General features: G+C 42.4%; 4 protein-coding genes and 1 non-coding gene across 11 annotated transcripts; 1 reads left to right on the top strand and 4 right to left on the bottom strand.

The window, feature by feature from the left end:
• Positions 1–980: 980 nt before the first annotated feature.
• Positions 981–23,838, bottom strand: KPNA4 (karyopherin subunit alpha 4). The gene is made up of 17 exons (XM_030455999.1): positions 23,414–23,838; positions 14,844–14,888; positions 13,969–14,058; positions 13,849–13,878; positions 13,713–13,765; positions 12,339–12,434; positions 12,102–12,187; positions 10,805–10,891; positions 10,099–10,268; positions 9,970–10,014; positions 8,768–8,899; positions 8,420–8,548; positions 7,147–7,251; positions 5,566–5,637; positions 4,753–4,915; positions 3,993–4,087; positions 981–2,950 (listed from the first exon to the last, which is right to left on the bottom strand). The coding sequence occupies exons 1-17, from the start codon at positions 23,480–23,482 to the stop codon at positions 2,852–2,854; spliced, it is 1,566 nt and encodes a 521-aa protein (XP_030311859.1). The 5' UTR covers positions 23,483–23,838; the 3' UTR covers positions 981–2,851.
• On the bottom strand, positions 7,776–8,095 carry LOC115598797. Its single transcript, XR_003987929.1, has one exon.
• A 4,209-nt stretch (positions 23,839–28,047) lies between the features above and the next one.
• Positions 28,048–40,965, bottom strand: ARL14 (ADP ribosylation factor like GTPase 14). Of its 2 annotated transcripts, none has more exons than XR_003987886.1 (2): positions 29,513–29,614; positions 28,048–28,127 (listed from the first exon to the last, which is right to left on the bottom strand). XR_003987886.1 is itself a non-coding variant. In XM_030456006.1 (2 exons), exon 1 carries the CDS (start codon positions 40,963–40,965, stop codon positions 40,381–40,383), a length of 585 nt encoding a protein of 194 aa, XP_030311866.1. In that variant the 3' UTR covers positions 28,084–28,127; positions 40,359–40,380. The 2 variants fall into 2 exon arrangements, 1 of the variants encoding a protein (XP_030311866.1); XM_030456006.1 differs by lacking the exon at positions 29,513–29,614 and adding an exon at positions 40,359–40,965 and having other exon boundaries at positions 28,084–28,127.
• Positions 40,966–43,789: 2,824 nt separating this feature from the next.
• B3GALNT1 (beta-1,3-N-acetylgalactosaminyltransferase 1 (globoside blood group)) lies at positions 43,790–54,543 on the top strand. 3 transcript variants are annotated; one of them, XR_003987885.1, is made up of 3 exons: positions 43,790–44,114; positions 48,792–48,831; positions 48,969–49,059. XR_003987885.1 is itself a non-coding variant. In XM_030456005.1 (2 exons), the coding sequence occupies exon 2, from the start codon at positions 48,883–48,885 to the stop codon at positions 49,840–49,842; it is 960 nt and encodes a 319-aa protein (XP_030311865.1). In that variant the 5' UTR covers positions 43,790–44,114; positions 48,795–48,882; the 3' UTR covers positions 49,843–54,543. The 3 variants fall into 3 exon arrangements, 2 of the variants coding, with proteins under 2 accessions (XP_030311865.1, XP_030311864.1); XM_030456005.1 differs by having other exon boundaries at positions 48,795–54,543; XM_030456004.1 differs by having other exon boundaries at positions 48,792–54,543.
• Positions 50,736–127,272, bottom strand: PPM1L (protein phosphatase, Mg2+/Mn2+ dependent 1L). Of its 4 annotated transcripts, none has more exons than XM_030456000.1 (4): positions 126,688–127,272; positions 69,626–69,800; positions 60,730–60,891; positions 50,736–57,562 (listed from the first exon to the last, which is right to left on the bottom strand). In XM_030456000.1, exons 1-4 carry the CDS (start codon positions 127,084–127,086, stop codon positions 57,216–57,218), a joined length of 1,083 nt encoding a protein of 360 aa, XP_030311860.1. In that variant the 5' UTR covers positions 127,087–127,272; the 3' UTR covers positions 50,736–57,215. The 4 variants fall into 4 exon arrangements, with proteins under 4 accessions (XP_030311860.1, XP_030311863.1, XP_030311862.1 ...); XM_030456003.1 differs by having other exon boundaries at positions 127,180–127,222; XM_030456002.1 differs by having other exon boundaries at positions 127,176–127,203.
• Between the last annotated feature and the right edge of the window lie 9,850 nt (positions 127,273–137,122).

Below are 137,122 nucleotides of genomic sequence, written 5' to 3'. Positions count from 1 at the left end.
ACATCAGAGCTGCTTCTTTTGATGCCTTAATTCCACTGCTCAATAAAGGCAGAGCTAAAATTTATTCATCTTTACACCCTGGCAGAAAGTTGGTCTGGGACTTGCACTGAATGAAGGCTGTACCTGTCAGTAACTCTTAGCTTCTGAAGTTTTAAGCTGATCAGTATTCCTGAAGTTATTCCTAAATTATTCCTTGTTTGTCTCCTCAACCTCCCAAACAATTCCCTTTTTTACCCAACAGTGTCATAAATCACATTACCTCAAACTGCAGCTTTTGGGGAAAAGAGGCATTGGACAAACTGGCTTCAGTTTTGCTGAAAGACTCCAAACACTGCCGCCCTGTGGATGCTGAAACGTTCTAGAAACCTTTCCTGATTTTGGCAAGCTAACAGAAGAGTCTCAGGATCTAATGTGAAGCAGGTGAAGAGAATTTTCAACTTAAATATCAAAAAACCAAACCCAACAACCCCCCACCACTGACCACACCAGGAAGTGGAGGTAATTCTCACATCAGGGGAAGTGCCAAAAAGAGGCTGTGACTGCCAGTAAATGCCTGTCCTGCCATAATATGGGGATTTTAGGGTTGTTTTGGAAACATACCAGTTTCTACAAACAGCTGATCTCTTCCCCTCATGAGAGGGGCTCTAACACCACAGCAATTTTCTACACAAAAATATTTAGTGTCAAGTTAGTAAGAAGTGTAATTTAACTTACAGCATCTCAATTTACCTCCAGCTTCAACCTTCTACCTCCTCAAAGTTTACACTTTACATGGAAACACCCCTGATTATGAATGCAAACAAGGTAATTATTATTTCTTAATATTTACACCAAACCAGAGATTTACCATCCACCTACCTAAGGTACCAGAGGCAACCCTGACATTTGGCAGGTGAAACAGAAATGTTATCTTCAACTGATTGTCTTCAGCTTTTGAGGAAACCTGCACTGAATACACAAAGACACACGGAATACAACACTGTTGCAAGTTTAATGTTTATTTCCCCAAGACAGCCTAGCCTGCACTCTACTTGGATAAATTTCACAAGCTAGTTTCTGCTGCTTCTAGTTTTAAACTTTAACCATGTTTCTGATGACAAGGAATGCTGCAAAAATACTCTAGTCCAACAAAGAGAGTTATGATCACAAAATAATCTTTATCCATTCTACAGTGTTTCAGAATTACCAGTTGATTTTAAAACACAAGGTAGATATAGATGCTAATGGTGGCTAAATCTGGTATGTTTTATTATAGCAAACTGTTGTTCATGCAACACTTGTGCTCAAAGGGGAAGGCACAGCATTTCCTACAATGAGCCACCTTATAAAGAGTTCATTTTGTACAAATTTGTAACGTCACCTTTAATTTAGTGTGCAGAACCTCAAAACTGAGGCATTACTCCAATTATAAAAACACTTGCATCCTTTTTGTGCAAGTTTTAAAAACACAAAGTTTTCTCTCTAAAGTGGCTCAAAATAGATTGTTCATGGCTGCCTACATCTAAGATAAAAAGAGTCTAAAACAATTGGATTAGGCATATTAAAGGTGTTCAAACCATGACTTGATTTGTACATCTATTCACACCTCTTTTTCGGTCTTTATTCGGCAGTACATATGCACCAAATTTCATTTTTAGAAGTTTCCATATCATTTTCATAGAAAACAAAGTTTGAAAACAAGTAACATTGAAACACAGCACGGTATCCTACCACAACGGAAACATTTGGTTACAGGACTCAACAAAATCTAAAAATGAACTATGCTGTAGATTACCACATGCAAAAGTCTTCATGTTATCTTTGAAAATGAAAAGGATGAGATTTTATTACCACATTTTACTGCTTTCTACTATTATGGCAACTTGTGTACTGCAACACAGTCTCTATTTGAAGGGAAATGGATGGTTTGGTTGTTTTTTGTTTTTTTTTTTTTTCCATGCAAAAATCTACAAATTAGTTTTGATGATATGGAAAGCTTTTCATAACATCAAACATTCATCTGGTGCAAATGCACAGGGAAGCCTTCCTGAAATTCTGACTTTACAAACAACTAATAAGCCATACAGGAAAGAACTTAAAAATAACTAAAAGAAAAATAAAGAGGGAAGAGGGGACAGGGGAAAAAAAAAAAACAAAACCAAAACAAAATAAAACAAGAAACACAGGCTGCAGGAGTAAACCAGAGTCTGCTGCTAAACCGGTCTTTGTGTGTCCAGTGTAAGTTAACACTTATGATCTCATTTTGATGATTTTTTTAGGTTTATTATCAGCCCCCTGAAGGCGACTCAAGCTTGCATGCGTTCACAGACAGCATCACAACCATACTCTCGTACACACGAGGAGCCTGCTGCAGGACTGAGGAGCCCTGGGGTATTGAAACAGGAGCCTGGCTCCACAGCATCGAGGCCAGACATTCACTCAGTGTTGTCCACTCACACATTGCTTCATAGCAAGGCCTGGGCTCATTCTCCTTGGACTTATATGGGCATCCTATTCTCTTATGCTTACAAGGCTTGATGATGATAGCACTGCATTTCCCCCCAATTGCTCTAGTAAGTCATTGTTCCTTCTCAGGCACTGAAGATCTTTGACCTGTAGCCCTTTTTTCTTTGAACAACCTAAATAAGCATTCAGTGTGAAGTTTTTCATTACATTTTGCCACTCATTCTCACTCGCACCCACTCGCCATCTTGACTTCATTTGGGCTTTTCTGTGATTCCAAATGAAATCTTCACGTTTTCTTCCCCGATTTAATGCAGCAGCGGATCCCATGAGCCAAGATTGATGGATCAAACCTTTTTTTTTTTTTTTTATTCAGTGCTGCATTGTACCTAACTTCCAAAATACCACTCTAAAACTGGAACCCTTCTGCTGGTACATTGGCAGATGAATTGAAACCAAATGTTCCGCCTTGTATGGCTTCTGGAACAAGGCTAGGATCTTCATCAATCTGGAACAGAATGAGAAGGTCATGAGGAAGGTTAGGAAAACAAAAGCCTGACTGATAAGGAGCTGGACAATCCTAAGGAGTGTCTTATCTTTTCACCTCATCTGCTTCTTTGTCTTCCTTCTCCCTTAGTTTACTAAAAGCACTCTAATGACAAAGGAATTCAGTCCAAAATGGTTTAAGCTGTATTTAGTAGGTAGGCTGCATGGCACCTCTAAGTCTCAAGTTAAAGTTTTCTCTCCTGGAAAGCATTCTCTAACTCATTCTTGTTGCCAGCTTATCCACTGCCACAATTAAGAGAAGGCCAATAACAATTAAATCAAGGAAGGATTAAGCCAAAACTGCAGTTTTATTTTAAATAGGTGGCATACCAGTGACCAGGGACTACATTCAATCCAAGTCCTGCTATATAAGCAGAGTTTGAGTTGCTAGACAAGACCTGTCTCTCATTGTTTAAATAAAAGTGAAACTAACAGAAAATAAACTTCAATGCTGACAGCAGGGCATGAAGGCAGCTGAGCTCTACCACTTTCACTGCAACCTGCTCCCAGCCAAGTAGAAAACCCTCTTGATTCAAGACAGACTGACATGGCTGCACTTCCTTTATATGCAATTAACTTTTATGATTAAAAATGCATACATATATAAAACCTTCCTTTGATTTACAAGTTTAAAATGACAACAACATCTTTAAGCACATCCTACCTTTGAAATTACTAGAATATTCAAAATAGTTTGTTTCTTAAGAAGAATCTCAGATCCAGAACTCAAGTCAGCAGGGAGCTTATCAAATGTGAAATGTCAAGCTTAGTCAAGCTGACAATCAAAATAATTATTCAAAGGCAACTATTCTAATCCCTAAAGGCTTAAAATAGGCACCAGATCTTTAGATACTTCATCATGAAGAATGGTAACATCTGCAATAAGTTCAAGTATGAGCACATTCTTCACTAAAAAAAAAAAGTTACTGAACAGAGCTGCCTTTATCTTGAAACACATTTATAAATACAATTACAAAGCAGACTGCAAACATTTACACACTTACATCATCTGAAGAGAAGAACTGATCAATGATCTCATAAGCCAGTTTGTAGATGTCTTCATTTTCATGGTTTTGTAGCTGTTCAATTTTCTCCAGGCCTGCAATAAATACACAAGATATGCAAGAGAGTTGAAATACTAAATTGATGCAGAAGAATCTCCCTCTCCTTAAGGCCTCACCACAGAAAGTAACTAGAAACAGATCTAGAAATAGAGTGACTACAAATAAGATGCTGTTAAACTCTTCTGACATGCTTAAAGCTTTTTATCCAGGTGTATGCTCCTCAATTTTGGAACATTTCCTCAAATATAAAGCAGCTTCTATGCTTTAAGCATAAAACACAAACAGTTGGTGGCAGAAATGCCAGCAGGTACTGACCTGTAGCTTGATTATTTACCAAGTAGCTCCAGTACAGTGTAGGTTACTGGCAGATGTGACTAGAACATACTTATAAATATTGTGGAAGTTCTGACAAGCAGAGCTTTAGGCATGAATCCTCTCTACAGACTGCTATAAAACTGGTACCTAATAAATTTTATTGCCATTATCCACCTCTTCCACATTTTACTTGCTCATGAGCTTAACCAGTTTGGAAAAAGTGATTATATTCACCTGAGAGGCATGAAATGGTCACTTTAAAAGAAATGTTTAAAACCTCTGTGCCAACACACAATAAAGCCAACAGCATATACATGGGGTAGACAGATAAAGCAGCAATTTGAGAAAACAAAGCAAAACAGGATCAAAATACTAAGTCTCATACCTCCACACTCTTCTATAAGATTGGCTATGGTTTCTGCTTCATCTTCAGCCATTTTTAATATATTACTTAGTCCATCCAGAACCACCTGCACAACTTGTGCATCTTTTACTGTCAGCAAATTGCAAAAGGGAGGAATTACATTTTGTTGAATTAAGTATGCCACCTAAGGGGGAAAAAGCAAATATCAGGAGTGGGACAGGAGCAAACAAAGCAAATCAGTTCAACCAAGTCCAACTACTCCCAAGTTACCCAACAAGCTAAGAATACTCTGTAGCAGTCACTTTTAGAAATACTTGGTTTAGAGAGTAAAAAGGTAAAATTTATTATGTTATTAATGAATTCTAAGTCTGGAAAACACTAATAGCAGATACTCTGAATTTTTCAGTATTAGACAAGGACTTTCCACCTCATCTTTGAGGAATGACACCATCACCCCAACCTTGCCACAAGTCTGTATTCAGGGCTTACAAGAAACAAGTGTATTTCCACTTGGTAGCCATTATCAGTATCATTATCAACCTTTTATCCATACAGAGAAAAAAAATAAATAGAAAGGAGATGCTGAATGACCAAGACACCCATCAGATCCTCAACACAGTCATCCATAGCCACTGGGTCAAACCAACAGAACTTTCATTCCAAAAATGCCCAGCTGCAGAAGTTCCCTCTTAAATCCCTTGTGGAAAAGGGCAGAGTTCCTGATGAGGAGAGGAATCCAGGCATTCAGTGGCTTGGCAGAGGAGCAGTCAAAAGCAATCTGAACTCCCTTAAATGCACCCAAGATAATGGAGCTTTTCCCAAGGTTTGACTCACTTGGTCTTTTCTTCCACTGATCGTTAAGTTGCTTATTGCCCAAGCAGCTTCTTTCTGAGTACCAAAGTCACCCTAAAAACATAACCATAAATAGAAATAATCAGTTCCAGGCTTTGTGTTATGTAGTAACAAAAGCTTGTATTTGTTACTGTCCATTTTGCATGGTATCACCACAGCAGTTTTCAGTAAGTAGGGAGAATAACCAACACATCCTGTGGATGTTAAGAGCCTACTCAGGGTTCATCCCCTCCCTGCAACCATGGTTTTAAATAGGTTTTCCAGAGGAAGGGAAATTTATTTGCATCAAAGTAAATAAAAACTGTATTACTCCACTCCCATATTTCTTATCAGCAGCTGTCATATATTACAGTGAGAGATAAGCAGGAAAGTGTCAGCTTTGATAAAGCACTGTACAGCCTGTAACTGTGTGTCTCAAGTTAGGCAACTCAAGTCTGCTTATTAAATTTAAAGAGAAAGGTTTCCACCTCTCTTCTCAGAGATCAATAAATTGGGCAGTTAAGAGCTATTTGAGAACAGCTGTGTGGAAACCCCATGTTATTTCTTCAGTCTCAAGCCCAGCACTGAAGCAAGACACTGCATCTTTGTCATGGCTGGACACAAAGCTTGGTGTTTCTGCTTCCTTCCACACTTCAGGAAAGAAAAGCAAATAATCAATAAAGCAAAAGTAGGAAATATTTGAAAGAGAAATGTTGTGCTGTTCCCATTTAGAAAGATCCATTTAATTACCCTTCTTTTTTACAGGGCAGGTCCTTGGGAGCAGAATGTGGTTTGGACATTAATGTTCTAAAGGACACTATGGTCCTAAAACTGGAAAGAAACACAGAAATCTGAAGTGCAAAGGGATGACCCACTACCATTCAACCCCTGGTTGCCAACATGCAACGAGAGAATTTGTGAAAAAGCAAGAGAAAAGCATTCAGAAGTGCCTGAGCAACTACTTGACTTCACTATTTAATGAAAGAGGTTATTAAAACATTCACCTCAACAAGCTTCATCTCTTTTGAAAAGAAGTGTACATCCATACATGCAGACATGGTGGTTTGCTATGGGAAAACTCTGAACACATAAAAGACCAACACCTAATTTTTGGGTCATCCAGTTCTACTTGCTTGTAAAAACATAGATGGGACATTCCCAGTCCATAGTTTAGCACCACTGACTGGGTTATTCTCAGACTAGATCATTGCAGTATCACTAAAAGGTTAATAAATGCCATTGTTGAGCACTTCCTTATGTTTCTGGATAATGCAGGAGGGAAAGTCTTTAAGTTATGGCAAAATGCAGAGAATTAAATGCTGTTCCCACCCAGACCTCTTCCCATCACACGAGTGAAAAGAAGGCATTTAAATGAGATCCCTTCATCTGCTGCCTTTCCCCAGTGCATTCTGTGCTCATTATCTCACAGCACTTTACAGAATTGTAATGTATTTTATCTTGCAACATAAAACAATTGCTCAAGGGTATAGTTTGCCTTGTTTACACTACAATATAAAACAAGAAATTTCATGTCACTTTTCCCAGTTAAGGAAACAAACTGTTAAATGCTTCTTGGTATCTAACCTTATCTAGAAGATGTATTATCATTGGAACAAGGTTTGCATCTATTACTGCCTGAACTTGCTGCTGATTTCCTGCAGTGATGTTAGATAGGAACCACACTGCTTCCTGCAAAACAAAACAAGGTGAGAAATAATTAATTGAAGAAGTCTCTGCATCATATTTTGCCTCCATTCCAGGTTACACTTCCACGTTTCAGCTCTGCAACTCATACACTGTAAAGTTATGTGACCCTTTATGATTATCCTGTGCAGAAGCTCAGGATTCTCTTTCCAGCAACCACCAAGTGCCCAGCAAAGTGTACAAAAAGAGATCTTCACCCAGCTCTCAACAATTAAAATTCTGAAGTAAAAGACTACCTGGATTCTTGGGTTAAACAAGGATCAAGAGCTACCCTACCCCCTTTTAAGTGGGAATCTATACTTAGTCAAGAAACAATTAACAGTTTCACATAAAATTTCAATCATATTCAAGAGTAAACTTAAATATGAAAACCATTCTCCCTTCCTAGTAACCTTCTACAACTCCTCCTTAATTCTCTTCTCCCCTCAACTTCTCACACAGCAACTTTTTAGACAAGTGTTTCTCAACACTGGATTCAGAAATCCCCAAATTTCATTCAGCTGAGTCTCTCAGATCAGATTACAGGATCACTGTCATGAGTGAACCTGTCAGAGATTTAGGATGCTTAGGCTTGTTCTGGGGGGCTTGCTTGGGCTTTAATCACTGGCAGTGTTGGAATGGGGCACCCCAAAACTTCACAACACGCCTCAGATGCACTCCGGAGGTCAGCACTGAAAATCAGGACCCCCATTTCAAGCCTTTTCCATACATGTTGCACACACACACATCCTCCACCCCCCACCCCAAGTCTGACTTGGTTTAAATTCCATTTATCACACACACACTCCATTCAAAATGACATCCAATTATCTCTATTTCATCATTTCCAAGAGAGTCAGTTTAATTAAAGGGATGTTTCGTGTATCAGGAGCTCCAACTTTGAAGTCAACAGCCAGAAATGGGAGATTATGCTTTAATTTCATAAAAATTCATTTAGAAGAATCAGGAAACAACATTCTACTCAAGTACAAATTTGAAGCTCCTTAGAGATTTTTTTCTGCAGATTTCAGCATCTTGTCTGCCCTTGCCATATACTGGGATAAACAGCCCCTTACTCAAACCTCTACCACACCACTTTATTTGGAATCCAAAACAGCTAAATTAAATACATATAAAAACCCACCATTTGGGTGCAATCTCTGCAGTCCCTTACCTTATTAATTTTTTCTTTGGGATGTGTCAGAAGTGCTGGAAAATGTGAAAGAGCTTCACAATTCAGAACTACCTGTGTCTGCTCATCAGTACCAGTGACAATGTTTCCTACAGCTCTCAGTGCAGCAGTCTGAAACAAAACATTTTCTTTAAAAACAGTTCTTTTGAACCTAAGATTTTGCTAGTTGAGCACATACTTTCAAACACTAAGTTAAAAAAGCAAAAGGTTTTATGGAATTACTACACCACACAGAAGTATCCTTGAAATTCCATGAACTGTACAAGCATACCAGCTACTTTCTGTAGTATTAAAGATTTTGAGCAACACTTTTAAGTTATCCAAACTTACCTGCACTTTAACTTCTTGATGACTGAGAAGAGGAACCAAATGAGGGACTATTCCAGAGTCTATCACCATCTGGATCTGTTCATTGCCAGCATCCGTTAGATATGAGAGTGCCCAGACTGTGTCTACCAATATCTGAGAGTAAAAACATTTATTTCTAGTTAGTCCAGCACTATCACAAGTCTTTAAAAAGTTTAATATTAATTAAAATAGAAAAAAATTTCCTGGGAAGCCAGAATTGACACAACACAGAGCAAAACCTCACTTTGTTTTGTTTTACAAACTCCATATATTCTACTCCACAGAAGTCTGAAAAACAACTGTTGTGGAGCCTGTTCTAGCTCCAAAGAATACACAGATTTTTTTAAAAGACAGCTAAACTGCTAACTCCAGCTTAGATTATAATAAAAACAATTGTATCTGCTCTTCTCATGAAAGACTCACCCTGAAAGGAAGGTAAAGCTCCAGTAAATATTTATTTTTAACTGGTCCAGAAACACTTAAATAGGCTCAATTTCCTCTGCCTATTTAAGAAGTTCAGATTTACTGCTTACAAAGGCTTGACAATTCTTGACTGCTTCACAAAAACAGCCATTTCAAGAAGCTCAGGTAAGATTCATTTTACACACACTCAAGAATAAGTAGCCTGGTTTCTATGCAAACTTCATTTCATGTATTTTCAAACATTTTGGTAAAGCACTGTTGTCATGAATTAAGACAACTTGACCAGGAAGCAAAGAATTTGCCTCACATTAGGCAAAAAGCTGACTTGTTTCTTAATTTCAGTGAAGCCTCACTCATTTACTTCACTATTAAAATGTTTGTATTTCACCTCAAGTTCCATCTAATATTCTACATATGCAGACACTAATTTTTCTTCCACTTACACTGATTTTCACTACAATTTCAAACCCAGAGACAAAAAAAATCCTTCATTTGTCTGTAAATGTTCACAGAAATACAACTGAAACTGCATTTTTATATGCAGGGAAAGCTTAGCAAAGATACAGAGAAATACCAGGCAAAAATCAAGTGATACTTAAAAAAACCAGCAATAAAATATATCAGAGTTTAACAGTGAAGGAGAACACCACAGAACACAACAGTGGGTTGGTTTTTTTAAAGAAAAAAGAGTTAATTATGACAAGCTTTATACTAAAAAACTTTATAGCAACACAAGAGTGACTCTCAGTGGTGTTACTTACATTTACATCTGTGTGGTGAATTAAAACACAGAGTGCTGGAAGGATCTGAGGAGGAAAAGAAGCAGCAGAGTTATTTTTAAGTCTTTTTAAAGTTATTTTAAGGTATTTTTGAGCAAATAATTCAGTCACCTCCTGAATGGTTTCCATAGGTGGAGGAGGATCTTTGTGACGACACAAGTTGACCATGACCCAAGTAACATTTCTTAGGAAAGTTATGGGAATAGATGGGCTGATGAAGGACAGCAGTGGTTTCACTACTCCAAGACTAATAACATAATCTCTACACTGGGGTCCATCACCTGGTGAAAAGGAAGAAATTGTAAACACCAAGATCATCCCACACCATCCAGAGGAAGCTGAACTTCTGATTAATTAAAACTTCAGTTATTTAAAGGCATTTGAAGCTCATGAGTATGGAAAGAAGTACAGAAATATAAAATTATATCTTTATAGATATATCTCTCATAAGAGACAAAGCTTTAGTAGGCCCTGCTCTTTGCTTTCATCAGAACTACTCATTAAAACCAGCTAAATGCTCAAGAGAATTATTCTATTATTCTATCATTATTATCATCATATATTACATATTGTTATTGTATATAGTATTTATTATGTCATATAATATATATTATTGTTATTATATACATTATAATTATATACTTTTATTGTAATATTATATTATTCTGCTATTATTTATAATATATTTCCAGGCTGGGGCAGTGGTGAGCAAGGGCAAAGGGACAGAGACAACATCAAAGCACTGAGGATATCTGACAGCCCCAAGAACTCCTCAATGTCCCCTCACAAGGTTCCTAGTGACAGGAAGAACACAAACCTATGATATTTCCTAAAGCCCACACAGCTTGCTCACAAACATTTTGATGAGGTGAATGCAGCAGTCTCAGAAAAAGTGGCACAGCATCTGAAAGACACAAAGAGACCCCCATGCAATGATTAAGAAATAATTCTCAGCAGAAAAAAGCTCACATAATTAAATAAAATTTCTGCATGAGAAATTTTTCCCCTGGTTAAGGAATGGTCAGAAGTTTGCTAATTCCTAAATAATACTGAAATAAATCACAAAATTCACTTTATTGCACTCTTATAGAGCCTGCAGTTCAGAATATTTTAAAAGCAACTCTTAATATAACCTGTTAATTAATATAATTTCACAAGTTTGAAAAGCAGCAACCATTTCAAACCAACTTCACCCATTTAAACTGACAACTTAACAGCAGACAGAGCAATAAGAAACCAATCCAAAAGACCACACAGAACCCCCCACAACTTTTCTACCCTATGCTGGGGTCAGACAGGAGAATGCTCCCAAGATTTAGAGCTAAACTAAATGATTGTTTCAGACACACTCTACAGGCATTTAGATACTGATCCTTTTTTTTTTAATCCCCAGAACTAAGGTGCTTGCTTGCAAAAAGCCTGCAGACACTCCCAAGTTCTGTTTTACCAAGAGAAGTCCTACTTCAACCCAGGGAATGCTTAGGAGTGCAGAAGGAAGTTTGCTTTCTTGGCAACTCAGATTTCATGTCCAGCAACAGTTCCTCTCCATGCTTCACTCCTCAAAATAGGATGGACAGCTTTTTCTTCAGCTGGAAGACAGACTCTTCAACTTGATTTTGGAGGACAGTTTGATGTCAGTGACCCTTTGGAACTCTTCATAATAAGACAGCATATTCCTTCATTTTAAGGTTTTGGGTTTGTTGGGGTTTTTTACTTTTTTTTTGTTTCAAGTTTTTTGCTGCTGGTTTTTTTGGGTTTTTTTTTTAATGTTTGAAAACTTGAAACCAGCAGACATCACCTCTGCTAAAATAGTGTGAGTTTCCAGAAGAAGCTACTCACCACTAAAGAAACCCAACTGGATTTAAAACTTGAGAAAAAGAACAAAAGCAGGTGTGCACTTCAACTGATGCTGCTTGCCAGAGAAGAGGAATTCATGGGTAGATCCTTTAGAGATGTGCCTGGGATTGACAACTCAATTCCAACCATCCTGGCTGTCCCATGAAAGGACTGATGAACATGCTTGAGACTGAGTGTGGATGCTCTTTACAGTATCACTCAGATGACCTTATTTTGTGGTGTGTGTTTTATCAATGATCAAATACTACTGGACTTACTAGATTGAACTACAGCCTGTGTTTGTTCAGAGGTTCCAGAGGCAATGTTTGTCAAAGCCCAGGCAGCTTCAAACTGTAAAGAAGGACTGCAAAATAAGAGAAAAAAAATTAATATTATTATCACGTTAGTTCTCAAATCAGATTTAGGATGGTAGCTAAATATTTTATGGTAGCTAAATACTTCTGTTGCAAATTTTTGCAATGATTAAAACCTTTTTGAATGTTAGGAATACTCACTTGTCATGTCTTTCAAGACAGTGCACTAAAATAGGTAATATTCCTGATTTTATTAGGTCATCAATTGGTGGATTCCGATCACTGGAAAGCAGCTTCCTGTTTAGGAAGAAGAAAAAACACCAAACTCAATAGATGAATGAGAAATCATGACTGGAAAGGATCTCTGGAGGGTTTTTGCTCCAAGCAGGGTTACTCCTGACACTAGAGGAGGTGTAGTTGAGGTTTGGAAACATCTCTGCCCAGAGGTCCAGGCTCTGGCTGCCCCAGGGCTGGGAAGTGATTCCCCAGTGTCTCTCTCACACTCTCAAACCTTTGTTTTCCCCACTACAAGTGAAATTAACTTCTTTCCAAAACCAAAATGACTTAAGTCCTGAAAAACTGAAGCCACTGCTTTCATTGCTCACTCATTGCTAATTTTTCTCTGGCTATTGTGGAGTTTATTACCAGTCAGCACAATACAGATGACCCAAGTTATTATGTTACACCCTCGTGTAGCTTCTTCCTCCTCCACCCAACAAGGGAGATAAACCAGATCCTGGCTGCTTTGACAGTGTTTCTTTTTTCACTAAGGATTTGTTGTCAGAGAGCAAGGTGTCACAAAAGTATTACTGCAAACAGGAGTGTAGAAATTAATTTTTAATCCCCTTAGCTTCACCTTTCTGCAGTGAGGGAATTAAGGGGAAGAAAGGAAGGTTCTTGGAGGGGATAACTTGAGCTGCTTCACCAAATTTTTACTAAGAATGGGAAGAAAGGTACAGTCAGCCTAGCCAAACACATGAAAGGCCTGACAATAACTAGAAAACAAACTTTCCACTCCAGCTTTCTCCTGAAATCATTGGTGTGTTAAGGGGGGAACACAGGGCAAGAGGAGATAAAGAAAAGGCAGAGCTGTTACACAAAATACCTCAAAAACCAAAATCATAACAATGAGGATCACAGTGTTCACACAACTGCAGGTAAATGCTAAATTTAGGTAAGGAAAACTCCAAGAAGTACTTGAGAACCACTCACAGAATGAAAGGAATTCTGTGTAGCTGTATTTAAAGTGAGAAATGGGCTTAGTGGTCTGATCCAAGACAAAACTAGAAAAAAGATGAGGCCAGTTCTTTGTGTCTTTAAAGCTAAAGACTTCATTTTCCTACTAATTACCTATGTTACTCTGCTTGTGAGAAGCATCAAACACTGCACCAAGATAAATCCTGGTATTTAATTCCAATTAACTCCTTGGTATTTTCATCTAATAAAGTTAATTTAGTAAGTTTTCTTTAAAATCAGTGTGACATTTTTTTCTAGTCAAACTAGAACACATTTTCTGAATTTAAGAGCATGACAAAGTAAGAATAAAAATAGTGCATTTGAGAGAAGTGTTCTTACCTTGCAGCTTGCACAGCACTCAGCTGTATACCCTGGTTGTCACTTGAAGCATTCTAAAATAAAAAGAGAATTTAGATTCTTCACATATTTGTCACCATAACACAAAGAATGTTAAAAAAACTGAGTATTTTTTTACCTGTACTATTGCCTCCAATGAAGTGTTTTGCTAGAAAAAACAAAGTTAGAAATTAGAAGTTAGAAATGTCTTTTAAGTACAGAAAAAGAAGACATGCTTGAGAGTTAATTTAATTCTTACCACTCTAAAGTCACCATCTACATCAGAATCTTCACAGATATCTTCATGGGGAACATTTCTCCTCTTTAGAAGATGCTCATCTCTTTTGTTCTGAAAAGGAAAAAGAGGTTAATCATTTAAAAACCATGATTTAAGGTGTGTGGGTGTTAAGAAGGGAACAGAAGCTTCTGTTTTAAACAAGCATTATAAACCTGATTTCATTGATACTTTTCCAACATTTCCAACATTCAGAAAGTGTGTAGAGAAGCTCATTTTGGAAATCACTTCTTCCTAGAAAAATCCTGCATCCAGCTTTATCTACTTTTGCTGGAAGTTCCATGTGCACACATCCATCAACACTGACATTAAAATCAATTTGTCATTATTTATAAGTAGGCAATTCCCTACTTTTCCATTCATCTCAGAATTCAAGTTCATCTCAAAATAATTCAAGTTAGCACTTTTCAAGTGCTAGTTTTCCAACAATTCCAAGATGTGTTATATTCATATATACTCTTCCACCATTACATAAATGTTTAACTATTATTTTGGGGGAAAAAAATAGCTTCCTACCTATCAATTAGCAGGAAACACATCCACTTTTTATCAGGTTTTAAAATTAAAGATCTAGCTCAAGAAGCATGAATCATTCCCTTCAACAGATCACAAATAAAGTTCTGTTTTTCAGGATAAAAATTAAGGGACTTTCTTCTAAGCCAAAATACCTTCACAGAATTAGTAAATATAAATAGTTTGACCATGGTGTTCTTGGACCTTCAGAAAGGACACAAACCAGTAATTAGTATTTTTTAAGCCTTTAACAAAACTCTTAAATATTAATGAAATATCAACATGACCAAATCCTATTTAGTCAGACTAATGAAAAGCCCTCTCACCTTTCTCAGCTCCACAACAACTTCATTTCTTTGTCTTCTCATAGTCTGAAAAGAATCAAGATGAATGCACATTATGTTCTGAATCTACACCAAGTCATCCCAAAAGTTCTTGCACATTTATTTTGACATTCACACACTTTAAACACTACTTGTACACCCAGGATTTAATTAGAAAGGTAGTAATCCAACAGGAAAGAGAGATAATGGGACCATTTCTGTATTATTTCATAGTAAAACAGTATCTTAATCTTCACATTGAAGCAATGGAATATAGAATCAGTGAATGAACATGTGTCATATATTGAAATAAGCTGTATATAAAGTACCAGAACCAAAAGCATCACAAGCACCATGGCAAACTAAAGCAAGAATATTAAATCTGCCCACCATTTATCAGCTTTCCATGACTGAAGGCTTTTTTAACACACACTCCTGGGGGACACGAGCCAAAACCCCACAGACATTTTTAAAGGAGGCATATTGGGAAACCTGTAATCTGTACTCCTAGAGCTGGAGTGACCCTCCAGGTGATCCTTCACGCAAAGTCCAACTGCTGCAAGAATTCCAATAATTGATTCTGAATTTTTCAGAATAAACAGAAATACCACCAGGCTTTCTTTTGAAGGATCCCTTGCTGACTAAAGTGGGGAAGTTCAACATGAGCTCTCACTCACCCAAACCTCCACCATGTTCCTCCTGTCTCCCAGATATCCAAGTTAATTTACACCTTTCTGATATAAACACATTTCTATTACTGTATGAACCAGTTCCAGCTCTGTGCCTTGTGAAACAGCTTTATAAACAAATTTAAATTAAAGAGACCTAGTAAGCAAAGCTGAGTTACAAAGAATTATTTTTAAATTCAAAACACAAACCCTTTAGTATTCTAAGAGCAATTTATTTTATTTTGGGGGTCATTTTTTCTGTGGCTTTCATTGAGAGTTATCAGAAAACAAAAAGCAATTTTCCAGTATACATAAATCAGTTTGCTGCTGCTTCTGTTACTTACAGCACAAAGTGAGAAGAGAAACAGAATCTGTCTATAGTGATTTTATTCTATAATTTGAACTCTGCAGTGAATGAGAGTAGCAAGTTGAAAACAATTGCATTTTTATTGTGACTTAACCATTCACAAGCCCAGAGAAAGCTTGAAAACCTGGAGCATAAAGGACTGCAGTAACACAAGGAATGGCTAAAAGAAATTCTGAATAGCTCTAAGAAGCAGTTCAGAAGGATTAAAACCTTGACTTTCAGAAGCATCATTATTTTTATCAAAAGGAACATGCATTCTTAAAAATCAACTTCCCAGTTCTGAGCAAGACAGTCTACCTGTTCAGAGGAAGGAGTTTCCAGAAAAAAAAAGGGCAGGAAAGGTGAGTGGGAAAGGGATAGTTCCCCACTGCTTTGGAGGTACAACTTTTCATCACCAAAATGGAGCTCAGGATGAGAAAAACATGCAGAAGAGGGAAAAAAAAACAAACCAAAACACACCCACACCATGATAGCTTCCCACTAAATAAAAGGAAATATACAGAAGTGTACCTAATGCAACACCTGCAACAACTAGGTAAGAATGGTAATAAGGGAGTACAGGCTGTCTGTCCCACACTAAAAAGCAGGTTTCCAGGATATATCTGCATCCTTAGAGAATGTTAACTCAATTGGTTAATCAAAATTAGAATTAATAACAATCTAATGCAGCTTTTCATGGCTGCATGCAGCCATGCAGTTTGAAACTCATGGCAGGATGCTACAGCTGCAGGTGAGCAGTGAGTTACTTGATCCTGGGAAGGCACAGCCTGGGATTCACCAGCAGAGACCCAAATCCCACCTGAGTGATGAAAAACTCTGCAGGACAGAGCTGAAGGCAAGGAGAAGCACTCAGCAGCCATTCAGCTGTGCCCAAAGTTGCCTTCCTGAAGAAGCTGATGAGACCACCCACTATTTAAGGGCTCTGTAACTTTACAACTGACTTACCTACTACAGGCTCCTGCTCTAAGCCTGTCAGGTTGCACTCAGAGTTTCTGTTAAGTCTAAAAACCTGGCATATTGAGGAAAAAATTATGAGGAAAATACCCTGTAAAAAGACTGCAGAATTGTACCAAGCCTCTGATGATCTCAGGACTGTTAATTAACCCCTTCCCAATCCACAGTTGTTACTGCAGCCTAACAGAAGCATTCCTAGGGAAAAGCTGTACTCCAGACTTCAGGAATGCTATTACTGCTCCCAGAAAAGCTGCTGCTAACCAAGAGCAGGACCTGATGTATATTTTCAAGGAGTACTAAACCAAATTGCTGGAACACGAGCTATAAAGGGGCATTAGGCTCTAAAGGGTATTAAAAAAAGGTTACTGGTGAATGCAAAAGGAAATTTATTCCAACTCAGGTGGTAACACATCTTCAGGACAAGCACATGTGCAAGCCAGAGATAAGGGGAGAGATGAGTGAGACCAAAACAAATACACCAAGAAAAAAAGCCTCAGACATGTAATTTAAAAGTTGGACCTGAAAAATCATATGTAGTTTATCAGAATCAAAGATCCTGAAGCTTCATCAACACAGCTGGAACAAAGAAGAATGTCCTCCCTCCAGACAAAAGCTGACAGGCCCCTTGGGTTTAATTCCTGCCTGCTTCTGAACAGCACCTGAATACCTGGGACTCACAAAAGCCTCCACATGAAAGACAAGCAACCACTCTTGCAGACAATTCACCAAAATAGGACTCCACTAAAATAATTTTCAGTGTAAACAGCAGTCAGTTGACAAACTGGTTATTACTGGTCAGATTGTCACTGTTCTTCCTCCTAGGAAAACACACAACAAATAAGAACTGAAGTGAGGTCTGTCAAGGAGTTTCACAGCATCATCACCCCAGAAATCTGAGATGGTCTGGAGAAACTAAAATGACAAACAGACTCAAGATCAACTTGTTCTTTTGGAGAACAGCTCAGAGGGCAGAAACAGAGGTAGAATGGTTTCTTGGCAGATGGCACTGTCATGCTAGATTCTCCCTTCTGCTGAAAAAATGGACTTGCTTGGTAGATTTCTGTGAGCCAGGGCTCAGCTTGCACTAATGCAGCTGGGAGTGGGACAGCAATCTCAGCTCAGAAGTTCTGGAAACTGAGAATGGTCCTTGAGAAGTGCTCCAGTTTAAAAACAGCATTACTTCAGTATGAATTCATGTGGCTCTTCCAGTCATTGGATCCTGTTCTTCATTTGCTCCATCAAAAATCAAATGAACAAATCTATTTCTGTCAGCCTATAATTGCTACCCCTCCATCCCCTTTTTTTTTTCCAATTATATTTAGCCCCAGTTTTATCATAAAGGCTATTTTCTGACCATTAGTCATTACTGAGCCCTTCAGCTTATCATTAAAATCTTGTGTTAGCTGATGCTTGCAGGATCCTGATAACATTCCAGGGTTTTTCACAATGCCAGATAGAGATGAGATGTTCTACACTCCACACTTGGGAACAACTCGGATCTCTTAGCCCTGAGTACACAGCCTTTACATGGAGCTCAGCTAACAAATCTTGACCCCTCATCCCCTGAACCCCTTCTCAGCAACCCAGACATTTTCATGCACTTTCCCTGTGTCTTCACTGGGTTGCAGGGTAGGTTTTTTTGCTGTTATATTTCATCCAAGTAGCTCTGTTTATTGCACCCAGGAGGGCAAGGTCTGATAGCATGCAAATCATGGTGGGGCTTTACCTGGGCCTTTCAGTGTCCAGAGGAATTTGTTTCCAAGCAGCATTTATTGAAAGGCATTTATTGAGCTAACCTTCCTTCCTAAAAGTTGCTACTCTCTGCTAGCACTAGTCTGGATCAAGGATTCAAAATGCAAGGAGAAAAAAAAAAAAAAAAAAAAAAAAAAAAAGGGAGAGAGTGGAGGTCTGTGTGTGCAGTACTGTTTACCTCCCAAACCTTTTGTGTTTATAGCACTTTAATTTCTTGTTTTTAATGCTACTTACTATAAGCCTGTGCACTTCTTACTCACTACACCAGCTCCTCAGTCTGCAGCCCACAGGGGGAGAAGACTCCTCTATAACACAGAACATCCAGTGGAGTGAGCACAGTAATGACTGAGAAGCTGCCTCTTGTCCCCCACAGGTATAAAAGGCTTTGAACTACAAAATAAGGAAAGAATTCCTCAGAGATCCACACAGGTTCATCATATTTGGGGTTGGTAAAAACCTTCATATTGTTTAATGAATTGATTTAGGGCCTCCTCTACTAATTCTGGCTCCTTTGCAGACTGGGACAATGAAGTCTGATCAAGATCACTGATGATTTTAAAGCCAACATGATCTCTACAAGATAGCACCAGAGCACACATCTCAGCAACTATTCCCCCTTCAGAATTCTAATGGGACTTTTAGTCACAAGTAAATAAATAAAAATCAATATGACATTGTGCAAGCACATTCTAGTTTTTCCTGGAGAAGCTGTGCATGCCAAATAAAATCCCTTAAAGAAACAAGTATCACAGAATGATTTTTCATGACAAAATGAATGAGCTTCACCATAGAACTAAAAGCCAGCTTAAAAGATACTATTTTTAACTGAGTGAAATTCCTGCTTTCCTTCAGTTCCTCTGCATTTGAGTGGCAAGCAAACTGTTTTGTGTGGGATACAGTAGAGGCTGAAAAGCTTCTAACTTCCTGTGAGAGCCAGTGCATCTCATAACATTACCTCTCCCTCAGTCCTGAACCTTCCTTGGTGTTCTCAAATACACTGCTGGTGTTAGAAATCCTCTGAATCCTACTGGCAGCTTCTAAAATGTTGATATTGTTGATTTTCAACCATGGAGATTCAATGGCTGCTCCAAAATCAGTTTGAAAACACTGAATTACAGTTTTCCCATCACTTCACATCATGCATCTCTCTATTACAGAGCAGAAATATCTATTTGACACTTCTCCTGGTCTGGCACTATTGCAGCAATTCTTCATCTCAGGGAAGAAAAGGCCAAAAGGAACTCAGGGTTTTTCAGTATTTCCACAGAAACAACATGCATTACACATTTATCTCATTGCAGAAAACCCAAATGTCATTCAAACTTGACAGCTGCAGCAGGCAACAATCACCAACAGAAAACAAAATGCTGAATCACTGGGTAAACTAAAATGAACTAAAAAAACCAACCCAACCCATACTAACCTTCTCTTCAAACCTCCCCAAAAGCAAGACTATACTCCAGACCCCTGACATGCAGCACTAAGCAGAAATCCCTCAAAGCAAACCCTGTGTCTGTTGCAGAAACCATGAAGAGTTTGGACTTATGGTCTTTGTACATTTCCTCTTCTCCAGCAAGAGTTAAGATCCAGTATTTGATTCCAAGGTCTATGGTGCTACCACTGAAAATGAAAACTCAAAAGAATATTAGCTACCACCAGAGCCACATCTACAATAGAAAAAAAAAAAAGTTTATGCTTTTCTCTTCAAGAAAAACAAAAGCCCAAGCAAAACCTGTTTCTCACTGAGGACAGGAGTTGAACAAAGTTACATTAAGTGGCTTTCCTAGTAGATAAGTATTTGCATGGCTTTGTATGAGTCAAATAAATACTTATTAAAGTAAGATTTTGGAGTTGGAGGTTAAAAAAAAATAAAATTGTGAAGAGTTGTGCAGTTCTGTAAGGCTAGCTCCTTTTTGTGCTGTAACAACAGTAATTATTTCCCCTCCTGTTCCCCACTCTTAAATCTTGGAAGACCTTAACAGAGTGCTGAACACACTGGGAAATACTTATAGAATATATATTTATTTAAATAGAAATATTCTATTATTTAAATAGAAATATTTAAACACTATACAGAGATATTGCCTTAGTCCTGCCTGCAAATTATTTCTCTCCTGCCACAGACTCTTCTGATATTAAAGTTTATTCAGTGCAGTGTTTCTTTGAGCAGTACTATAAATAAGGAAAAAAGGACAAGGAAGTATTTTTATATTTCTGGTCACAATGAATCCCTCTCTTCCCAGTGTTGCCACCAATCTGTCACTTCAAAACACGTGGCAGCAATTGTTTACAACATAACATGTCCATGCATGCATGTTTACCCAATACTTAAGCATATGAAGGAATTCTGCTAAACATCTTATGTAAAACAGGTGTGGAGTTTGTGTTTCTTTGTTTTGTAGTTGGTTTGTTGGGGTTTTTTTAACCCTTTTTCAAGGGCAGAATTTATATTTTTAGAAGCACGTTGATACAGACTGGAAAGTGAAAGTTCAGCTTGAACTCATTAAACATGTGCTTAGAACTTTAGGAGACAAAATGCTGAAAATTCAGTCTTTTTAAAGATATACAATAGCCTCTTGTGAAGGATTGTACAACAGAACTGTTAATGGACTGATTTCAGCAACATGAAATCCCTACATACCATCAAGTTTTTAATCTGCAACAGGACAACACTTGGGTGTCTCTACTAATGTTGAATTCACCCAAACTAAACTGATTTATTATTTGCCTGCTGCTGGCAAATGGAGGTAAACTGTCACAGTAAAAAAAACAAATAAACCCCCCCAAGATGACCACTGTTTAATAAAAGAAACCCATGGCTAAACAGACAATTTCAGCCAAGATAAAAAGGGGGAAGAGTAGGGGAAGAGATAAGGATCAAATGTTGGCTTCCTATGTGAAATTAGGAGACATTTTTCTGCTAAAAGCAGCACAGGAACACAGGTGCTCTGAACTAAATACTTATTATCAACTGTTGCTACCAGAGGATACTTGGCTCTGAGGGAACTTTACCAACATCCCTCACACCACTGAAAACTGGGATGTGCAAAGCAGTTGATGAGCAAGAACGACAGCCATAAGCCTGGGCTATTGTATGAAAAACAGCAATCCAGGGGTAGTTATTTTAGGTACAAGCATATGGCCCAGGACTTGCTGGACAGATGTCAATATCTAAAATTTACCATGGCCCAGCAGTGGTTCATCAATGTGCAGGAGGCCATTTAAGTTCATCAGCAAATTAAAAAAAAAATACTGTGAAACCTGCTGATACACACACGTGTTCTTCCTGCATGGGTTTGTCCTGAACTGTCCTTACTTTGGCTGACTTACCTGAAAACTCAGCACAGAGACACCAAAAGAGAGAAAACAGAGTCATTCCAACCTATATTTTTCATTTTTCTTTTGGTTTTTACTATGCTAGCATCTGCTTTACTGTGGACCTTCCTAAGGATGCTTTTCTTGGACGATTCTCAGATAAAACAATTGATATAAAACCAAATTAACACCTAAGGCAAGAAGTTACTAAGAAAGCTAAAGACCCTATTAGTAAAGAGAGCAATCACCACAGTAATTATTCAACCATTTTCAGGATCATCACTTCACACATAGCTGCATAACAAACACTTTTATCAAGTTAAAAATCGAGGTGGTTTTGACTTCTGAATTACCTAAATGGGAAACCTGGCAGATTCAGTTCAGTTTTACTGAATGACAGCAATGTAAATGCATCCTTTACTTAGAAGAAACACTGCACAACAGCCCTCACGTGAAAGATTAGCAAGTTATGTTATGTTAATCGTAGGGACATGGATTAAGGATGGGGAAAAGTAGAAATAAAGAGTGCCAAAGCCCCATTTCTGCATCAGAACCCTGTAATGACAATATTATGATGCAGAGGTTTACCCACCCAGCACTCCTGGCCAAGTGTTTATGGGTGAGGATTGATACCTAATTTCAAAATGTGAATATTTAGCAAGCAATCCCTCAGCTCATTATCTCTGCTGAGCACCTCCATGGCTCCAAGAATACACCCCAAAAAAAAAAAAAAAAAAAGTTTACAGGCTCTGTACTCCAAGCCACAACTGTTCCCACGCTGGACCTAACCGAAACAGTGGCTGTTAAAAAAATACATTTTAGATTAGTTTGGTTTTTTTAAATAATAATAATAATAATAATAATAATAATAATCCGTACTACGAAGTGTAGGCGATAATTAATACGTTTATTCACTCCAGCATCGCTTCAGAGACACCCAGCAGAACGCCCAGCTGGGCCCTAATCCCTGACTCAGGCTTTCAAGGGGCTGCTGAGCGCAAGGAGCGATTATGAAGCGCTGGGGAAGAAGAAATTAAAAGCAAAACCCTGCGAGGAACACCAAAAAATCCCCAGGCAACCCCCAAAAAGCGACGGCTTCTCAATTAACCCAAAACAACCTCCCCGAAACACCGGGCCGGTACCGGCCCACCTCAGGGAAAGGAGCTGCGGGAGCGCCCGGGGCTGCGCGGCCGTTGCCCCCCTCAGCTCCCGCCTCCGCGCAACGGCCGCGCCCGGGCTCCGAACCGCGGCCTCCTCCTCGTCTTCCTTCCTCCCTTTCCCCTCGCCTGGGCGGCGGGGAGCGGCTCTCCCGCCTCTCAGCGGGGCGGGCAGCGCAGGCCGAGGCCCCGCCGCGGGCCCCTGGCCGGCGGATTAGGAAAGACGCCACACGGAGACGGCGGCGGCGGCGGCGGCACCCACCCTGCCTCCCTCCCTCCCTCTCTTCTTCCCTCCCTGTTTCCCTTCCTCCCGCCCGCCATGGCCGGCCGGCCCCTCCCGCCCGGCGCCTGGCTTCTTACCTCCAGGTCGCGGCCTTTGTTCTTGAAGTTCTTCAGCCGCTGGTTGTCTAATTTCTCGTTGTCGGCCATGGCTGGGAGAGGGGAAGGGGAGGAGGGGGAAAGGGAAAAGGGGAAAGGGAGAGGGGAAGGGGGGGGGGGGGGAATGAGGTGGGAGGGAGCGCGGCTCCTCCGCCTACCTCCTCCCGGGCTCGTACCCCTCTGCCCGAACCCCGCCGGGGTCCCGGCGCTTCTTTAGCACCGCCGAGCCGTCCGCTCTCGCCTCGACACCCGCGGAGCCGGAGGAGGGGAGCGGGGAGGAGGCGCGGCCGCTGCCGGGAGTGCTCGGGGCGGCGCTGCCCGCGGCCCCCGGCGGCCGAACGTGCCGGTAAGGGAGGGGGAGGGGGGAGAAGAGGGGGCAGCCTCGCTCTGGGCCGGCCGCTCGCCCCCTCCGATTGGTCGGGGAGCCCGAGGACGGTGGCCAATGGGAGAGGGGAGGCGGAGGGAGGGACGTGACGTCACGGGGGGGAGGGTGGGGAGCAGCTGGTTCGTTCGCTGCTCCCCTCAGGCGCTGTCGCCATCTTGGGTGGCGGTTTCGGCACCACCGGGAGGAGGAGCGGGGGGGTGGCGGTGGTGGTGCCGGTGCCTTCCCTGGGCTCATCATGGAGTGTTTTTCCTCAGAGGAAAGTCAACAAGGGGTTATCTTCCGTCCCTGATAAGACTCTTGTTTTTTGGTTGGTTGTTTTTTTTTTTTTAAAAGTTCGCTGCCCCTCAGGGAATCGCCTCCGCCCCGCGCTGCTTCAGTGCCTGTTTAATAAAGTAAAATCAGGCAGTAAAAATCAGGCGGTTTCTCGTCAAAGGCAGCACGGCGGGGAAGCGGGGATCCGGGCTGGACGCCGCTCCGCCCCCCGGAGCCGCCTGAGGGGAGAGGAGCTCAGCGGTGTCCCGGCTGTCAAGTTTCGGGTAAAAAGTCGAGGGTGAAGACTGAGGAAAAGGAGGCACCGCAGCTGTCGCGTTTGGCACGGTCTAGATTTTATTCCAAGCGACTTCCCTAGACTTTGACCCTAAGCGCTAGCCGATTTTGGAAAGAGATGGAAGTGAAGATACAGCAGCAGGTTATTTGGGCAGCCTCTGGGGAGCCGGGGGTAAACTCCTTGAGGACTGGCATCGTCTGCGAGACAGGATTCCGCTGTATTGGGCAATTACTCATTTTTGCTGCACAGCTCACAAATGAGACTTCGTGGGAGTATTTCTGATAAGAGATGATCGGCATTGGGAACAAAAAGTATTTTTCAGTAAGATGAGATTTCTTGGCTCTTTCTAGTTTCTTAGCATGACGATGAGAAGCAGACAGATTTGCTTGTTTTGAGTCCAAAATAATCTTGCTGTGGTCTTTTGGACTCTGCTCAGTCTCAGAATTTCTTACATCTCACCAGTTTGATGATGACAGTCAGGTTTAGTGGCACTGGATTTTGGCCAGCAGTAAGTGCTGTAACTCATTGCCAGGTGGTGATTGTAGGTGGACATAATTTCCAAACTAATTGAGAGCTTTCACCAGGTGGGCTTCTCACTTTTGAGTGTAGTTATCAGTGTTACATACATTTGTAAACTCCCTTCTGGGGCTTAAAACTTCCTTCAAGGTGGCTTATAACAAGCAGCACGACTTTGGTGTTACACAAACTGTAAAGAGCTGCAAAAAAATAAGTCTTGAGTTTGCATTCAACATACCAGCAAAGGGAATGTCAAGAGAATTCCGTTTGAACATAACCCAAGACATTTTGTTTGCACAAAGTACTCTGGCTCTCAGAATATGTCCCTGCCTTTATTCAGGTAAATCCTAATTATGGACATTTTTTTTTATTAGGAACTCATATCTGGTGAGTTGCCTCTTTACAGTGACTCTTCAGAAATGCAGGAGGGATCTCCTACTTTTATAGCTCTTTTGTGATGTGGGGTTTTATTACAGAAGGTTTCTGGAATCAACAATCAACAATTACCGGGAGGGGAAAAAAAATGAAAAAAAACCCCAAAAAACTAAAACCCCAAAGAAACAAACAAAAAAACCACCACAGAACAAACCTGGTATTTACAAAGTATCCAGTGTTTTTTCTTCTCAGAGCTCACAAACCCTGTGACATTTGGGATTCAAATCTAACTTGTGAGGAAAACACACTTATAGTACCTGTTCCTTCCAACCTTCCAGAATATTAGAGGAAAAAAAAAGCTGCTCCCCAGGCTGCTTGGGCTAACCTGCTCCCTTTTAACTGAAAGGAGGGAAGGGGTATTAAAAGAAACAGATACACTTGCAGAGTTAAAAGGAGGGTAGGTTTTTTCCTGCTTCTGTAACTCGATCCAGAAAATAGTACCTCTGAGCATAACCCCCAGCACTTGCTGGAATGTGCACAGCCCTGATCCTGCCTCTAGTTTGTACTGACTCCTAATGACTGGAAAATAAAGTCAGGGGTTGTGGTTATTCCTCTCTGTTAAGTCCTGTGTGTTGACAGAACTCTGGTTTCACCAGCAGCTTTATGATTTTCCACAGTACTTCTGGAAAAAAGAAGCTGTGATGGGAGACTAGAACCAGGGCAATTCAGAAATGTATCTGTATCAGAAAAAATAATTGCATTTAGTTCTTGATGAAAGCACAGAGATGATGCTCGTTCAGACTATGGGCTAGGTACTGTGTGGTTTATCTCCAGAAGGTTTCTCAGAAGATGAGGTTCTGTTCTAGATAGAAGGAGTTCTTATCAAGGCAGAGAGAAGCTGAAGTCCCAGTTCTGAAGTCAGGTTTCAAATTGATGCTGTAAGGAAACAAAAATATTCAAATATGTAAGAAGTAGGAATGGGTTGGGAACAAGAAATTCTATCAGCATGTTCAAGTTTGAATTTGTTGAACAAAATTGATAGGCAGTTTCTCCTTGCTCTTAGCTTCTGCACTTACTCTTTAAGGGAATAATCAGCAAGTAAAGTATTTGGTGTTACCAAATTGGAAATCTCTCCCATTCTCTTCTATTTTGTTACATTGACTTTATTTTATAACTCTGTATTTACAACTGAATGGTTTGAATTGAATAAGGGTTTGAATAAGGGTTGGACTCGATGATCTCTGAGGTCCCTTCCAACCCAGCCAATTCTATGCTTCTATGAATTAACTGAAGTGAAACTCCCCACTTTTCAGTGAATTTTCAGGCATATTTTACCACTGTTTCTCTTTGTGATTAAAAGGGACATATAAAGTCCTTCATATTTTTTATTCTGTCATCTCCTCAGCCCTAGTTGAACATAACTATTGTAATCACAGAGATGATATGATGGAAAAAATATTAAATTGGTAACCACACTCAAATACTTTTTGCTGAATCACAACCTTTGACATAATAAAGGTATGAAATCCAGAAAAGATACTTAACAATAACAAAGCTTTAACTAAAAACTATTAAAATAGATGTGAAAGTTCAGGATGAAAATCTATGAATCCATTATTCTGACTGGCTCAGCTGGTTGTACCTTTGAAGTTCAGCTCCTTCTGAGGAAATTATGCATTGATTAGAGAAAATGTCAGGATTTATATGAAAATATAAATAAAAGTGTTGAGAATTTACTGTTACATGGTGACATGAAGTCATCAGTCTCAAAAGTAAAAGGCATTGTACAAATCTATCAATAATTTGCTGTCTAGCTGTAGTGTCACCTCCTTTGAGGAAGAATTCTGGTCTCCCTGGGAAACATTTTTGCAGAATTAGTTTTAAAATTTTGTGTTCCCAAAAAGGTTTCTTTGTGAGCTAGTCTCTTAAAGCACACCTGAGGGTCTGTCTCAGCAGAAGATGGTTGTTAATAATGAAACTGAGCTCTAAGACACTGGCACTGGGGTGTTACATTCCTGACCTGCCAGCCTATGAAGGTTAAAATTATGTAGTACCTAAGAGTCAGCCCAGGAGTTTATGGAATGAAACAAAACCCATTTTGCTCCATCACTGCTCTTTCCCTAGCTGCCTTTCCTTTGCTACCCCAGACATGTATCTGCTCATCCCACCTCTCCCATCTCCTGTCACCACTTTTAGCACTGCCTGATTCCATAGCATGTGGTTTGGGAGAGATAGAATCAGAAAGCCAGCACATTCTCCAGCGACCAGAACTGACTCAATGCCCTAAGTAGGCACAATGACCTTTTAACAAAGTCATCTCTCTGCTGACCTTCCCTCTGTGTTCTTGGAAAAAGATTGACAGAGACAAGGGACCGAGCAATAATAATGGTGGCATTTTATGAGTAACCATTTGAAAATATCACTGAGGTGGTGTGCCTTGGAGAATCTTCCTTCCAACCCAGACCTCTCTTCAAATCACATGGCTGCACTGTCAGATCTAACATACCACTCCAGTAGGCAGCTTCTTACTGTGTCCCTTCACAGGAACTAAAGAACACTTATTAAATTATATATATTTGGAAGAAAAATATCCTTCAGAGGTCTTGGATCTGTATTTTTGATCTGGCATCATCTGAAGAATAATTTATAGTCTGACTTCAGTGAAGACATAATCAGACATTAATCAAGGGCTTTTTGTTTAACTGTCATCTAATTAATCTGTTTAGCTCTCCAAGGAACAATTACCATGTTATTTTTGTATTGGTTTGATTTTACCTCAGATCTGCAGTGCAAGACTCCCAACACTCAGGAGACCAATTTTGAAGAATAGATGGGTTCCCTTCTGAATTCTTGATCTTGTGGCTTTGGGAGGTCTTTAATAAAAAACAAACAACAAAACAATAGGATATTTTAATTCTTCATTAGTTTCTCCTAGAAGGAGAACGTTTGACTAAATGTAGGGGCCTACAGCATAATTAATTATGCCCATAATGCAAATTCTCTTGCAATGACAATATTCAAACCTCAGATATTTGAGTATAAACTATCTTTTTATGTTTTTGCATGTTTCTCAAACTGGAAAATAATAGTAGTAAAAATACAAATATATCAATTAGGTTCTGCTCACCTTCTAAGCCTTCAAGCAAAACCAGGAAAGCCCCTGAGAGCTGCTTTAACCTCCCATGAAGTAGTTGTTCTAAATTATTTGCTCCTGACACATGAACATAAAGCTAGAGTAGCTTGAGGTGGTTACAGTTTGTGTAGATTTAAGCTGCCTGGTGATGTATAGGTGCTAGAAAGGATGCACCACTTGGCAAAGAGGCATTTTTCTCCACAATACAGGATTCCAGTTGATACAAGGAGCCAATTTTGTCACTTTTCAAAGTTTCTGACACAGAAGATATGCTGCATGGGCATTGTGCTCAGGCCTCTGAAAAATCTGGCTCACCAAGCAGCTACATCATAGAGAGGCCTTTTGTATTCCAGAGATCATTTGCATCTCTGAACATGAAAAAAACCCAAAAAAGGTAGAAAAAAAATAGGAAAAAATAGAGAGAAAGCAGAATATGTATGCTTGTGGCTTTCAGCCCTTCCATATATCTATATTTCCCTTCCATATATCTATACACAGCTAAATAGATCTGTGTGACAAATAATATACAAACAGGCAGCATGTTTATAAGTTAGGAATGTTGCACCTGAGTATGCAATTAGAAACTGTGTAATTATCAAGTTCCCTTGGAAATCTCTCTCAAGGAAAAACTGTAGCTTGATCTGGAATATTTTACTCATATATTTTGCCCTAAACATACATTTAGGTGAAATGAGTTCCTGCAAATGACTTTGCATAGCCAGGAAACCTATCTGCCTTGTATAAGAAACAAAATATTCTGTAAAGCTGAGAAGATTTGTGTTGCACGTTGAAAAATTCTCATTAATCCTGGGATTTATCTGCCTTTTCAGACTCAAAATGGAAAAGCTACTGTTAACAAATGAAGTAGAGCACTGACTGCTGGTAGCTATTTTATGATAATCTTTCCTCTGGCGTGGAAACACAAATATTTGTTTCCATTTTACACAGAGTGTCTCCAAGCCTGGAATCCAACTGGACTGGCTGGATATTGAAACAGCCATATCAAATAATGCCTAAACTTAAGCAGGTGAAAAATAGGTAAAAAACTACCAAACAGGAGATACAAAACTGAGCTTTGCAGAACAGAAACTTTATTTTTAAAGGGCCATTTTTAGAACAACTCACCTAATGCAAGACTGAGCAGGACCAAGCCATGTGCTTCATTAGGCAACTCAAGTTCTTCAGCACTTGATTTCCCTTTTCCCTGAAGTTCTCTGCAGGATCTCCTTGGCATGGAAAGCTTCTTCTAGAAAGAGCTAGAGGTGCTGAGGAGTTTTCCAGCTGAAGGAGCAGGCAGGTGGAGGCATCAGGATCCCCAAGGCTCCACAGGAGCTCCACAGAACCCCACAGAACCCCACACCACGTGGCTGCAGATGTGAGCAGTTGTGAGCAGCAGATGCCACACTTCAGACTTCCCTCCCTGAACTAACAGCAACCACAGGAGAGATAACTCAAAGACAAACTGTTCAAAAGATGACACATTTTTAAGGTTAAATCTAGGAGAAAAAAACCCACTCTGAACACTATTCTTGCATTTTGTCAGGGCATTAGAATAATTTTTTCAGATGTGACATTAAGCAGCTGCCACCTCTGGGATGTTGTGCTTGATTTTGCCTGAGCCTCCATATTTTCTTCTGCTTTTTCCTTATTTTACCCTTTTGAACTGCTCGTGCCAGACAGTAATTTCTTCTCCCTCTCAGAAGAGGTTCACACAAAGCTGAAATTCCTCCCTAAGCAATCACTTTGTTAGCCAGTTCTTAATGAGTGGCTCCAATTTGCTTTGCCCCAGTTATATTCCATGTTGTGGTGCCAGGCTGTACACTGAGTGTCTGCAGCATCTACAACAAACTCTGCTACCACTGCTGGTGGTGCCTGAGGCACCATGGATTGAAGATGGACCTGGCATGGATGGATGTCATCCTTTTTGAGCTAGAAGAACATACTCATACTCATACTCTGCTTGAATTCATTCTTAATTTCCATCCAGAGCCCTGCAATCCTCCTCACTTGAACAAGAAAATATGGTATGCAATCCTTTCAGCTAAGATTTCAACTTGTTCTTAAAATTGTTAGTCTCACCTGCTGGTTTAAAGCTGCTTTTTGATGAGAGTTGGCTGAAGTCCTTTGGATGACAGGAAAAAAATATTTGGATCACAAACTCAAACAACTCTCCTGGCTTTTATCTATATTCAGTTTCATGCAGGGGTCATTCTTTTGTGCAGTGGGATTGTGTGTGTGTCCCCTTTATTGTGTTGCTTGGTGCACTGTTCTCTAGCTCTTTTGTATTCAGAAATAACTTCATGGATTTTTACTTAGGAAAAAAATACTCTTTAGTGGGAGTGATACTTAAAAACTCACTTTACAGCAACACAGTTTCTTCAGAGTAATGAGCTGCCCAGAACTGAAAAGGAAAATCCACCTAAAATATCCAAAACACATTAGGATCCAATGCCTTTCCATTTATAACACTTTAATCATGTTGTACAAGCCACTAGAATTACTGAGAGCTGTTCCTGCTCTTGGTTTCAGGGCTGGCCAGTATCAGATGTTAAGGAAGCCAAAGGCCTGGTGACATCACCAGGCCAATTTAGTTTTAGCACTCTCACTCATTTAACACTGTCCCTCCCCAGGTTTGCTTTCCTGTGCTTACAGGAGTATTTCTCTCCCAGGATATATTCCTGTGCTTTCCTGAGTATTACAGATGCCTTAAGGATTTCCTCCCTCAAGGTGTTTGACTTTCAAACACCCCATAATGAGTTTTTTTTCCTCCTAGTTAAAGAGCTCTAGTTATTTTTCCTTTTTTTTTTTTTTTTTTTTAATCTACCATGTGATTACTTATAAGATAATGCACAATTTTCTGTTTTCTTCAAAAGAAGAGCCTGCCAAGCAGATCCCCAGATGGTGCAAGGGGAAGGTAGTTCCTCTGGGTTCAGTGGCTGTTTGCTGATTCACATCAGCAGAACATCTGCTCCTGTGATTAGAAAATAAACTTTGGGCTCCCACATGACTGCTAACACCAAGCAGGAGGCAGTCCTGGTACCATTACTAATCAGAGGTTCAAAGCTAGCTCAGAAACAGTACATGAGCCCAATTCCCAGCTCAGTTATTCTCATTTAATGAAACTTTTATTAAAAATAATAAACAAAACACCCAAACAAACCCAACTTCTATTTAAAATAACCTTTGATTTGGGGATTGCTTTTAGTTTACTGATGTTTACCACAATTCAGCTTATACACATTCAGTTTTTAATGCATTTTATCAGACCATTTGAAGACAAATTTATAGGTCAAGAAATGACCATGGCCCAAAAAATTTCTTGGTGCTAGAGCTGGAGTTGATCTCAAAGCCCATCAGCTGCAAAGAGCCCCAGAAGAAGAGGAACTGTGGAGCTGCACTTTCCTGCCTTTGTCCTAACTGCTCTGCCTTTCAAACAAAACAGCTTCCTAATACAGGCAAGGGAGGAAAATTTAATTTGAGCTAAAAAAGTGAGGAAGTGGTAAGTGAAATGAGCCATTCCAGCATCCCCTGAAAGATTTGGGGTTATATTGCTTCCATGCTGAAAAAAATTTCCTTCTGAAGAAGCCCCTAGAGAACAAAGTCAGTCTCTGGTAGCACTGCTGATGGTTGGACAGTGGCAGAAACCTTTTCTATCATAGCTGCTTTTATTTTTGCTGAATTTCATAATATTCCTAAATGAAAGGCCTGGGAACTCTCTTTGCCAGAGACATTAACAGGAGCATTTTCAAATTAAGCTATGTTATTTCTGGCTTTTAAGAAGTGAGCAGAATTTAGTGTATAAAATGGCATCACACACAAGATGCAGCTTTTATGCAACAAAAATGTAAATGTCCAGCTGCAGATTGCTGTTGTCACTGGTGTGTTTCAGGCTTATTTTGCAAGGAGTGCAGAATACATAAGTGAATAAGGAATTCTGAAAGGCTGAAGGATTGGTACCCAGTAGAGATGTCAAAATCCCCTAAGTATGCACATCTCTTTGTTGCACTGTAATGAAGAAAATGAGCACTTGTGAGCAGCAGCACTAACGAGGCCCATTCTCATAAAGCTTTCTGGCTCAGCCCTCCTTCATTTTCTGGTGTCTGACAAAGGGCAATATTTCTGTTTCAGCTTTTCTGTTAGGGGGCAATAATAGCCACACAATTTCCTTGAAATATCCAGTGTTTTAGTAGCTTTGAGAGCTCTAGCTCTCTGTCAGATCACCTAGATGAACTCAGTTGTAATGATCATTGCTTCTTTTTATATTAAAATCTCCTTTCAGTTATGAACTGGTGTTCAGGGCTCTTATAAATCACTACCAACCAATCACAACAAAAACAAACCCACATTTTAAGGCTAATGACCATCCCAGTTTTAGGAACACCTCTTTATAATCCAAAAATCTAATCTAATAAACTCTAGAGTAACTTTTGTCCTTTCTTCCTCAGGATAGTCTGAGCCTGTGAGACAGATATGATGGGATTTTGTGGTGTTTCTGCAGGAGAATATCACTGCTGGCATAAAGGGAGTGAGGTGAAACTCTTGAGTGAAGACAGAGTGGGAGAAGGGCAGTCTGGCTATCTGGGATGCTGTAATGACAGACAGTATTTCTTGCAGTATGATACATTTGAGTAAACTATGAGTAACACTCACCTGCAACCCAGGAAATAAAAAAATGATGAAAAGCTGCCTTGTGCTCCTATCTGTTGCACAGAGGATGTTGAGACAGACTTAGCTTGAGCCATAGCTGATAGTGTACAACTTCCTCTAGTGGCAAAACCTGTTTTCCAGTAAAAATAAAAAGCAAAAAGTCAGACAGGAAAAGGGGAAACTCTGTTTGTGGCCAGCCAGGAAGAGAAGCAAGTGGCTCCTCAGACCAGGTGCCTCCCCTGGGCTCCTCTCCAGTGCAGCACATGTTCCCCCACTGTGGGGGACCTGGTTTGGATCCACTCATCCCACTGTGGATTGTTGCTGCTCGTGGTGCTGTTAATGCCAACTGCAGCACCCTTTTATCAGGAGCATGTGTTGCACACTGCTGGCTGTTAACCTTTGAACATACAGATTACTGGGTTATGCTTACTGAAGTTTGAAATGACTCTTGTCTGCTTCTTTTTCTTTTTTTTTTTTCCCCTAGCATAACCCAAAGGCTGCAACCCAGAGGCAGGAAAAGGAAGGAAAGAATGAGTGTTCCCATGCTGGTGGCACTTCCTTCCCTCAAGGCCATGAGGGGGACAGCACAAGGATGCTCTTGCTTGGGAAGCAAGTTTGGCTACTGCCAGAGGAGGCAGCAGGTCAGAATGAGTCCATTACAGAACTAATCCTGAAGTTACTAACATGAAATAGTAGCACAGGCCACCAATTTAACCATAGAATATTACATATTCCAGAATTATGTTCAATCATCATTAATTTCAAGTAAATGTCAGGCTTGTTTTGTTAACCATGGCTCATTATTAATCTTAAAATCACTATTCCTTTGATAGAGCAGATTGCAGGAGGGATTCCCACGAGGTGTAAACACAGTTTTTTATCCTCTCAGCATTCACATTCTGTAAATAAATCAGAACCCTGTGAAGGAAGTATGAAAAACCTAATACAATTTGTTGTATAGTTTAATTAGCTCACATATTTAATGGGGTTTTAATTACAGCTGATGAGGCTGGTAATACCAAGACCTCTAAAGCAGAAGAAAAAGCATACAAAGGGAGGTCCTGTGGTACTGAACAGAATAATAGGAATCAAGTTTTCATCAGAGAAATCAGTCAAATATTTTTCTCAAAATATTTTAGAGAAATCTTTTCTTTTAAAAAAATATTTAATTCCATAGAGGTTGAAATCTAATTTGAGTATTTACTTTTGAAGTGACTCAAAACTGCATTTTTTAATCAGATAAACTGAGTGTATTTCTTGGTTTTGACACACTTCTCTGAAGGAGCAGCAGTTTAGACAACACTCACAGTTCTGAACTTTCTGTTCCACAAATGCTCTGCTTTTGAAACATTCATCATAATAACATCTTAACGTGGAATGGAAACAAATGAGGCTTTTACCTAAAGTACAGAAATTTTCACTTAACAAATTGTTACTATCAGGTTTCTACATACTTAATATCTGAAAATAAGTCCCACCTGTGTTGCAGTTAGCCAGTTTTTTGTTTGCAAAGGTGATGGATAAGGTTTTGAGTTTAAACTTCCCAGAACAAAGAGTTCTCAAGCTCCTGTTGTCAGTGTTTGAATTTTTAGTAGCTGCACTGTGGCTTCGAGGCCACCAGATGTCTCAGTGCCGGAATGCTGAACCTGATCCTGAGGTGTTTTAGTAATACTGCTCAGTTGAGGTAAAGGTTTCCTGGTATTTGGCTCCAGTTTTCCTTAAGATTTGACAGGGGCCTTTTAGCAGCCCGTGAAAAATCAAATATATGCAAATTTATCCATTAGAACAGGCAATAAATTATTGGTTTAAATGGTCAGTGATCCAAAGGACTCACTATTTTCCAAAAGGAAAGGCTCAGTGGGTAGCCCTTAGTAAGCAGGAGGTAACTAAGAAATAGGAATAGCTGTCAATATGTCTTCTTATGTGGGATAAATGGAAGAGCTATTTTAAACTACTCTAGTTAACTTCCACAACATTTGATTTTAATAAGATGTTATATTTTAGATTTTTCATATTCAGGATTAATGTTGCTTAAAGTTACTATTTCTAAGGTTACATTATCTATGGGGCCTATTGTTCCAAAAATCTATGAAATAATTACCTTTAGCAAATAAATTCAGAATGCACCTGAAGTTAGAGCTGTGAGCACAAGCAGGAACACTTGCCCACATAAAATCCTTGTTTTAAAATAAGAGGTTTCTTAACACATATTATCACAGGATAGGAATGCAAAAACCACTCAAGAGCTGGTGGCTGGAAAGTTGCTTTTATTGTTCTCTATTGCTTTATGTATCTGCATCACTTGCTACTTCATTTTCCCTGAGAGCTGCTCTCAGTTAGTTTTCTCTATCATTTTCCATTGTATGTCTAAAGTTTATCTTCTCTCACTTGCCCTCCTGCTTAACTCCTCATATACCTTCTCTGTAGCAAACTATTAGTGATTTTATTTTAGATAAAAGGGTCATTTCTATGCACTCGAGTTGGTTTGCAGTGTGCAAGTAACTGCTGGCTACACGAGCATTCATACTGTCAACATCTGCAAATATTTTAGGTAAATTGAACCTCAAACTGTAAATCCCCAATGAAGGTAAAACCATGTGAATTTAGTCAAAATCTGTTGCATGAAACCATGGCATCCAGCAGCAGAGACCTGGGCAGGAGTGAGCAGACCATGAACTTTTCAGAATGATGAATCAGTTAAGGAAAGGTTAAGATCAGCATTCTTTAGTGATTCCTGTGTCTGCTTAGGTAAAATAACTGAAAATTATTGATTAAGGCACAGTTATCCTTTAACAGCCCCACACAACTGTAAGGGAGTGTAGCCTTTGTTTGGATCAATGAAGTTGTTGCTGCAGTTCCCAACTATATTTGCTAAAAAGAAAGAATACACATGGCTCAAGTTTAAGAGCCATGATGTAATTAAACTCACAGAATTACTTCAGCAGTTATTCCACAAGCTGCAGGTTGTTTACCTATAAGGGCTCCTCATCAGTCAGGCAGTATATAAAACACAGCACAAAAAGATGATCTTTGCACCAAATAAAGCAATTACTAAGGCTAAAAGAGAAAAGACAAATAAATACAAGGATAAAAAGGAAATGATAAAAGAATACTCATCAAAAGATACATGGGGCAGGGCCTCATCATAAAACCCTAACAGCTATTGTCAGGATTTTTGCAAACATCACGGGGAAGGAGAGCTTTAAGGAGGGATCTGAAAGCAAACAATGAAACCATTTTGTACAAGTGATTGGGTAATCCCAAGGACAGGGAGCAGCATGAGCTCCAGCACAAAAACACTCAATGCAAACCTAATGAAAAGACCAGGAGAACTGGCATCACCATTTTGATGTTTGGTGGACATATAAAAAATGAGAAAGTTCTGCTGTGCAGAGACCTGCAAGTGTAAATCTGTAGCTGGAGAGGGGGGACAGAGGGTTAGGGGAGGTGTCTCTTGGTGACAGCCCAACTCAGTGCTTCATGTGCTACAGTCACACTGCCAACACCTCCTGGCTGAGTGGGGGTGGTACAAGAATAGCTAAAGAACAGAATATTGTAGAAACTGAAGCACAAGCTTATGCCACATTTGTTAAAATTACACCAGCTCAAAATAAGGTGTGTTTGGACTTGCTGCTATTTTATGAATTTATATTTGCAGATTGTACCTGCAGGATGGTGCTGGCTTTGTAGGTAGTGCCTCCACCCTCAAGAGTTTATATCCTAAGCTAGAAATTTGTGTGATCTGGTGAGATGTATGTCCAGAATCCTTCTGCCTGTGCTGAGTAGGAACACTGGAGCTAACTGTAAGTGGAAGAAGTCTAATTGTAGCAGCACAGACCTCAGCATGGGTCATTTACTTTGGGAAGAAAGCCTGCTTTAAGGAGTTTAATATTCATGCAGTGCTTCAAACTATTGTCTTCTTGTGCAGGAGAATTTGTCTGACATATCAAAGTCTTATCTTCAGTTGTTTCAGTTAACTTGTCAGAAATGAGGAGATGGCAACAGAGGCATTTTGAGTAACTTAGACACCTCTACATTACCTGATCATGAAAAAGCCTTGTCCTGCACTTCCCTTTAATTCTGCAGAGGATTCAATTACTGGGAGAGTTGTCTCCCAGTCAAAGGAGGAGGAATACAAATTTGCCATGTGCTGCTTCCCTTAAAACAGCATTTCATCCCACTGGAAATATGCTCAGTGAGCTCCATGACAGGTATTTCAAAACTCTGAAAGCTGATCATGATTTTCAGAACAGGTCCCCACACACTGTGGATTTCTCAGCTTTGAAATTGTCACATCCCAACGTGTCCCAGTGGATAATCTCCTTGAGAAGGCAGAGGGTTGCAGCATGCTGCTGGTTTCCCAGATCTTTACCCTTTGTGTTTCACAATCTGAGAGAGGTTCCCTTGATTTCTTCATGGATGACTGTTCTGTCAGCAGAACAGAGCATGACAGCAAACTCTGTGTAAGAAACACCAGCAGACACTGGAGGGCTCATTCACTTTGGCCATCATACAGTTGTTATGCTTCTACCACTTCACTGCAGTTGAAGAAAACTGCCAGTATACACCAGTAAAAGATGCAAGAAACACAGATGATCTGACTGTGAGTTACTGGGACAGCTAATGAGAAAATGTTCCAAAACCTGATGCACTATAAAGAGCTAAAGGGGGGCCCCAAGCTTTTTAAGGTCTTTCATCCCATGCAAACTTTTCAACTCATCCTTACTCCAGGCACAGGAAGGACATTTTAAGCAGTGGGTTCTACCCCCTGTTTCTCCTCATCCTGAAAAAGCCCCCAAGTACACTGTTTGCTCTTGCAGTACAGAAGAAGGCCAAGCAGCCAGGAGCAGAGGAACTAATTAAGTCTGGGCTCTGTGGATTTATGTCCTCTTGTATGCTCTCTTACAGATAAAACGGACCATTTATCTCCTTGGGATTAGTCTATTGTACCCTATCAGCTTTGCCTTCACTGGGGGCACCAGTGTGGTCACTTTGCTCTATCTCACTGATTTTTTTTAATTAAACTTTCAGGCATATAATTCCTTTGAGAACCTGTGTCTTGATCTGACTTGATTAATATTTGTTTTAAAGGTTAAAAGTTATTCAGAAAGGCAGAGGTCTTCCTGGGCAGATAAAATAGGCACAGCTTCACTTTTTAGGGAAACCAAGTTCTTAGAAAAATCAGCTTTTACATACTTGATATTCTGAATAATGTAAAATAATCAAGTCAATGTGAGTGTCATTTCAGATTTAATTTTATTTAAAAACCTGGAGAAGGGATCATATGCCTGAAAGCTTATTCTCTTTTTCACCTCTATGAGCTGGTCTATTACATTACTTTATTTCTCCCTTCAGAACTTGCTTCTTGTCTAATTAGAGACCCAGGTGCACACTCATTAAACCTCTCAAGGAGTATTTCTCCCTGAGGGAGTCCTGTGGCCAGTAAGCTAGATTCAGATTTCTAATAAGCACATGATTAGCTAAAATTAGTGGGAGAATTCAATATGTAACATACACATGCAAATGTTTATAAAGGTATTGATCTGAAACATTACAAGTTTTAGTGTAGGAAAATAATGTTCCCATTGTTGCAGACTTTTAAAAATCCTTTTGGGGCCAGAAGTTGATATTTTATACTGAGCCTAGATCACCAGACCAGGCAATAGCAAGGCTAAATACTTGCTCTCCTTTTAGAAATGGAGTCTCAGCATGACTCAGGATTTAGCCTGTGGTAATTCCTGTCAGTATTAGTAACAACTTCTGTTGAGAAACCTTCCTTTGTTTACTATTTCAGCAAATTCACCTGATGATTTTTTTGCCCTTGAATAAGACATACATGAGACAACAGGGTATGTCTGGGTGCTTTTCTTGCTGCTTCACCCTTCTGTAACTTGAAATTCCTGCCTGTTTATTAGTAAGAACCAAATGTAAGTTCCTAACTTGGCATAATCAGTTTGCTGCAGGAGAGAGGCTCACAAGCTGACCCTTGCCACAACTTTTTCAGAGCTCATAACTGGGAATTTCATTTTGCCAAGAGACTGCTGAGGCACTGAGGGATTAAATCAGTTGCCCATGTCCAAAGACTGTGCTGGATTTAGGGGAAAAAAAAAAAACCCAACAATCCAGATATCTAAGCAAGGATCCAAACCATCCTACCTCTGCAGACAGTGTTCAAGAAGGCAGCAATAATTGGGCTGGATTTTCTGGGACTGTATAACCAATAATTAGATGGTCTCTTTTCTCTTGCTTTTAAAAGAACAGGCCCTATTAACTTCTCAGCCTTTGTGTTTAAACTCTTTTCATGGTTGACTCAGTTCAATTAGTCGTCTAGTTATCAAGCCTTTGTTGCTTTAATGGCATTCAGAATAGTAATTTACTCCTTCATGAATCAGGAAATCTGAATAGAAATTTAATTTGTTGGTTTTTTTTTCCCCTACAAACTGTAGTAACAGGATTAGCAATTTTGTGCCACTTCCGTCAAGTTTAATCAAACCTAAATTTATCAGAAACAAATTTTCAGGAGAGAAGCCATCAAGATCTATAAAAAACAACAACCAAGGAGCCAATCTCCCCATTCCCCCTCTCCCTTTGTCTCCCACCCCACAGGGAACAGGGACCAGCACCTCCCCAGGCTGATCCCACACTGACCTCCCCAGACTGATCCCACACTGGCTTCCATCACTCCACTCTTGGCTAAGGACAGCAATCCAAAGGTGCAGGAGCCAAGGAATGGGTACCTGGAGACCTGTACCAAAGGGACAGCAGACCAACACCTCACAACCAGCACTGGATCTCAGCTCTGTCTGTGGCTTGATGAGGAGCAGATCCTGTTTGTTAAAATCTGTTTGGAGTCACTGCAATAATTTCCAAAGAGCACTGCAGGTTCCTAGGTTCTCTTGTACATAACTAAGAGTTTCAGCTCTAAAAGAACCATGGTTTTTACCTGAGAAATACACAGAGCATTTATTATGTAACAACATTTTATCTCTTGTTTTCTTGCTGAACAAATAGCTCTTTTACGTCTTGACACAATAACTTCTTTCTTTAAAAGTTCTTTTTGAGCACTGCTCACCTCTTTTTTCCCACTTGTTAAATTCAGAAGCTCAGCTCCACCTTTTTTCATCATTCAGCAGCCACACTTCTGAGCTGAATAACCCAGAGCACACAATCACTAATGAAGTGCTTCAGAGATTATCCCCAAAGCATCTGCAGGTATAACAGTATAATGTAATACTTTCAAAGTTCTTTATAAATATTTCCTTATAAGAGTTCTCCAGAATCCAGTTATTCCCAGTCTGCCCAACAATTGCTGATTGTAACTCACCAGAATCTGGTGACAGAAATTCTTAAAGTGTTTTGATTTCCTTAAAGACTGTCGAAGTCTCCTTTGATCTCCTGTGCTGTTTTGCAAATGCAGTCAATCTTTGGAGAGCTTCTGACAATCCTTCTCCTGTGCTGGCACAACAGGGCTGTACGTACCAATTTCTGTCACTGCAGTATTTTTTGATGTGGAATTTCCTGGTTATTTCCTCAGCATTCAAAGCTCCAGGCAGATCCTGCTTGTTTGCCAGCACCATGACCGGCACGCTTTTGAGACATTCATTCTTTAAAACAAATTCAAATTCTTTCTTTGATTCCTCCAGACGTTGCTTATCAGAGCTGTCCACAACATACAGCAGCCCATCTGTGTCTTCCAGGAAATGGCACCAAACCTGCCTCATTTTTTCTTGCCCTCCAACATCCCAGAAGGTCAGTGTAAAATCTTTCTGGATTTCAATCATATCAACGTTGAAGCCGATGGTTGGGATGGTTAGAAAAACATCATTATACCTGAACTTGTACAGCAGTGTGGATTTCCCTGCAGAATCCAGCCCTAACATCAGTATCTTAGCTTGCTTGGCTTTGGGGTGTTTGGTGTTCTGGAGGCCCATTGGTACCGTGCTGGTCTCTGTCAGCCTTTACACCTGGAATTCACCACCTTCCTTGGAGCCAATTTTTGCCACCAAGCTGTCGTTCCTCCTCAGCGAGATGAAGCACAAAGAGTCAGGAAGAGGAGGGAGAAGCAGCAGCTTTGTGCTTGAAAAGTGTCTGAAAGCTCTGTACAAATAGATGCTGTACAAATATCATCCTGATAACATGCAAACAGGATTTATGAAGGTGTAACGTTCAGTGCCAAGCCTGTGGGTGGGACAACCACGCGTAACCTACCAGTTGGTCACAGGCACAAAGGTTACAGTCTTTGAACATGTTTGAACAATGAACCACACTTAGATGATCATTTCAGACCTCCTGAGATGGTACAATTGTGTGTGCTGAACCAGCAGCAGCCTGGCTGCACTCCCTGATCCCTAGGTCCAAGGAACCGCTACCTGGTGTGCCCAAAGAGAAATTCCCTTCCTGCTGCTTCCACATCTGTTTGGGAAAAGAAATTAAATGGAAACACAGCCAGTGAAGAGGGGAAAACCCCTGAGGTTTGTCCACAAAATAACAAGGTGCCTTGAGTCCTGTGTCCAGTTCTGGGCCCCTCAGCTCAGGAAGGAGATCGAGGTGCTGGAGCAGGTCCAGAGAAGAGCAAGGAGGCTGTGAAGGGATCCAGCAGAATTGCTGTGAGGAAGGGCTGAGGGAGCTGGGGGTGTTGAGGCTGGAGAAGAGGAGGCTCAGGGGAGACCTCATCACTCTCTCCAACTCCCTTGAAAGGAGGTTGGAGCCAGGGGGGGGTTGGGCTCTTTTCCCAGGCAACTCTCAGCAAGACAAGAGGGCACAAAGGGTCTCAAGTTGTGCCAGGGGAGGTTTAGGTTGGAGATGAGAAAGAATTTCTTTCTGGAGAGGGTGATCAGGCATTGGAATGGGCTGCCCAGGGAAGTAGTGGATTCTCCGTGTCTGGAGATCTTTCCAAAGAGCCTGGATGTGGCACTGAGTGCCATGGGCTGGGAACCACGGGGGGAGTGGATCAAGGCTTGGACTTGATGATCTCTGAGGTCCCTTCCAACCCAGCCCATTCTATGATTTATTGGTGCACCTTATCTCGCAGCAACACATGAATCTCAAGAGCTGTGTGAGTCTCCACAGACACATGGACTCCATCAAACCAGGAGTGAACTCCACTTCAAAACGTGCTCTGCCTCCAACCCCAGCTGTTGCTCCTCCTTCTCATTCCTTGATGAAGTTGGCTGCTTTGGTTGTGCTGTCAGGGTTGTAAACTTGGCGAGTTCTGTTCCTATGAACACATTTAATTGCACTCTGCACTGTGGAGCCTGAATACAGATCTTATGATGTGGTCATTACTGAGACCCAGGTACCTGAAATGTAAAATTCTCTTTAATATGCTCTCATCTCTTCTTGCTCACTGGCCTGCAGTCAAGATACCCTTCAGGAAAGGAAATAACTGAATCTTGATCAAAAGATTTTTTGGCCAGCATTCTAAATGGGAGAATTAAAATTTACAGGATAGAAAATTTAGGATAAAATCATTTAATTCATATTGAACCCCCCCCCCTTTTTTTTTTTTTGACTGAGTGGGTCCCACACAGCCCAATGCAGCAATACTTATCAACCCTTTTTTATTTACCAAGCTTAGGTAGTGCCATTTGTTTTCACTTCAGCAAGCACACAATCAGCAAGGAGATGTAAAGGTCTTCTGGCCAAATGTGCTGCTGACTGATCAGGTAATCATTCTGATAATTACAACCCGGGGTTGCTCAGCCATTCCACACGTTGTGTGAAATAAACCCCAGCCCTGACAGACAAGTTATAATCTGGTTTCTCTGGAAGCTGAAAGGGTTATACCAGAACTAATCTGAGGCAACAACAGCTGACAGTGACATACTCACCCTTGCAGATTTTTCATATTTAGTAACACACCTGGATTATGTGTAGGAATTTTTTCAGGAGCAGGTCATGACGTATCAAAGGGGGCAACAAAGGGTTTGCATTTCTTAATAAATAAGGTGTATGAATGCATCAGATGATGGAGAGGCAGGAAATGAAGCAAAGCACATTGTTAACATGGTCAAATGAATTGCAGTTCCCTGCAAGCTTGCATGCCATTCATCTGAAATATGGTTATCTCAACCAAGGGCAGAACCTCCCTTCTTTGTCAGCTGTGACAGAGAGGATGGATGGTCCATGCCCTGGGTCACACCATAATTTAAAGATTACTCAGTGTGTTTGCTCCAAGTGCATCCAGAATTTACAGTCTCTGCTGTTGTTTTATGACATCAGACTATCACTTAAACAATAATTTCTCTCCAGGACAGAACAGATGGCTGCTGGAGACTCCAGTCTTCCAGTTTTTAACTGTACCTAAGCCAAACCTGAGTTAGGTTCAGAGCCAGGGTCTGTGATGCAGAGCCACTTGGGGCCATTCTGCACCGTGGTGAGATCAGAGCAGAGCCCCAGGCAGCTGCACAAGACCCAGCAGGCTCTAAACCTGCGTTTGCACCCAAAGGAGACTGAAAGGATGAGAAAGCCACCCTGGACACAAGTACACAAGTACACAAAGGAGGATTTGCTCTGCCGGGGTGAGGCTACATCTTGCTTGTGTAGGCTTTGCCTCTACGCTCTGCTTAAAAACAAAAAAACCCCAAAACAGAGCAATAAAACCGAGACAGCTGATTTGCCATCAACTCAAACTTTGACAGAAAACCTTTCGTAAACTGTATGTAAATGATGTGAATCCTCCGGATGTTCCACCGCGGCTTCAGTGCAGTCATTCGGGGAGTGAATAGCAGTGGGTTGGATTTCCCAACACCCATCTCCTCATCCCTGCAACCCCTTCACTCCCAGCTCCGCTTTTTCAGAGCAGGAACCATCGGGAGCCCTCAGCGCCATCCCCTACCCTAGGAGACCATTCCTCGGCACCACCACCACCTTCCCGGGGCCTTCCCCTGCCCCGCTCCGCTGCCCGGAGGCGGAGGAGAAGGAGGGGAAGCGGAGGAGGAGGCGGCGGAGGCGGCGGCCACTTCGCGGTGCCCACGGCAACCCCCCGGCCCCCGCTTCCTCTCCGTCCTGCCATCCATCCGCTCCCGCCCCACCGCTGTCAACCGAACCGCCACCAGCACCGGTACCGGCAGCGATAACGGTAACGGGACCGGCGGCCGAGGAGAGCCCATCCCCAGGGAACGGGCGGGGGAGGTTCGGGCGGGCCGGGGGTGTGGGTCGCGGGGAAGGAGCAGCTCGGGGAACGCCGAACGCTTCTCCCGTCACTCTTCTTTTTTTTTCTATTTTATTTAACTAGAAAACACTTAAATGGCTTTAAATGTTCACATGGTTTCAGCAGGGGGCAGCAAGTTTCCTCGTATTAAATGAATTTAACTATTTTGGGGGGTTTTACCTCTTAATTACTCTACTTGCCGTGAATAATCGCCGAAAACAGAGAATTGAGGTGGCCTGGGCAGTCTGAATGAGAGCAAATGGTGTGTGGTAACGATCAGCATGGCCCAAGTCTTGCAGAACTTCCCCCAGTTTCTCATTGCAGGAAAGCACGTGGAGAGAAGCAGCCAGGGAGAGCAGCATCTTTCAAAATGATTTCTTCAGCCAGCTTTAAAAAAAAAAAAAGCGTTTACTTTTTGTACATCTAACTGTATAAAAATGGTAATTTTTTTGACCTTTAAGTTTGACTCTCCACTGGCTATTGCAGTTATTACACCTCAGTGAATCTGTGTGCCACCTTTTTCCTGTGAAGAGTGACACCCCCTTAGAGCAGAGTGTGAGAAATTACAAATGACTGCAGAGCATGCCTGGTACTTGTTCTGTTTGCTTTAGAGTTGATCATTTTACCTCTCAGCAGAATCTCACCACTCCTCTGTGTGAGTTGGGCAGCAAGGGAAGGTGTTCCCAGAGAGCTGCTGCTTCCCCTGCAACTGGAAGGCAAAACCTGTCAGAAAAAGTGGTGGAGAACCTGTCCTGGGTGTAGCTGGAAGGTCTGCAGTGGCACCACCTCCCAGCAAACACTCAGCTTTCAGGCCTCACTGCTTCAGCCTCACAACTTTGTTTTAAGCATTTGAAATAGTAAAAAAAGAGGTCAAGGGCTGTGGTTAGAGCTGCTCCTTTGCTTTGTCCTCTGAGTCTTTGCTGCACGTGTTTGAAGTCAGAGTTCTGCTCTCAGTGATGATGGTTTCCAGTTCTGCTGCTCAAAATGTAATCATGTCCTGTCCATGTTCTGTCTGGATGTTCGGTCCATAAAGAATCAAAATCCTTATAATCAGGGTTTTTTCCTCCATCAGAAACAACTGATTTTTCCACTAGTCAGGAACTGATCAAACTTTATGCTTTTGCTTCAAATTGATCATCAAACCTTGAGAAAACCTTGAGAAATGTCATTTATATAAAACACATAACACATTATTTTCCTCCAGGATGTGTTTTTCATATTGTTCACTACAAGTGAAGTTAGAAAGAGAGAAGAACTGAGCACTTTAATTATATTTTCTCCCATAAAGCCATGGAGTAAATACCAGCTTGGCAGATTTGAGGGGGTTTTTGTGGTTATAATCAACTTCCCTAAGTGCACTTCAAACAGGCTTGATGATCATTTCCCCTGCTCTTGCCAAACTTCTGTTTTACTTACAGATGTTTCATCTTTCTGGAGGAAAAGAAGCAAATCAACATCAAATTTCTGAGATTCTAGGACATTGGTCAAGTTAAGAAGTTTATAATAAAATCATAGAATCATAGAATGGGCTGGGTTGGAAGGGACCTCAGAGATCATCAAGTCCAACCCTTGATCCACTCCCCCCGTGGTTCCCAGCCCATGGCACTCAGTGCCACATCCAGGCTCTTTGGAAAGATCTCCAGACACGGAGAATCCACTCCTTCCCTGGGCAGCCCATTCCAATGCCTGATCACCCTCTCCAGAAAGAAATTCTTTCTCATCTCCAACCTAAACCTCCCCTGGCACAACTTGAGACCCTTTGTGCCCTCTTGTCTTGCTGAGAGTTGCCTGGGAAAAGAGCCCAACCCCCCCTGGCTCCAACCTCCTTTCAGGGAGTTGCAGAGAGTGATGAGGTCTCCCCTGAGCCTCCTCTTCTCCAGCCTCAACACCCCCAGCTCCCTCAGCCCTTCCTCACAGCAATTCTGCTGGATCCCTTCACAGCCTCCTTGCTCTTCTCTGCACCTGCTCCAGCACCTCAATCTCCTTCCTGAACTGAGGGGCCCAGAACTGGACACAGGACTCGAGGTGTGGCCTCACCAGGGCTGAGCACAGGGGCAAATGACTTGTTCATCTACAGGTTTGTGAGGTACCTTGAAAGCAGGCTTGGCTCCTTTTAGCCATGCAGTGGGTTTGGAGTTCCCCAGCTTTGAGAGGGATCAGGCTGAAATTCTTCCATTTAAATAGGGTTTTTTTGTATCAAATTGCTTTTAATACCTTTTAAGTGCTGTGCATCACTCCTGGCAGGGCTCCAAAGGCTGCCTTTAAGTGACCATACACTTAAATTCACATCATGCACAGGAATACAAGAAGCAGATGGGCTCTGGCAGCTCCAGTTCACCTCAATTGTAGTGGTCTGTGTCCCTTTTGGGATTTTTTTTTTTTTTTTCCACATGAAACATTTAGAAGCCCTGCAGTGATCTTTTCAAAGAGAAGTTAAATAGTAATTAGCTGTGCTGGGAAATTGAACCTTCCTTTGTCCCCACTGTGTTTTTGTGGATACTTTACAGAGCAAGGTAAATGTTATTAATGCAAACATTAGAAACCACTTGGAACTCCCACAGTAAAGACACTGCAATTATTTTGGCTAAAAGATCTTGAAAGAGACGTTCACAGCTTATGTAGTTTTAAAGGAATAACAGTCAAGTTCAGCACTGCAAAACAGAGGGTTTATTCCACTTGAAATAATTCAGATTCCATCTGAAAACTCAAGTTTGGAAAAGCTGTGTTGGTTTCAGTGTTTTCTGCTTGGGCTCCACAGGGGTTTGGAAGCACCTGGACTCCAGAGCAAGATGTGTGCATCCCACCAAAAAAAGGCTTTGGGTCATCTCCATCTCTTGTGCCAAGGGCTGGTTCCTGTGTGTCTGGTGTGAGCTGAGCCCAGCTGCAAACAGAGTCTGTAGCCTTTTTGTAGACATCTCATGAAAATAATAATGAAAATAATCAGGGACTTCTGAGATCATCTTCCCACCCAGGTTCATCTGGAGCAAGGTGCAGAGGATGGCATCCAGGCTGGGCTTTGAATGTCTCCAGAGAGAGATGGGATCTTTTCTTCTTTAAAACCTGAGTAGATGGGAGTGGCAGGAGGATTCTGTAGCACCTTGTTTTGTTTAAATGGCAAATATTAGAAGAATTTCCAAAAGTTCTTGTCAGACATGAAGCTCACGTGCTGCAGTGGATTCCCTGCTGCTCCCGTTAGGTCAGCTGCAAAGCTGCTGTGACAAAACTGGTTGCAGTGCCCCTTTAGTAAATCATTTTGTGTAATTAGCACGGATTAGAAATGAAATGATTGCCGTGTAGTGTTGCCACGGTGTGGGAGGAGCCATTTCTTGGGGCAGTGTCAGGGCTCAGTCTATGGGGACAGGTTTGTGCTGGCACATCCGCAGCTCCTGAGGAAGCTGAGGGTCTCCTTCTCCCCCACAATCCCTCCCTTAAATGAGGGATGAAATATTTGCTGGAGCTGCTCTTTTTACCTGCTTCTGTGGCTGATTTGCTCCAGTTTATAACAACGAGTAAAACTTCCTTTCTTGAAAATAAATTACAGTTTTTTGAAGCCATCAACATCCATCAACATCAACATTCTGGATTGCCAGGAAGCTGAAGAGGAGGCAGCAGTGTGCCCAGGTGGCCAAGAAGGCCAATGGCATCCTGGGCTGGCTCAGGAACAGCGTGGCCAGCAGGTCCAGGGAAGGGATTCTGCTCCTGTGCTCAGCCCTGGTGAGGCCACAGCTTGAGTCCTGTGTCCAGTTCTGGGCCCCTCAGGAAGTTCAGGAAGGAGCTTGAGGTGCTGGAGCAGGTGCAGAGAAGAGCAAGGAGGCTGTGAAGGGATCCAGCAGAATTGCTGTGAGGAAGGGCTGAGGGAGCTGGGGGTGTTGAGGCTGGAGAAGAGGAGGCTCAGGGGAGACCTCATCACTCTCTCCAACTCCCTGAAAGGAGGTTGGAGCCAGGGGGGGGTTGGGCTCTTTTCCCAGGCAACTCTCAGCAAGACAAGAGGGCACAAAGGGTCTCAAGTTGTGCCAGGGGAGGTTTAGGTTGGAGATGAGAAAGAATTTCTTTCTGGAGAGGGTGATCAGGCATTGGAATGGGCTGCCCAGGGAAGTAGTGGATTCTCCGTGTCTGGAGATCTTTCCAAAGAGCCTGGATGTGGCACTGAGTGCCATGGGCTGGGAACCACGGGGGGAGTGGATCAAGGGTTGGACTTGATGATCTCTGAGCTCCCTTCCAACCCAGCCAGTTCTATGATTCTATGATTCTATGATCCAGTTCTCTGAGCACTTTGCAGCCATTAGCCTTTGCACACTGTATTCCTGGAGATGTGATGGTGTGGAAGCCATCACACAGATCTCTGGGCTCACACTCTGATCTTCTGCAGTGCTCAGGTTTACCCAAGGTGAAAGCTCTGAGGTTTCAGTCCATGCTCAGCCTCTGCTCCTGCTTCTTTCTGGGTGCAGCATTGATTTGTGGTGCCTGGAGCAGCTGAGTCTCAGCTTTGTCTTCATTATATCACACCACAGCTTTCAGCTGACTCTTCAGACAAGGGGGAAAAAAAAAAAAAGTCACTATTTGAATAATCACACCCTGAATATTACTTCTGCATTTCTTTTTCAGCAGGAAAGATGCTTCAGAACTCCTGCTGTGGATTTTGAAGGTCACTGATGCCTTTCTGCAAAGCAGTTCTTACCCTGTTCCAGCTGGGGTCATGTGTATGAGACCATTAAAATGTGTTTTTTTGTTTCTCCTTGTCTTTTCCATCCTAACAATCTGGTACGTAACGTTTTACTCCAGCCCTGTGATTGAGCACCCAAACCTGATGTATTTTTATGAGTATGAACCAGTTTACAAGCAGAATTACCTCTTCACCCTGCGGGAACACCAGGAATGCAAAGACATCAATCCCTTCCTGGTCATCTTGGTGTCTTCACGTCCCAGGGATGTGAGGTCAAGGCAGGCCATCAGGATCACCTGGGGATCCCAGAACTTCTGGTGGGGACATCGGGTTCTGACCCTCTTCTTACTGGGTGAGGACACTGCCAGGGAGGACAACCCTGCAGCTCTGTCAGTGGAAGATGAGAGCATCCTCTATGGTGACATCATTCGCCAGGATTTTCTGGACACTTATGACAACCTTACCCTGAAAACCATCATGGCCTTCAGGTGGGTCACTGAGTTCTGTTCCAACACCAGGTTCCTCATGAAGACTGACACTGATGTCTTCATCAACACCCCCAACTTGATAAAACTCCTCCTGAAGCTCAATTCCTCAGAAAACGTTTTCACTGGTTATCCTTTTAGAGAGAACTTTGCCTACAGAGGTTTTTACCAAAAAACCTACATCTCCTATGCTGAGTATCCCTTCAGGCTGTACCCTCCCTACTGCAGTGGGATGGGTTACATCCTGGATGCCAAGCTGGTTCTGAGGATTTATGACCTGATGAGTCACATCAAACCCATCAAATTCGAGGATGTTTATGTGGGAATTTGCTTAAATATTCTTAAAGTCAACATCAGTATTCCAGAAGAGAATAAATTCTTTCTTTATAAAATTAATTTTGATGCCTGTAAGTACAGACAACTGATTGCAGTCCATGGCATGACATCCAGTGAAATAATCAGGTTTTGGCAGGATTTGTCATCAGACACTTCAGTTACTTGCCCTTGAGTATTAAAATATAAACTTCAGCCTCTTCTGTGCAAAACCATTTCCAGTCCAGGGCAACACAAAGCAAAACCAGAGCTGCAGAGAAGATTTGGAGTGCAGAAGGGTTGTGCTGCTGGGGCCAGACTGCAAGGGCAGCATTCCTCAGGGACTCTCTCATCTTCTTAAACTAAATCTGTAGGTGTTGGCAGTGCCCTTTCCATCCAGGCATCCTCCACCTGCAGGAGACTTTGGAATACACTGCCCAGCCTTCCTCTGACACTTCTCCTCCTGCTCTGCTGGAACCTCAGGATTCCTTCCCAAACCTTGTGGAATGTATGAAAAGTCAACAAGGAATCACAGTTATGCAAAAAAAAAAAAAAAATAATCTGACTCTGAAGGTGCTTCCAAATTCCTACGTGGGTTTTTAAGATTCTTTTGGGAACTGCACCATCCTTTGCCACCCTCAAGTATTTGTTCTCTACTCAACAACCTGTTTTGGGTTTTTTTCTGGCAATGTTTCCCCCCTGCAGCCCTTCCCAGAGGGTTCCACTTTCTTATTTAAACACCTCCAGAGTCATCCTGAGGGGGTGAGCAGCCCGTGGGTCTCCTGGGTGGGAAATTCTGACCCGGGGCTGCACTCTGGGTGTCTGAATCTATGTAGGAAATGGAACTTCTTTGATTTCTGCTGACGTTCCTGGGCTGGCTGCACAGCTCAGTTACCAGAGATCTCTGCTCCAGTGGGCTCATCAAACCCCACGTGTACACACCCAGAGTTCTGGACCCACCTTGGGAGGATTCAGATGCATTTATAGCATGACTTGAGATCTGTTCCTAAACAGCTTTTAAAAGGAAAAGACATTGTAAGATCAGTATTCCTTAAAGAAGACAAACTGCTGTGTATCTGTAAAGATGTGTATTTGAATCACTTTATTCATATCAGCAAGGCCAAGATTTTCAGTACTTTACACTTCTAATAGACAAGAATACAGGATTTGCAGTTGCAGGGACATGATTACTCTTGATAACATCCACTACACAGGGAGGATACTACAGTGACATCCTGTACACCTAGAATGACAGAGCACTGCCACCTGACTGTACTACAGCTGGGATGTGGTGATGTATTTACATTTGGCTGGCTTTCACATCGTCTCTTAGAGACAAATTAGCAGAGGTGCAGAAACCTCTAGTACCAAGGTTGAGGTTTCACCAGGTTTGGTTTTTTTTTCTTGTTACCTTGTGGTCAGTAGTGAGTTTTTGCTGTCTTGTCAACTGCACGTGGTTTGCTGATGGAATTACAGGAGGTGTTCTTTTATTTTAGCTATAAAAATGAGGTCTTGGGGACGATACCCTCTAGAGGAGTATTTCAGGTGTCAGTGTTCTAAGATGTTAAGGTCAAAGGTTTTCAAAAATAGAATTTTTTTGGTGAACTAAAGAGCTAAAGGTACAGTATTGCATAACGGAGGGAAGAAAGCTGTTGTATCCCTAGAAACTACAGCTGTTCCTGTAGGATCTGTGGTTTGATTGTTGTAGAGTGGTCAGATCCTGAGAGCTCTGGGAGGAATCTTGAACTTGTTCTTTGATTGTTTATACAGCTCAAAAAAAAAAGCAAAAAAAAACCCTAAAGCTCCCTTTTTTTTATGTAAGCCATGTTCAGTAGTTAGAAATAAATTATTCTGTCAGCAGAACACTGACACCACAACACACTTTGTATTGCTTTCTCCAAGAAAAAAAATGTCATGAGGAAAGACTCTGGATGTTCAAGAAGTGGATAAAGCAGAGAGCTCCTGGGGAGAGACTTAGACAGGAGAATCCCAGAGCTGGGCAGGCTGGGCACCACCCCAAACCTCCCCACTGCTCACAGACTTTTCCTTTTAAACACAGACATCTCTTCATGCCACCTGAAACTGGGACCTCAAGTGGCATCAGTTCTGCAAGAAACTGACATTGGAAAATATTCCTGCTCTTGGGTTGTGTTTTTGAGCCATTTCCAACTGGTTTGAGTCTGACCCTACTATTGCTTAAAAGACCATAAAAATTTATACCTAAGCTTAAAGGAAGGAACAGGAAAGTTTTTAGTGTGAGCAGAGAGGTAAGAAAAGCTTAAGGTTGGGAACTGATGTGTTAAAAGTCAGTGGTGGGCCCAAGTTTTCTTGCATCTGCTGATACTGGACTAAAAATGAAGCCTAAACCACAGGCTAAGATCTTCCCAAATCCTAAGATTCTTCTTTTTTGGGGCAGGTGGTTCAGAAAGCTCTGAAATCAGAATTCCCACTGCTTGGGATGTGGATGTGAGAAGTTTGGGGCTTTCTGACTTGAAAAGTCTGGTGATAATCTGGGAAGTGCTGCTGGGTGGAGAGCAAAAGGGGTTTATAGGGTAAAATCTCAAGTGTGTGTTAGTTCAAAAACTAAAAAGCAAAAATGTTTCAGTGTTTTGTGTGCAGTCTGGAGCAAGCGAGTTCAGACTGAACCAGGGAACAGGCTGTGAGTTTAGGGGAATTATTCTATGACAGTATTGACAGGACAAGGAAGGTTTGGGTTATTTTCCTAAGTTCTGGTTTCTTTTTCTAATTACTACTAAAGCCCTACAGTGCAAGTTCGTTGGAGGCAGCCCACAACTGCATGGAAAAAATGGTAATTTTCTCATATTTCTTTCAAATTTCAATTAAAAGTTTAACTCCTGTGCCACTGAATTCCTGCCCCGTGTCTGTGGGTTGTGTTGAAGGAGTCTGGGGAGCAGAGCTTTGCTCTCTGGCTGTCAGATATTGGTTCCTCTCCATTTTGCTCTGAGTTATGTGGATATTTTGGTAAGTTTGTACAGTTTTATTCATTTTTTTTTTATACAGTTTGCCTAAGGCAGAGGTGGTAGGGAGGGGATGGGAAGCTTCTGCAGTCTCTGCTGAAGGGAGCTTGGCAGGGGTGGCTCCTGAGCCCCACAACCAAACACTCTAAAATAAAGGCTTTAAAAAGTTTACCCCCTGTGACCCCTCTGGAGAGCTTTCTGAGCTCTGCTCACCTCGTCCTTTCTGCCAGTTGAATTTTCCAGGCTGCATTCATCCTGCTGAGTTGTTTTCTTTTTTAACTCTGGTGAGCCCAGGGTGTCCTGGCTCCTCCTCTCTGGAACTCCTTCCCCTGCCTGGGAGGAAACTTCCAAGTCTCCCCTGAGCTCACCATAAAGATAAAAATCTTAAAAACACCCCTGGCACCCAGTGAAAAAATGTTACAAAGGACCCTGAAGAGGCTCTTACAGAACCCAGAGCTGTTGTACTAACTGGAAGCTCTCCTTAACCCAGATGGATCACCAGAACCTCCTGGTTCCTTTCTCTTGGGGTTTGTGTAGGATTTTTGTTCCTAAAACTCCAGCCTGACCCTGCAGAGCTCTGGGTGTTCATCATGAGCCTGGCTCCTTTCTGAGCCTTTCCAGATGCAGTGCCCAGAAGTGCTTTTAAAGTGGCTCACTGAAATATTCCCACCAAACAGCTTTTGAAGTGGGTTTTTTTTTTAATTTTTTAACAAGCTGGAGAGGTTTTCTGAGCATCCCTGTCCCTAGAAGCACTGATGCACCTCCCCAGCTCAAAAATAGGTTTGCCATTTAAATGCAGAAAAAAAAATTGCTTTATTTCCCTATTGCTCAGCCAGTTCATAGTCCTTCCTTAGCACTGAGGCCAGCTGGGAGCTGACCTGCTCAGAAAAGTGGATTTCAGGACTTTCCTCAATAATTGCACCCTGTGAGCTTCTGCTGGAGGTTTCAGGTAAGCTCCAGCTGCTCTGGCTGCAGACATTTTGCTTAACAGCTTCTTGATTCTTGTGGACACCCCGAGCCAAGGGACACCCAGAACTTCACCTTACCCAAAGGGAAAACTTCCCAAATTGCTGCTTGCAAAGCTGTAACCTGTTAAATGGACATTCTGAGGCAGCTAACAGCAAAACTCCCTCATCCTCAAGGTGCAAACACCACTCTTTAGTGCTCACTGTTGTGATCTAACACCACCATCACTGTTAGTTTGTCTCTGAAACTGTTTTGCTCCTGACCTCCTGTTCCCAGGTCAGCAGTCAACACCCTGACCTTGATGGCTTTGCCTTTATTTTATATTTTAAACACTCTCTTCAGTAAAACAGGCTCATTCCTTTCCAATTTTGTCTTTTTAGAACCTTCATGGTGATGTCTCTGTCACCATCCCTCCCCGGGGGAACCACCTCGGTGTGCCCAGACCGCCTGCACTGCTAAGCAGGGAGGGGATATTGATTTTATATACCAGAAAACCGGGGCTCCTGCCACCCTGGGGACACGAAACCCCCCGTTTTTCACCCCAAAACCTGCTCGTTGAAGGAGCAGTGCCCGGGGAGGGTGCTGGGGGCAGGGCAGCCGCTAGAAGGAGCTGTAAAGCCACCGGAGCCGGAGCACCGGGACCGGACCGGGGTGACAGTTCCAGCCCTGCGGGGACAGGACAGGAGCCAGCAAGCAGCAAGGCAATGGGTGGCAGGAGGTTTCAAACTTTTTGTGTCAGTTAAACTCTTTATTATATCCCTGGGAAGAGCCCAAATTCTTTTTAAGTTCTGCCTCAGACGACTCCTGACACGGTACATTTGTTCACCTCAGGCCCCAGGGAAGAGGCTTTTTGGGGGGTTTTTTGGCAGCACCTTAAATATATTATTTTTCTGCCACGGGATGCTCTTCCTTGGGGAGCAGATGAGCAGTGGAGCTGCTCAAAAAATCAGCAAAAAAAAACCAAACCCTTCTCTGAACACCTCTGTGCACATGGCTGTGTGTGGAGCCACCAACCCAAAACACCCCCAAGTTGTTTGGGGCTCAGCCCCTGGCTTGGTTGGGCTGCAGAAGCCCCAAGGACATCACTTACATCTTGTCAGCCAACAGCTGGAAGTATTCTGACAGAATTTGGCACAAATCTGCAGGATTGGGAAGTTATAAATGTTTAGAATGGGATTACAAGGTGCTTAGAAGCCTTCTGGCAGGGAGCAGAGGTAGGCACTGCCATTGTGTGGGGAAGGCTGCACAAAGCTGCTCATTTCCATTTGTCCTTCACCTTTAAACCTAAAGGATCCTTAACTGGGTTTTGAAAGCAATAAAACCAAAAGTAAATTCCTGACCAAAGCTCAGGGGCGAGGCAGGAATGTCCTTGGCCAGGAAACAGCTCCCAGGAAGGTGGGATAATTCTCCTGTTCCTTGGGCAGCTGTTTAGACAAATGTCCTGGTCAGTGTCCTACAAAGAAGAACCCCAACAACAGAACCCTCCCTGGGGAAGGAGAAAGGAAAGGGAAATGCCCCACACAGCCCCAGCTCTGCCTGCAGCACCCATCCTGCTGCTGGAACACTGCTGAGGAAACACCTCCATGGAAATACCACACCAGGGTTTCACCCCACAGCCTTCTGACCTCAAATACCTTTCAAAATAAAACCATAGAATCACAGAATAATTGGGGTTGGAAGGAAAATAACAGAGGAGCTCTGCAATTATTCACACTTCCTGTGAGCTGCTCAGTTTAACTGCAAAGCTGCATTTAAAATTCACTGACTGCTCTGTCCAAGAGGGTTAAAAAGTCCCAATCCTTCCATACTTCTGCTTTCCACTTCCCTGTTCCTCAGAGTCAGGGGTGGGAAGAGGCTGCTGAAGGCTCCTTATAAACCTCCAGCTGGTGCCAGCAAAGCATCCAATCCAGAGCTGTTCCCAAACAAACAAAGGGAGGGAAGAGAACCCAGGAACAGAAACCAACAGACTAAGGTGGGAATTCCTTCTCCAGCAGGGAGCAGAATTGGTGTTCTTTCACTCTTTCATTTCTGCCTCCAGAGGCATCAGAGCTGCTCAGCACGACCAGGACACCTCCTGGCTGTGGGATCAGGTCCTGGCAAGGATCAGGAAGGTTGTTGGTAGGGGGGGATGTGTGCCCAAGGAGGCTGTTGTTGGGGGATGAGGAAGAGGGGACAGGTTTTAACCAAGTGACACTGTATCTTTCCCCAGAACACAGCCCATGTCAGGCAATGCATTCATCCTGACTCATCTCAGGACCCAAATACTGACAACCACAATCACCTCAGAGGCCTCAGGGGATCACCTGGGGCCATGTTCTGTGGGGAGGGGATTCCAAGGATTACTCTGAGACACTGTCTGGATAAAGCCATCCAAAATACTGACCTGCAGCTCTGGCCCTGGCTCTGCTCCTCTCCATCACGAAGCCCCCAGCCAAGGCATCAGATACACAGCAACCTCAGACTGTCATTGTTGAAATTTACAGCAGTCACAGATTCCAAAATACAATTAAATACTGAAAGTTAGATCTAAACATTGTTTCATCTAGATTTAACATTAATTTTCCTCTCTGCAGGGCAATGACACTGCCTGGCATTTATACACCATTCCAAAACCTGGTTCTGGTGTGGGTTTTCCCTGGGTTAACACCACAAATTAATCTGCAGTGGTATAAAAAGTCTCCAGGAGGCCTGACTTCATCTAGGGAGCTCTAAGGAATGCACTGTTTTGATTCATTTTCCAAACAGTCACCACCAAACCCAATTTTTTTCTTGCTTCACTTTCTTTACATGCCTGCAAAAAGTCCATGCCAAAACCCCCTAAGGTCAGGGTGAGTCCTGGTGGCTGACAGATGTTCTTGTAGCACAGCAGAGCTGGGTTGGGGTTGGTTTTTTTTTTATTTAGAAGGTGTCAGACCTCAGAGTATTTTGCTGGAGTGAGGTTGGATGCAACGTGGCATAGAAGAAATGTTGTTCAGAGTAATGCACAGGCTGAATAAACGTGTGGCTTCAGGTAACTCTGTAGCCAGCCCTAATCACATGCTTGCTGAGGGTTTATTTAAGGGAGAGGGGGAGGTTAAAGAAAGCAAGAGAGCCAGTTCTGTGGCATCAAGGTTATAGCTGGCTTCTCTTCCTCCTTCACAGCAGTAATGGCAAACCTCATCCTATCCACCCTTCTGACTGCAGATTAGAAAAGGGGAAAAAAAAAAGGTGAGAAAGAGGAGAGAGAGGAGAGAGAGCATCACTCTGAGGTCAGGCAGCACCATTCCTGTCATTTTGCTGCTGAGCTCCCTGAGCCTCCTGAGCAGCCCCAGGAAAGTGTGGGAAAGGAGAGAAGGAGAGGGGAGGAATCAAACACAAAAGGAGGGTTTGTAAAGAAGATTTGGGAGTGGGGAGGTTGCAGTTAGATTTAAGGAGCAGCAAGGGCACTGGAGATGGGTCGGTGGGCACAAACTGAACTCTTATCATCACTCAGAATGCAGGTGTTGTATTGCAAAGCCCAAAGCCCAGAGGGATCTGCTCCTTCCCTGCAGAACCTCAGTGGCGTTTCCTAGAGCTTCCTACCGCGTTTAAAACGTTACAGAGTTGTTTGGTTGAAGTTCAGAGTGAGGCAGAGGACCCCCAGTGATTACTGTTCTTCTGTTCTGCTGCTGTTCCTGAACTTCACCACCATGACTGTGATGTTGTCAGGACACCCTCTGTAGAAGGACTGGAGCACGATGCTCTTTGCACCAAAGTGGGGCTCATCCAGGCGTTCCTTGATGAATCGAACGGCCTCCTCGTTGCTGAAAGCATCCCACAGCCCATCCGAAGCCAGGATCATGAACTCTGGCTGCAGTTTGTCCAAGTCAAAGGTAAGGATATCAGGGTCAGGAATGACAACGTTGAGGTTCTTCAGGGGATAATCTCCCAAGGAGCGGGACATGGCCAGGATCCCCTGCACACGCCAGGAGCCGTTGAAGCTGATAAAACCACCTGGAGAGAGACACCAACACTTAAAGCAATTCTTCTCTTGGTTTGTTTGGTTTTTTTCCTTAAAAATCAAAGCATTTCCCTGGCTTCCTGCCCCAAAATCCATCCTGCTGTATACTCTGAGGGATTCTATACTCTGATTGAGATGCTATGGAGCTCAAAAAAAAACCCCAAAAAAGCCAAAGTGGGAGATGCTGTGAGTGAGTACATCTTAGAGCTCCAGAAGGGTCTGGATGATGCTCCCAGGATGTGACCCCTGGGGTGATCCTGATGGGTCCCTTCCAACTTGGCAGGTTCCATGACTGCAGGATCCTGAAGAGCTGGGTGGTGGCTGCTGAAAGGGCTGAATCAGAGGAGTCAGCAGGGGCTCTGCTGTCAAACAAAGCAGCTTGGTGCTCCCCCAGGGACACTGACAAGGCCTTGAACACAGCTATTCCTGCACCACACAACTGCCTTTGGTAAGACAAAAGTGCTGAAAGCAAATCTTCCTGTTCTGGGGTTAGCAAACACCTCCTTTTGCTGTGCAGCTGGTGTTTTCCCCCACTGCAGAAGATCTGTGAAGGAAACAACACTGAACCCCCCCTGCAGCAGGACTCACATCTCACTTATGAGATATAAAGTGAAGAAAAAAGTGCCAAAAACATTTAGAGTCTCTTCTATCAAACTGCCTTGAGTGAGCTGTGTCAAAAAAGGACCAGGAAACTGATGTGAACAAACCAATACCAACATTTTCCTTCCAGTCAGAGAAATGTGGGATCTGACTGATTTTGCAGTCTCCAAAATTAAGGTTTGTTCTGGCTGAAAAGATATTCTCAGAGTGAGATGCTGCCCTGGATGGTGCTGGCACAGCCTGACTGGGCCAGGGAGGGGACAACCCGATGCTCAAGGTCAAAAAATAAAATCCCTCTGCATGCATCCAGGTGCCACTGTCTGCTCTGCTTCCCAGCCCCGTTCCTGTCACCTCACCAGGAATGAAAAGTCACCTGAGGACAAATCATTTGCAAACGTGGAGTCTTAAAATGTGCAACAGAATTAGAGGAAGTGTTGCTTTTTCTGTCTGCAAGCTCCCTGCTTTGGCATGCTTATAAATCTCTTTGTTCTCTGGAGTTATCAGAACGTTTTCAGCTCTGCCCTTCAGCCTGAGGGTTATTTATCAGACACCAAATCCTCAGAGCAGCATTTCCATCCCTGGTTGGCTGATCTAATCTCTAAATTCCTTCTGCTTTCAGAGAGAACTACATTTCACTTAATGCTTCCTTGGTGTTTAAAGCTTGAAACTTGATTTGTCTTAAAACCCCCAGAAACAAAAAAAAAACAACCTTGCTGGCTGGGTGTTGTTATGAACACTTTTGGGAGCCTCCATCGTGGGGCTGATGTTTCCTTCCAGAGCCAAGAAACGGAAGTGCTGCTGAGCCACCTGCAGCCCTTCAGAGGGGACACAAACCTCATCCAGCTGCTGCTCCAGGGTTTGAAGGTTCTGCAGCCACCTCCTCACCCAGCCTGGGGTGAGAGAAACTGGAGTGTAACCAGCTGGATGCATTGAAGTGGCAGAGGAAACCCAATGCCATTAAAAGAGGCAGTTTTAGGGAGTTATTTCACTCTCAGTGATGAGGACAGCACTGCCTGCACCCCCTCTGTGCTTGCAGAGATGGATGGTGCTCTCCTGTGTGCTCCTTGCAGGTCCTGGGACACAGTGACTCTGGTGCCAGGTGGAACCTGAGCTGCCTCCAGCATCCACTGAATTCCTCTGGTTTGCTGTGGGCCCTCCTGGTGCTTTCTTTTGTAGAGCCATCCACACAGGGTACATAAAAAACCACCCCTGGAAAAGCAAATATTCTGCAGCACTGGCTGCCACTAAAGGAGAAAAGGCATTCAAGAACTGGGAAGTTTTTGGCAACAGCACAAAGGGTTTGCCTGTCAGTGAGAGCTGAGCTCAGAGGATTATGTTCAAGGTGAAGGACTTAAGTTTCACTCAGCAGCAGTCACCTTGTGGCTCCACAACCCAGAACTTCTCCACAAGCCAAACCCAGGGTTGTGTCAAGGTCACTCCTCACATGGAGACCATACCCAAGGCTCAGGCTCTCCACCAGGAGCAGATTCCTTGGGTTTTCTGGGGAAAACATCCCCCAAGTGCAGAGTTGAGACACCAAGATTTTCCTGTTCCTCCTTCTCAGCATCTCTGTGCTCATTCCTCCCTTTGGGGAACGTGTCTCTGCTCTGACAGCTCCTTGGGGATAAAAGCAAGGGGAGAGCAAAGGGCTGGATGCCCATGTGCAGGCATTTCTGCTGCTGGGGACATATTGATAAACTGTAGGTTTTAAAACCAGTTTACACTCAGGGAAAAACTTGTTATTTCCACTTTACAGAGGGAGCCTTGGAGGCAGAAAGGAGATGCATGAGGAGATAGATGCTCATCGCTTGCTTTAACTCAAACAAGTGGAAGTTTGTTTTTTGGTTTTTTTGGGTTTTTTTGCTTCATCAAATCATTTGCTGCTGCAGGCTGCTGGGGAGGCCAAGCCAGAAATGGGTTCAAAAGAGACTTAGACAGATTCATGGAGAACTGGCTATGAAACTGAAAGATCCAAATGTAACTTTTAACCCAGGAGGTTGCTAAACTGACAAGTGATGAAAGCTGGGAAGATTTATTGCAGAAAGGTTTCTGTTCCTTATGCTCTGTCCCTACACTCCTGCTACAGTTTACATCTTTGCACTCATTAGCAGTCACTAAAGGGGAACAAAAACCAATTTTTGAGGAATTAAGATTCATGCTCTGCTTATTTTAGGAACTCAGCCTCACTCAGCTCCTGACCCAGCCTCTCACATCAAGGTGTCTGATACCATTTTGTGTGAAGAAGCCTGGAAAGTTCCTGCTCCTGCTTAGTAATTTGCTCCTTGTTGGAGATCAGAAGGGAACTGACCAGGACAGTAAAGTTGGAGATGAAAGCTGCTCTTCCTCCCCATGCTGGCTCAGTTAAGGGGTAGGTCAGGCTGCTTCCATTCCTCTGCCTGCCCCATGACATCCCCCTGGAAAGTGTGGGATTAATAATGGAAGATTTTCTCTGCTGAGGCCTCAGCCTGGTACTCTGCAGCCTTCCTCGGGGGAAAAGTGTGTTACTGAGAGAGCAGAGAAGCAAAACCTTCCACCCAAAGCCAAAACATCACAGACTCACCAGCTCTTTTGATCCTCTTCCTCTCTTTCAACTGGTAGGGCTTGTGGTCGTGTGACAAGGGGATGGCATTCCCATCCTTGTCACACAGCACTCCTCGGGAATCCCCCACGTTGGCCACTGTCAGCTCTTTGTCTGAGAGGAGGGCAATCAAGCAGGTTGTGCCTGGAAAACAACAGGAGGGAATGGGTAGCAAAACAAACCCAAAAGGACCCTGCTGGTGATTCTGTTTTAACCAAAGGTGCAGTTTTAACAGCACTGCCAGCACGGGGCATTCCAGCTCTGCCTGCCATCCTCACCCTGCTTTTGCTCCTGGGCAGATACCTCAGGGTTTAGGTTTCTGTTCTCTGCTCCTAAAACTAAATTCTCAGAGCTGCTGCTTGTTGCTGTCCCAACCCAGAGTTCAAACCTCTGTTTTGCTGTTCCCAGGCCAGTAGTTGAATGTCCCATGACTGTACAAATAAAGTAGCCAGCAATAATCAAGTTGTGTTTAGATGCACTGGGTTCAGATTTATTTTTAACTTAATGCTCTGTCTTGCACAGCTCTAATCCAGAGCTATTTTTTTCACAGGACAGATGTATTATATCATATATATTATTATTATAATATATATATATTACTTTTATATATAGATACTTATTATAAATAAATATCTTTTTTTGCAATTTGACACACTGCAGATCTAAATGGATCTCATTTCCCACTTGTTGCTAAGCCCCCTGCAACTCCACCACTTCATGGCCTTCCCCTGAGATGACTGTGCTGAAAGGTTGGATGAGAACCTTGTCAGGGGAGGAAAATAAAACCAAATCCAACTCCAGAAGGATCCTGGCACACTGCAGGGAGAGACCCACAGCCCCTGTGTGATCCACCACCCAGTGATGCCTCTTTCTGAAGATCAGAGGCTTTACCCCTGACATTTGCATTTGTAAACTCATCACCTCTCCTGTTGCCTTCCTCTTCCAGTGTGGATTTTTGCAGTAGGAAAAAATAAAAATAAAAAATCACACATTTCCTAGTAGGGAAAACACTGTAAATAACACCCTGCAGCCCAGGGGTTTAGAAAGTAAAATGCTTCACATACACATAGGCATTATTGCCACAATTGATATAAAAATGGTACTTTTGAACAAAGATCAGCTGGGTGAATGAAAAAGAATGAAGCAGAGGGAAAGGTGGGAAACAAGATGATTTCCAAAGTGATTTAGGAAGGATCAGTTGTTTCACAGTCCCTGACTGATGGCTTGGGCTACCCTCAAGTCCCTGACCTCACGCTACTGTCTGCCACTTCCTGAGAAACCAAACTTAATTTACTTTGTTTTCTTTTCCATTTATTTTTATTTCACTCATTTAACCTTGTGCAGAGCTAGAAGACACCGTGCTCTTGTCAGCCCCCTCAGATTTAATGCAATTGCAAGAGGGAAAATTCCCAACATAAAGGCTCCAAACCTGAGAGCACATGTTCTATTAGTCCCCTGACACAGCTGCCTGAATAATGCCCTGCTGAGCAGTTTACAAAGAAAATCACCAGAAAATTTAAAACCTAGCTGCAGAGATAGGTTTGCTTCTTTTCTTTTTTTTTCTTTTCATGTTGCTGTTTGCCTGGTTTTTTTTCCTCCAGTCAGGTAGGATTATTGGTGCTGTATTTTAGTATCTGCCAAGGCACCTTGGAGAAGTCAGGGCTGCAGCAGCTCTATGGGTTTCATAAACTGCTTTATCCACAGGAAGAAAAAGGCACCAGAGGGCATGCAGGACCTGATTAACACTCTGAAAGGCATTAGGGAGCCCAGGCATCATCCAGCTCACCCTGTGGACACTGGAGAGCTCATGCTTCACACGTGGAATCAAAAAATCCTCCTGACACCTGGCTCCAAATCCCTTCTGCTGGGGCAGCTCTGAGGACCTTGGGCTTTGGGTAGCCCAAGTTGGTTCATGTCCCCTTCCCAGCTTTCATCCTGCTCTGGTAGCAACAGCTCAGTTCACCTCTCCATTCAAACACAGGGAAATCATGGAAAAAGGCTTCAGGGTGACTATGGAAAAAGACTTCATGGTGGCTGAGCAGAGTGTGCTGTGCAGTTGGAATCAGCACGAGCTGGGAGCTGGTGCCAAGGAGGAGGCACAAGGACAGAGGACACAAAGGCTGCGGAGGATCCCGGCGAAGGCAGCAGCAGAGCCCTCAGATCATAAATCCCTGAGCCTGTGCCAGCTTCTTGGGGTTGTTGCAGTGCATTTTCTTCTCTCTGATTTCCCTATTAAAAGGTTTTGCAGGAGAAGGTAAATGTGAGGTTTTTCTAGGTGCCAGGGCAAAGCCAGGAGCAGGGAGACTGAAGATATTCCACGCTGAAATCTGGGAGTCCTGGGGGTACTGAAGGGTTTTGTAAGGTGATGGTTTGCTGCTGCTCCACCCTTGCCACAGCAATGCTGTTCCTGTTTGTCTGGGTAATGAAGCAGGTAAATTTAATAAGGATTTCCAAGTGGTCTGTCAGGTTTGTAGGAAGAAGAAACTTTACTGCTACTTCCAAGACCCTTTGGGGTCTCATCTCTGCATCCAGCAGCAGGTGAGAAACCTCTGCTGAGATGGGTGAGTTTATCCCAGAGGTCTGGAAGAGATCTTCCCTGTCTGCACTGAATTGCCATCAAGCTGTGTCTTCAAATGGTGTCTCTGTCTGATATCTTTTAAGAAATAATGATAAAAGATGAGATAAACCTGTATGAAACTGACCCTGCCACATGGCAGTGACTGTCTGGAGAGATGGTGCCCATCAACTGAATCTCAAGGTTTTCAAATGAAATCTAACACAAAATGAGGCAAAATAAACCTCAAGGAGTGGTTGGCTTCTCCAGAGCTTGCATACCTCTTCAGTCTTTCATTAGGCCAAATTGGGAGGACAGCAATCAGGCTGTGATGCTGCAGTGTCCCTGAAAACCCCTTCAGAAGGTTGAGGGAATAACCTTCCAAATGCAGGAGACATCAAACCACCCCTGAGCAAACCTGAACTGACTCTGCCACAATGTCTGCCTGAATTAAGTAAGCACCTAAGAAGAAGTCTGTGCATTTAAGATGCTTTCCAGCTTTAAGCAATAGCTGCCCAGAAAGGAAATGCTCAGCTAGTAATAATTAGTGCTGAAATAATAAATGGTTTAAAAAAACTTGTTCTCTTACACTGCTGAATCTCAGCTCTCTGCTGAGCTGTCTTGGTTCCCTCTTTCTGCAAGGGTAGAACTTTTAATTATTGTTTAAATAGCTACAAAAGTCTCAACACCAAAAGGAAATAAGACAACAAGGCTGCAAACAGTTCCACATGCTTGAGTAAGAACAGAACAGCTCACATGATGGATTAAAAAATCCCTGGTTTACTGACACAGCCCTGGAGGGTCACCCTGGCACCTACACCACACAGAGGTTTCACCCAATATGTAAAAGATGGACTTCTAGCTTTACCAAATGCATAAATCTATTTACCAGTTCTGAAAACGTATTCACTGAAAAAAACCCTGCCTGCTAGCTGACAAATTTCAATAGTTGAATACTCTAAAAAATTGATGAGGAAGTGAAGAATATTTCACAGGCAGGTAGGCATCTGTCAGAGTGCTATTCCTGCTGAAAGGTTGTAATTACATGAATAAAAAACATTCTTTCAACTGAGCAAAAGAATAAAATACTCTTGGGCTGCCTGGCTGTTGTTTACAAACTTTGCCAGTATTTTAGCAAGACCTCAGAGTAGGAAATTAGAGAGCTGCATGGTTTGCAGTGAAGCTGCACCCTGAACTGTAATTTAAATGGTTTTTTGTGCACCTATAGAGCCCCTTAGGCAGCCAGAGCTGCCTCCCTGTGTTTTACCCTTTAGCAGGAGCTGATTCCCAGCCCAAGGAAAGGAGTGGGCATGTTTAGGAAATGACTCTTCAGAGACTGAAGGAGATGCTTAAAATAAACAGATGAATCACAGAAGTCACTGCTCTGAGATGGCTGCTGTAGCTCCTGGCCCTCTGCAGAAAATCAGAGTGCTGGGTCATGGTGATCAAGTTTAAGACATGGCTTTAATGTGTGAAAGAAATGGTGTATGGCAGAGAAATCACTGGGCATAAGGCAGGGATTAAATAAACTCAGCTGTATTCATCTGGCTACAAAGAGTAAAACTTCCCACTGTATTCTCTGGAAAAAGCACAACACCAAATTCTCACTGCAGCAACTGAAGACCTGGAGAAGGGAATTGGTTTAGATCATGTTCTGGAGATCAGTAATTAAAAACCCAAACCTCATCTGGAGAGAAAGCCACCCCCCCACACTGCAGGCCACTCTGGTTTTGCCTTTTTTTTTTTTATTATTTTATTTTTATTCATCAGGAAGCTTCTGGCACAGGCAGAGTGTTGCCCAACACCTTCAGGTGCTGGTGGTTACACATCTGCTGGGTCAAGGGGTTTGTGACAAACCAGAAAATGAAGTGAGTGGATTGCTGCACCCCACCAAGGGCTGCTCAGCAAGGCACTCAGAGCCTTGTTCCATCTCAGCAGCAAACAAGCTTTGATGTTAAAATTGGAGTATTCCAGCCATATGGGACATGGGCTGCCAGCATAAAAAGCTGTTTGAGGAAGTTTATGGTGCTGACATCAAGTGTCTCAAGATATGGGGCAAATCAGCTGTGGCTCAGAGTTTTCAGATGAAGCTGTACCTGCAGAGAGAGGCACACAGGAGCTTTTTGTCTCTCTCCTTGCAGTTGGCTCCCTGAAACATGGGAGGCCCTGGCAAATATTAGCTGAGAAAACATGTTTTGGGCTGACATCTGGCTCTGGATGCTGGGCCTAAATATCAGGATCTTTCACGAGTGCTTCACAGCAGGGAAAAATGAAATTCATCTTTTTCTATCATACAATGATGAAACTCAATTTTTATAGGACTCTGGGGGAGAGGGACCATCCAGTGAAGAAGAAAACTATTGACTACAGCACAAAAACACCACCAGAATCTCCTTGCAGGCTTTAGCTCCCTGGCAAAGAGTTAAATGCCAAAGTGCCCTTAAATATCCTAAACTGTATTTGTATACAGAGCAATCACTGACCTCTCCAGATGTTCAGAGATGCTATAAATCAGAGAAATAGGATTAACACCTAATAAAGCTTTAGCAGGAAAAAGTACTCATGTACAAAATTAACCCAGCCTTAGCTAGTCAAGAGTGCCACTTTATAAACCAAGGGATTTAAAGATTATGACAGGAGTTTTAACCACCTGTCACTTCAGGCCTGCTTTCATTTTAGAAAAGCTTTCTTAGTTAAACTTCACTGCAAATCTTATCAACATTTGACTATTTTTAGATGAACCCATTTTAGCTGGTAGCTCTGATATACTGATTTCCAAAAAGCAGCCTTAGGATGTTGAGTCCATTGAAGCTGCAATGCTGCATGCTGCTAGGAAGGCCAAACTAACATGCACAACTCTACCAGAAGCCCAAGAAATCTCAGTGCTCTTCTGCTTGATCCTGGAAAATGGATGGAGCTGAATTCCCATCTGCTTTGGGAAACATCCCTGGGGGCAGAGGAGTAGCTGGGGGTGTACACTCTACAAACACTTGGAAAATGGCTCTTCCAAGAGAGACAGGAAAGGCTTTCTGGATGGGGAAGGTCTGCTCCCAGGTTCTCTGAATGGAAAAGGTCATCTCCCAGGTTTTCTGGATGGGGAAGGTCATCTCCCAGGTTTTCTGGATGGAGATGATCTGCTCCCAGGTTTTCTGGATGGAGAATTCAGCACCCTTGCTGTGGAAGTACTCCCCTCCAGGCAGCCCCCTGCTACACTCAGCTCCTGACCCCTGTATCCTGCAGCTTGCACATCCAACTTCCCAGTTTCCCTGGCTGCCACGTAGCACAACTCCAACTGCTCATGATTACAGAAACCAAACCCTTGACAGTGCTCCCTGGGATGGGTTTTGTTCATGTTTAATGTTTCCTCCTGCCAGAGGAAGTTGTATTTTCCCCCCTACACGACGATTGCTTTTATTTTAGAATGAGAATCACAGAATTGCTCAGGCTGGAAAGGACCTTCAAGATTTTCCATCAGTTTGATTTTTCAAGATTGTTTCCTTCATCCTGCAGCTCCCACCAGCAGTTTGATCTTCTCATTAAAACTGCCTTCAGCATGGCAAAGCACTCAGGAAAGAAAAGTGTCACCAACCCAGCTGCAATCAGATTTAACTGTCCCCTTCTCATAGAATCATAGAATGGGCTGGGTTGGAAGGGACCTCAGAGATCACCAAGTCCAACCCTTGATCCACTCCCCCCGTGGTTCCCAGCCCATGGCACTCAGTGCCACATCCAGGCTCTTTGGAAATAGCTCCAGACATGGAGAATCCACTACTTCCCTGGGCAGCCCATTCCAATGCCTGATCACCCTCTCCAGAAAGAAATTCTTTCTCAGCTCCAACCTAAACCTCCCCTGGCACAACTTGAGACCCTTTGTGCCCTCTTGTCTTGCTGAGAGTTGCCTGGGAAAAGAGCCCAACCCCCCCCTGGCTCCAACCTCCTTTCAGGGAGTTGCAGAGAGTGATGAGGTCTCCCCTGAGCCTCCTCTTCTCCAGCCTCAACACCCCCAGCTCCCTCAGCCCTTCCTCACAGCAATTCTGCTGGATCCCTTCACAGCCTCCTTGCTCTTCTCTGCACCTGCTCCAGCACCTCAAGCTCCTTCCTGAACTTCCTGAGGGGCCCAGAACTGGACACAGGACTCAAGCTGTGGCCTCCCCAGGGCTGAGCACAGGGGCAGAATCCCTTCCCTGGACCTGCTGGCCACGCTCTTCCTGAGCCAGCCCAGGATGCCATTGGCCTTCTTGGCCACCTGGGCACTCTGCTCTGCTCACAGCCAGAGCTCACCTGGAGAGCAGGTAGCACCATTTCTGCTTTTGTAGGAAACAAAATGATTAGATTGAGGAGCAGGCTCCATCTCTGTGTTTTCACCTGCAGAGGTGTCAGCCTAATTAGGAAGCTGAAATTCTGGGCTTTTTATTCACAGTAAAAGTTGTGCTCCCTCTCCACTGCCAACATGTGTGTTTGCTGGGATTTTTCTAAACACAGTTATTTATGTAGCTTCCCTTTTCCACATGATTGTTCCACTGCTTGATATAAATCCCCAAACTTGTGTTCAAGCAGTTCTAATCTTTATTTCCCCTGTCCAAACAGTTTTCAAGAGAGGAAAGTGCTTCCTTTCTTTTTGAGAGGAGTCAGTAATTTCTTCCACTGCATTTTCTCCTGCCTAACAAACTTCTATCAATCAAACTGACTGCAGAGATGAAGTGACTGAAGCAGGGAAAAAAAGATTTACATGATTCATTGGGCTGGGAAATTCTGTGTTAAAAAAACCAGAAACGGAAGCAACAGAAAGCAACATTTTTGGAAGCTTGTTTTTTATGCATCATTAAAACAGGCCCTATGTAATTAAACAAATATCCTGTGGCCTCATTTTAACTCTGCTGTCCTTCAGGACTCAGAGCTCCTTAAGTATGTGACATGTGTAGACTGCAAATGGCACTGTGTGGGGCTCAAGAGCAGGAAAGATCAAAGCATTTTAAGAGAATCAGGCTTATTTATGGGGTGAGTGCAGGAATACAATTAATAAAGTAATAAAGCATTGTAATTATTTGAAATTACAAAAGCTCACAGAACATGCAGTCTGCAAATGGCATTTTAAGTTGCTCAAGTGCCTCTGAGATCAAAGTAGCTTAAGAGAATCTTATTGCTGGTGAGTGGGAGTCTGAGTAGGAGTCTGAGCAAAGTTGATAAGAGTTGGAGCATTTGAAGTACTTCAGGGCACCACAGCATGGGTACAGACAGGACACAGGAACACCAGCCTGGTGGCTTTCCAGAACTGGGCTAGTGACAAGAAACTCATTTGAGCAGGTTGGCACCTAACCAAAGAGAAGAGTGGTGCTCTCAGGCTGGTGGCTGCAAACAGGATCCAAAGAGAATGAAAAACCCATTTAGGAGTTTGAAGCTTCTGCCTGAAACAGCTGGCAGGAGAACGTGGGAGCTGAGCTCAGCACATTCCCCAGGGACACCCCCCTGCCAGGTGCTGTCAGGGGACAACAGGACAAGAAAATGCCACCAGGGATTAAGAAAAACCCAGAAATGGGGGCACACTAAGTACAGATTCTTTTCTTTTTCTGTTACAAGGCTGTTTGCTTTTTGTTTGCTTCTTCCTTTACGAGGCTGCATAATTAACTTCAATTTATCTGAGAAACTTGGGAAGATTCAGGGGAGTGGGCATGGCAGGGATCAGTGACTACTGTGGAAGGTCAGTGAAACCCAGCAACAGCATCTCCTTTTTTTATTCTCTAAATCCTGAGCATGCATCAGGACCACTCTGTGGAGGATCCAAAAACTGAAAGACATTTCTAATGACTTTGAAACAAAATGCTAGTAAAAAAATACTAGCAAGTATTGAGATGGAAAATCCAAACTGAACCCCCCTGTAATGGCATTGTTCCACTCTCTACTCACCAACTGGTTTGGGCTGTAGTGTCCTACTTGAAAATCAGATTCTGTGACTATCTCTTGGTTAAGTCAACCCCAAAAATAAGTTAGCAGTGAAGGAGGGACCAGAAGAAAAGAGGTCACAGCATGAGACAATAAAGAGGCAGGGCCAGATCAATCAACATCAGTGTTAGAGAGGACAAGTGCTGGTAGAAAAATAACTGTCCTTTCAGCTACTTAGTGTGCACTCACTGAAGGGGAAAACGTTCTATCTCAACTTGATTTTAGGAGAAAGAAATGTCTCATTGTGTCACCTCCTACCTCTGGGGCCAAAGAGCAGTTTGCCAGCACAAGCACCAACATTTGGGAGGAAAGACTGAAAGGTAACAACTTTTTTATAATTTTTTTTCCCAGTTAAAAGTAGCTTAGAAAGAAGCACAAAGGTACCTGCTTCATCATAGGACACAGTCAATTTTTCCAGCATTTCTCGATCAATTGATAGAATCTGCTGCTCCAGGATGGTTTGGTAGGACAGCACACTGTTCTCCTTGTCCTTCTCATAGTCTTGAAGGTGTTGTTTCAGCACCTCAGGCAGCCTGGACTTCACATACTCTGCTGCTGACTGCAGAAAAGAAGCAAAGGTTTAATGAAGACATTTTGCTGTGAGATGTTAGGTTTGGGGTTTTTTTTTTTCTTTAAATTTAAAGCATTCTCAAGTTTAATTCCTTACAATAGAACACTCTTAATACTAGTAAGTCCATGGTGCAAAATCCACAGGTCATTTGACTACCAAAATAACCCCCAAAACTTCAGAGTTGGGGATATAATGAACCAAATTCCCCTGACCTAAGGCAGAATCCACAATTCAGCCAAGATTTTATGGCAGTCCAGGGAGAGCTGCCCATGCTGGGCTAGACACATACCCCAATAGCTCAACTTCTTCACCAGAAACAGACTTTGAATCTATAACTATGAAATGTAATGTCTTTATTCTACATTTTAAACTGCAAAGTGGCAAGAGTGGAATGCCTTCACCTGCTATTGATGCACACCCAGGCTCAAGCAGGGGAGACAGCAGTGAATTTTTCACAGTATTTAAGAACCCCCATACACCCACACCCTGAAAATCCTTTATATTTTTTTTTTTTTCCTCTGACTACTGAGGGCCCTAAGGAAACAGAAATTAACACAAGGTGGCATGGTTGGACTGATGTTATGGAGCCTTGTGCAGAAATGCCAATGGTAATAACTAACAGGAGCATCTCCCTCTGGAGAGGGAGATGGGTTCCCCAGGACCTCTGCCACCTCTGGGACTCCTCTCTGGGGCTCAGACCCCTCGGAGGGAGATCCAAACACAAAGCAGCTTTTAAGCATCAGCTTAGCACCCCACTCCCACCAGGAGAGGGAATAAAAAGTCCCTCTTTCTGGCATGGGTTTGGGTTGGTTTTTTTTTATCTCTGTTATAAGTGGACAAGGAAGATCTAGGAAAGGCTGCTGCCCAGTGCTTCAGCTTTCCTGCCAAGCTCCAGACAAAAGAGAAAAATAAATCAGAACAAGGTTATATTATTTCAGGCCTGGGACTGACCAGAAGTTACCTCTACTCAGCAACAGGCTCTTCCTGGGTTTATATTTAGTTTTCCAAAGTCAATTGCCTATTAAATTGCAACCTTAAAATATCCCTGAAGTTGTGTTCCATCTTCCTGCAAGCAAAGCCACGTGAGACAGATGAAATGATTGTGGGAAAACTAAAGGAACTCTCCACAGGAGCACAGAATATTTAATGTTACATTTTGGTAGTGGTTTTCTTCCCAGAGAAGGCCAAAAGATACACTGGATACTCATGATTTTAGTCCAAGTTCAGGCAGTTGTGTTTAATGTTTCCTTTGAGAAGAGGTTTTACTTTGTGTGTGGGGGGCTATTTTTGTGCTCTCCCTAAGGCAGCAATTCTAAAGAGCAGAGAGCAAAGGGAGAATTTATACATATTCATTTTCTGAAACATGCCTTGTGCCAGCCAAGAGAATATCTGTAAACAGGGATAGGAAAACACCCATCCTGCCCTGAGTAAAAGACAAACCAGGAGAGAAGCAAAACCCAACACTCTTGCTTTGTCCTCTGCCTTTCCTATGCCATTTGTCATTAAAGATTTAAACCCCCAAGCAGTGATGAAACCAATGCCAACTCCTCTCCTTTCCTAGCAGGAAAGGTGATCAGCCACATCTGAGTAATTACATCCCCAGCCAGCAGACTGAGAGTCTCATCTACCCACTACAAGAGGAATTTGATCTCAGCCTTCAAAAGTCACTCCCAGTACCTGGATTATCAGAAAAAAACCAGTGTTAGGGTGTGAGTGTGTGGTTATGCACGTGCTTGGTGATAAAGACACCAAGAGGTTTGGGTGAATAAAAAATAGGAGAAAAAACAGGAAGACTTCATCACTTGAGGAATCCCCTTGGGAATCTGGCATTGCTGGTGTAGGATGTTTTCCCCTGAAGGACTTAAAATCCCTCAAGATTCCTCTGTTGCATTTTGCTGCCTCTCCTTTTCATCCATTTCCCTCCCCTTCAAAGAAAAAAGGGTCACTACAACCACTTTGTTTCTCCAGAAATGAGACACCAGGGACTGCTGGGCAAGACCAGAGCTCTCCTGGTGACAAAGGGGAACTCTTCACCTGGCTGACCTCAGGGAAAGACTTTTTGAAGCAGGACAAGTTTGCCAAATGAAAACATTGGCTACAACGAATTGGCTGCTGTTGGCCGTGAGCATCTCCTGAGAAGACAAGAGCCAAGGAGAGTGTTTTGGTGACAGGAGCAAAGTCCTCAGTCTGGCTGCAGAATGCTCCAGCACTGAGAAACCTCCTGAGATAAGGAAGGCAAAAGCCAACTTGGGTGAAGGTGCCAAAAAATTCTTCAGGGGAAATGCAACATAATAAAGAGAAAGGACTTTAAAGAAAGGACACTTGGAGATCTCTGAGCTTCACAGTAAAAAAGGCCCAAGAGCTGCAAGTCAAAGGGGAAAAGAAACCATGGGGCTGAAACATTTCCCCAGAGAACCAGAAAACATCCCAGTGGAGAAAAAGCCTGGGATTTAATCTGGCTAAGTCATAAACTGCTCAGTGATCTCCAACTCATGAAGGACACATATACAGAGTGTGAGTATAAAAAGAATAACAAACACTGAGCAGCTAAAGGAAAAAAAAAAGCTTTGAGCTAGCAAAAGGTAGCACAAAAATGTTCTACAAGTCTATTTGTAATAAGAATAAAGGCAGGCAAAATGTTGCTTTACTGCTCAGCAGAGTAGAAAAGCTATTGACAGATGAGGCCATAAAAGAGAAGTCTTTTATGTGTCCTTTTTTTTTTTTTTTGCTACAGCACTCCCCATCTTTACCTTGCTGCATTCAACTGGCAGCTAATATCAGAGGCAAATAACCAAGATCTTCAGAGAGAGTGAGGAAAGAACAAGTTGGAAAGTGCTTATAAAGATCAGATATGTTCCAGCTGGCTGAAACTTATTTCCTTAACTATTTCTACCTCTGCAAATTGACAGAGGATGAGGAGATGTTGTTTGGAAAGGGGAAATGTCAGGGCTGCTTTTAATATAGTAGAAAGGGAGAGAAATGGAATTACAGACCAGTCAGTTGAACTTTGATGCCTGAAAAATGGGATAAAAGATTCAGTGCACACAAAAGCACCAAGGTTTGTAAGGTGCAGAGCAAAGGGGATCTCTCAGTGCCCCTGATCACCTCCCTGACAATTCTTTGATCCTGTTCCCTGAGAAAATTAAATCAGGATGCTGATTTAGAAATTCAGGGAATGAATTCTTCAGATGAAGAAATTCAGGGAATCTGCCAGGATTAAGGGGCATCTCCAGAGTTTCACTGGACCCATCACAAGTGTTTGGTGCTCCCCAGGAGTGGATGTGGGGTGTGGAAATCTGTCACTGCCACCATCTGACCTTCATCTGCTTCTCAGTCACTTCAGAGCTCTCAGAAAAGATCTCAGTCAGAGGTGCTATTGGAAATAAATAATGATCCCATTTAGGATTTCACAGTCCACATTTCAGGCCAACACTCCTTAGCAAAAATACTTTTACATCCAGGTTTCTGGACTCACATTAAAACCAAAAAACAAAAAACCACCTCCACAATTCATTGCACTTATTAGATATCTCCCAGTAGGAAAGTAAAAAGCAGGGCATAATAAGGTTGTGGACAAGTAATGTATTCCAGAGAGTCCTTTAGTGATTTTTTTTATAGCAATGCTATAAAACTTCCCTGTTTATTTCAAGAAAGTGCAGTACAAAAAAAAAAATATTTTTTATATACATATATATAAAATCAGGTTGCTAGTTTAAAGAAATCACATCTCAGATTAAATAAAAGCCCTGAAAATCCCTCTCCCCCTGACTCACTTCATTCTGGTGGAGATGTCTCTTGTTTCCAGGGGTCAACTCAACTTTCCAAGCCCTGCTCAGCCCCTCAGTGCAGGGTTCAGAGCATTTATTTTCATTTTACTGCTACCCCCACATCAGTCCTAAAGCTGTAAGAGTTCCTGGCCTCCTCCTGCTTTGCAGGGTGGTTGCTACAGGATGGAAATGGTTCAAGAATGTTTTTTGGGTCCCTGCCTCCCCCAGACACACCACCCTCTCAAGCCATCCATGCTGCAGGGCAGGAGAAGCTGGTGGGGGTTGATTTGGATCCAAAAATTCTGTCTCCAGGCCCCCATGTGCCACTTCAAGGGATTTCAGAGGAATACAGGACCAGGAGCCCCAGGTCTGACATCTCATGTCTGCTCCATCAGCACACAGCACCAAGGACTCTGCTGAAGTCAGGGAGATTTTGCTGAGGGAAAAAAAACCCTCTTGGAATAAGGACATGAGGCTATGAATAGTTATTCAAAAGGAAAACCTAGGATAGCAAAACATAATCTCTGCTCTCAAGAGGATCATACAAGCTCTACAAATGGCACCAAGACAAACAGTTTGCCCTCTAAAACTATTTAAAGAACAAACATGCCCGAAGAGACCCCTTTCTCTTCCTGTAACACAAGTTTTTGGTACACTTAGCTTATTATTACTGTTAAAAAGTGTAATTTCTTTTTCTCCATAATAAATATTTGAGTAAATAATTTAGTATTGATCAGTACATATCTGAGGAAAGACAAAGCCACAATTTAAGAAGGAAGTTATTAGCCCACTATCTGAAAACATTTGGGGAACTCAAGAATTCCCTCTCAGGACTTTGGACAAGACTGAACACCAAACCCACCACTAATATTTTGCAATTCATGCACCATTTATTTCCCTAGGAGGAAAAATGTTAGCCTCACAAACATCTTGAGTTGATCAGAAGCTATATAATGGTGAGAAAATTAACCTTATTCCAAGGAGAGGTATAAAGTTCAAATTAGTATTCACTCTGGATTGTCAGAGATGTATTAAATCTGTAATTACAGTAATCCACAGCTGCTTCAGCTGCAGAAAATAATGAATTGCCCAATGAGAGCTGGTGGCCAGGAGCTGGGAAGAAAAAGCCATCTGTTGGGGAGCTTTGCTCTGACTTTCTGCTTTGAGCACAGAGCTTGATCTCCTTTGATGCAGCCTCTATGGGGATTTCTGGCTCCATCAACCCCAAATAACCCCCCCAGAAAACAGAAAGGGTGAAAAGGAAACCTGAGGATGATCTCTGGCCTTTAAGTCAGGCATTTCTGTGGAGTCTTTGAGACAGTGCTCATCACTCACTTCTTCAAAGGACTTGTTCAGATGTCCTTGAGTGAGAAGCAAGGAAGGCAACAACGTTTGTAAGGTACAAACCCCACCTCTGTTCTCCCTCCCACTCCCCCCAGTGTCACCCCAAACAGGGTGACATTCCAGGGGGTGTACACACCAGGGCTGGCATGGCCCTCCTTGATCCAGGACAAGGATCAGAAGAGGTATCAATAAATGCAAACCAATTTTTTTCCACCTTCCAGTGAGATGCTGGATGGTGAAATATTTCTAAAAGTTAGTTTTGTTTTTTAAAGAACTGCTTAAATTAATTAAAATCAAGAAAATCTGCTCCATGTGATATAACCAAACACTCAACAACTGGAGAAAGCAACAAAGCACAGAGAGGGGTTTGTCAGAGACTTCAGTCCAGTTGGCAGAGCTACAGGGAGTGCTGTGGAATCTGGGTGCCTAATTAAAAGATTAATTTTATCAAGCAAGGGGGAACATTAAGATTATCTTGTCTGGCATCTCGGATCAGGACCATAGGACTTCCCTGTCTCATTGTTTGAATGAAAAAGGCATCTGGAAAAAGATGTGAGTGTTTCAGAGCCAGGGACTCTCCCACAGCCCTTGGAAGTGAATTATCCTTTTTGTTAGAGGAGAAACTCACAGACCAGAGAAAATGTTCACATTATTTCCAAGCTGACTCTGCTATTATCTCTGACTTTCAGGCACTGAATCAAGTAAAATGTCTGCTCACCTACACCCCTCTTTCTCATGGAAATGCATGCAAATTGATCAAATCACTCCATTATCTCCTCATTGATAAACTCAACAGACAGAGCTCACTGAATGGCACAGTTATTACATGTCACATTATTATCCTGCACCCTCTCTAATCTTTCCAAGAGTTCACCTCCTGTTTTCCAGCTTTGCTCTTTGGAGGTAACCATCACAGCAAAGCCTCACTAACACCAACACCATTTTCTTAACCATTTGCTTCTGGGCTCCCTATTGCCTTAAAATCTCCCCTACAGTTCATGCAGCCCCTAAGGTTTCTTTTAGGACCAATGCTGTGTGAGATCAGATACAGGGACTTGCAGTTTCTTACAGTTTTCTTGCAGTTTCTTAGTTTCACCCCACAACTGAGTCTAATTTCTCTGGATGGTTAATTGAACACCATTATTCATCACTTCTCCATCCTTAGATGGAATTACTAATATCCCATCCCTGCAGGAGCCAGGACAGCTCTCCTTATGAATATACCCACTCAGCTCTTTATCATTTTCCTGCAATTTATAATTATCCAGCAGCAGAGAGCAGGATGGGCTGCATTCAGCAGGACTTTGGGGTGATCCTTGCCCTCTGCTCAGCACTGAGGAGGTGTACCTGGAGTGCTGGGCTTCCCAGGACATACTGGAGTGAGAGCAGTGGATGGACATGAAGCTGATGAAGGGGCTGAAGTAGCTGTGGTACAAAGTGAGGCTGAGAGAGGTAACAAAAAGCAGGCTCAGGGGGATCTTATCCATGTGTACAAACACCAGTGGTGGAGCCAGGTTCCTCCTGGTGGTGTCCAGTGAATGGCCAAGTTCTAATGGGCACAAACTCCAAGGAATTCCATTTGGAATTCCATTTAGACCTAAGAAAACCCTTTTTTTTTTTTCTTTTTTTATGTTGAGGGTGGTCAAATGCAGGCTGCCCAGAGAGGCTGTGGAGTCTTCATCCTCAGAGCCAGCCAAAGGCCCCTGGACAAGTTCTTTACCAACCTGCTCCAGTTTTCCCATCTCCCTGGGACTCTGTCAAAACGTTTCCACAGAATTCAACAGGATGGATTTGAGTGTTAAACCTTGGGATTATTCCCCCCAGAAGATTTATTCTGCTTGTTTAGGTAACAATAAGAGGAGTTCTTACCCTGGGAAAAGGAAATGCATTAGCACTTAAATTGCATATGCACAGAGAAAAGCTCTGAGTCTTGGTTGTGCCAGGAAGGCTGTTATTATTCATGTCCTTTTTAGGAGAAGAATTAAGATTAGTGGGTAAATTACACTGAAAATTAGCCCCAGACAAGGCACTTGTTTTACTTGTTTGTTAGTTTGAAGAAATAGGAAGCTGCAACTTCTTGTAAAGGTGATGGATTTCATCAAGCCTGGAAGATGCAGAGACACAAAAGAGCAGCAGTAATTATGACTCCCCCCTCCACAGGGCTGTATGGAAAGGACATTACTGTTTGGCATGTGGGACTGGTATCTCTCTTTGCCAAAAGGCTGATTTAGCTAATGGAACAAAGCAAAATATGTTTGAAATCATTACTAACAAAAAAAAAAAGAAATTGGTATGTCAGATTGAACCTGATTTTTATGCTAATTGCTTGTAACTATTAAAACAGATGAGCTGAATATTAAATTAGGATATGTTAAAAAGGGTTTAAAAATGCATGAAAACACTTGGCCATTACCAGTGCAGAAAAAACTAGGACCCAAATTACAATTTATGGGTGGAAGTGATTACTAAATATAAATGCCTATACAGCCACATCAGCAGGGACTGCAATTGCTAAAGGCCTGCCAGAAAAAATTCACCCAGCCAGGATTACCTGAGACATTTCCTGGTATTACTGCAATCACATCTAAGCAATGGGGGATCCCTTTTTTTCCTTCTATTGGCATAAAAAAGCAGAAGTGAGAGAAACAACACTGAAAATAATGGTTGAAATATCCTGAGCAACTAACTTTAAAAAGTACTGAAGTGTTCATTTGGCAAGCTGGGCATCAAACCCTTTTAAATACAGAAAAATTCTGCACTTTTGTGTTTTACTGAGCTCCAGTTCAGCATGGAAGGTGAAAAAAAAATATCAGTATTGCAAGAGGACTGCAACTTTGTGCAACCCCTGACCAAAGGATGGTTAAAACTTCATGGCTGTAACCTTGCATCAATGCAGAACCTGAAATGAAAGCCTTCATTAGCAATGAAAGTGCCTTAAAAAACCCTCTGGGGGATTTCTACAGGTGTTTCTGTGCAGATGCTTTGCCAAATAGCAAAAGGACCCAAGATGATTTATGAAAACTCAGTTTTACCAGAAGCCTTTCATTCTGCTACTTTAGTTGAGGTAAAAAAAAAAAATATTTACAGCCTTTTAAACTCAATTAAACAGCAAGAGGCATTCTTCTTTCTTTGTCACTGTTCTCTCCCTCTAAGCAAAGGAAGAGTGAGTACAGAGGAATATTTTAATCTAAATGGTCTCTCCTGATTTAGAGACATCACTTTCTGTCAAGCAGAAAACAAGAACTGGAGAGATTCAGTCTGGGCTGAAACACTGTAAGAATTAGTTTGTTGTGCAGGAGACCAAAATCACTCTGTCTTCACCTGCTTATAATTTAACCAAAACTCAACCATCTTGTCAGAAACCTGCATTCTATTTTTAGATTCTTATTCTGTGGAAAAAAAAAATATATATATATAAAATAATCCAAATAATTTAATTCATCTAGGGAACCAAGTTAAGGAACAAAACACTGCTTTTCCCACTGTAAAAGTCACAGTTTTGGCAAATGCTTCCTTCCTTAAATAGCTTCAGCTCCACAGCACGTGTGCAGGGTGCTTGTTCTTACTGGGATGTCCCTGTGATGGAGCAAGGGGATGGATGAAGAGACCAGCACAAAAGACACCTTATATCCAGCTGGGAATTTTCATTTCCTATGCTGCCCAGTGCAGGAACATCCCAGGAACTTCTGTCCTTTGCTATTCACCATCTGTTTGTCTGCATGGTGTGATGTTTGCTCAGATGGAAGCTGAGCAGGCCTGGGAGATGGGTTTGCTGCAGTCCTGACTGTTTTTTGTAGCTGAAGGAGTGTGTCCAGCTGGCTCAGACCTCCTGCTCTGGGTTCCAAGGCTCTGCTGGACACTCCTCAGGGCACAAGGTAAATAAAAGTCCTGCCCTTTTACAGCTGTGTGTGGAAGACAGGTATGGCTCATTCTAAAAGCAAATGTGTCAGGAATTTTTTGTGGATTTAAGAGAATGGGGGAAGCACAGTATCAGACACACCCTGGATCCTACATGACTTCTCTGGGGGCATTTTCCCCCAGGAACAAGGCTCCCATTGCTGCTTTTCCCAACACTGAGCCCAGCATTCCCAAATGAGTTATTTCTGTAAAGGATTCCACCACAATTTCAAAACTCCAGAGCTTAGCAAGTAGAACATGGACAGGATTTTTCAAACAACCACGGGGTGTTAACATACAAAGTGCTATTATTTTGCTGTTATTATATTATTATTTTTACCTACTTCTGTTCTGGAGCAGGAGCTTTGATAAGATGATGTCCCCTGGTACCCAACAGCAGCCAAGTTCTGTCCTGATAAGGCTTTTAAGACCCAGGACAAGTCTAATGCTCCAAACTTTCATTTAGATCCCTGTTTCTCTTGTGAGTGCCCTTACAAAAATTCTGCATTAAGAAATGACATTAATAATTGTGTTACATCCAGTGCTGTGAGGAGCTGGAGATGAGAATCAGTGTGAGAAAGAAAGAAGATGAAGCTGCAGAGCCTGGGGGTTAATCCAAGCAGTTCTGCTGTGTTGTCTTCTCTGAGGAGGAGAAGAAGGGATAAATGAAGAGAAGCCAGGACTGTGATTTGTTCCAGGCATGTTCACAGAGTCCCTGCTGTCCCTTCAAAAGCTGGGAAAAAACCCTGCACACAAAGAGTTAACAAGGAAAATGTGGCTGTGTAGCCCTTTAGACAGTTTAGGAGGGAGCCTGCTGACATTTTCCTTTAGCCATGTATATGGAAATTAAAATTTGTGCAGTTAATGACTTGGAGATTCAGTGAGCTCTGTTTGAATGAATTTATGGCTCTTTAGCTTAGGTCCTCTCCTCTCTTTGGATTTGCAAAGGCCACTGTATTGACCCAGGTTGCAAACAATGAGCTGGGAGCAAAGCACTGCAGCCACAGTTTATGTAAAACTAATCCAGTGCCATTCCAGAATAAAGCAAACTTTTGTCTCCTCTCCCTGGGTGCCACTGCAGCACCAGTCTGCCAGGAAAAAAGATTTTCCTTTCCCTCTTGGGACTTTGTGATCATGTGGGGGTGATAAGCAGCTGAAACCTAAGATTATATTATGACATACTGGGATCCCAAAATGTGTAAATAGGGGAATAATAATGATTGATTGAAGTAATTTTGGAATTGCCACTGGAAAACTCTCTCTAGTTTTTATCCCTGGAATTGGAGACTCAAGGAGACAGCTGAGGGTTTAAGAAAACAAGGAAGGTAAACAGTTGGAAAAACCTGTGAAGGTTACAGAAGGAGAAGAAAAAGTCTGTCTCAGTTTGCCCAAGCTAAAGCCAAGTGGAAAAACTGGAGATGTGTCTTCCACCCAGGGGCCTCTGTTGAGGTCAGAAGGAAGATGTCCCCCCTAAATTCTCCTGGAGAACCTGCTTGCTTTAAAAAGTCTGCTCTGCCACCACAGCACCTGCTGCTGAGTGGGAACCTTTCCTTCTGAGGAGCACCATGAACCCCCTGAACAGGTTTAGCAGAGAAGGCTCTGAGGGAAGTGACGCTACAAATGACATCAGAGAGAGCATCCATGGAGGGCAAGGAGAGGTCTGACCTGCATGGAAAGAGGGTCAGATCTCCCACAAGCCTGAAATACATCCAGGATTACAGGAAAGAGAGAGCCAGGGGAGCTATTCTGCCAAGACCACACAGATGTTGTCTCCCCATGTATTGAGGCAGAGGCTGGGTGGCAGCTCCTCTTCCTACAAGGAGGAGAGGGAAGTGAAATTTTGGCAAATGAGGAGAAGAAGAGTGGTCTCAGCAGCACCTCACCCCACTGAACTCAGTCCAACCTGCTACAGAAAGTGCCTTGGACTTGGGTTTCCTCCTTTCTGTGTGCTGCTTTGTCTGCCAGCTTGAAGGGCTTACAAACCAGCATTCAATAAAATCCCTTCTTCAGTAAGAAACCCCAAACACCCCAGAGTGGACAGAACTGATGGCAGAGAGTAATTATATAAACCACTTAATTAAATGGCACAGATTCAAAGGCAGGGACTCCATTAAACAGAAGAGCAGCCAATCTGAATCCATAAATAGATTCCAAAGCATATTCATTTTCCAGTGCCATTTCCCTGCATAAACACTGAGAGCAGGACCCTTGAGAGAAGGAAAGGCATAAATCAGACCCCCACTTAGGATAAACACCAAGGCTTGGATGTTACTATTTCTTCCCTCTAAAAATGGACATAAAGAAAATAAAAAGAACTTCTCTTGATCTTTGCTCCCTGAGCCCAAATCCCTGCAAGCAGATGGGTCCATGGATTGCAGTGGACCACCAGTGAAGAGTTCAGGAGAAGCCTCTGGGGCTTTCTACCTCCTTTTCTTAACCTTCCCCTTAACTGCAGAGCCAATTTGCTTGCTTGCTCTCTTTGAGGAGTGTCTGCCCTTCCTGCACATCCCTGAATTTCCATTATCCATCCTGGATTTCAGCTGTGCCCTGATGCTTTCCCTGCACACGTCCACAGAGGCAGCAGTGGGAGCAGAATGGCATCTGCCTTGGGATGGATTTCTGGCTCACATCACTTCAGTGCCTGACCAGCCAAATGACACCACGTTAAATAAGAAGGGAAAATAAGGAGGAAGGAGATAAACACAGGGAAAAAAAGATACTGCTTAAAGGGAGGGAAGTACAAGGGAATGAATTTAGAAAAAGGACAGGTGAAACCAGTGGTAGGAGTATGTAAGTTACTGTTTAAACAACAGCTTCCAGACACAGGGTTTAATTAGACACCAATGTACACAGTGATTTTGTTTCTCTGGCTCGTTACAACAAGGGGTTGTTAATCACACTTATTAACAAGCCAGAAGGTCAAGCAGATTTCAGGCTGTTTGCATCACTGAAAGGATGGAGGAATGGGGGATGAAATTATTCAACCAAATGAGTGAGATGCTGTGGGATTAGGATCCAGTGCTCCAAACATCCTGTTTTAGCTGCCAGATTTAAATGTTGATGAGGGACAAAAACACAAAACCAGATAAATTAAACACATGGAATCTTAGAATGCCAGGGGTTGGAAGGGACCTCTGAAGGTCATGGAGTCCAATCCTGGCAGTGCAGGACCAAACCAAGGGCAGCTCACTCAGAAATGCATCCAGATGGGTCTTGGAAGTTTCCAGAGAAGGAGACTCCACAACCTCTCTGCTCAGCCTGTGCCAGGGCTCTGGAACCCTTAGTGTAAAGAAATTCATCCTCATGTTGAGGTGGAACTTCCTCTGCTCTAATCCATTGGCCCTTGTCCCACCACAGGGCACAGCTGGGCAGAGGTTGTCCCTTTCTTGATGCTCAGCCCTCAGATATTCACACACATGAATTGGATCCCCTCTCAGTCATCTCCTCTCCAGACTAAAAAGCCCCAGGTCTCTCAGCCTTCCAGTCCCTTCATAACCCTCTTAAGAAGCAAAGAAACTCCCTCCAACAGGAGCAGAGGAATTTCAATACAATTTTCAATAGATTTACCCAGAGAAAAGGGAATTTTTCACATCAGGACATTGATGTGAAGAGCAGCATTCTGCTCTTGCTGGGGAGATGCTGTCTATTCATCAACTCAAACCCAAAATGCACCCACTGAGCCTCAGGATAACATTACAGAAAATGTTGTATTCATCTCTTTTGGTAGTTTTTCTATCTCCAGACCTCATCATGCTGTACCACACCTAAACTAGGACATTTCAGCAGCCTCAGACTTGAAATCACAGCCGTGACTGGGCTGGCTGCATACTGGGACAGAACCAGCAGACTCTATCAAGTGAGACTGATTAAATGTTCAAACAGTTTCTTTCTTTCCCTTCCTGCTTCACTTTGCAATTTCTTACTATTTTGGAGAGCAGCCCCAGCACTGATTAAATGTCCAAGGTATCACACTGGAAAAAAAAAAACCAAAAACCACAACTTCAAAGACCCACTGGAAGTGATTCTGTTTCTGCATTAGAACCTCCTTGAAAAAGCTCCTGGTCTGAAGAGATAACAGCCTAGCTTTGATTTTTAAGCCTTTTGTATTGCTTAGCATGTTTGTATATTAAAGTGACACAGCCTGAAGTTTTCAGATTTCACAGGGAGTCTTGAGACAACAAAAAACACACACCTGTTTATCAGGACTATGTGAAGGAAGCAACTCAAGCAACTAAGCTTCATGTTTTGGCAAGGTCCCCAAAATCTTCAGCCTTTAACTTCCAGGAATTTAAACAGAAATTTAAGCAAACCTCAGCCAACGTTTCTAAAGGGAAACAGAGCTGAAACTGAGAAAAAAATAATATATCCTAAAGGCTGGTTGTGCTTTCATTTCACAGGGAGACTGCTGCTTTGCAGAAGGGCAAATGTTGGCAGTGCCCCATCCCACCTGGTATTTTCAGGAGTTTCAAAATGATTTTCCAGGGCAAGGCTTGTGGCTGAGTCCCCCTCCTCCAAACCAAGTCAGTTGTACCCTTGATGCTGCTGATTTGCCAGCCTGGGACTCTCCAGAGCTTTCTGAACTAAAATCCAGGTCAGGCAGCTTCACCATTTACCTGGAGATACTCACAGAGTGGTCAAGATAAAGCACAGCCCTTCATCTTCTCCCTCAAGTCCTCCTCTTATCCCAGAGACCAAAACCCCAGGGGATTATTCTTAGAGGGACATATCCAAGGCCTTGTTCCCTACTAGCCAAACCCTGTCTAAACCTTCCCTGTTCTTCAATTCTGCATCCTAAAGGGATGAACTTTGGTGAAAGCAAAAGAGAAGAGCAGGGTGGAAAAACACACAGCTCAAAGTGTCTTGAAAGAACAGGGCAAAAATGTGAGAAAAGAATTTAGAAGAGGAAAGTGCTTCCTGCACCAAGAAGTGGGCTGGAGTTGGGACACAAACAGAGAATGAGAAAACAACAGCTGAAAGAATCCCAGTATGGCTGAAAGAAATGGTGCCAATAAAGAGAAAAAGAAGAAAAAAAAAAAAACAACAACCCAGGATTTGGGAATGTTGTGGGTGTGACAGAAATGAATCTAAATAGAGAAAAATAAAATACCAACAGGAAACGGTGGGGGAGAAAAAAAACCTGGCAGACACCCAGGGTGTGGAAGACTGAGAAACCAGTTTTGAAGCTGACATAGTGGTACAGTGCTGCAGCCAAAGAATGGTGAGATTGCTGGGGTAGGAAGTGTATGCAGGGAGGAAAAGGGAAGCCCAGGCACCAAAAAACTCCTTACAGAAAAGCTGAATTTTGAGAGATGCCTTTCAGGATAGCTCTAATGAAGAGGTTAAAAGAAGTGAGAGGTGCTTGAGGCTCTTGGTAAATCAGGGACACACCTGACTCCTCAACATTCCCTCATTCCAATGCCTTTCAGGGCATGGGAATCCAAAGATGGATGCACCAGGGTCCAGTTACAGACAGAATCTCACCCCATTTCCCCAAAGAGACAGAAAATCACAGATGAGAAGTTAATGCTGCTGCTAAGAGCATCACCAACTCCTGGGAGGTTTTCTGCAAGCAAATCCCCAGGTCCTGGCATAAGGCAGTGCCCTGACAGGTAGGTATTAAATCACCAAATAAACTTAGAGTCTATCAATTCCCTGTTTTCTGAGAAAAGCTCATTTGGGGGGGATGAGTACTGATAAGCACTAAGCTGGGCTTCACTCAGGAAGAAACTTGTAGTTAAAGGTAGATTTGCCAGCTGCAAAGCCCCATGAAAAGCCCTGTGCCAATCCCTCTGTGTAGATGCCAGCTCAGGAGTTCAAAACCAGATTAGTTTGCCTTGCTTGGCCTTTTGATTGAATCCTGGCTATTTTTAATCCATCCCTTTATAGAAAGGAAGAAATCCCCTGCAAAATAAACACTGAGAATGAGACTCACCTTAGAGAGCTATGAATGCTTATACAGAAAACCTAAAATAGCCTTGAATGAAAGTGCAGGAATCTGAGAGGAAGCCAAGCTGATCAGTTCAGCTGGAGGCACAAGTGTTGCTTTTGGAGGCACAAGTGATGCTTCAAGGAGACATTTCAGTTTGTCCTTCACCTAAGAGGCTCCAGAAAACAATCAGAACAAAACACATAAGCAAAAAGCCCCCAAAAATCTAATCAGGGAGACTTCTGAACCTCTTATCTCAATTTCTGAGTCAATAAACTCCTTTTCCCTTACAGGTAGATGCAATATTTTTTATATATTTTTTTAAAAAAAGCATTTTAGTGAAGTGGTAAATTGAATTTGCAAGAGCAATGACTGTAGGAAATCATGCTAAAATGCTTGACAGCTCCTGACACTTAAAAAAAATAATCCATTTTAACAAAATCTGTTTTTCAAAGGTTTGCAATAAACTCTGCTGCTTGGAAATAAGGTAAAAAATCAAAGAGGATGAATGAATTCAAATAGAAAATTATGTGATTAATGTTTTCATTACATACAATGATGAGATGTTGTATTTTTAAAGGACTGCAGATTAAACTCCCTGAAAGTGAAACCTTGAATCCCATCAATTAAAGTAATAAAGAAACAAAACTGAATTTAGCCTGACTTTATTCCTCTGGGTAAAAAGCTATTTCACAAGGAAACACTTCATCACCTACACCCATCCATAGGTGTTCTGCAGAGCTTCTAAATATTGGATTTCTCTTTCATGAAGGTTATTTTGGTGACTATTCAAGTTTCACATCCACCAGAGGAACTACAGGCTGATTTTTATCCTTTCTTAAAACATCTAGTTTTATTCTCCCTAAACTCCATTTTCTAACCCATATGATGGGCCAGAGATTATCCTAACCACATAGAGAATAAAGAAAATAATAAAATGCAGCTGTATCTGGACACCAAAACTGTGCAGCCTTTTAGTAGCACTGGTAGGAAAGCTGGCTGGGGTCATATTAACACTTGTTAAAATCATTTCAGATCATCCTTCACACCCATCACCAAGATGCACTTGATAAAAAAGGCTCTTACTGGTAGATGCAAGGCAAGTGGTAGAGTGGAATTAAAGAGCTCAAGCAGGTCAGAGAAAGACAAAACCAAGGACATGTAGTTAAATCACCATCTGCACAGGTTTCCTGGTAAAAAAACAAGAATTAGGGGCTGTAATTAAAGAAGCTCTTGTAATTGGAGGAATATTGATTATGGCTACAGAGCAACCCAAAATATCTGACTTGTCCCTAAACCTCAACAGCTGGAGGAACCAATCTCATTGTCCTGCTTAGAACACATCAAACTCCAGTTTTGGAGGTTACTCTCAATGACATGGTTGAAGCATCCTGTTCCTGGAGGTATCACATTCCAAGGGACAGGGAAATAATTCTGGGCAGCAAAAATGAATTAATTCTTTCACAACTGCACGTGTGCAGGCAGATGTAGAACTGAAGAGAAAGCAGCTTGCCAGTCTATTATTCATAAATGAAAATAAAACCCAAAATACTTAAACTGCTGGAAGAAAAAATGGTTTATAAATAGATAAAACCCCCCAAAGTTTACAGAGCCAAGGAAGAGATGCAAAAAGTATTAATATCAACACCCCAGCCAGGGCTTTGTTTGCATGTTTATTTTCAAGAGGGATGGAAAATGTTTTACAAGGTTCCTCTTTGATGTAACCTTTTTATAATTATCTTAAGAGACCTTTTTTGGAAGTAGTGCTGATTACAGAAGTGGATGGGATGTTTGTACATTTTGTATTTGCAAATGGAATGACTGTATCCTGGAACAAACAGCAGTTCCTGATGTACAAAACAAATGCTTTTCATGGGAACTGCCAGAATAAAAGTTGGAATAGAATTCAACCCATGAGCAAGGGGGAGACAAAAACAATCCTGGTCCCAAATCCACCCTCTGGTAGATTTTCAGAGTCCCACTGACATCATAGAATCATAGAATGGGCTGGGTTGGAAGGGACCTCAGAGATCATCAAGTCCAAGCCTTGATCCACTCCCCCCGTGGTTCCCAGCCCATGGCACTCAGTGCCACATCCAGGCTCTTTGGAAAGATCTCCAGACACGGAGAATCCACTACTTCCCTGGGCAGCCCATTCCAATGCCTGATCACCCTCTCCAGAAAGAAATTCTTTCGAATCTCCAACCTAAACCTCCCCTGGCACAACTTGAGACCCTTTGTGCCCTCTTGTCTTGCTGAGAGTTGCCTGGGAAAAGAGCCCAACCCCCCCCTGGCTCCAACCTCCTTTCAGGGAGTTGCAGAGAGTGATGAGGTCTCCCCTGAGCCTCCTCCAGCCTCAACACCCCCAGCTCCCTCAGCCCTTCCTCACAGCAATTCTGCTGGATCCCTTCACAGCCTCCTTGCTCTTCTCTGCACCTGCTCCAGCACCTCAAGCTCCTTCCTGAGGGGCTGAGGGGCCCAGAACTGGACACAGGACTCAAGCTGTGGCCTCCCCAGGGCTGAGCACAGGGGCAGAATCCCTTCCCTGGACCTGCTGGCCACGCTGTTCCTGAGCCAGCCCAGGATGCCATTGGCCTTCTTGGCCACCTGGGCACACTGCTGCCTCCTCTTCAGCTTCCTGGCAATCCAGACTCCCAGGTCCCTGTCTGTCTGGCTGCTCTCCAACCACTCTGTCCCCATCCTGGAGCTCCCCATGGGGTTGTTGTGGCCAAACATCAGGGAAACACATGGAGACATGGCTGGGACCTTGGGAAGCAGGTGCTAAAAATGTAATACTGATGTAAAATTGGGAAAGAACAAATGACTGCAAAGCCAAGAACCTCTTCAATTCCAGGTGGTTTGGGAGAAGGAAGGAGGTGGGAAGACAGGAGTGTGACCACCACTGAGCAACTGTGGAAACCCCAGGTCCAAGAGAAGCCCCAGGGATTTTTGTGGCAGCAAAACTGCTGCTTTGCCATGCAGCTTCTCCCACAGACATGCTTGACTGGACAGTAAGTTAGCATCACAAGGGACAGTCCTGCTCTCTGCCACCACCAGGCACATGTCCCTCTGTCACTTCCATTACATCCAGCGAAAACCACTGCCAAGGATGGAGTCTGGATCAGCAGACTGATGTGGCTGAAAGCTAAGTGTGCAAAAATAAGGACTGGCACTAGATCCTGAGTGACACAAGTGACCTGGTCAGAGGCTCCAGGACACACCAGAGGACCTGCACGGCCACCACCTCCTCTCAGGCTGTTGTTCCACTGTAGTCATTGGTAGTGTCAACCACACTGCCAGCCAGGAGTGACAGCAGGAGCTCAGGACTCTTAAATAGCTCAGGAGAATTCTCAAATGGAGTGCTGAACATGCAGGAAAAAAAAATATATGTGCAAATAGTGAATTCTAAGTCTATGTAACAAAAGGAAAGCAACTTCATGTGCTGCACAGCAATTTGTTTCACAAACTCCATCTCCCTCCCTCCATCTGGCACTTCTACACAAATTGGCCTTTCCTGACAATTTAAAATTCTGTCTGATGAAAAGCAGCTCAGGATGCAATAAATAAGTGTGGTTGGTTGGTTGGTTTAAATCTCCCATCTCATTTATTTCTCTCTGGAAGAATTCTGAAAGTCTTTCCCATATTCCTTCTGTAAGGCAGCACTGGCAAATAGGACTCTGTGCTAATTTCATTCTGCATTAATAACTTCTTCATTACCTCTTCTTATGATGCAAGGTCTGTATTAATAAATTCCACATTATCTTTATTGCTCCTTTATTACAACATCTCTGTCAGCACTAAGAAATATTCTTTCTGGCTTTTTTTCCCTTGCTACTGAATCAAAATATCCCTGAATGAAGAGTTCTTTCTAATATTAATATTTCCTAGGTAGGGGCATGTCAGTTTTTAGTCCTCATATTTCTACATCTAGCCACCAGCAAGTCTGTAACACTTAAACCTTTACATCATCATTGCTGGGGTTAGTTTTGTCCAAGAAAGCCTCCAAATGAGTATTACCTGGATGGAAACACTGGATTGCTCTTAGGTACTGCTTCAAGATGCCAACTGATTGAGCACCACCCAGAATACAGAGCTTTGCTGTGTGTTTTAATAAGTTATATTCTTTCTTAACTGCATTGTATGTTAAACACAATCTCTAATATATAGCATGAGATGAAAGCTGCAAGAAGAGATCAGCAGGTGCTGAGAAAGTTATCTCCCTGACTGGAAGGACTGGAGGGGTAGTGACACTGGTGTACTTCAAATAGCTGCTGATAGCTGGAAAATGAAGCACTGTGCTAGGCAGGAAAAGCTGAAGAGAAAAAAAATCTGATAAAAGAATAGGAAATGGTTTAGGAGTAAGTGAAGAAGTCACCTGGTGCAGGTAGGAAAGTCTGTAGAGAGAAGAGAGAAGGCAGAGCTGGTTAACTCACTGCACCTGAACCACCAGCCAAGGAAAAGAGGAGATGTAAGAACTGGGAGATCTGAAGGAACAGTCAGACTACAGCCAAGAACAAGAGCACTGAGCTGGGCTGCAGCCCTCCAGACAGAGCTCTGCATGGCAGGGCACTGAAAATCAGCAGGAGAAAGAGGAGGCTGAAACCAGACAGGATGGATTTTGTTGGTGCTCATGAAACCTTGGGCTTCTGCAGGGCTGGAGATGTGGGGGAGGACAAGAGGGCATCAGATTTGCCTCCTGCAACAGAGGGGACGTGGTGACCCTTCAGAGGTGTTCAGGATAGAGCAAGAAACCTGATGTAAACACTTTCTTTATTACCTTTATTGCTGCATAAAAGCCACTAAACCTGCAACCAAGAGGACAGAGCAAAGGCAATGAGAGGCAATTATAAGGAGGTCTCACATCTAGGCTGCTTCCCAAATTTACTGCAAAAAGCTTCAGGGAATTCCATTCTCTAAAAAGCCTGTGTAGTAATGGCAAGCTGAGTAGGAAATTATTGAAGAACACATCAGTGTGGGTCAATACTTCAGACTGAGAGTCCTACTGGCTTTTTATCACTGAGAGGGCTCTGAATTTACTTACGGTTCCCTGCACTGGCAAAAAGGTTTGTTCTTCCTTCCAGTGACAAAGCATGCAATGAGGTGGAATCAGCTTTCAGCTCAGGTTGGCAGCTTAAATTACTTCCTTGTTATTTTAACCCATTTCAGCTAAAATCAGCCAAACTGGAAGAAATTGCCTTCTAAGTAATGGCTGCAGCAGCCACACACCGTGGGAAAAGCCACTGTGCTATTAAAGGACTAAAATAAAGGAGGATAAAGAAACTTCTACTTCAAAACAAATGGATTGCAAGCAACTACCTCCACGTGTCTAAATTATTATTCCTCTCATGAACAGCTTTTCACAGCTTATTGATATTCATATATTGTCTCTGCAGTAGATGTAGCGTTGGAAAAATAATTACAGCAGATGACAAATGAAGTAAATTACACCCAAACTGTGGCTATAAAAAAAAAAAAGGCTGTCTGCTTCATGACTGATGTTTTGAGGTAGTTTGGAGCCCACAAAGGTCAGAGGTTAATCCAATAAAAATAATGGTATTCAGCAGTTTTAAAACTCAGGTAACGTTGTTTGTAAATACACCCCGGCAGCTCCGGAGAAAAGGCATTTATCCTGGGAAAGGGAAAATCCTGCTCAAAGGCCTCCTAGAAGAAGACTGCACAGGTTAAAATTTAATGAACTGACTGCAGAAAAAAGGATTTTGAATTTATCAGAAGTCCAGGCTTGCTTAAATGGAATAGCTGTTTAATTCTGACTTCTTGGGTACAGGGTTCTGAGTCAGAAGATGAAAATCTTGAGGAGGAGGCAAAGTCAAGTCCAGGCTTAAGGAGGCTCCTCAGAGATGAACATTTGGTGATGATGATGATGATGATGATGATGCATGTATTGATTCTGGGCATGTTATGAACATCTCAGACCACTCCTGGCTAATCACAGGAATGATGGCACTAATGTACTAAAAAGCAATTCTATTTTCCTCTGCTTCACACAGAGAGATCTACAAACAGTTCATACTTCTTAACTTATTCTCCACTTCATTAAATATGGGCTATTATAGAAAGGAAACAACAGTGGTTTAAATATTGTTACATCTAACCAGAACTAGTTTTATGTACCAGAGGGAAGAGAAGTCAAATCACTGGCATTATGGAAATTAAAACACAAATAGCTTGGCACGAGACAGTACTTACCACAGGCAAAAGTAAGAGTTACTGTTAACTGGCATACTTTAAGGTGGAATTCTAGGCAAAAACAGGGAAAATAAATTGTGTCTTGCAAAGGCAGAGCACCTCTACTTAGGGATTTCCTCTGGGTGGGAGGGGTAAGGGCAAAGGCACAGCACTGTCTTGTCACAGTCCTCACACATCCTCCCTCCTGCCTTCAACAGATCAGCAACCTCAAAAATCTCCTTCAGATTTCCACAACCATGAATTTTAATTCAATCAGATCAAGCCAGTTTTTTTCTGCTGTTAATGCAAAATTAGCATCACATTAAATCACCAACAGAAAAGAAATAAAAAATTTAAAAAGACATCAATTAAATCCCAAGCGACGGGTAATGGCGTAAATAGCACAGAAACTGAGGGTATGGGCAAGCATGGAACCCTCACACTACCAGGATTAACCCCAGAATTTTTTAATTAGGAGATTATAGCCTTAAGAATATTGTTTTAGCACTGCTTGAGTCTGTGCTTTTATAAGCAACCTTCAAACATTTAAAGCAAACAGCAGATTAAATGGCATTTCCCTACACTCACTATATCTGGGAGTGCAAACAACTCCTTGGAGTTGCACCCCCATTAATCATGGGGGTTTTTACTCCTGACAAAAGCTGAAGTGGCAAAGTTGCTGCTGAGGTGGGGCTCACATGTCAGTTGTTTCTCCCTAGATTTCCAGCAGTATAAAACATTTAATGGATACATTTGAGAAGCACAAAGAAAACCTTAGCACGGAACTGAAGGATGCTGCAACAGAGCTCAGGTCTGAAAAATGGGATTGTTTTGCTTCAGATGGGAATGCAAAACATGTGTAAATACAGAACTGTGTATTTTGAATATAGAAACCATCTATATATAAGAATATATGAATAAGTGGAGGCCAAAGGCTGCACTGTGGATCTTCCTCTCAGGTGCTGTCCAGGCAGAGCAAAGTATCAGTGGTGTAACTGCTACTTCAGCTGCTGCTGGCATAAAAAATATTTTAAAATCTGCAAGATTTGTTTCCACTTCAGAAATCCTTCATGTTAAAGAAATTCCACTTGCATCCTGGTCATGCTATCACCTTCTGTTAGCTATGGTGAAATTGATTTACACACCAGAGTAACAAGTAAAACTGCAGCTGGCCTTTTGAAGCACCGTTTGGATTGCTTTTTTTTTTATTATTTTTTTTTCCCAGAACTGTGGTTAACAGTTCTTTTTTGAAAGTTAAGAAGAAATGTCTGTCTTCCCAAAGGTGACACCAAGGTGGGGTGGTAGGAGAGGATTTCTGCCAGGTTGACTGCTGTCCTCTCTCCTGCCTTTGGAAGAGGCAGTTGGCTGAGCCAGCAGGTAGGTGAAGTGTATCCCGAAGGAAGAGAGCTATTGTGCCAAAGGACAATAAAACCAGGACAGCAAGCAAAATGTCCTGAAAGCAAACAATAATTCTGCACTGCCTTTACCCAGGAAATTCCAAAGTGACACCTGAAAAGGCCATTGCAGCAGGATGGATGCTGCCTGTGAGATCAGTGGAGTGGAACAGCCCGACTGTGCTGTGGGTTTGCTGTGTCTGGGTTATTACTCAAGCCCAAGCTCTCAGGGTTTTGTAGATACTAACTTAATATAAATCATCTCCATTTAATACAGGAAATTATGGGACAGTGAAAAGTAGATTTTTATTTGTTGGTGTTCTTACTTAGTGTTCCCAGCAGGAAAGCTGCTGCATTACCATCAGTCATGGCTTTCCTAGATGAAAGAAGAGCTGAGATGAGGACATTTCAGGATGACAAGAACATCTTTTGCCACACAATTCCTCTGGCAGCCTGCTACCCCTCTGGTGCTGCTTTTTCTTTGTTTAAATACTCTTCCTTTTTTACAACACGAAAGACAAACTGTTTTCCTATTGTTTGACACAACAGCAACAGTAAGAAGGAGGTGATTTATTTGGGCAAGCTGGGGCTGTTGTGGTTTTTGTGGACACTTGAGGCAGGCTGATGCAAAGCTGGAGGCTGGAAGTGGCCCAGAGAAGACATGGTTTGTTGTCCCAAGAATAACATTTATCCCCAAATATTGCTTGTCTCAATTAGAAAGGGCAATTTTCTTTGCTGCACCTCTCCATTTTTGGTTTTTTTTGCCCCTGGGTATGTACCATGGATGTTTTACCTCTGCACCCTGCATGGCTTTGATGGGAGCAAAGGGAACATCAGCTTTAATCTACAGGAGTCCATTTACAGGGAGCATGCAACATTATTACTTGAAAAACAAAATAATGGGGCTTAAAGACAGTTGTTGATGTCAGAAGCTAAAAATTACTACCTTGTTTCTATACATCCAGCAATAAATCCCCATTCAGATGATGTTTTAACATGTTCTTTAGCAGAGCCAGCCTGGCAGTGGGCTTTAATTATTCAAGATATGCCTACAAATTAAATTAGCTTCATAATATTGGTCCTCAGATTTCCACTTATCATTTATACAGGTCCACCAGCCTCAGGGTGGAGAACATTACCAATTATTGAGACAAAATGCAACACTCTCCAGATGGAAAAAAGTAAACTGTGCAGAGACAAGAGCTTTCATCCCTGATCAGCTCTTAGTGCCAACCCCCCTCCCCTACACAAATTGGAGGGTATTGTAAAACTCACCCCCTCAAGGTGTGCTGCTTTCATCTGTGTTCTCCTACAGGAGACAAAGCAATGCTTTTGAAGCATCTATTCAACAAGGAAAGGCTAAAAAAGCAAATATTATGCTGCACAAACAAGTATACACCTGCAAAAATGACACAAAGAAAAATGAGCAATGTTCTGTACCTGAAAACAATACAGCTATACTTCAGCCAGGACAAGAAGTACAGGAACTTGTAAGGCATGAAATGTGGGTGCCTGCAGACTGAACAAGTTAAAAACCACTCTGGATAATCTGAATGCTGTCAAACAGAGCCAAGAAGACACCAAGTTTCAGAGAAATACTGCTGAAATGTTACCTGCTCCCAAAGTGCAGGCATTGGGTCCTGCAGAACTCCAGGCTTCTTCCTTCACCTGATAATTTGTAGGCTCACAGCTGCTTCTGCCTCCCAAAAAGCAGTGCAGCAGCAGAGAGACCCTTTTCAAACTGGTATGGCTCAGTCACTAGGGTGTAGGCAGTCCAGATGCATTTTTAGTGACAATTACCACTGTCACTGCTGACAGCTGATGATTTGCCAAGAGCAAAACAAAAAAACCCAACCCAAACCCCAAAGCTATCACTTCTCCAAGCCACTTTTTATAAACTTTAAAGCCTCAGTAATTTACTCCTACCTGAAGTGTGTTGATCTGCAGCTCCCATTCCAGTGGGAAGCTGCCCTTCCAGGAGGAAGCTGTCAGGCTGATTAATCTAAATATAAAATTACACAATTAATACCACCCAAGGGCAGATTTTTTTGCTGTATAGAACCTGTCAAAGCTGCTCCACTGGATTTCAGCCTCCAAACTGCCAAAGTACACCAAGAAAGGGATGCTCCCCTTCTGGTTTTGCGAGCCAGGAGAAATGCTGAGGCAGGCAGGGGATGCAGGGAGGTATTTGCTCAAGAGAGAAGAGGAGAGGAAAGCACCAGGAGAGGTAACAGCTTGGGGGATATCAACCTCTTCCCTTCCTGGGGAAAAAGGAGGGATGAGCACTGTCCTCCCTTGCTGTGATCACAGCTTAGAAGGAGTCTGAGAAGAAGCCTGGGACAGGATGGTTGAAGGGAAAGGTGAATGAAGATTGAATCAAAATGTGACTCAAACTTCACACATTACACCCAAGTTTGACACATCCATATTGTACAAAATTTGGTATTTTTACCACAGAAAGTCAAACTACCAACTTCTATGTGTACCATAGCAGCCTCTCAGCAGCCACACATAAAGAATGAGAGAGGAAATGAAAATAAAAGGCCCAAATAAGAGGATATATTAATTTTGAATTAATATGAAGACATTCTTGTGAGTTTTAAGGTTTGGTAATACTCTGCTGCCTGTGTTTTTTCAGCTGCTCCCCCTTAGGAGCACAACTGTACAGATTTTTATAGATTAGTATGTTCAGTATAGTCCAATAAATCCCATCCATCACAGCCAACCTGCCAAGACATATTTTCCTGCAAAACATGCATAGAAAATAAGGGAGAGTTATCCATAACTCTGGTTTATGGGTACACCTCCTGAAAGCACCTTTAATAATGTACTACATTTTGGTCTTCACCAAAGAGTTATAACTCAGCTGTGAATAAAGGTGTATTTTATATTCATGGCCTGCAAGAAACTTTGTGACAAGACCTCCCTTGGAAATAGGAACTGGAAATAGTTCTCCCTCCCAAAAGAACACAAAATAGGGCACCCATTTGATTTCAAGCTAATAACTGGACTCTGTTTGATGGTTTTGCCAGGGTATTGGAGCCAATGAAGGAATTTCTAGCAGTCAGTTCTGATCAGTGCAAAGTTTACTCTCCACAGATGCACACAAACAGTCTTGAAAGCAAAATTAACCCTGACATTCACCAAGAACAGACAGGTTAGCAATCAACTCAGCTTTTTCAAGACCCAAATTCTTTGACAAACTCATTGCAGGGTTCAATTTGTGACTCTAGACCTCAGTCACAAATCTGGCCATGCCTTTGGTGCTGGAAAGAAGGTTGCCAGATCCTTTTTTTTTCCCAGACCTGGATATGGAGTCATTAGGCTGAGCAGAAGCCGTGGCCCAGCTTTTACTGCAGCAAAAGCCATTAACACAAATGTGTCCCTCAAGAACACAAAAATAGAAATATATTTCTATTACTGAAAGAGATACATCTTGCAGGGTCAGCAAAGGCTCTCACATCATCATCTGTCCCACCTCCAGACTAATGGACCAGCACCAAAGCACTTTCCCTTTCTGCCTTCTCAGCTCCTCCAAGATAAATATTAATGGCAAAGTATGGAGTAAACACTCAAGTGATTCCTCTGCAGCTACCTCAAACTTAATAAGCACTTTTCAGATATTTTTTTCCACCAAATCTTTTTCCTCTGAATATTTTCTGGGCTTTACTTGGGGACAGCAGCTTTGCAGGCTTGGGGTTGTGAGCATTCTGGGGTAGTAAACTGCAATTTGTCTGAAATCTCTCTCTTGGGGAAAAAAAAATGCCCTCTGAGGGGTGGTTTTGCAAGGGGGATTGCATCTCTGAGCATCTACTGGCAATCACCTCACTGTGGAGCCTGTGTTGCTTCACTGAGGCTTTTAGGGTTATGCCTTTCTTTCTCCAGAGTGATGAGAAAATTAATTAAGTAGACTAAAGGCAGCATCTCTGTCCTTCCATAAAGCACAAAATACCTGCATGGGTTGAAAAGAGCAGCAAGGCACAGGATTTTTGGCTTTCCTCCTCCTCCTCTCAGCAGATAATTCTAACAGAGAATTTGCTCTGTGCAACACAGTATAAAATAGAGCCCAAATCCCCAAGTAAATGTGGAATGAACAGTCTCTACCCTGCACAGTCTAAAAATAGCTCACGTGTACATTATGCCATGAATAATTCCTCAGTTTAGGAATACTGAAGTGCCTTTTAAAATGTAGACTGCACAGTCTGCAATTTGGACAAATGATCTTGCTGGGGGCACTTCCATTCAGAAAGGGTGAGCTTGGATAATTTTCTGTTAATAGCATTGTTGCCAGTGCTCCATTTTTCAGGATAATTTCCTCGTGCTGCTACAATATTTTCCACATCCATATTCAGAGAGAATACCAAGGGGGTGTTTTCCATTCACAACTCACAGATATCTTTATCCCTGCCAATTAGGAGAAGTCAACAGAGAACAGGATAATCTTCTATCTTCACCCTAAGGCATGGGGGGGATTGAGATGCCAAGCCCAGCTGAGATCAGGATAATGGAGGAGGAGCTGCAAGAGGAGAAGAAAGCTGCTTCCATCAACCTGGGTCACCTTTTGCTGTCCCCCAGGAACATCCCTCTGCCCCCCAGCCTGCATCCCCCAGCCCCTCAAAGCCCTCAGATCATTTTCCAAATGGCTGCAGCCAGGAGGCACAACTCTCACTTTATCAGCACTCTGGGATGTGTTCGGTGGGTTTTGAGGACTTCTTACTAGTTGTGTTTTGCAGATCATTAACTTGAGACAGAGCAGCTTAATCTGGGATAGGATAAACCATTCAAAACTTCATTTAAAATAAAAAGATAATAATAAGAAAAAAATCCTTGAAATCTATGGCCACGATGCTCTTGAGCTTTAGTGCTCTCAAACACGACATAAGAAGTTTGTATTGCAGTCTGCCCATAAAGCAGCACAGGGAAGTAACTTTATTTAAGAGACTTCAATAAAAACAAGCTAGGTAAATACTATTCCAGGTGGAAACAATATCATTTTGTAGAAATACAAACACAAAATAAAATAACTGCTTAAGTATAAGACTGACAAAAAAACCTTGAAAAACTTATTTACATGGATAGGAAAAAACCTTGAAAAACTTATTTACATAGATGGAAATAAACCTGGACACCTCTTTGATTCACCAAGTTAACTGGAAACTTATTTTACTTGCAATAATTGCATATTGATCACAGCAATTACTGCTGATGAAGCTGGGGAAAGAAGAAAAGTCTTTTTAGGATGAAACTCTGCTGTTACTTGCTGAGTTTCTCCTCTTGATAGATTTAACTCACAGCTGCTCCGAAGCAATTTAAGAAGAGCCATGCTTTAATTGACAGCTAATTGCCCAAAGCTTAATTGCTTCCTTACATGTCAAGTTGGACAAGAGGGGGAAAATATCCTTAGACTATATAGTTTAAAACTTGAAACATTTAAACCAAAGAATATTGGTCTGTAAATTGTAGGAACTCTTGTGTATCATGCAGCAAAGCTCAAGGGGAATGCACCTGAAAAATACCCTATAGGAGTTATATATATATTCCTAGAGAAATTCCTGGTCTTGAGGTATGGCAAATAAACCCCCAAAGTTGGGGAGCATGTTTAAAAGAAGAGAAAAGCCCAGGGACAAAAAGTGACATCTCTCTGGGCTGATGTGCTCAAAATTAATCAAGGCAGATTATTCAACTTGTAACAAATTAAAAACTAGTGAACATTTCCAGAATGGATGCACCAAAAAGGTCTGTGGCAGCAACCTTGCTTCCCACAGTCTTTGCATAATAACAGTCTTAAAAAGCCATTCTCTTCTCATTTATTCTTGCCTTCTAAAAGGCACAATTATTCCAACAACTCAACGTGCTAGGCAATTTGTAAATGAAAAACTGAAATGCTATTCATCAAGAGAAGCAAATTAAAACAGATTATATTTATCATGCTGTTTGGATAAAGTGAAGGAAAAGTACATGTTTACCTCCCTGCCCATAACTAAAGCAGGCAACAACTTCAGCAGCCTCAGGAAGTTATTCATAGCAGCTCCTGCCAAACATCTTATAAATGCTTTCATCCCTTTTTTCAACTCCTTAATAAGAAAAAAAGCCCATAAAATGAAAATCACCACCCTTCCTACAAGATGTTACACTTAAATTGCTCAACTTTCTCTAAGATGGTTTAAGTGTGACCCAAGCAAAGCACATCACTCTCCATTTCAGGTCACAGAATAAGAAAAGCAAGGCTGTACAACTAATTGGGATCTGCACAGCCTCATCAGAGAAGTGAGAGAAGGACAGGATGCCAAGCAGGAGAACACCTGGGATTTGGGGCTCTGCAGGGGAACAGCTCTAAAGTGGGACCTGGATCTCCTTGAACACATGGATCTGATAATTAATTCCTGCTGGTGATGGTAAAGGGGAAATAACTTTATTCCATTCTGCTGTTGATTTTCTTTTCCTCCTGCCCTGTAATCATAAGCTTTAATAACACTTTTCAGTACCTACTAAAAACACCCACATAAGTTCAAAGAGATGGATTACAGGCAGATCAAATAATATTAATCCATAATCTCTTTTCTTGCTGTATATCTTGGATCAAATGAATTTATCTCTCACAGGTCTGTGGTTTGGTTATAAAAATATGGGAAGAGAACAGCTGAAGTTTGTTTTTGAAATAGAAGGACTTAAAGGGTATCCAGTCACTCCCTGCAGAGAATTCTGTAATAAATAATTAGCCATTTGCTGGCTAAAATAAACAGATTAGAAGCTAATGCCATGTGAGTAATTACTGTAGCTGAACAATAGCACCAAGGAACCCCAGGAGCTGGGCTGGGGGGGACAGAGTGGGGTGTCCCAGTCCCAGATCACAAAATACATCAGCAGAAAGGTGCTGCTAAGAAGGGTCTGAGTGCAGGCTTAATACATGCAAAAAAACCCATTCAATTGGAAAGGACATCACAATGAAAGCTAACACCCAAGCACTAAACACATGGTATAATGTACAAAAAGCTTGCTAAATTAGCCCAAAGAAGAAATGCACACTCAAATAGCACCAAGGAACCCCAGGAGCTGGGCTGAGGGGGACAGAGTGGGGCGTCCCAGTCCCAGATCACAAAATACATCAGCTGAAGCCAAAAGGTGCTGCTAGAATGGGGTCTGAGTGCAGGCTTAAAACCCCATTCAATTGGAAAGGACATCACAATCAAAGCTAACACCCAAGCACTAAACACATGGTATAATGTACAAAAAGCTTGCTAAATTAGCCCAAAGAAGAAATGCACATTCAAAGAGCTGACCTGCAGCAGGTTGTGATGATGGGATGATGTTTTATACCTTTTGTTTATTTGTGGGATGATGCTTGATACCATTTCCAGCAGGTACAGCCAGCCTGGCTTCAGCCTTTCTTTTCTACCTTGGCAGGTTTCTCCCAGGCTAGGACAGGCCAGCTGCACTCCAGGTGAAGGTACAGGGTTGTGGCTCTGAGACAGCTGCTCCTGGGACACGTGGGAGTCTTGTAAACTGCCTGCTTAATGGCTTTCATATTTGCATATATATATGTCCACAGATTATAGCATGCCACAGTTGGAGATGTTACCCAGCCACCATGACTAATTCATTCTCTTCAGCTGGCTGCCTCTGCTCCACAGAGGAGACAGGACTTTTTTTTCCTAATAAAATTCAAATCTTTCCCTCAGCCCTCCTGGATATTTTGTCCAAAAGTGGCTTTGTAATACCCCCAAAATCTGTTGGTTTAATTGCTGACGTTTCTGCTGACCTAGATCTATTCAGGACACCAGCAAAATGTAATTAAAATTTAAAGCAATAGCAGGGTTTGTCCCCTCACATGGAAATCTACAGAAGAAGTTATAATGGGAATATTTTTATAATCCTTCAGTTGATACAGTAAGTTTCAAAGTAAGGTAACCTCTTTGAAATCTGAAACTATTATTCTTCAGTATTTTTCAAAATCTCTGGAAGCAAAGCAGCAATTATCAACTACCACTCCCTATAAACCTTGTAAAAGCCTGTTCTCTTCCTCTGAATGGGAAAGATAAGGAAGCTAAAAAACAACTCTTGCATGCAAACCAGCCCAATAAATCTCAGCCCACTAGAAAAGAGGTAACAGCTCCAAGACAGGAGAATGTTTCATCAATTTTTTTTTTTTCTTCTCTTGTACCTGAAAACCACTCAGGAGCACATGTGAAAGGATCAATAGCCATATGCTGCAAAAAGTGCTTTCTGATCACATCCTGGCCAGGCTCCTGCATCCCAAACCACTGCAAGTCTCTGATCCCACAGGATCCTGATTCCTGCAGGCACCTCCCCACTGTCCCCAGCCCCAGCACAGCCTACTTTGCTCTTTTTAAATGCCAGCAAACTCAGCTGGGCCACCCCCAAGTGCAGGGTGACATGGATGGCTCTTCCCAGAACAGATGGGAAAGGGGCTGGGGAGCAGGGAGAGCTGCAGGATGCTCTGCAGCACAAATGCAGGGCACGCAGGGAGAAAGCTAAGAAGTGAAAAGCCTTGGTTAGCTTCAAGTAAATTAGGCATGCAAGTCACTTTGGGGAAAAAAGAGCTCAGAAAATCACTAGCAGCAGCTGTATAAATACCTAAAATATGTTGTCATTAATTTATCTGTTCCACAGGCTAGCTTTATGATCACCATACCTGCTGGGGAACGTATCTGCTTGGCATTAATTAATAAACAGCTTCCAACTGGAAAAAAAAAAAAAAGAGGCAACAGTGCACTCATTTGTCACTAGATTTGGTTGTAGTTAACATCCATTCATCTTTCTAACCCCCTTCCCAGCTCCTTAGGGAATCCCATGCAGCAGGCAGTACACACAGGTATGAACAACTGAGGAGGTACCAACTTGACAAGCCAGCTCCAAAGCCACAGCTCCCTCCAGCCACTGAGCACTGCATTAAGAAGAAAATTCCCAGCTGCTCTCATGGAAAAATTAAGCCAAGTGTCCTCAAAGGAAAACAAACTTCCCAGCTGAGATAAAAATGAACTTTATTAGGTCTAATAAGACCAACTGCACAGTTAACCTCATAAAAACAATCCTTATTTTGGATTATTCCTTGAAGCAATTGTTTGTTTAAAAGGTAACATATTTTTGTGATCAATACCACTTTTTTTTTAACATAAACTGTAGTACCTACAGGGCTCATGATGCTTGCTGTGTTTTATTCAGACGTTTGGAGTGCTAGGAAGGGTTTTTCTCCTTGCTTCACTGAGAAATGAAGCACACAAAAGTGTCAAGGTCACAGAGGAACTCTGCAAAGGAGAAAAGGCTGCTGCTGTAATTCCTCAGCCAGCCTGTGCCTCTGGTGTATCCCATAAAGGCCCTACTAACAGGCTTGTAAAGTCAATGTAAGAATTCCTTTATCTGGGGGAAAATACCCCATGTAACCTGACCTTAAAGTATTTTTTTTTTTAAATAGCCCAGTTCAGTCTGAAAAAAATATTTTGTGTGCTTCACTGCAACACATTCCTGAAGAAACCCAAACTTGGCTATTTATCACAGTGAAGATCAAGCAGACAAAAGCAAGACTGATGTGCCTGTGAAAGCCAAGAGATGCTGCTGCAGCCATGCACCCCAGGCTGGGAGACTCAGTTTGCTCACCTGCCTGCAGGTCACCTTCCACCACCACCTCTCAGCTTCCAAGGAATGCCTGGAAAGCTTCCTTGGCTCCACAGGACAGGTTAGAAAACACCTGAGGTGGTTTCAGATTCCTCCCAGGAAGAGCTGGCACCCACAGTAACATGTTGAAACTTTAACATAGTGAAGAGGTTGAAATCCTAAAGCTTTTAAAGTCAGTGGGAAGCAAGGTAGCTGCAAGAGGCACCTATTTAGGCAAGGCTGTGAGCAGATTTGTGTTAGATTTACTACACATCCCAAACTTTTATCCTAATGCTGTGTTTATATGATGTGATTTTTCCCTCAGCTTTTTGCCAACTGACAGTTAGACTCCCAAATCCATGAAGGGACTGCCTTTTAAGAGGACTTTTCCAGATAATGGGGTTTTTTGGGTTTTTTTTTTTGCAAAGTATGGTTAATTCAGTTTGATGGCACGAAAGGAAAGCAGTTGATATCTAAATACAAAACCAGTGTTAACTGGAACAAGCAGGTCAAGAAGAAGTGAAGATTTTCATTAATCTACAGGAAACATTAAAGACAGAAACGACCTCACTAATCCCTGCTGATGCCCTTCAGAAGCCATCCAGCTGTGGGGTTGGGTTTTGAGTGAGAGGAGTTAAACACAAAGCATTTTGTGCTGACAAGACAGACCCTGGTAAGAAATGAAAGCCAAAACTGATACAGTTGTGGAGAGTGACAGGATCCTGGGATGATTGATTCCAAGTTTCTGGTGGTTCCTAAGGAGCTGCCCACAGCACAGGCAGAGGATTTTCTGTTCTCTAAATAGAAAGGACCCACATGCAAATGGAATTTCCCAGATTGGGAATAAAGTCTTGTACTTACTCTGGAGCTTTATTTCACCACGTAAGCCCAAAAGTGTTTGCCCTTCACATCCTGAAGCCACTCACATTACAACTAAATGTCAATCAGTGCTTTTCTATTCCTCATATTTTACTGGGGACAAAAAAAAGCTCAGAAAATCACTAGCAGCAGGCTGTATAAAAACCTAAAGTATGTTGTAATTAATTTATCTGTTCCACAGGCTAGCTAGTTTTCCTATTTTGTATCATTAAACATGTAGCCAGACAATTACATGGTCCTCAGCCCTCTGACATCTAATCTTTGCCCATCTTGAAATTATTAGGGCCTAATCTACTGAGTTACTTGAGTTTATATTAGACACTTTCTGAATTACAAAGATCAAACATCAACAGAAATAAATGTTGTTGTGATCTCTGTGAGGGAGATCTGCAAGAGGGAGACACAGACCTGGCTCTGGTGTGGGAAACTCACTGGTCAGCTGGCACTGGCTGAATATTTAAACATTTATTTTTCCCACAGTCCTGTAATGCTGCAAGTATGTCACTTACATGCCTACCTCTCCTCCAAGCTCACCAGATGACATCAGGCTCCAGGGGGATGAAACTAAAACATACCAGAGGACTGAGTTACTCTGCAAACACAAGTGACACTTCGATGAACCTACTCCAGTCTTCCCTAAATAAGTAGGGAAAAAACAGTTTTTAACAAGGTATCTAACAACCTTCTCAAAGCTAATCATTAAATAAAAAGCTCCTCTGTCAAAACAGCCAAGCCTGCCCCTGAGTGGGCTGACATTCCAGCAACACAAAAAGGAGGCAAAGAGAGCAAAAGCTTTGCAGGAACAATTCCCTTCTATGAAGACACCACGCAGGGCAGGCAGATTTTGGGGTTTTTTGCTATTTTTTGTTTCATACTGTCACACATAATGCATTGTTGTTCTTTGCTTGCTTTCCTTTTACTCACTGCACCCAAGCACACACAACTGCTCTCTGTTGGGAAAGTGCCTGTGGTTTCTGCAAAGAGATGAATTTTTTCAACTAGCTGTGGGCCCAGAACTTCATCAAATTAGTGGAGTGTTCCTTCCTGCTGGTGACTCCATCAGGGTGATTTAATTAGAAATCTACAAAGTGTCAAAGCACAGAAAGATAATTCCTCACTCTCTTTCCATGTCAGAAGTGTTGAATGTGAACCAGGTGGATGCACAGCACCCTTCCATTGCATGTGTGCAGAAAACTTTACAAATAGCTACAAAATAAGGAACTTACCCATTTGCCATTACGTGTAACAAGTCTATCAATGCTTTTTACCTCTTCCCCCGATTCTGTTTCACATCTGTGTTACTAAGTGATAAACCTGCATAGTAAAGCTAGCCAGGTAGTGAAGGATGACTTTTCCAGAAGAGGAATAAATCAGCACTCAATAAGCACAACCAGACCTTGCTACAGGAGTGAGCAGTTCATGTGCAAAGCTGACAAAAAAACCCACAAAATATTTGAATATATTTTGGAGTGGCTTTAAAATAACCTTTTATTATATTACATGTTTCTATACCAGACCCTGTTGTCTGAAGTGTGTTAAGCTCCTCTGTAAGGGTGCACACTCATCCCCCAAAACCACAGCCTACAATTCATTGAATAAAACCAGAAAACCTCCTCTCAGACCCAGACAGGTTGTACAGAAACACTCTGGAGAGATAAGAACAAGGCAATCCAGGTTTCATTCCAAGGAAAAGTGAAGCTGGACAGTGCTGCATCCAAGCCATGAGGTGGATCTGAGCATAAATCCAAGACCTGCAGGAACCCAACCAGAGAGCAGGATTTGGTATAACCAACAGGTCTGGAAAAGCTCTGGAGCCAAACCCATGTGAATGCCTGGGAATAGACTGGAGAAAGTGCCTCAGTGTTTAGTTTGGAGCAGTTGGACTTGTTAACCAGCTGGGAAACACCTCTACAAAAAAAAGGAAGACACATCTGGTCTGAGGAAATTGATGAGCACATGTCAAGTTGTGGCAGAATTTAGTTCCCAGATATATAGACTGTCAGTCAAGGAAATGATAATAGGAACAGAGATAGATGAGCAGGGCTTGGCCAGAACACTGACAGCTCAGGGAACTCAGGGAACAGAGGGTGCAAGGTGGATGTCTTCCCTTCAGCTGTAGAAATAAAAAGAAGGGTTGAGAGGACAGCTGCCAGGGACTCTCCCAACACACAGGGAAAGATGAAGCTAAACAAAAAAAGTGCTGAAAAAGAAATAGGAAAGAGGAGGGAGATGACCTAAGGCACAAGAAGAGATGAAATGCGAAAGCACTGAGGACTACACTGAGTCAACTGAGGTCGTGAGATCTGCAGTAGCTACAGAGAAGATCAGAGAGTTTTAGGAAGGAAGATGCTGGCAAGGGTGTAAGAATCTGCAAAACTTGCATAAAAACATGAATGAGAATAGTGGCATTGAATAACAGCTTTGGCTATAAAAATAACTGTACAAAAAACAGGCTACACAGCAGAGCAGAGAAGAACAGCTAAGTGAAAATTAATCTGATTTGGTTTTCCTCTCAGGCTGAAAAAAAACCAACCCCGTTTTCAGTATCTCTCTAGTTTGAGGTGCAGAGAGCTTGTGGGGACAGCCCAGTGCACCAGCTTTCAGGATATGATAATCCTTACTGACCAGCATCCCATTAAAAGCAAGTTTATATTCCCACCAGGCATATATATAAAAGAATTAATTAATTGGCTTCCTTAGGCTCTGGAAAGAAAACTTACAAAACAACAGTATCAGGACCATGGTGGGTGTTTTTCAGGAATAGTGTACTTTGAAGTGTAACTGGTTTTGAAGGGAATCAATTGTAAAATCAGAGGTTATTTTTTGGTGATCTTATTTAACTCCTCCAAACCCTTGGCTTGGGATCAGGTTGAATGAATTCTAAGAAAACAGCAACTCTAATTTCAGATCTCTCAGAGCCTTTACAATTGTGAAGTATTTATCATTTTCACCCCTCCAACTTGTCATCTGAAGCTGTTTTCAGCACGTACAGGGATTCTTATCAAGTTGTTTAGTTCTCACCACCAGCTTGGCTGCCTTATGTCATACAATGTGCTTTTAACACAAAGACACCTCTTTTGTGGCTGCTACTCAACAGATGGAAGTGCCAAGTCATTTTTATTGTGTTCACTGCCATTTCCACAAGCTCTTCTTCTGGTGATAAAGTGATTAAGTGGGGATAAAATTTAAGTGGTGATTAAGTGATACTCCTATCACCTTATGCATTGCCACAGGCAGGTCTGTCTCCAAGGTTTTAAAACTAAGTGAGAAGAGACATTCACCTTTATTTTTATAAGCATAAGCCACTATTTTTTCCTCCTCACATTAACACTTACTTGTGGAGTGGCAGTGATCTGTGCTGGACCTTGTATGCTCTCTGAGCTGAACATTTTCAGTGTAGATGGACAGTGAAATCTATTTTGGAGAAAAAAAAAACCACTTTTGCCTCTAGAACTTAATGCATCAGTGTCATTTCTGGTTTAAAATTAAGTGTCAGCACTGGCTTATTTGGAGTGCAGATCAGGCAGATAAACAAACGCAGCAAATTCTGTGCTCTGAAGTGGGAATAACGTAGCATTTTAAGAAATCCATCTGCTGAACTGTTTATAAGCTCACCATACACTTCTGCCATGTCTGGCAGGATTAGCAACCACACTTCTCTTCAGACATGTGGAGGAATAAAGTTTAAAGAATCTTATTTATATAACTCAGGATGATGATTTTCAAGTGAACTTGGCTCAATTTCTGAACTGATGCTGCCAAAGAGGCACCCACTTTTGTGGAGGAACCAACCCCCATCTTTCTGAGCTGCCACAGCTGTCACCAACAACAGCCCCAGGCCAAAAGAGGGAAATTTCTCCTGTCAGAAGGACCCCTGTGGTTTGAACCCCCATCATCACTGGCAGACAGGGAGATGAACACCCATATTACACTACAGCAAACAGGGTTTAAAAAGTAACCTCCAAACACTGTTCTCCAGCTCATTTCTGAACTTGGCTTTTTTTGTTTTGTTTCTTTTTTGTTTGTTTGTTTGGTTGATTTTTTTTCTTCTATTTTTCTTTTTAATTTTCCACTTAAAATCCTTATTAAAGTCCAAATTAAGAACAGACTCTGTTTTCTCCATGGAACTACAGTGTAATTTACACATAGAATAATCTTAAATGCATTGGGAGGCTTTTTTAAATTTAATTGTTTACCTTTGATTTTGTTCTGTCTGCTCTTAGGTTTCTGAAGCACCCAGAAATACTTAGTTGCTGAACCATATACCACAGACTGATTCCCCAGACCCTACTAACCACACCTAGACAAAAATACACCTTATAAAGACCCAAACCACCCACTGAACAGTTTTAGTGTGTCTGAAATCCAGCAGCTCAGAGCTGATTCCCATCTACACCTCAATTACACTCAGGAATAAAAGTAATGAATGCATCCTTCTTACTGCAAGAAAATGCAGTGTTTAGGGACTTATTTAGAAAACTTAGTTATTATTAGGTAATTTCTGACTCAGAATTTTGCTAAGACACAAGGCAAACATCAAATGAAACACCTGCTTCCAAATTAAAGGAATTAAACCCCAATACAATGGCTGAGAGGATGCCAGAGGTCCAGCTGCATGAAAACTCACCCAGCCTTTCAATTAAAAAATGAAAATAAACTTTAATACTGAGAAGCTGTGAAATGCAGTCAGGGAGAGCAAGAGAACTAAACCTACCTTACTAAAGAAATGTGCTAATATGTCATTTCAGTAAGATGAAAACGTGCTGCTATGTTAAATGCTGGCTCAAATGAAGGAGTTGAAGCTGGAGGTCAGGCCCTGCCTAATTAAATTGATAGCAGCATCTCATTCAATTAAGCAAAAAAAGGAGTAATACCTAGATAAAGTATGGAATACTAAGTATTTTGCAACCAGATCATGCAAAAAATGATGGGTTAACATGACACAGGTTTTATTTATTGATTGTTTGGGGAGCTTATCACTACCATCTTGCTTTAGAGCTGAACCATAGCTGAAACACCATCCATCCTCTGCTGCACAGAGCACATTTATCCCCAGGAACTCCTATTCCAACCACTGGTGGACACACTTTTCCTAGGAAAACATTTCTCTATTTCAGCCACTCTGTAAAAGGCCACTCCTTCCTTCACAAGACATTGCTCAGAAGAAGTTTGTTACCATGAAGAATGCTGCTCAGCATACAAGGTTTAGGTTAATATGGGAGACACATACACACAGAGAAGTTATTTCACAGAGAAGACACCCTGCATTTTAAGAGACCCCAAAACTTCCAGGTGATGGCTCACCACTTGAGTTTCCACAGGCTTGGAGTAGAGCCAGGAGACCTGTGTAGCTTTTCCAATGGAATCCATGGAGCTGAAAATGTAAAGGCTTTCCAGTGCTATATTTTACTTGCCTTTTAATGGCTGGAAGGAAGAAATGCTGTTACTGCTACTGCCAAGATTCTTCAGCTCCCAAAGTGCAGCAGCTACTTTTAGATCAGAAAGTCCTGGGATTCAACCCCCACAAAGTTTCTTCTCTCTATATTATGTCTGTTTTGTAGTGGTGTAATGCTGTTAACTCTGTAATGAATATTAATACAGCCTTTGGGGGGGATTTGTTCTCTCTCTACTCTGTCTCACCTATTAGGAAGCACACTGAAATCTGCAGTTTATCATAGCAGAGACAATTAATTCATTGTACCCCAGCAGAAGGGATGCACACACAAGCCTGGGCACTCAAACACCACTTTAATTACCTCTCCTGCCTTCTGGCCACCAAATAATTCTTTTGCAAGGCATGAACTACGACTGCCTTCTGCTGCTGGAGTTTAGAAAAGAAAAGAAAGCCAGGCAGAGAGGCTGCACTGTTTGTCTCCCACACCTCTGGAACATTTCTAAAGAATCAATTACCTCTCCCATAGCTTCCCAGACTGAGTCAGAACCACAAGTAGTTTAATATCCAAAACCAGACATGCAAAGAAAAAAAGAAAAAACCATGCAGCAAGAGGTCAGCAGTGAGTAGTTGTGACACCAAGGCTGAATGAGCTAAGCTACTCTTCAGAGACATTGAAGGGTTTGAAAAGGAACAGGAAAAATGTTTCTGATGAGACACAGGTGTAAAAACCACAGAGAAAGATTGGGGGGTAGGAAAAAGGAGAGACTGACTCACAACAATACTTGAAGATTGCCCAAAGGAGCCTACCCTGAGGCACTGCCTCTGCAAGGCACAACAGGTTCTTTAGGTCAAGTTTACACAGAAAAACCCAAGTCCCTGGAATGAATCATTGAATCATCAAGGTTCAAAAAGACCTCTGAGATCATCAGGTCCCAAACACCCACCCTGCAGTCCCTAAGCACTAACCCCTCCATGGCAATGCTTGGGCAGTGTAACCCAGCTAAGGGGTGGTCCCAGCCCCATGTCCCCTTTCCTCCCTTCCCAGCAGCTCTGGGGTTATTTCATGCCTGTAGACAGCAGGTGGAAAGAAGCAGTTTCTGCTTCCTGAACCTCCTCTTGATGGGCAGAGAAGTGTCAGGGCAGGAGCAAGGCAGGATCAGGGCAGCAGTGAGGGGAAACAGCCTCTTGCAGACTGGCTTCACACCCCAACTCACAGCCTGGTTCAGCAGATGAGAAATAAAAACCACTTTTGTGGCTTCATTCATGCTGGCTGGAACAAATTAATGGCATTTCTGTGAGCCCAGGCACAGCTGGGTGCTGTGCTGGAAAAGATGCAACTGGTGGAACCCCAATACTGTGCTCCCTTGAAGTGCCTCTGCTCACCTGGGGCTTTGAACCACTTGCTTGGCTTTAGGTAATTTCACTGGCCAGAACACAGCAGCTTGTTAAAAAAAATACTCTCATCTTGGTGCAAAAGGTCCTCAGGGCTTTCTTGTGCTTGTTTGTTTGCTATGATATAGCAGGCCATAAGCAATAAAACCCCCCAAAACCAGACATCTTTTGGCTGAGGGAGGTATTGCCAAGAGAGCTGCATAAAACAACCTCATTTCAATCTGGTTGGCTGAGAAGGTGCTGGGTTTTTATTAGGACAGAATCCAAGAGGGACTGTGGAAATAGGAACATCCCCCTTTTTTTTTTTTTTTTTTTTTTTGGTGGATTTTTTTATTATTATTATTTTAGCACAGTGAAGCAAAGTCCATGGAGGTTTAATCTAACAGTGAGACAGAAAAGTTTGAATTGTGGTTTTTGGAGTGTAGGCAACATTCCAGGCTTCTGCAGCCTCTGTGGAGAGATGACCTTTAGAAGAATACATGTCTGGGGAAGGCTGTTTAGAACTATTTTTTATGGGTTTGGAAAGAAACTTACTCTGTGACTCTAGATCCAAAGCAGGAAGCCACACTTCTGGCAGATTCCCTGCCATACCTGCTCTAGCTTCAAGGCAGCACTGCTGGCTGCAGAAACTCAAGATGTTCTCTACTGACATGAGGTTTTTCTTCTTTATAAAGAAGGTCCAATGCACTCCACTAAAAGAGCCAGCTAAACATTTACCATATTAAAGGTTTGTCAAAGATTTCAGACAACTGTTTCAACACAAAAATTCCCAATGACAAGGCCACTTTTTTGTGCTCTGGGTATAAAAGCATCTGTGCTGCAGGTGTTTCTCAAAGGCAGAGAACACCAGGGCCCCCTGAAAGGCAAAGGACTCTCAGGGACCTCTTCATGGTGCTGGCACTGCTCCCTGATGCTGATTGCTGCCACATCTGCAGCTCCAAAAGGCCACCAGGCCGGTGGGGATTTTTCATCACCCAGAAGTACACAGCTTTTGAGCCATTTCCTCAGGTTTTCTTGTCCATCAGAACCTGTTACACATTTTAAGTGCACTCTGAAAGACTCAGTGAAACAAGTTTCTGTATGTCACCACTCCATTTGAATGGCAGACTTAAAACACACAGCAAATGCTCGACCCCTGACATGCTCACACAACTTCATCCAGGTACTAAGAAAACATTTCCTATTTTTTTCACTTGGAACAATTTGAAATAACAAATCTTCAGCACCCTCTTGATTAGTTGAGGCCTAATGACCAATAATGCTCACAGATTCTCCTTCATCTCCTAGTGCTGAGCTTCATCTCTTCACTCCCAACATTTGGCTCTCTTACATGATGTCAATGAACCTCCAAAAAGGGAATTGGTCTCTTGGTCTTTTTCAGTTGGTGAAATATCCCAATGCTTCTTGCTAAAGGAATGCACCTTAGGATGGAATAAAGCATTGTTAACTGGATTCTCTCTCCTACTTCCGAGGCATTTCATGGCCTCTTTTCCCATATTAGCACACGTGACTCCAGCCTTTGAAGGAGTTCCCGCAGAGCGAGGCCGCTGTCCACCCAAGGCGTTCCCCTGACATAATAAATAGTTGTCATTCCAGGCATCTTCTGTCAGCCAAACAAGGACTGAAAACACCATCTGGGAGAACCATGAGAGGACAGACTGCTAGTCCCAGGCATCCCCACAAAAAGCAGAAATGCATTTGATAAAGCTGCACAAAGCTGCAGTTCTTATCCTCTTTAGGCTCTTCCTCATCTCTCTCCTTAGGTGCTGAAGCACACAAAATCTTTTCTTTTTTGGTCTCAAAGTTCTGTTTCCATTTTATCTGCATGACTGCAACTAAAGAAGCCATGAGAACTTTCATCTGCAGGGGAAAAGGCAGCAGTCACATCAGGATTACAACCAGAGAGGGATGAATTATTCAGCTGACATAAATCCACATTTTTTACCGTATTGGCAATTTAAAAGATTTATGAACTTCATTTTTTAGGACAGTTTTAAGCAACCTTTCTGAAGTGGGAGCTAAAACTTGCTCCAAACACCTCTCCCAGCTTCTCCTTTGAAAAACCCAGTGTGCACAACACAGCAAGGATCACAGGGTAACCATCTCCTACTGTCAAATCACAACCAAGCTGTGTACCTATAAGCGACGCAAACAGAAACTGCCACCAATCTTAAGCACAGACACATGTAAGAACAGATTTCATTTTAAGACAGTCCTCTCTGAGCTGTAAAGAAGCCTCTAGACAATATACTTTCAGGGCATAAAACATTTATGGCTATTATCTGCTTTCAGCTTTAAAAGAACAGCAATGTTTCAGAGCTGACGCACTGCTATTTACGTCTGCACTACGACCAAGCACGTGGGATGTTCCTCCCCACACTTGATTCATTAAGTGAGTACATATGCAAATTTAAATGAGGAAAAAGAGAGGATTTACTAACTCTGCTGGAATCCAGATGTAGTTCTGGCCAGCACAAGCTTCCCTATTCATGTTCCAAACCCAACCAAAATGTCCAACTCAAACTGAACTTCTGTTTTCAAGACAAGATATTAGGAGTTGAAGCCTGTCCTTAGAAAGCTGCAGATAAAATAACAAAGCCTGAGAGTCACAGAATGAATAATTAGTACTCATTCTGTCATAGAGGAGATTATGAATCATTAAGGTATTATATATATATATATTATATATACACTATATATTATATAAGCTTTATATATATATTACCTATATTATTAAGGTGCACTGCAACCAGAAGAGACTTGGCCATTCTACTCTTGTCCAACATGGGAACACACACCAGAGAGCCCAACTTTTCTTTTCCTCCACAACAAACTCCTCTTCTGTCAAAAGCTTTGGAATCAAGGAACAAGAGGCTGAGGAATACCCAGCAAAATTCAGAAACTTCTCCTTCCAGCTGCCCCCCCACACAGAGATTTTTGTGTTGTCACTGCTTCTGTCAGGACTGGTGGTGGCTTTCATCAGGAGGTCCTTGAGAAAGACCTAAGCAGTGGTGTCCATGGTTATTCCACCCACATGATTCCTTTTGAAACTGTTTTTTGGGGAATTTTGATCCTTTGGCAGCTCAGGGCCTGGCCATTAGCTCATTCCTACCACTAATTACTTCTTACAAAATATTTACCTATTTGTTCTTTGGAGCACACTTCATTTTTTTTTTTTTTTCCCCCCCAGTATCTCACTAATTCTGGCTGCACAAAAATAATGCCTGGAGGTTCTCTGGATTGCTGTGGATTGTTTAACCCATAAGCTTTGGGCCACAGTAAGATTCCTGTTCAGCTGGGGTATGCACACACATTCTTCAGATGGTCCTTTTGATTTCATCTCCTCTCGTGGCTATACAGAGGCAGGGTATAACACAGGCACCTCACTCTCATTTTAATTAATTTCATTTCCTTTTATTGCTTCTAGCTCATCCTTCTTCACCTTGAAATACCCCTCACAGCAAAGGGCAATTTTCTTGTGATACAGAACTTTCAATCAAGGAAGATCAGGTAGCCTTAAATGTTTTATTAACTTTGAAAGTCAAAACCAAAAACACTGAACTTGATCTTCCTGGTTTGTTTTTTTTAAAAAAAAGAGAATTAAAAAACCCCTATGTTCCCCAATTTAACTTTGCTTTCCTTATTTAAATCAGCAAACATTACCCATGCTGACTTCCAGCCTCCACATTGCTGCTCTGTTCACATCCTGGCTCAAAAGCAGCAGCTTCCAGAAGACTGCAGTCCTCTGGGGCATTTATTTCACTCTCAATGTCAGCAAATTAGAGAGAAAAAAGAAGAGAACAGCCTCAGGAAGCCACACTGCAACACCTGCAGCAGTTAAATGGGAAACAAGAGATTGTGCTTGCAGTGACTCTCCTTTATGGTGCTCAAGAGAGGACAAATTATTGCAAAGTCTTTAGTCTTGCCACCAGCTCCCTGCACAGAAATACTCTTGCTGGCAAAGAAAGGGAACACCAAGTCCCCCTTCCAGAGAAGCAAGTGAGCACATAGGTTATGTTCAGCTTCTCCCCCTACACGGTACCAGGGAGAAGCTCTGGAGGTTAATTCAGTTAAATTGTTACCTCCTGAATCTTCCAGGCAAAGCCCCTGCAGCTCCAAAAGCCCCTGTGCTCAGCCCTGGTGAGGCCACACCTCGAGTCCTGTTTCCAGTTCTGGGCCCCTCAGCTCAGGAAGGAGCTTGAGGTGCTGGAGCAGGTGCAGAGAAGAGCAAGGAGGCTGTGAAGGGATCCAGCAGAATTGCTGTGAGGAAGGGCTGAGGGAGCTGGGGGTGTTGAGGCTGGAGAAGAGGAGGCTCAGGGGAGACCTCATCACTCTCTCCAACTCCCTGAAAGGAGGTTGGAGCCAGGGGGGGGTTGGGCTCTTTTCCCAGGCAACTCTCAGCAAGACAAGAGGGCACAAAGGGTCTCAAGTTGTGCCAGGGGAGGTTTAGGTTGGAGATGAGAAAGAATTTCTTTCTGGAGAGGGTGATCAGGCATTGGAATGGGCTGCCCAGGGAAGTAGTGGATTCTCCGTGTCTGGAGATCTTTCCAAAGAGCCTGGATGTGGCACTGAGTGCCATGGGCTGGGAACCACGGGGGGAGTGGATCAAGGGTTGGACTTGATGATCTCTGAGGTCCCTTCCAACCCAGCCACTTCTATGATTCTATGAAATGACTGATGAGGTGCCAGACTCACAGGACACGTGTGACAAATCTGTGACATCCAAAGTGAGTTTCAGCTTTCAAATCAGCCACTGGGGCTGGGAGTTAACAAGAAACCAGGAGTGTCCCTCACCCTTGTCATCCCAGCTCCAAGAGCTGGAGACCTTTCTCACACTCATGCCTTGTAACCTTTATCACTTTTTAAACCAAAAAAAATTCTATTTCACAACAAAAAGCTGAAAGAACTGATTTAAAGCGTGACAGACAGTAGCCCAGTGCTTGGCTAATGTTGAAATCAGGGTTTCTCAAAGTGACAGGGACAAGTCAGTGACATTATTTTGGCCCACAAAGACCCATGGCAGAGATGTGAACCAAGCATTGATGGTGCTGGGTCTCAGGTGCCAGAACTTTCTTGACATTAAGAAACTAAAGTTAAGACTGCAAAACCCAGGAGCAGATGATGATGTTACATTAAATAATAGAAGGCACACAGTTCCCAGTGTCCAACAGAGAGAAAAAAGGAGCAGTTTGAACTTGGAGAAGGAGAAGGGGACTATAAAGTTTTATTTTCAGTTGTGCTGCTGACTTGTATCAGTCAGACAAGGGACATAAGCAGAAACTGAAGCCTGTAAAGTGATCTGAAAGCACCTGTCTGCAGAGAGACAATAGGTTTTCATGCCACACTTTTGAAATCCTTTTGATCAGAAGCACAGCAAGGTCGACTTAAAACCACTGTGACAGACAAACTGCCAAGTTTTAATGTAAAAAAATTTACAAATGTAAAAAAAAAACCCACACCAAACCCTCAGTGTTTGTCACTGAAATTGTATTTAGGTCTCCTACCAACTGGCTATGCTGGGAAACAAAACATTCCAATAAAAATACCTCTTCACTCTGATAGTTTTGAGGTTCTGGCCTTTCATGTTATTCATCTACATGATTTTCATCTTCTTTCACAGTCAAGTTTTTCCTTAATAAGAGACTCAGCACCCACATGCCAAAAAAGCTTTTAAAACCTACATTCCAAACAACTAATTCCAAAATGCAGCTGGACACACTTTCTTTTGGCTCTCCTGCCATGGCATCATGTGTTGTTTAGAGTTCATTAGAAGCAGCTCTCCCAATTGTCACTCTTGAAAGATTATATGAACAGCTTCAAATATACAAACTCTGAGCCTGGAGTACAAAACCCAACACATCCCAAGAGATACTCTCTTTTACTCCAAGTATATTTCTGGTCATCATATGCAAAAAAATCAGTATACAGCAACCATCTTGAGCTGCTCTATGGCACTACCAGGCAGGCCAGCACTGCTCTTTGCAAGGAGGCAGATAAGGAAGATAAAGATGGGTTTTTTTTAAGCAAAACAAAGCAAACAAAACCAAATGTTATTTAAAAAGAAATCTATTCACCAAATTTATATCTCAAAAGCTGAGAAAAGAACCCATCACCTTAAAAAGATTACTTATTAAAATAATAGACTAGAAATGATCCATACTTGCCTCTGCAGGTTTAAGAGAAATAGTTACTAAATTGGTAATATTTATGGTAATATCTACTATGTCCTACCAGAGCCAGAGGCTTTGAGCAGATCCAGATGAGGACACCAGTACTTTAAAAAAAGGAGAAAAAGAAGGTGAAGTTTTTGAAATTGACAGTGTTATCATCATGCTGTGTCAAGAGGTTAGAATTAGCTGTGTGAATCAGGTAGAATTAGCACCAATTCTTGTCTGAGCTGCTCTAACTCAAGTTGTAACTGGACTCTGAGGATGGGACCTGATTTTTCAGGGACAATCTGGCCACAAATCTTACTTGGTTTTATGGTTCTGCTTTTATTTGCACAGGAAGACAGACACACAGGGCCAAAAAAAATCTCACCAAATCCATAATTGATAGTAAATACAATTCTCTTTTTCAGAAACAAGACAAAACAAAAGAAATGTGAACTGATATATCAGGACATACAATTGCTAAATACTACAGCAAAAAAAAAAAGAAATTCAGGTTGATGATTTAAATGTTTGTCTATTTAAACCATCACAGAAAATGCTTCTTTAAAACACTGATTAAAATAATTCCATCCTGGAGGCAGGAGATTGCTCCTGCCCTAAAAAGTTAAAAATATCACCATTAACCTCAGCAACAATTCTCTAATTGCCAAAGATTACAAATCTTTTATGCAACATTCATCCACTGAGAATTCAATCACTCTGCTTTGCCTTCCAAAACCACCACTGCAATAATAGTTGAAAGGCAAATCCCTTTAAAAAAAAAGTCTAAATTATGTGATTTTATAGGAAAGCATTATTTTATAGGAGAGCATTATTTTACAGGAGAGCATTAAACATTTTACAAAATGAAAATGTCCTTCATACCAATCTCTCTGTAAGTTAATGTAGCATCTCCAACACTATTTATGCATGGACAGAACAAGAAGAGGCACTGCTTGGAGCTCTTCTCTGACCTCTCAGTGCCAGTTGGCACTATGAGACAAGCAGCTGGGCCCACATTTTGCTCAGCCCTGAGCAGTAAGGACTCTTGATCTGTGCCAGCAAACCAGGGACCATCAGCAGAAGCAAAGAAGGCAAAATCTGAGTTTTCAGAGCACCCAGAGTTATGAAACTGTTTCTTTCAAAAGCCATAACAAAACACTGCCAGGAGTGCAGAGAGATAAACCAGGATTCATCCTAAATCCCCAGAAATAACCCTCACACTACACCTCCCTGGGTCTGGATCTCAGGCAGTATATAAACTGTCATACACTGAAACTAAAAAAGCAGTTTTCCTGTGATTGTGCTGGGGCAGTTTGTTACTGAACACATCCAGCTTTACATCTAACCTGTGATGCACAACCATGTGCTGCTACTCTCCCTTTCCTACTCAACCTTTTTGCCTTCCAGTCCCAAGCTCCACTTCTCCTCTCCCACTGGGAGTCCCTGTGCCTTGTTATTCCATTAAGAACACGGGAATGCTTGGAACTGGATGGCCAGAAAAGGTAGCAAAAGTGGGGTTTTTCAAGCAGTTGCTAAAAACTTCCCTCCCTGGCCATGGTTCAGGGTTAACTGCCTCCCCAAGCATGCACTGCAACAAACACCACTCACCTTCAACCTCTCTCCAACAGGAACCCCAGCAGCATCCTGCAAACATCCCCAGTCCTCAGGGAAGCTGCTGAGATCAGGTGTGCTGAACATCATGATACCAGTGCCAGGTGATCATTATCACAAGTCTTTCACAACAAAATCTTGTTTCATCTCACTGAGAGGAGGACACGAGTTGTAACACAATCACCTACAAGGATTGTGGTCCTCCTGATTCAGTCAGACCAGTGCCTCCCAGTTAACACCACTTTGAGTCTCCTGCCCAGCATTGCAGCAAACTGGTTTTGTCTGCTCTGTAGTTCTTTTCTTGCCTTCTTTCTGCATGATCTCCCTTTTCTTCCATACCAATAAATGGCCAAACTTAGGGTGGTCAGGAGCAAATAGATATTTAATATTTAGATATTTATATACTACCTTTGTTCAGTTCTTTGTTCTATTCTGCTTCTCAGCAGAAATAAACTTGCTGTAAGCACTTTGACTGTATTTCAAATTTAAAAAACACCTTAAAAGCAACTTTCCCATCCAACATCATGTCCTACACATCTTTCAAAAAGCCTGTGTAGTTTAAAAAAAAAAGGCAACTAGATAAATTAGGGAAAACAAAAAATCACATTCAAATGCAGCAAAGAATATGAAAGCTCAGGGCTATAAACATTAAAAAAGACTAAAGAGACACCATCATGTTTCCTCCTACTCCCACACTCTGTTTCCACTTGCTAAAGCACACAGCTTTGCACAGACATTTTATTTAATGCTGATCACAATCAGGTATTTCAATCCCTCAGCTTAAGTGTGTGCTTGGAGTAAACACACATTTCAGGGGAAGTACTGACATGGGTGCAGCCCACATGCAGAATACCTGCAAATAAATCATGTTCCACTTAAAATGCAAGTTTTAAGCAGGGCAAGTGATGCATGGCACACCAGAGAACTGTATAATGGGCCACACTCTTTCACTTATCAGAAGAAATGTTTCATGCCCTCCAGCAGTTTTCTCTCTGCTAGAGAATGAAAAAGTAAAGAGATTTATTACATTAAAAAGCATATGGATTGAAAGCAGTACTGTATGACAGTTTCAGCTATTATAACAGAACTTAATAAAATCAAATGTTTACCCCTGGAGGGGATTTGGAGAAATATAAGCTTTTCCAACATGTATAACAATAAGAAAACTTGCAAGGGGTAACATTGTCATGCTGAAAGTAAACTCAAAAAAAGGTTCATTTCCCTAGGGGAGCTTTGAGGTTTGCTGACAGGAGGTGCTGTGCCTAATTGCATTGTGGTTTTGTAGTTACAACAGCTCCTTTGATTGTCTGGCTGGAGATGGCAGCTGCTCACAGAGCTGTGAAGCAGATAAGGTGGGAGATGATGAGAGCCACCACTGTTTCAGCATCACAACCAACTGGTAGCAGCAGCACTGGTACCCCATGCTGCCACAAAGCTCTCAGGAGGTCCTGGTGGCACCCAAAGAAAAGAGGGATGCTTCTCCCTTTCTTCCTCTCCCTTCATCCACTCTGCTCCATCACAACTCTACCCCTGCTCTCCCCCTGTCCCAGCTCAGTGCCACATGTCCCAGGTGCTTTCCTGGAATAACTTTTTTACAAGAATACAAAGGAACTTAGATTTCCCCTCCCACCCCCATTCAGATTCTTTTATGGCTGGCAATTTACTCCAGACCTGAAAGGATACTTTGGAGAAGTACTTTCTGTTCTTTTGATTTCTTGAATGTGATGGGGATAGTTCACTGACAGCAGATCAGGAATAGCTTTCCTATCTAAAAATCAGACTTTATGGCATAACTGGGCAGTTATTTAGACAACTGACTTCCCCTGACTCGATTTATTACCCATTCTGGCACCTGCAAACCTTTTTTTCTTGTGAACTGCAATGAGATTTACTTTTTTTTTAAAGCTCTGCTGCTTGCAAATGAAATCTCTACATTTGGCAATAAGTTTCAGACTGCTTTAACAAAAACACTTAGTGAAGTGTGTAACCCTAGCTAAACAACAGGGCTAATGGAAATAAACAGCCTAAAAGAAAGAAATTCTCCAACTTAATGCAATTACTGCTTCTGCATACAGCTTCAAATGGTCTGGAGATCAAGAGCTTTGTCAGGATAGAAACTTTCTTTTGGAATTGCCTTCCCTGTCACCCTATTACCTTCAGGGTGAACTGAAACTCTACAGGGCTAATAAAGGCAGAGGGACATTAAATCTTTATGATCTTCTTTTACATGGAAGATCTGCTGGGCTGTCCATGAGTCAGAGGAACTGGTCTGGCCAGCTGTGCTGCTCTCTAGTGATAGAGTCACCCGTGGTGTTTGTGATAACATGAGCCTGGTCTAGGAAGTCAGCAACTGGAGGGAACTGATAGCTATGAAAGCTGTTTGAAAGAAAAAGAGCATCAGTCAGACCTCCTCCCTATTTTGGGAGGCAGTGGCACAGGACACCCATTCCCAAACCCATTACACTGAGGTTTTCCAACTGGGGCACACACTCTGCAGATCATTTTTATCACCGTGGACGTGCCACACACAGGAGCTCAGATTCCTGCCTGGCTTTGGCACAAACCTGAGCTGCAGAGCAAGCACCCCAGCAAAACCAGCTCTTCCTGGGTCTGCTTGGGTCCTGCAACACACAAGGACCCACCTGGTGGAAAGATCCAAAGGCTGGCATGGGCAAACTGAGCACAGCTCCTTCTGAGCATCCTTTCAATGGGTGAAGGTTGCCAGGATGCTCAGGCACAAAACCCTGGTGACAACTGCTTGGACAGCAAAGGACACGGGTGTGTGGGTGAGGTTTGTTTTGTGGGGACACAGGGTAGGGAGGATGGCAGTAGAGTCCAAAGGGCTGGGTGAGTACACTTAGGTTTTCAGGTTTTCACAAATATTACAGTGAAGAAGTAGAGCTAGAGGCGTGTGACTTTCTCTGCATAATTATAGCAGCTGCCACTCTTTAATTAGCTCTGGAAATCGTTTCAAGGGCATAGATTCACACCAAAGGGCACTAAAACAGCAGCTAAGGATTTAGTTCCTTTTTTTCCAGGCTTATCACGGCCTATCCTGCAACTGAAGTGGAAGAGCAGGTCCTGAGCCTTGAGGCCCAAGAAACATCAGCCCCAGATAGCTCTGGATTGCCTTTCAGGGTCAGAAAATGTGAACAATCTCATGTGTGACCATTCCTGAAGGGATCAGCATGTTCAGTGGGGTTGAAACCCCCACCCTGGGGTTGGGGACAAGGTGAAGCACTGCCCATAGTTTCCCATCTGTGAAGGCAACATGTTCTGAGGAAACACTGCCAGAGGGACCTGACTCAGAGGGACAGGGTTGAGGAATCCTGAGAGCAAGGGAAAATGTAGAGGTGTCACATCCAGTGCTTGGGAAGCCAGCAGCTAGTACTGGGCTTTCCTACAGTGCCAAGACTGTGGAGAACTGCAGCCACTGGCAAAAACTACACAGCAGCCAAGTAAAGCATCCATATGTCAGGAGATTGTTTAGAAAGTGCCAGAAGCCACAGTTTTAAGGAACAATTTTACACCGTAAATATTTGGATGTCTAACAACAGGCATGAAGAAGAAAAAATACAACTCTGGTCTAAAAGAGCTACTGAGAGCATGACACTGAGACAGAGCAATCTGCTGTTTTAACTAACCCCACAGGACAGAAGAATCCACATTCTCCCTCACACTATTGAACACAAAAATATCTGAGTTCCTGACCTGCAGAATGGAATCGATCAAAAGCCTCCAGCTGCAAAACACTGTTTCAATTTGTTTATTAAACATCCAGGCCAGACACCAGGTTAAACAGGACCAGGCTACCAGATCTTCACCATTGCCTGTGCAGGGTAAGCAGGATCAGTGGCACAAATGAGCACATTTTTAAGCAGTTTAAGAGGCTGCTCCTATCTGAGCTTTGATCCACCTTTAGAGATTGCCTGTGTACCTAAGGCCATGGCTCCAGGAGTGCTTCTGCAGGGGATCAAGTTCAAAAGCATCAGGCACTCTAACCACTGCAGTCAGAACACATTCCTGTTCCCTGGCTGTGAAACCTCCTCCTCTCTATGGCAATGGAGGAGCTGCTCAGCATCCACCAGGCAGCAAGAGAATATCCACAAACACTTGTTATGGAATTGTCTCAGTTACTCAAGATTCTGGTGAAACTTTCCTAAGCTGAGAGCATCTAAGAATCAAAACTGATTTAATTAAATCACTGGCAATCAGTTAGCTGCCCGTGTTCTTAAACATGGAAGCACTGATTCCAGCTGAGCTGGCAGACTACAGCTAAATTTAATTGACTTTTTGATTTTTATAAAAATTAGAAAAGACTCAATTCTACAGTCAGTGGTAGAGCTGGAGGAGCCAGCAATGAGATCCTATTTCCAGTTACATATTTTTAGACCGTTTTAATCAATTTTGTCACACTTCTGTGACTTAAAAGAACATACTGTGTAGACTTGAAATCAAATAAGCGTGGGTTTAAGGGTGACAATCACGGCTCTACAACATGATATCCAAGAATCAAAACTTGGGTGAACTAAGAAAACTGAAATAAATGTTCCTATGTGTCATCTTAACTTATATTTTAGGCCACTGGTGTGGACTTTATAGGCAGGTTTGAGACTTCCATATCAACATGACCTCACCTATGTAAATATTTATTCAAACATCAGGCACTTTGTAGAGGATACTGGATTAGATACTCAAGGAAATGACTATAAAAGGAAAACTATCCCAGTGGTTTCTTATTTCAAAACCATAAAGCCTCCAAGACTTCACCTTATAACTAGGCTGCAACATTCATACAACCTGAAAGCTGTTGTTTGATTTATTCTTGTATCTCAAGCCATTAATCCTTACTGCACCTTTGCTCAAAAGTAAGATAGATAAATTGTCATCATTAAGTCTGACTAAGTAGTTAAGTATCAGAAGAACAGGTTTTGAATTAGAATTAGCAGATCCAGATAAATTTAGAAAAAAAATTATCAGAATGGTTAATTTTCTCTTCTTTCAGCACAGCATCAACACCTTCTGCTATTAGGATCAGAAATTAGGAAAAAAGAAAAAAAAATCCAAAGATCAAAATGAAAATATTAGCTCATTAGTTCATACTTTGTAGAAGGCAAGTATCTCCCAGCTGTCAACTATCATCTCTGATTAAATGGAATAAATTTCTCACCATCAGTGCCTGAAAAGATGCTCATCATCATAGCACAGTCTACACCCAGGTGAGTTCAGGTCATTAGTTTGTGAGGGGTTCCAAAATCATGTTAACTGGTGTGAACTCCTCCTCACTAAAGGAGGATGAGACCCCCTTTTTTTGTGTTTCTTTGTAAGTCAATCAGTAACCAGAGACTTCTGCCAACAAACAGTTCATGCTGCTGATTTCAAGGGCCTGTGGCACACAAAGCATGAAGAGATTCTGTATGTGGTTACAAACATTAGCCAGCAAATTCCCTCCTTTCACATTTAAGCTCCTCAAGTTTTCCCTATGCTATGAACAGAAATAAAAAAAAGGTGGATTTCACATCCTGCAACGCACTATCAGCAACTCTAGAAACCAATTCTATCATGCAAAAATGCTCTTATTCACACCTCTGGGTTGGAAGGAACAAGCCTTGCTGTGCTCCTATTTAAGGAGGCTCAGAGAAATAAAAAGAGCAAGACATTTTTATGAGACAGTTACTGAGCTTTAATTTCTCTGCTGTTATCCAGATGAGTTTATGACTGCAAACAAGCACAGGCAGCATACAAGGTACTATCTGGTACTATAATTATTTTTAAAGCCTTCACCTGATAGGGTTAGAAAGAAACAATTACATACAACGTAGCCATAACCACAAAACTGCAGATGGTAGCTGAGCTACTTTGTTCCTGTTTAATAATGGGATCTCATTAAACTGAGTACTTAAACTTGAAATAGTTGAGAAAAGAAGCCTTTAGTAAATGGTAGTTAAAACAGCTAAATCATTCTGATTAGGCACCCATCCTTCCTTTGCTCATTGTTACCATTTATGTCATTCACCACTTCTCAATCTTGCAGTCTGGGCAGCCCCAAAACTTCTAAATAAAGGGGAAGAGGGGTGAAAAAAAAAAAACCACAAAGAAAAGGCACTCTCAAGCCATCCTTAATCCATATAAAGAAGCTGATGGGAGAAAAGACAGGTACATTATATTTTTCTGCTTTGATTCTAGGTTTGATCACCTTGAAGACTCCTTTGGCCAAAGTCATTCAAGTGAGACAAGAGGCAGAAACTTTCCTCTGTTCTTTGTTGAGTTCATTTCTTTGCTCTCCACCTGCTCTGCATTATTCTTCAACCTTCAAGAAGCAAACTAACTTTTTGTACCAGAAGACTGAATTACACACCATGGATCAGGTTCTGTCTCTGAGCTGTTATTGCCTTTCACAAGCAATCCCAGCACCACACTGGATCCTTAGCTGTAACAGAGAACACTAATCATTATTTTTCCTTACTGCTTTCTCATCAAGATAGCACAAAATCTAAGTGTCTGCCAACCTACCCAGGCTAAAGTTTTCAGATGGAAATGACAGAAAAGTAAACTTTATGGAAAATGCTGGCAAGATTTAAGCAAAACCCAGAAATCTTTGTAAATTAGCAGCACACACTTATTCACACTACTTGAATTATGCTTCTCTATCCTTCCACTTCAACATGATATGGCAGGAAGTAATTAGCAGAGACACACTCTCTTGTATATAGCTGGAAAGAATTCATCTAGCATCTCATTTGTGGTATTCTCTGTTTGGAAAAAACTAATTTTCCCCATTTAGAACAGTTTGTTTCTCATGAAACTCTAGAGATCTGCAGTTCTTTGTTCCTTAAATACACATAAAATACAGGAAATGGAATCTTCACAAAGGCTTTGCTCCATGTGGAGGTAAAGTGTTGCACAGAGTCATTTATCTTGTTAAAAAAAAAAATAAAATAAGACATCCAGAAAACCAATTCAAGTAGAGGTCTGAAGTCTAATATTGTGTTCTATGGATTAAACACAAGCATTAATTTCTCCTCCCCTTCTCTTCTCAAAACTACAACACCTGCTTAGATTAACACCTATTTTTAACTTTTTTTTTTCCCTACATGCACAACACAGTTCCTGCTCTTTTGATCAGTTTTACAAAAAATCTAGAGAACTGGTTAAGTCATTAATGATTAGGCACCTTTTTGGAGCAGCAAAGGCCACTAAGAACATCTAGGAATTCCATTAGAAAGATAAATAAGAGATAAATATATATTTCAAATATTAATTTTAGTAAGGTTTGGAGAGAGATCTCCCAAACCTTTCAAAGTGACAGGCCCCATACAAAAGCCTCATACTTTGTCACTGAATCCATGAGAGCAAGTTCTGAGGAATCAAAACCCAAAAGGCAAAGAAGCTTTCCAGAGATGCAGTATTATCATTAAAATATCTTAAGGATGAAATTCTAAGCTCCACAACAAAACAAACACACAAATAATACATATTTATAGGGCATATTCCTGACATTTATCTAGTCTCTGTGTTAGTTTTGAATTATTTAATAAACAGAGTTTGTGACAAAGTAGAAAGCAAGATGCACAGGATACAAAACTAAAGAAAGAAATAAGATCTCCCTTTCACAATGCCAAAGTCTAAGTGTGCAAGCCGCACTTCCAGCTCTAACAATCTCAGAACACTGTTTCAAAACATGACAGGGATATTTCTACAAACTTGTTTGGGCTGATCAATTCAGACAAGGAAAACTGTCAGTTTAGACAAAGGGGAAGAAGTCAAGAGGACAGAGCACCTTTCATCCAAATCCTCAGAAAACAAAGGAGCTGGGTGTACCAACCACACTGACCAGAGCTCACATTCCTCCAGAAGATGTGTTTCAGTTTGGGACATGCAGACATTCCTACCTGCATTCCTCAAAAAGCCAATGAATACTGAACTGGCACAAATATGCCAGTAAGAACTGGCACAACTGTGCCCCAGCTGAAGTCAGACAAAACAAGGAGAATAGTTTCACAACCAGAATTTTTACTAAGCCAACAATTTTCAGTACTCAAAGTGTTCTGCATTATTTTAAGGAGTGCAAAATGTTAAGACATTGTGAGGCAGCAGTTGGAGAAACACCTGAGTCCCTTTACAACCCTGCAGGCAGCAGAAGAGCAGCTTTCTGCCTAAGGCCTGGATTTTTCTGGCCACACTTCCAGGTTCAGAGGGGCAGCACTTGCCACTTGTGTGCTCCACTACTGTCTGGGCAGTGCCAATGCTTTTCTAGGAAAGACTTTGACTCCTTGATCTGTGAAAGCTGCTGGAAGAACACCCAAGCTCTCCTGCTGCCTCACCCATCCCCTTGGCAGGAGCATTTCTGCTCCTGCATTTCTCTGCAGCTTCCATCATCCCAGCAAAACCAGTGAGGTGATCTCATACCCAGCACAGTGGTTGCTGGAGCTAACTTCTCACACAAGGACAAATTCTTTGTCCTTTTCCACAGTTATGAAACCCGTGCTTTGTACTGTGCAGAAAGCTATGTGGCAGCCCCACAATCCTATACAAAGAGGAAGCTATACTTTTAACATTTGTCATCTGTAACAAATGAAAATATCCCATCAAGCTGGACAAATGACTACATAGGGCAACCCTAAAGGTAATCACCCTGCCTAAAAAAGTTAAGAGGTTAAACACCAGCAAGTTTCCAAATGACAGTTTTCCTGGCTTTCCACTAGGGAGGGGACAAGTCTGACAGCAGAGTTGTAAAGACTTAACAACCACATGCAATTCACAAACATTGTGCTCATTCCCAGTGACTCCCTGGTTTTCACAGGAGAGAGAATGACTGCCAAGCCACGTTTTACACACACACACACACACACACACACACACACACACACATGCCTGCCTTAAAGAGGACTCCTCTGTAACCAGTACCAGAGCCCCAGCTCCTGACAGGAGGGGGAGAGCAGCACTGTGCCAAAATCAGATCACACCACACTTCTCTGTAACAAAAGATGACTCCAGGGAGTTTGTGCTCATCATCGTTATTCCATGCACGTAAGAGCCACCTCCAATGGCTTTTACTTCAATTAAACCTTCCCTACTAGAAAGGGCAGGGGGGGATATAAACACACATCTATACCATGCTGGTTGTGAAAGAAAAAGGGAATGGAATATCACTTCCCCCAGTTTAGAGGCTCCCCCAACCCCCCACCCCCCACAAAAAAAGGCAAAGAAGCCCCCCAGTGTTTCAAGATAACCTGGGGGGACAGAACACATCCTGCAACCATCCTCCCCCACCCCCCACTCCCTTTCTTTTTGTTATTTTCCAGCTAAGCACTTGCCTCTCCTCCGTGCCCATCAAATATCCCGAAGATGGAGGGGTGAGTCTTGTTCACCAGGTCAGTGATTACTTCGAACCTGTCCTCCATGTGATCCCTCCGGCCTTGGATGGAGTAGACAGCCACGTTGTGGCTCTTGAACTCCCAGGTCTTGGAGAACTCAGCGTCCAGCACGTCTAGCCCCCCGAGCCTGTCATTCTGCATGATCTCGGCCACTTTGCCCTTCACCATCTTCACCGCATCCCTGCTGGACTTAACAATGGTTTTCACCTCATCCGTGTGGAAGAAATAACTCCACAGGGCCAGGCTGATGCACAGCAAGAACAGGGTCTCCGGTCTAAGCAAGAAGTAACGCATGATCCGACCCAGCAGAGACAGCAAAGTCATTGTATCCTCTATCATTTATTATCGAGACCGTGTATCCCCACACCATGCAACGCTCACCCCGGCGGCTGGGATGGCCCTGAGCCGAGGCAGCAGCAGCCACTCACTCACTCAGTGCATGCTCCGCTGGGGCGCAGCCGGCGGGCGGGCGGGCGGGCAGCGCCGAGCCCCGCGCCCTCCGCTCCCTCCTCCCGCCGCCGGCCTCGGGGGCCGCTCCGCGCTCCGCCGCGGCGTCCCCGTCCCTCCTGCCCCGGGGCGTGGGGAGGAAGGGGAGAAGCCGAGGAGGAGCGGGCCGGGCTGGGGCGAGGAAGGCTCCGCCGGTGCGGTACACCCCGCGGCCGCGGGCTTCCCCCCCCCCTCTCTCAGAGCCCGAGCCCTCCGCGGGCGCCCTTTAGGCCGCTGCTCCGCCTCAGGGCCCCGCGGGAGGCCGCCGCGCTCCGCCGCTCTCGCAGCTCGCCTCGCCGCTTCGCGGAGGCAGCGGCCGACCGCAGCGAGGAGATGGCTGGCAGGGCCGCCCGCGGGTACCTGTCTCCCGTGTCCCCCACGCCTTGCGCCGTCCCTCCCCCGGGGCGGAGCGCCGACGCCTCCTCGCCCGGCCCCCGACCAAAGACTACAAAGCCCGGCGGCCTTCGCGCGGGGGCGCCGCCGCGGGGTGGTGGGGGCGGCGCGAAGGCTTCTGGGATTTGTAGTCCGGAGGGAGAAGTAGGGAGAGGTGAACGGGGGGACGTCGAGCTGGGCCCGGGGATAAGGTGGGTGAAAAGGGGTGCAGAAGGAGCAGCCCAGCCCTGTCTGTCAGCAGCCTGTCCGGGATCTCATCAGGGAATACCAGGACAGCAAACGCTTGCCTGCAGCTGAGGTTTTTTCAGAACGCGGGCGTGAGCCTGTCAGTCACCCCTGGATTCTAAAAGCACTCCTGGTGCTAAAAACTTTGGAAACCAAGAGACAGAACAGTGCTGAGAGTTTTCTAGAGGATAATCTTACAGGATTATGAGTTAGTCTCCAGTGGCATTCACAGGCTTGCTGGTGCAGGGGAACCAAAGCAGGAATTTCTGAACGACTAAATTGCTGGTAGCTAGCTTAGACAGCATTTTAACAGGGGAAAGAAAAAAACTACTCAAAACGTGGATTCTGTTTCTCTCACCCATTTCTCTAAGTCACCCTTTTTCTGCTTGCTGAGAAGCAATGGAAATGAGAAGCTGAGAGTGTGTGAGCAGCAGTTTGCAGGAGCACAAACAACTCGGCGTAGCGCCGGAGCTGCGAAGGAGCTGGAGTGATTTTTCAGCCAGCTGGCAGACTGGGGGGCTGAAAACTGACAAAATTTGTCAACCAGAGAGTAGGACAGTTGCTAGCACAGCCCAACACTTCAGAGTGGTGTTGAAAATGAACTAGAAAACCAGTCTGAAATTTTGAGTGGGAAATATTATTAAGGTGCCTTTCAAGCAAGGCTGTGTGGCCAAGCCTTCCTTGTTAAGGTTTGATAACAAAAGTCACACATAATCTTATATATAAATTATTGTTTTGGTATTTTTTTCAAAGACCAGCTTAAGTAAACTCCACAAACCCAAAGCTGGTTGACCAAAAGTTAATGATTTAAGCCTTTTTGTGCCTGATTCTTAGATCTTAGCTCTGAGGAAAGAGAATGACAGATGTTGTCTGTAACAAGGATTCTGCTTTCCATCTGGCAGGTACACAGCACATTTGTATCACAAAGAGCTATCCAAACATTTCAGGCCTGGAGAAACTCTTACCTTTGTCTCCCCATCTGTCACTGTGCACTTGAGTTGAGCTGCAGGGTCTTTACCTGAAAGGCAAAAAAAAAAAAAATACAGGTCCATGAGTTGGGCAACATGGTAACAACAAAAACTTGATGGGTATGAAATCGTATGACTAAACGTGACAAACAGGCTGAAATTAGTTGCACCAATGAAATAACATATTTTGCTTGTACAAGCTTTGTAGCTACATCTATCCCAAAGCTTTTTTCAGACTGAGGCCACACTTTGTGAATGGAGCTTTTCTATCAAAACTTCTGCTCTTAAACAAAGCCTCAGTTCTGCTCTATCTGAGCTGGGTCCTGGTGTGCCTGGAACACTGGCATCACCACACAGATCCTGCAGCACAGTCAATTTGTCTTTGTGTGTGTGCCCCCTCAGACAGCTCATTCCTTCTCCCTGGCTTTTTGCTGTGTCTGCTGCAGTGACTCTCCTCTGAGTCCTTCATCCTGCTGACTGGATGCCATGTGTAAGCAAAATGGGCTCTGTAATGACTGTGTTTGGTTTTAATTGCAATGCTCCCATGGCTTTTTTTTTCTCTTTGTTTTTTAAAATTCTATTTGATTTCTTGTTTAATGAAAGATAGAATAAATGTAACGATGCTGAGAATGCTGCTCACCTCACCACCAAGTAAGTAGTAAGTCATTATTTATTTAATCCTCCTTTTAATGAGATATAATCATGCATGTGCTGCCAGGGAACAGTGACTTATGTGACAGTTTTGTCTCACTGATGGCAATTTGAGTGCAGCCTGTGGGGTTAAAAAGTGAAATAAAGTAGTTTCAAACCAGAGAGTGCCCAAATCTCTCTTCCAGCCACCAGTGTGTATCTCCTCATAGTTATTTCAGTTGCCAAGGCCTGGTATCTCTACACTCTCCAAAAACTTTCTCCAAAGAAGAGAAGGGTCAAATGCCCCCAGGAGCAGAAGCTGCCTTGGAGCAGTCCATTAACAACCTGATGATTGCTGCCCATCTCCCATTGCATTACACTTACTTAATACTGCAAGAGACTTTGAGTTGGTTCTAAAAGCATCTTGGCTGGGAAAATAAATATAATTTGAAACACTCTGCAGCTGCAGAGTGCCTGTGGCTTTCTGAAAGGGAGGCAGATGAAACAAAAGGGTACAGGCAAAGTCTTGTTTGGCTCAAGAGATGCAACAGGGCAGCAATTGTCATGGTCCTAGGGCTGTCTCACAGTACTCCATCTAAATACTCAGCATTAGAAACAGAACTGTCCTCTAATAAAATGCTAATAATCCAGGATTAAGCACAAGTTCTACACAAAAGCCCCATAAAGTGCAAAATTCAAAGCCATGTGGAAACATGGCTGACCCAGAGTGGGCCAAAAATCCCATGTACAGGTTTCACTGTGCCCTCCATGGCTGAAGCCTGCACTGCCTACTCGAGCAAGTCTGCCCAGTGGAGAGACAGGACTTCCAAGTGCCAAACACATTCTTTTAAACACTGGAAATCTACAATAAAAAATCCATAAATATTTGAGATATCGGTTGTAACTGAAGGGTTTCATTTTTGAGTTTGTTGGCGGGGGAAAACTCTTGATTTTTGTTCATTTGTGAAAGGAATGAAAAGCCAACACTGAGTTAGCATCACAAATAAACTCACTCTGTAATGACTTGAATCTGTGGAACAAGCATTTCTTGCTCAACAGCTCCTCCTATTGCTTAAGTGTAGCACAAAGATTTCAAGGCAGCATTTGTTTCCATGCCTTGGCTACAGAAGCAAATAATCTGCTAATATTAACATGTATTAATCCTATATTTACTGTTAAAATTGACCCAAAATGCTATATGTTACCCGAGATGGAGAAAAAAGGGAAATTATTTTGGGTCTGAGAGAAGAAAAAGCAACATACATCTTCCATTCATGGTCAATTTTCATGGTACTCAGAAGTAAAAAACAGAAAAGCATTCCCTTTTTGCTAGCCTGCACAACACCAAAGGTGTCAGCATTGTTGTTTCTGCCTTGCAAAAAGGATTTTATTTCTTTTTTTAATTGTAAGAAGCCTCATTTTGTAAAGGTATTTACAAAGCTAACAATAATAATAACATCAATTTTAAAATTATTTCATTAGCTGTAGTTTCAAACTGAATTTACTATTATTTTACCCTGGGGCTGAACAAAGATGATATTATGCTGAATGGGTCATCAGCTTTACTGGACAATTTTACTAACATGAGGCACTGAGTTTGATGGAAATTTCCTTGTAAGAATGCTACTAAAATCTGTATAATTTTTGTTTAACATTTAACATTCTCTGAGATGTTAAACCATGCAGGATGTGCCTGATGTTTTCTACTGTATTTGGAAAGCCTTCTCAGGATTTTCAGCTTCAAACAGTGTTGTTAGCAGAAATCAGAGACTCACAGCAATGTAGCTTGCTGCAGGTTAGTCCCTTCATTGAAGAACTTGCAGAACACTGCAAGTTATACCAAAATAATCCCAGAAACCTACAGAGCCATCTCCCTCTTCTTCTCTTAATATATAAAACCAAAATAGAAAAATTAGTACCAATGATAACTCTAAACCTTTTTGGGGTTTTTTTGCATGTCAGGAGCAGAATTGCAATGCAGTAAAATCTCTGATGTTTTTCTTTTCAGTTGTTTTAAATAAATAAATCCTACAGTGTTAAGGATGTTCCTTGGCCATGGCAGAGGAACAACAGTATAGCAATATTATTAACTGCTTCCTGCAAGAGTTTTGAAAGCAGGTTTTAGTTTTAGTTTTTCTGCCACTGATTTTTATCCTTTCTTCCGATCTCACTTGATAGGCACAAAACTCCCTCAGATTTGTTGCCAGAATGTTTTGCTGCAGCAAATTGCAAGCACTGCAGGTAAATTCTGCCTTCTGCCCAGTAAACTCATGAGAAATCTTATTACAGGAATTTTGCTCATCTTGCACCTCTGTTGAAGAGAAACATTTGCAGATGCAGAAGGAAAACAGCAATTTTCCACACAAGTTGTTTTTTCTGGTTTTCCACGATTCTCAATTCTCCTTCCTCACTATAAAAACATCTCTGTGTGTGAAGTCTGATTTTCATTTATTTCATGGAAATATGAAGTGATCTTAGTGTCAGTGAGAATTAGAGCCCCAGGAGGCAGGGAAATAGAGTCTCTAAATAGAGAATAGAGACTCTATTTCTGGGAAATAGAGTCAAATTTTAGCAGTTTCTTTCATTTAAACCTAAGATCCTGCTATGGAATAATTACACCTGAAAGTAATGTTGTTTCAAGAAAACAGAAGTCAAAACCACTACCTCTACCACTGCAATTTCCCAACTAAAATAAGGGGTGTTTTTCATTACTGGTTACATGTTTTTACATTTACTTTTACAACCAGAACAAAATCAGACAGTATCACTATCTTGTGATACACACAAGGAGGAAAAGATGCCAATACTGGGTTTATGGGAAAATGTAACCAGGGATGTATTTTAGAAGGGAATTCTGGATTCTATCACCATACAGAACCTTGAATTAATACAGTCCTAGAATTGTAATAAAAATGCTGCTATTGTAGGTGGTAAGTAAAGCAATTGTTTAACAGTGAGGTCACATGCTGGTGTAAAGAGAATCTGCAGCTGGCACAAGGAAGTGAGATGGAAAGAAGCCAACAGGATGATGATATGATGCTGGTTTCTGTAGTGATGCACTTTTGAGGTGATCTAAATTCATAAAAAGTTCATGAAGAAACTATAGAACTGCCAGTGACAATGAAATGGGAACAAAAAGCTGAAGCCCCACTGGTGGGCTTTGCCTTGGAGCCTTTGGTGGGAGCACGAGCCCAAAATTTTGATTCTGAGTCCACCTCTCAGGAGCTCAATATTTCCATCTTCTTGGAAACGTTCACTGATTTATTCTGAGGTTTCCCTGGTTAGGCTGTCTGCATCATAATTATTCAAAACACACTTTTCCCTGTCAGTTTCTAGAGATGAACTCATTGAGAATTGGAGCATGACTGCAATATCCCCCAAAAAGCCTGGCAGATAAAGCCAAGGATGATCCTGCCTGTTCTAAAGTATTCCTTCACTGAAACAGCAGCAGAACTTTGCCTCAGTACTGAGGGAAGATATATTTGGAAATGTTTGTAAAGTATTTGCTGGTGAATTAATGCATCACAAGCTTAGCACTTTTCTGAAGAACTGCAAGATATGCTAGGAAAATATAAATAGCAGCTAAGCAATTTAGAATCCCTTTGAATTAGCCACAAACTGGCAGTGTTCTTATTAAATCTTTCTCAAGTTTCAACATAAAATGGTAAAAGTCAACAAAAAAAGTAATCTTAATTTTCTTCTACATTAGTTTTTACTTAGTTTTGCATATGTTTCTTGTCTGTCTGGACTAGATCCTCAGGCCAGCTAAGTGAGGCTGGTATCACAACTGAGAAGAGAGGGGAACTGAGGTTACAGGTATCATTTTGGTGATTTAATCTAAAACTAAAATAAACTGTGGACTCATCTGACTGCACAATTGAAACCAGATCCCAAGCTGTACTCAGTTTCATGACTGTTCTAGAGGCGAGTTACAAGCGTGGTGAATTTCAAAGGTGCAGCAGCAATCTCACCTTGACACTTTCCCTTAACCATACTCTTAATATAGGATAAAAAGTAAAACCTTCTACAAGGCATGATGGAGATAATTCAGCTCTGGGCTATTTCAGATTTCCTTGAGCAAGCCAGGTAAATTGGTTTTCTGACTGCTTTATAGTCCCTGAGTGGCATGAAGCAGGCAGCACGTGTTCCTTTTGTCTCTGGGAATATGTGATTGATTCTCCCACACTGCTTTCATATGAATTTTCATGTGCAGCTGCAGGGACAGGCTCCTTTTACTCAGTTCAAAAGACTAACTTATTTTCCCAGATTTTGGGGATGAAGAGATACTCAAACAAGGATGGTGGAAGAATTTTTTTATTGGGGTATAGAGAATTTATGAAGACTTTACCTATTTTAAAAATCATAGTGTTTATATTCATACCTGGTGCTTGAAGTTGGCTTGAAATGGGACTGTTGATAAATAAAGATGAAGGATTCATTCCTCTAGGGCTGAAATGGGATATGGAAAAGGAAGAGACTCAGACTTTCTCTAAAGTGCTGTCACAGCAAACTGAAGGAGCATTTCTGATGTCTACAGGATACAGACATAATCCTCCTCCAAGAGAAGTACAAAAACCCAGAAAGAAATACAGAAGTAATTAAAAATCAATAAATCAGAAGTTAACTGTTGGGGACACTCACAGAAGAAGACTTAAAATCCATTCTGCCTTTGGCAATAGGGACAAGCAGCTGAGAGGTATTTAGATATCTGTGTTCCACTGAATCATCAAAGTTTGGGTTCAAAAGAAGTGGAACCACTTAGGAAAGGGGTAATTCCCATACACAACTCTTCCTCAAAGATGTTTTAAGTGATGCAGAATCATAGATTCTGCACTGGATTAGAAGGCACCCACGTTCTATTCTTCTTGTGGATCTGCAGTGACAAAGACATTTGGGTTTTTTTGTTCTCCATCTTCTCATGGGCAAGATGTCTCGTGAGATCCAAATAGGATGGTTTGTACTAAAATAGCTGCATGGGTTGGTTGGTACCTTCAGCTGCCAGAGCTGTCTCTCCTTCCTTCCCACTTTGTGAAATATAGATACCACAGCACCATCTGCTTCACCACAATGCAGATTTGCTGCAGAGGAGCTGGATTTTAATGGGGAAAATCTGACTACAGAGAAATTGATGGCTTTCTTTTCATTTTCTTTTCTGTCTACCTTTCCCCCATCCCCTCCAATTCCCACATCAGTCTTAGGTCTCCTGAGGCACCAGACTGTGAAGCTGACAGCAGATGGGGAAAGGAGTTTCATCCAGCTGTGGGCTTCCCCACTGCTGCTCCTCTCTAGTGAGGATTCATTTCTGCACGTGAGCACAGCAAAACCTGGTGAGAGGGAGACAAGATCCAATCCAGTTTTCTTCCCTGTGTAAGCTCCACTGCTTTCAGCATTCTCCCAGCTCACAAAAAGTGCCACAATCACAGGATCTCTTTAAAAAGAGCAGAGTGACTGGCAGCTGCCTTCAGCTGACAAAAAAAAAAAAAAAAAAGGAGCAAACAAAGGAGGAGAGAGAGTGCAGAAGGAATGCAATGCATTTCCAGGGGTCCCTCTGCAGGAGGCTGTTTATCAGATGTTATGAACTGCTTTATTTATAGCTAATGGCTTTTCCAAGAACATTGTTCTCTGGTGACCTTTCTGCTTGCATTGAAAGTCAGGAGGCCTACTCTGCAAATAAATTAAATTATTTTAAACTCAAAGATGAGGGAAAGAAGCTTCTTGCTGTATTATTTCATTATTACCTACAGTATCTCCTGCTTTTTTACCTTATTATCATTGCTGGTCATTACAGAGAGCTAGTGTGCTCCATAATAATAACTAAACCTGGCAAGTGAAAGAAAATAACCACAACTTAACTTAATATGAGAGCTGAGGACACTTATCCAATAATCTGATCAGTTGCTTACACTGTCAGCTCCTTATACAGGGGATCTGCCTCTCAGTGGCCTCTGCAATGTCCAATCCATTGGTCAAATAATGGGACATTATTTGCTCCACAAATAAGGGACAGGGATTTGCACTCTTGCTGGCTAAAAGAATTAGTCATTGCTTCCTACAAAAAAAAAAAAAAAAAAACAGAAAGAAATAAGCAAATTGTTCCTCCAGCCCAACAGATCCAGCCTCTTCAGACTGTCAAGCCCACGCACAGTGACATGTTGGAGTTTGACTTACAGAACTGAGGTGTTTGCATCCAGAGGGAATTGTGTCCTGGCTTTGACCGCCATCTCTGCTCTCTTTGCTGTTTTTCCAACAGCAAAGCATAATAAGGTTCAGCAGTTCAAGGCCAGGTTATAGGAGACTCTGAGCAACCTTGTCTAGATGAGAGGTGTCCCTGTCCATGGCAGGGAGGTTGGAGCAGATGACCTCTAAGGTCCCTTTCAACCTAAGCCATTCTAGGATTCTGTGAGCACAGCAAATGCCAGCCTGCTGGAGTCCTCTGTGTCCCCAAGAGACATCTAATTCACCTCACACTGCCAGCAAGCCCCAGGTGGGGCATTGATGATATGTTTTACAGTCAGCTCCTCACAATGCCTGGCATGGCTTTCCAGCTGGGATGCTTCAGGAGTCACAGTGTATCCTGTCACCTTTCCCTCCTGCAGTGCTGATGAGACTCTGTGCTCTGTCAGTGCAGGACAGAGACACAAAAGATGTTGACAGAACTTGTTTGTTGCTGCTCACAGGAGTTAGGAAGGAGAGCTTTGCAGTAAATGGAAAGTGATGCTGTTTGCAGGAGAGGTGATGAAGTGTTAGGTGTGATTGCTGTGAGGTTTTGCTGGAGGAGGGAATGGAAGAGTTTGTTCCCATCCTCAATGCCCAGACCATGTTCCTCCTGCACTTCCTGCAACTCTGCCTTTCTCCTTTAAGAATAAGAAACATATCTCAGGATAGGCAGACCAACTGGGCAAAACCATCTTAATGTTAGAATTAATCCTGTGCTTTAGAAGTAAAAGTCTGGTCACAGAGTGCAAGTAAAGCAGCTTCTCCTTACTGCTTCTTGCTGCAATGGAAAAAGTAAAATATTGAAGAAATAATTTCCCAGCTTGGCTAAGCATTAACTACCAGCACTTTCTGTGTGACAAATATGTGATGCTATGGATTTGGTAATAGAACAGGAGATGGCTGATGCACTTACATGAGAGGAACTGGGCTACCTGCCAAAATCTGAAATCTACCAGTTATGTTCCCAACCAGGAACAAGGGGAATTAATTCCTGAATTGATGTATGGACAGGAAAGCAAAATATTGCATAACATGCAGAATCTGTGGGCTGCATGCATATTCATCTACCTTTCTTCTATTACTTTTCTTTATCTGGTCTTTGAATCACAAAACTCTTATTTAGTGAAGTTAGCTAAATTTACAGTCTAGCTCCTGCTTAAAAAATGGCAGACCCCTCTCCTTCAGTGCCTTTGAGCCTGGCACTTTTTTCCAAGTTCTGTTCAGCAAGAGCTGGTCCAATCAGTACACATGAAACAGTAGAACCATGGTGAAAAACTAAATGCCTGCATACTTCATTTCTGTAATCACTGTAACATCAGGCCTATTACTTGTAAGTCTTTGGGATATTTTTATCTTCAATGGTTTTCTCCTCAAAGCTACTCAAGGAAAACTGCACTGATGAGGTGTAAGGAGCAGTCTGAGAAATGTAAGGTAGGAAGCTGATGCAGAGGCAGGTA

This window comes from Calypte anna, chromosome 9 (genome assembly GCF_003957555.1).
Source record: "Calypte anna isolate BGI_N300 chromosome 9, bCalAnn1_v1.p, whole genome shotgun sequence".
Lineage (NCBI taxonomy): Eukaryota > Metazoa > Chordata > Aves > Apodiformes > Trochilidae > Calypte > Calypte anna.
This window is presented reverse-complemented; position numbering and strand designations above follow the sequence as displayed.

What these genes read in the sequence shown, in the direction of transcription:
- KPNA4 (XM_030455999.1), bottom strand. Translation starts at nt 23,482, where the DNA reads ATGGCCGACAACGAGAAATTAGACAACCAGCGGCTGAAGAACTTCAAG. An exon ending in TGTCTTGAAAGACATGACAA is followed by an intron (nt 12,188 to 12,338) that starts GTGAGTATTCCT and finishes CTTATTTTGCAG; the next exon opens with TCCTTCTTTACAGTTTGAAG. An exon ending in ACAGGCTGTAGTTCAATCTA is followed by an intron (nt 10,892 to 12,101) that starts GTAAGTCCAGTA and finishes TGTGTCTTTCAG; the next exon opens with ATGCTGTGCCACTTTTTCTG.
- ARL14 (XM_030456006.1), bottom strand. Translation starts at nt 40,965, where the DNA reads ATGGGCCTCCAGAACACCAAACACCCCAAAGCCAAGCAAGCTAAGATA.
- B3GALNT1 (XM_030456005.1), top strand. Translation starts at nt 48,883, where the DNA reads ATGTGTATGAGACCATTAAAATGTGTTTTTTTGTTTCTCCTTGTCTTT.
- PPM1L (XM_030456000.1), bottom strand. Translation starts at nt 127,086, where the DNA reads ATGATAGAGGATACAATGACTTTGCTGTCTCTGCTGGGTCGGATCATG. An exon ending in TTGATGGGCACGGAGGAGAG is followed by an intron (nt 69,801 to 126,687) that starts GCAAGTGCTTAG and finishes TCTTTTCTGCAG; the next exon opens with TCAGCAGCAGAGTATGTGAA. An exon ending in GAAGAGGATCAAAAGAGCTG is followed by an intron (nt 57,563 to 60,729) that starts GTGAGTCTGTGA and finishes GTCTCTCTCCAG; the next exon opens with GTGGTTTTATCAGCTTCAAC.